The sequence below is a fragment of the Callorhinus ursinus genome, unplaced genomic scaffold, assembly GCF_003265705.2.
Source record: "Callorhinus ursinus isolate GAN/ISIS: 27379988/994484 unplaced genomic scaffold, GSC_fseal_2.0 scaffold42, whole genome shotgun sequence".
Classification (NCBI taxonomy): Eukaryota; Metazoa; Chordata; class Mammalia; order Carnivora; family Otariidae; genus Callorhinus; species Callorhinus ursinus.
In genome coordinates, this window is record NW_027397104.1 from 12,939,428 (window position 1) to 13,083,606 (window position 144,179).

The 144,179-nt window shown below is 41.6% G+C and overlaps 1 protein-coding gene and 2 long non-coding RNA genes across 3 annotated transcripts; 1 reads left to right on the forward strand and 2 right to left on the reverse strand.

Annotated features, from left to right (window-relative positions):
• Positions 1-15,276: 15,276 nt before the first annotated feature.
• Positions 15,277-60,064, reverse strand: MTAP (methylthioadenosine phosphorylase). The gene is made up of 8 exons (XM_025852935.2): positions 59,858-60,064; positions 47,520-47,606; positions 45,779-45,837; positions 42,392-42,559; positions 28,211-28,313; positions 23,729-23,968; positions 19,181-19,303; positions 15,277-16,793 (listed from the first exon to the last, which is right to left on the reverse strand). The coding sequence occupies exons 1-8, from the start codon at positions 59,888-59,890 to the stop codon at positions 16,755-16,757; spliced, it is 852 nt and encodes a 283-aa protein (XP_025708720.1). The 5' UTR covers positions 59,891-60,064; the 3' UTR covers positions 15,277-16,754.
• A 1,101-nt stretch (positions 60,065-61,165) lies between these two features.
• LOC141370696 (uncharacterized) lies at positions 61,166-69,997 on the forward strand. The gene is made up of 3 exons (XR_012374959.1): positions 61,166-61,300; positions 68,884-68,976; positions 69,703-69,997. It is a non-coding gene; the product is annotated as an uncharacterized lncRNA (long non-coding RNA).
• LOC141370695 (uncharacterized) lies at positions 65,367-77,577 on the reverse strand. Its single transcript, XR_012374958.1, has 3 exons — positions 77,499-77,577; positions 66,669-66,757; positions 65,367-65,588 (listed from the first exon to the last, which is right to left on the reverse strand). It is a non-coding gene; the product is annotated as an uncharacterized lncRNA (long non-coding RNA).
• Positions 77,578-144,179: the final 66,602 nt, after the last annotated feature.

The following is a 144,179-nucleotide window of genomic DNA, read 5'->3' on the forward strand; positions in this document are numbered from 1 at the left end:
CGTGGGGTATGTAGGGCTGGGGGGAGTGGGCAGGTGGGAGGGAATAAAGATAAAACATAGAAAAGGCAGTGATGGACTGCAGCGTTTTAAAGCTTGGGTTGGAGCGCAGCCTGGCTCAGGCAAACTGAGAACCGGGAAACGGTCCTGGACGCGGCCACGCCTCTGCGACCTAAAGCGGCCGTGAGCTTCCCTGGGCCCCGCGCACCCCCAGGCGGCCGGGTGGGAAGGGCTGGCTCCCCAGCTCTTGCACCTCCTTTCAGGTCTCACAGAGCTGGTTTAAGCAGTAACACTCAAGTAAATAAGCAAATAAACCTATTTTTAAATGACTACATTATTATAAGCCACCTTTTTTCCGACTCAAACTTTTCTGTGAGTGAATTGTCCTGCAACGGTTTTCTGAATTCTCAGTTGTCTTTTCATCAAATAGCGGACGTAATACTTTGGTGTTGCCAGTCCTATCTGTAGATAGTTTGGTCTTAGAAAACTGTTTCTCTTGAGAGATTGCGGCCAAAGGACAAGTCTAAGAAAATCGCTCTTGGGGCGCCTGGGTGGCTCAGTCGGTGAAGTGTCTGCCTTTGGCTCAGGTCATGGGATCAGCCCCGCATCGGGCTCCCTGCTCTGCGGGAAGCCTGCTTCTCCCTCTCCCACTCCCCCTGCTTGTGTTCCCTCTCTCACTGTGTCTCTCTCTGTCAAATAAATAAAAAATAAAATAAAATAAAATCTTAAAAAAGAAAAGAAAATCGCTCTTACATGTTTTCTGTCTATGGACTACTCTTTGAGATTTCTTTACAGTTTTTCTGAACATATTGAGAATAATCAATCCCTAACTTCTGTCTCCATTTAGATGGATAATGTAGCTGCTCCAGATCGTACTTGCACTCTTGTTTACTAGGAAAAATGTATGTGAGATCTGAAGGAGAGATAGAGTGAGGAGTTCTGTGAGTAAATTTCCCACTCACTGATTTATTCCAGAAATAATCATTGAACACTTCTTGTATGCCAGGCGCGGTGTTAGGAAATAGGAGTAGAAGGCTCATCATCTCAAAAGAAAGATTAAAACCAAAACAGGAGATATGTGTGGTGGTCATAATTCTTCCCATGTTCTGTTCTAGTTCCCTCCTGAAAGAGTCCTTCCTCCCCATCGCAGGGGAGAAAATTATTAACAGACTAAAACCATAACCTGTTCCCCAACCAAGCCGAGCCTTCTTGATTTGGTAAAGATTACCAAAGATAATTTTTAATGAGTAAGAGAACAAATCAGCATGTTCTACCCAGAAGAAGCTAGTGATAGTATTTTTTTTTTCTTTCTTTTTTAAAGATTTTATTTATTTATTTGTCAGGGAGAGAGAGAAAGAAAGAGCACAAGTAGGAGGAGTAGAAGGCAGGGGGAGAAGCAGGCTCCCTGCTGAGCAAGGAGCCCTATGTGGACTTGATCCCAGGCCCCTGGGATCAGGACCTGAGCCCAAAGCAGACACTTAACTGGCTGAGCCACCCAAGCACCCAGTATTTTTTCTTTACTGGAGATGAGAAAAGAGAAAGAGAGAAATCGTGTTCCTGTCATTATAAAGCATTTAATGGACTGATTTGGGGTGTGAAAACTGTTGTTACAGGTGAAATATGAAGTTAGCAACCCAGGAAGTAAATCTCAGGATCCTTCTAACTACCAATTTCTAAGTAATCAAGTCTGATAAATTGTTATATGATTTTAAAACTATTTTAACATGTAAAAAGTTTTTATTAGTTGTCATACTCTCAAGCTTTAGATAGGAGCCGCAAGGCAAAATAAAATTTGGCCTTACACATCAAGGAATCTATATAGATGGGACACTGAGAAAACTACTTTGCATAAAGCTGAACAATAATCAAATAAAATGTTTTCCTAAGGATCCTTGAAATGAGATTGATGAAAGGAGGGAAGAGAGAAATGGGGAGACAGTGCATCTCTTTTTGCCAGGGAAAGTACCTCAGATAAATAGCTCTCAGAAACGGGCAGGTGTCCGCTTGGTCCACCATTGAACCGAAGATGGATACTTCTGCAAAGTGCAATCAGAAAGTGATCCAGGGTTGTGAGGGGCCAGTCAGCCCCAAAGCAGAGTTTTCTGCTATATGGAAGAATAGAATTAATAATTTCCATGCCCATCCTAAATGAAGTATATCAATCATGTATAAAGTTAAAGAAAAGGGACTCGATTTCACAGTTTCAGTTAGAAAGGTTCCAGGAAATGGGTCGTTGATGCAACTGTGTTACCAACCCCTGGGCAAGGTTAAAAGTAACTAAGTGTGTCTATACACAAATAAGATCAATTTTTCTTTTCCTTTTCATTCTTTTCCTCTTGTGCAAAGTGTTTTCATAGTGTCAGATATAGTGTGGATAATATTGCTGAGGGGGATAAATTTATATAACATCCAGAGAGAAAAATTAGCAGTATTGATGAAAAATTTAAAGGGACATCCCTTTGATTCAGTAATTCCACCTCTAGAAATTATTCTGCAGACACATTTACATATGTGCAAAATGGCCCATGTGTAAGAATAGTAACTGCAGTTTTGTAATAACAAAAGATATAAGAACATTTCAATGGCCATAAATGAGGAGAGATTAATGAAATTATGAGGCTTCCCTAAAATTAATAATATGTAGCTATTAAACAGAATGCAGCAGATCTAGCAAAAATGTAGTGATTTTCAAGATACATCATGAGAGTAAAAAAAGAGAGTGGTACCGGATAATGTATGTAGAATACTTCAAATTAAATTTTATTTTATTTGTTTATTTTTTTAAAGATTTTATTTATTTATTTGACAGAGAGAAAGCGAGAGAGGGAACACAAGCAAGGGGAGTGGGAGAGGGAGAAGCAGGCTTCCTGCAGTGCAGGGAGCCCGATGCAGGGCTCCATCCCAGGACCCTGGGATCAGGACCTGAGCCAAAGGCAGACGCTTAGTGACTGAGCCACCCAGGCACCCCTCAAATTAAATTTTAGAAATATTTGTATATGTGCTTGTACATACATAGAATATTTCTGGAAAGACATGCAAAATGTTGACTGTTGCCTCAGGGTAAGGACATGGATAGCTGGGGGCTGTGTGGAGGGTGTTTTATTTTGTACAGAATATAATTTGCTACCAGTTTTAAAAATATGTGTTTGAGGGGAGGGGGTGGGAGAATGGGTTAGTCTGGTGATGGGTATTAAAGAAGGCACGTTCTGCATGGAGCACTGGGTATTATACGCAAACAATGAATCATGGAACACTACATCAAAAACTAATGATGTATGGTGATTAACATAACATAATAATAAAAAAAAAAAACCCCAAGTGTTTGAACTACCTAATACAAAGAACTAATAAAGTAAGCCAAGCACTGGTAGCAGGAAGTTTTTCTAGAACTGACCACATTCTATTTCGTAAGAATTCTGCAACTGTCAATGTTGCATTAACAGGAAGATTAAAAAAAGAAGAGACATCAGGGTATTTCAGTTAGTTAGGCCTTATCTAAGCCTTAGTTTCCTCATTTGTAAAATGGGTACAAATGTGGCTATTTTGCAGAGTGGTTGCCTGGATTAGACATAAAGGGTATAAATTTATTATACATACTAGTACACACACACACACACACACACACACACACACACACACACACACATCCTCCTCTGGCTTTGGCCTTCAGTTTACCCAAAATAGTTCCCAGAGAAAGACCAAGCTGGACTTGAAGCAGGAAGAATTTAGGCATACCACCACATCTCACCGGCCCAGGACTTAGCATTAGCAGTTAAGTCCTACCCCCTTGGACTTCTGTTACTAAACAAACATTACCTTTGCAGTACTGAGCTGGGTGCTTGGATACAATGATGCACAAGACAAAACTCTGTGCTTTAAACTATGTTATGCAGTTTATACATGAGTGAATTTGTGTTCAAATCATATAGAACAAAACTAATGTTTCCTTTTGCTGCTACAGTTGTCCACAGAGGTAACTGCTGATATCCTCCTAAAGGTGGAGGAGATCCGTTATGACTTGTGGTTTTGTTTGGTGCATGCTGTTTTCCCCCCTTATATAATATGCATCATAAAGTATGCACTGTTCTGTAACTGGCTAAAATATCAGTAAGTCTTGGAGATTTTTGCAGGTCATAAAGATTCTCCCCTGTTCTTTTAAACTGCTGCAGGTATCCTCTTATATGGATACATGTACCAGTTACTTAATCATTCCCCTACTGATGGACATTTAAGTTATCAATTTTTACTTGTATTGAATGCCATAAAGAACATAGTTATACATACATCTGTTTCATACATCTTTTTCTTTCTTCCTTTTCCTCTGAGGCTATTAGCCTTGGTTATATACATTACAAATGTCTGCCAGCTTGTTGCTTGTATTATTACTTTGTATATGTTATTATTCAAACTACAGAATTTAAATTTTTAGATGGAAACAAATATACCAACCAATCTTTAAAAAAAGATGTCTTACAACTTTGTTGTCATGTTTAAGGTCTTTTATACACCCAGGATTATACACACACATTCTCCTATATATTCTGTTATTATTTGACATTTACATGTTTTATCAACCTAGAATTTATTTTCAAAGTATGTCTTGTGGTAGGCAGTATAATGCTCCTCCCCACAAGATGTGTATATCCTAATCTTTAGAACCTGTGAATATGTTAGGTTACAAGGCAAAATGAAATTAAGGTTGGAGATGGAATTAAGGTTGGTAATCAGCAGACTTTAAGATGATGTATTGGTTTCCTATTGCTGCTATGACGAATCACCACAAATTTAGTAGCTTATAACTCACAATTTTATCCACTTATAGCTCTGGAGGTCAGAAGGCCGAATGAAATAAGTTTCACTGGCTGGATTGAAAATGTAGGGCTGGCATCAGAAAGGATGAATACCCAACTATCACCTCAACATGGATGGGACTGGAGGAGATGATGCTAAGTGAAATAAGTCAAGCAGAAAAAGTCAATTATATGGTTTCACTTATTTGTGGAACATAAGGAATAGCAGGGAGGACATTAGGAGAAGGAAGGGAAAAATGAAGGGGGGTAAATCGGAGGGAGAGATGAACCATGAGAGGCTATGGACTCTGAGAAACAAACAGGGTTCTAGAGGTGAGGTGGTTGGGGGCATCAGTTAGCCCGGTGATGGGTATTAAGGAGGGCACGTACTGCATGGACCACTGGGTGTTATATGCAAACAATGCATCATGGAACACTACATCAAAAACAAATGAAGTATTGTATGGTGACTAACATAACATAATAAAATTTTTTAAAAAAGAGAAAGAAAGGAAGAAAATGTAGGGCTGGTTCTTTCTGGAGGCTCTGAAGGGAAAGTCCCATCCCTTGCTTTTTTCAACAAGTGGCTACTTGTATTGCTTGACTTCCTCTGCCTTCAAAGCACATCTCTCTAATCTCTGCTTCTGTCATCATATCTCCTTCACCTTCCTGTTGTCAAATCTCCTTGGTCGCTCTCTTATAAGGACACTTGTGATTATATTTAGAGCTCACCCAGATAATCCAGGATAATTTCCTCATTTCAGGATCCGTAACTTAATTACATAGGCAAAGTCCCTTTTTCCATAAAAGTAACAATCATAGGTTCCAGGAATTCAGGTCCAGGTGTTTGGGGGGACATTATTCAGTCTGACACGTAGAGGAACATTATTCTGGATTATCCAGATGGGCCCAACATATCACAATTCTTATAAATAAAAGAGGGAGGCAGAACAAAGAGAACCAGAGAGATGGCAGAACCAGAAAGACGCAGCTTTCAAGATGGAGGATGCACTAAATCAAGGAATGTGGGTGACCTCTAGAGGGTCACCCACAAAGGCAAGAAACAAATTATCCCCTAGAGCCTCAAAAGGGAACACAATCATGTTAACACATTAATTCTAACCCAGTGAGACCCATCTTAGAATTCTTTTTAAAAACTTTAATTTTAGGGGGCACCTGGGTGGCTCAGTCAGTTGAGCATCCAGCTCTTGTTTTTGGCTCAGGTCATGATCTCAGGGTCTCATCTCAATCCACATCAGGCTCCTTTCTCAGCGGGAAGTCTGCTTGGGATTCTCTCTCCCTCTCCCTCTGCTCCCCCCTTTGTGTGTGCTCTCTCTCGCTCTAGAATAAATACATCTTTTTTTAAAAAAAAGCTTTAATTTTAGTAAGAACACTTAACATGAGATTTACCCTCTTAACAATGTTTTTTGAAGATTTTTTTTATTGGGGTGCCTCAGATGGCTCAGTTGGGTAAGCAGTCCGACTTTGGCTTGGTCATGATCTTCCTCCGCTTGTGCTCGCACTCTCTTTCAAATAAATAAAATCCTTTTAAAAATTAATTTACAGACTTTACAGAGAGAGCTCGTGCATTCAATGTGTGTGTGGGGGGAGAGGGGCAGAGAGAGAGGGTGAGCAAGAATATCAAGCAGACTCCCTGCTGAGTGTAGAGCCCCCTTTTTCCCACGACCTTGAGCTCATGACCTGAGCCAAAATCAAGAGTCGGATGCTTAACTGACTGAGCCACCCAGGCGCTCCTCTTAACAATTTTTCAAGTGTACAATACAGTATTACTGACTATAGGTATAATGTTGTAGAGCAAATCTCTAGAACTTATTCATCTTGAGATTACTGAAACTGTATGGCTGTTATTAATAATTCACATTTCCCCTTTCTCCAGTTCCTGGCAACCACAGTTACACATTTTGATTTTATGAATTTGACTATTTTAGATAACTCATGTAAATAAATCATACAGTATTTGTCTTTCTGCGACTGGTTTATTCCACTTAGCGTAATGTCTTCAAGGTTCATCCATGTTGTTGCATATGGCAGAATTGCCTTCTTTTTTTTAAATTTTATTATGTTATGTTAATCACCATACATTACATCATTAGTTTTTGATGTAGTGTTTCATGATTCATTGTTTGCGTATAACACCCAGTGCTCCATGCAGCACATACTCTCTTTAATACCCATCACCAGGCTAACCCATCACCCTGCCCCCCTCCCCTCTAGAACCCTCAGTTTGTTTCGCAGAATCCATAGTCTCTCATGGTTCATCTCCCTCTCCAATTTCCCCCCCTTCATTTTATCCTTCCTACTATCTTCTTCTTCTTTTTAACATATAATGCATTATTTGTTTTAGAGGTACAGGTCTGTGATTCAACAGTCTTACACAATTCACAGCTCACCATAGCACATACCCTCCCCAATGTCTATCACCCAGCCACCCCATCCCTCCCACCCCCCATGACTCCAGCAGCTCTCAGTTTGTTTCCTGAGATTAAGAATTCCTCATATCAGTGAGATCATATGATACTTGTCTTTCTCTGATTGACTTATTTTGCTCAGCATAATTCTTTTTAAAGGCTTATTTTCCATTGTATGTGTATACCACAATTTCTTTATCCATTTATCTGTTGATGAGCATTTATGTTGTTTCCACATTTTGACTATTGTGCATGGTGCTGCAATGAATATGGGAATGCTAATATTTTTTAAGATCCTCCTTCAGTTCTTTTGGAAATATCCAGAAGTGGGATTGCTGGATCGTGTAGTAGTTTTATTTTTAATTTTAATCTCCATTCTATTTACCATAGTGGTTACACCAGTTTGCATTCCTATCAACAGTGCACAAGGGTTCCAAATTCCCTATATCCTCACCACACTTGTGGGTTTTTGTTTTTGTTTTGTTTTGTTTATAATAGCCATCCTGACAAACATGATACTTCATTGTGGTTTTGATTTGCATTCCCTAGTGATTATTGATGTTGGAGCATTTTTTCATAAAGCTGATAGCCATTTACATGTCTTCTTTAGAGAAATGTCTATCCAACTCCTTAGCTCATTTTTAAATCAAGTTTTGGGGGTTTTTTTTGTTTATTTTTTTGCTGTTGAGTTGTAGGAGTTCCTTACCTATTTTGGATATTAACCCCTTACCAGATATATGGTTCACACATATTTTCTCCCATTCCATAAGCTGCCTTTTCACTCTGCTAATTGTTTTCATTGCTGTACAGAAGCTTTTTAGTTTGATGTAGTCCCACTTGATTGTGATGCCTTTAGCTTTGTTCTTCTTTCTCAAGATTGTTTGGCTGCCTCCTTTGTGGTTCTATTTGAATTTTAGGATTTTTTTTCTCCTTCTGAGTAAAAGCCAGTAGGATTTTGATAGAGAATGCTTTGGATTAGTAGATAACTTTGGGTAGCATGGACATTTTAACACTATCAATTATTCCAATCCATGAATACAGGATGTCTTTCCATTGATTTATGTCTTCTTTAATGTCATTTATCAATTTTTTTAAAGTAGGCTCTGTGCCCAATGTGGGGCTTGAACTCAAGAGCCTGAGATCAAGAGTCACATGCTCTACTGGCTGAGCCAGCCAGGCACTCCTCATTTATCAATGTTTTGAAGTATTCAGTATACAAGTCTTTCACCTCATTAGCTAAGTTTGTTTCAAAGCATTTTCTTCTTTTTGAAGCTATTGCAAATGGGACTTTTTCTTTCTACATAGTTCATTGTTAGTGTATAGAAACACCCCTGATTTTTCTATATTGACTTTGTATTCATTCCACATTACTGAATTAATAATTCTAATAGTTGGGTTATTTTTTTTTAGAGTTTTCTACATGTAAGATTATGCCATCTACAGAGATAATTTTACTTCTTCCTTTCCAATTTGGATGCCTTTTATTTTATTTTCTTGTCTAATTGCAGTGGCTAAGACTTCTAGTACTATGTTGAATTGAAGTAGAAAGAAGAGGCATCCTTGCCTTGTTGTTGATTTTTCAGTTTTAGAAACAGCTTTCCATTTTTCACTGCTCAATATGATGTTAATCATGGGTTTCTCATATATGACCTTTGTTAAGGTCATTTTCTTTAAATTCCTAGTTTATTGACAGTTTTATCATGAAAGGATGTTGAATTTTGTCAGATGTTTTTTCTGTATCTATTATTTAATCTCTTGTTATAGGCCTATTCAGATTGTCTTTTTATTCTCAAGTCAATTTGGAAATTTGTGTGTTTCCAGGACTTTGCCTGTTTTATCTGGGGTATCTAATTTGTTGGCATACAATTGCTCATAGTATTCTTTTATGATCCTCTTTATTTCTTTGAGAACAGTAGAAGGGTCTCATCTTTCATTTCTAATTCCAGCAATGTGAGTGCCATCTCTTTTGTCTTGGTTAATCAAGCTAAAGTTTTGCCAATTTTGTTGCTCTTTTCAGAGAATCAACTTTTTACTTTATTTTCTATATTTTTTCTATTCTCTGTTTTATTTATTTCCATTCTACTCTGTTTCCTTTCTTCTTGCTTTAGGTTTATTTTGCTCTGAAACTCTGTTCATTTTTCTTCATTCTTTTATCTCTGCTCTTCAGGTTGTATTATCTCTATTAAACTTTATTCAAATTTGTTAATTATTTCTTCTAAATCAAATCTACTGCTGCTGACCCTCTTTAGTGAATTTTTCACTTTAGTCATTATTTTTCTACTTTAGAATCTTCCATTTATTTTTTTAATAATTCCTATCTCTTGATATCCTCTATTTGCTGCAACATGTTCATCATACCATTTTAACTCTTTAATTGTGTTCTCTTTAGTTCTTTGAACATGTTTATAATGGCTACTTTGAAAACTGTTAAACTTGACATCTGGTTGCTCTACAGGCAGTTTCTGTTGTCTGCTTTTTTCCAGGGTATGGGTCATACTTTCCTGTTTCCTTGCATGACTAATCATTTTTATTGGAATCCAGACACTTTAGATAATATATTGTAGCAAATCTGGGTACTGGTGCCTCCCCTTTGGTGCTCCTTATTGTTATTTGCTTATTTGTTTAGTAACAAATTATTTTATTAGAGTCTATTTGTCTCTTGCACCATTACGCTTCTGATATTGTTCTTCAGAGAGCATATCCTTAGGTTATGCACACAGTCACCCTGGGTTAACAGTGTTTTCTTTTTCAAGGTTCTCTTCGGTTGTCCCTTTCCCTGATCATCCAGCTGTTAAACTATTGCTAGGTGATTTCTTTATTGCTTACAACAATATAAATGCTCATAAACTAACTCAGTGAAATTCAGATTCCTTCAAAGAGATAGTTCTGGAAGTCAGTTATTGATATTTGTTCTGATCCCAGACAGTCTTCTGTCAGCTATGTTTTTCCAGGTTCTCTCATGCACACTAGCTGGCCCAGTTTAGCTTATATATCACATGATTCTACCAATATCATCCCAATTGCCCTTCACTACTACCTACACTGTTTTGGGGAGCACCCTTAGGCTTGAACTTCTCCATACTCTGCTGCAAATGAAGTCAGTTCCTTTAGGAAAAGAAATGGAGTTCTCTGGTTTATTGCCTACTCTCCCTCCAGGCAAAATCTCTGAGTTATGGCTATGGGGCTGGAAGGGAGGACAATGACAAGTTTCTCTCTGAATGACACTTTCAGTTTAGGAGCTGAGTGCTCAGTGGTGGTGGTTGGCTGTGGGGTGCGGGGGGCAGTACCTTCAGCTTTTTTTGCTTGACTCTCCTCATGTTACAGGCTGGGAGAAGGATGATTGGGGTCCCAGTATTCTTAGCAACACCACCTACAGGGTAGAGTTCCTTAGGGGCTGGGTAGAAGAAGAAAGACTCCACCCCTCACTGACACTTGCCTATAACTTAGCCTCAGTAGCAGATAGGTTGGGGGCAGTATGAGAAATACTGACATCCTGCCCCTCCTGGGATGATAGCTCTCCAACTGGGAACTAGGGGAGATGAAACTCTGTGTTCTTGGCTGCACCAGTGTAGAGTAAATTTTCCATCTTTCTGAATTGGGAGGGAGGAAGGGGAAAGCAGATCTTTAAGTTCAAATACCACAGACTGCCATGGTTCCTAACACATTTTAGTAAATTCTCTTGAATGTGTGTTTATTTTGTTACTAAATGTTCTTCAACCATACCCAGAGATTTTATCTGGTTGTTTCAAAATAATTTTCACTGGTTTTGCTGGTGAGCTTGTCCACAGAGTTCCTTATGCTGTTACGCTGAGAGTCAGAGAAATGCCACCCATCTTCTTTATTTCCTCTTTCTGGAACATGTGTTCTCTCCAGTAAGATTTATGTTGGGACTTCTGCTGTATTTTACATTTCAAACTGTCTGCCATGTTTTCCATCTCGATTTCTCTGTACATTCTGAGTTTTAGTTCATAATCCAGCTAACCAATTTTCTCTCCAACTCTGTCTAATGTTCTGAATTACTTTTGAGTTTTTAATTGTATTGACTATATTTTAAATTTTCTTCAGTACTATCTAGTTTTTTTTTTTTTTAAATCTGCCTGGTATTTAAGATATAATCTCATTCTTTTCTCTTCCTATGGCTTTGTTTCTAACCATTTATCCAATATGTATTTCATAGTATATATCTGATCTGTTCCTAAAATCTAAGGAATTTCTATTTCTTGTTTACTAAACTTATTTGCCATGAATGACTTAAATTTTATGAAATACTCTGTATATTAAGACATATTTTTAAAATTTATTTATTTATTTGAGAGGGGGATAGGGGCAGAGGGAGATGGAGAGAGAGAATCTCAAGGAGGCTCCACACTCAGTACAGAGCCTGTCGAGGGCTCGATCTCATGACCCCGAGATCATGACCTGAGCCAAAATCAGGAGTCAGACGCTTAACTGACTGAGCCACCCTGGTGCCCCAAGATATTTGAACTTTTGAATATTCACTGCATAGTTGATGCCATGAAGGAAATTTTAATTTTCAAATGTGTGCGAATGGTATTGTGGCTCCCTTAAAAATACTTATCCTTTAGAAGTACCATAGAAATACTCATGGATGAAATTATATGATGTATGTGAAGTGCTTCAAATAACATGGGAGGAGTGTAGTGGGTGGGAATATAGAAGAAACGCATTGGCTATGAGATGATTATTCTTGAAGCCGGGTAATAAAGGTTCATTACTATTCTTTGTATTTTTGTATACATTTGGAATTGACTTTCCTATTCCTTACTGCTTTAACCTTGTAATCTTGATTCTTACAGGGAGAGAATTTGTAAACTAAAGTGAGGTCAAAAAGAGCAGTTAATGAACACATCATCACATTCCGATGTGTAGACTTTTTAAACCTGAATCATCTATAAAGCTGAGGACATCGTTTGCAAACACTGACAATTTCCTGTTAATTTTCCCTAAATGAAATCATCAAATGCTTTTGTTTTTATTCTGGAAAAAAATGTGCTCTGCAGCAAAATACCTATGAATTCAAGCACACATCTTTTTCAATTATATGCTGAATTCTACAACACTTGGGTATTCTGGTGTTTGTACTTTTTTCAAAAATCGTTTCCTCAAGATCCTATTGATGTGACCAGCTATTCGATTTCTGTGTGTGTTCAGTTTACTGAGTGAGGTAAAACCAACAACTTTTTGTTGATTGCTCATTTTTTTTAAAGATTTTATTTATTCATTTGAGAGAGAGAGGCAGAGAGAACATGAGCAGGGGGAGAGGTAGAAGGAGAAGCAGACTCCCCGCTGAGCAGGGAGCCCGAAGCGGGGCTTGAGCCCAGGACTCTGGGCTCAGGTTAAGCAGTCGCTTAACCGACTGAGCCACCCAGGTGCCCCTCTTTCCTTTTTAAAATAGATTTTATTAAGTCCAGAGCAGAAACAACCTTTTTTTGTTTTTAATTTGACAGAGAGAGCACAAGCAGGGGGAGCAGGAGAGGGAGAAGCAGGCTTCCCCACTGAGCAGGGAGCCTGATGTGGGGCTGGATCCCAGGATGCTGGTATCATGACCTGAGCTGAAGGCAGACATTTAACTGACTGAGCCACCCAGGTACCCCAGTTCCTGAATATATTTTGGATGGTAGAATAAATATCTTCCTGGTGTGTGGGTTTTGAAGAGTCAAGGATAACTCCATGTTTTTGGTTTGAGGAACTGGAAGGATGAAACTTCCAACGCCTGAGATGGGAGAGTACTGGGAGAGATTTAGGGGTGGAGGTGGGGACTGGAACCAGTCACTGAGGAATGAGTGGAGATAGAAAAGTCCAAGAGTTGACCCCTGGAGCAGGTAACATTAAAAGATCTGAGAGAACAGCAGGAACCAGAAGAGACTGAGTAGCAACCATTGAGGTAGAAGGAAAACTGAGTGTGGTGTCCTTGGAAGCCAAGTGAAGAATATTTATTAGGGAAGAGGGAGGGATTAAATGTATCAAATGCTGCTGATAGGAAAAGAAAGATTAAGTCTCAGAACTGACCAGTAGATTTAGTAAGGAGGTGACCTTGAGAATAGTGGTGGTGGTGTTAGAAGTGGGGTACTGGCAAAATCTGGATTGGAGTGAGCTGAAGAAATAAAAGGAATTGGGAGACAGAAGAGATCTTCGGGGGCTATATCCCAATAAAAGGCAAAGCAGTAAGACAAACAGCACACTAATTGTGGCCAAGAATTTTTTTTTAATGGGAGAAGTACCCGCATATTTGTGTGCTGGGAGAAATGATCCAATGAGGGAAAATTTGAGCATGGAGAGATGGGCAACCACTAAAGTGAGGTCTTTGACAGGTGAGAGTCACACAGGAAAGACAGAATTAGATTTTCATTTACACAAATATTCGTCGAACTTGTGCTAATTACAAGGAACTGAGGATCTCAAGTGAAAAAGACAAAGTTCCTGTTTTTATGGAGGTTTATCAAATAGTGAGGGAGATGGGGAAGTCCTTAACTGAATGACAGCCCTTTAAATATTTAAAGTTCTGTTTTTCCTTCAATGGTTAAAGATACTCAATTTCTTTAACCATTACTTATGTGACATGGTCTTCCCAGTGCTCACACCCTTCTAAACTGGTGCTCTTTAGATGGTCAATGTTCTCCTCAAAGTGTTGTGCCCAGAACAGGACACAGTGTTCCAGACATGATTTAACAAATTCAGTATCAAGAAAGATTATTTTCTTATTTTACATGAACTGCTACAAAGCCAGGTCTCTTCTAGTGTCCACTCCTTAAAGAGAGTAGATGATTATGGTAAAAATCTCAAACAGTGCAGAAAGGCATGAAGTAGACAGTAGGTCTCTTGATTCATACCTCAGAGATTATTACTAAACTTTTATTTTTAAAGATTTGAGAGAGAGAGAACGAGGAGGGGAGGGGTGGAGGAAGAGGGAGAAGCAGAGTCCCCGCTGAGCAGGGAGCCCAACACTGGGCTTGATCCCAGCACCCTGGGATCATGACCTGAGCTGAAGGCAGATGCTTAACCAACTTAACCAACTGAGCCACTCAGGTGCCCCTATTACTAAGCTTCTTACCAGAAACTTCCTATGAACAGAAAGCATAAATGTGCTATCCACACACCTGAACTGCGTTATTTTACTTCATGTATTTTTCTGATTTCCACTTTAACCAGACATGATTCCATACTGGCACATAAAGATAATGCATCATTTATTTGTATTATGTACCTTATTTAGATGCCACCATTGAGGATTTTAGCCGTTCCTAAGCTTTTGCCTATTATAAACAACTCCAGGATGCACTGGGGCTAATGTGCAAAACATTTCAGGTCTCAAATATAACCCTGGTATTCCAGCCTTCTCCATTTTTTTTTGGTTCACACTCTACATATGAACAATTCTAATTATGAAAAACAATGCATTACCAATAAAGTTTTCTAAGTAGATGCAAATGCACTTATCAGTAACTTGGCACTCTTCCAAAGGGCTAAGTCACTAAGCTACAACTTTTCCATTATGCCCATAATCCACTGGGTTAACTCTGAAATACTCAAACTGATCACCGTGTTTACTTAATTTTATAGCTTAAAAAAAAAAAGTGAAAGATGATGTAAGTAAAAAGCAATCCAGGAAGAAATGGTCAGCAAAGTCCTCAAGAATGAGGTATCCGGAAGAATATATTGGCTTTGTATAAGGAGTGGCTGACGGGTAACAACAATAGAAGAGAAGTATATTCCACGTGAGAAATCTGAAAATGAGGTTGCTAGAAAAGTCTACTGAATCAAGAGACACCCCTGAATGCCACTGGGGGAGAACTGTACTTTTTGAAGGCAGCAAGAAAAATGCCCACGTTTTTGCCTTGACATCCTCAGACATGTACTAAGAACGAAGGAAAGAAGGTATATATAGTATTATGGAGTAGTGGATCAGGGCTTACAGAGACAGGGAGCTCTGGGTTCGGATTCATTATATCATCTGTGTATCTCTAACGTGCAGCCAGGGTTGGATCCCTGCACTGGGGAATTCAAGAGTCATGATCCCACATAACCCAAACAGCTCAATATTAATGCTGGGGGGGCGGTAACCGGTTTATTTTGTTGTTTACAATTAGCAGCTTATTATCTTGAAGACAGTCTCCTAGACACAAACACAGACTTTACAGATTCTCTAAAGACAAGCTACATGACTAAAGGACCCAGTAACAGACCACAGTGAATAGTAGTATCTCTGAGGGAAAAAAAGGATCTCCCTGCGAGAGAAAACAAAACACATTCCTATAAAATGAACAACAAAAAGCAGAGAAAGAAGCAAGCTTCTGTTTTATGAAAAATTCCAAACCATTAACTCATGTAAAATAATTCATCAACTCATAAAAAGTAGAAACAAAGGTCAAATATTAATTTTAAAAATACCTGACACACTAACAGGTGTGTCTGTAGTCTCTTACAGAGTTTCGGACTCTCTGAGGATTAAACACCCAGTTATTCTCAAGTTGTTGCAGGCCTAAGTATTGTTCTCACTGTACAGTTATTAATGATCCTCTTTTTTAATACAATGAAGACGGAACCCAAACAGAACTCCTCTTAGAATTACCATCTTAAAGTTTGCGCTTCACATCAGTTATGTTTTCAAGACCTGGATCTTTTTATTTTTAAGACAACTTTATTACTTGATTATATTCATTGTAAAAAAATGTGAAGACACAGAAAAATAGAAAATTAAAATGATTCAGTGACCCAACCCCAAATACAGTAACAAAAGATTATATATCCATTTCTGGTCTTTTTGTACATTAATGTAGAACTTTAAAACAAAATTAGCAATGGAAAATGTGTGCACATATTCTTTTTTCCTTTCATATTATAGAGCAGCCATTTCTTTAGGACATTAAATGTTATGTGAAAACATGATCCTCAGTTAGCTGCTCCACAATCCAATTAGAGGTAGGCCGTAATTTACCTCCAACTGTTGGATATTCAGATTGTTCTGAATATTTACTATTATAACTAATGGTATATCAGACATCCTTCTGTATACATAATTCTTTGTATCTCTAATAATTTTTTAAAGATAAATTCCTAGGAGTAACCAGCACAAAGGGTCTAAGTATTTTTAAGCCTTTTGATACATTTTAGCAAACTGCCCTCCAAAAAGACTGTACAAATTTAGTCACACCAATCAATAGCCTAAGAATTCCCATTTCTTCCTCATATTTCCTTGGTAACATTAGGCAACTGGATGTTACCTCCCACCCTTTATTATTACAAATTTACTGGGGGAACGGTAGATGGGGTCTAATCTTTTTTTTCTTAAAGTGTCAGAATTTTTCCACATATTCACTGGTCATTTTCTGAAGCAGTCTAAGCCTTCTAGAAGGCATCTCTGATACGTGCATGTCTTCTTGTCTTATCATGTTCTTCTCCTTAACAGGTGAGGGCATGAGAGCTGCATGTCTTTTCCATATTTTTTCCAAGTTAAGCTGAAATTTCTCAAATGGCTGAAATTAGAAAGTCTTCTTGTCTCCTAGGCAGCCGTGCTCGTTTAATGTCTTGGTAATAAAACAGAAAACTGGGCCATATTCTAAAAGGAAGAAAACAGGCACAGTTAACCAAGCACTTGCTGTAGGTAGTGATTCTGAAGATCAGGATAATCACCAGGAGTACTTGTTATAAAAAACCAGATTTTGATTTCAGAGACTGAGGACTCACGGTATACATTCTTTCAATAAACTCCCCAGGAATTCTCCTGTTCACCAAACCTTAAAACCAACCAACCAGATGTGGGACTTGTGACATAGCCCCTAACTCTTAGTTCCTCTCTCTCCTTTCTTTGTGCTTATCTCAAGAAGGCTGTTCAGATTCTCCCGGACCTCCAGCCCTTGCACATCCACTAGGATACATTTTATACACCAGCCTCCAGCCTGGATTAAGGTAAATCAACCTCTGTCATTCACCTTAACCCACTGAAAAAAAAAAATCCTTGAAATCTTAGTACGTTAGTATCTCTAAACCTAATAGGATCTTATTCATCACTGCAAGTCTTATCTATCTTTGTAAACCACAGCTGGCCACACAGTGCATGCTAAGTGTTTCTGGAATGAATGAGAGAATGGAAGACACACATTTCAGTGTAGAGGGGACTGAACACACTACCCCAGAATAAGGGGTTATTAGTAGGGTGTTCCTTAATGTGACAGAATGGAGGCCATGATTCTCAGTATCATCTAGAGCAGCAATTCCTCATTTTCTTTCTTTAGATCATGTATCTTTTTGAGAATCTGAGGAAAGCTACACATATTAACCCTCTTTAAAAATGCATACATACAGAAACACGCTATTTTTACATACTTGCAGAAACTTCACAGAAGGAAAGGAGAACATGGATTTCTACCATCCTAGCATTTTTTTTACTTAAAAATGAAGCTGAAATATACATTTATTGCTTGAGAAATTATCTTCAAATTCAAGACTATGGTCAAAGTGGGGTCAGTTGGAAAACCTAAAGAAAACCCCAAAAAACAACAAAAAAAACCCCAAAACCAAAGAACAACCCATCACATGTTGCAGGTGACATTAGCCTCTGCAGCAGCAGAAGTAGGAGTCATATTTCCCATAATCAATAGCGTGCTTATTTAGAGAAGCTAATGTCCTGCCATTCCTGTTGCCCTACACTCAAGGAAATATAACAGTTTCCACTTTAAACTGACTTTCCTCAATTCTTAGAAATTAATTTGTTTCCCCTTTCTTCACAATTATAATAAAGGCTTGCCTATATTTCAATTATGATGCAACACTTCATGGGGGAAAGAGGGGCTATCATTTACTCATTAAAGAACATTTAGCTCCTAGGTATAGAGGCTGAAACCAACACATGTGTTTCCTGTCCCTTATGGGCTTAAAGTCTGGTGGGAAAAAAATGGAATACAAGTTCCAATATTCCTGACTTTGCCAGTGCACAGGGCTGAGAGACAACCTGTTACTTGCAAGAACAGGCCCTGTGTGTCTCTCAGGGGTTTTGTAATGATAGCTGGAAACCGGCTGGGTTGGAGCACTTCCACCATGCACATGGTATCCACTAAAATCACAGTTCCTCAATGCCCAGCAGCTATCAATCACTGACCACCACACAGTGTCTTCATCACATTAAAATTGTGGCTTTCATTCCAGAGCTCCTCAGTGGTAGCAGGTCAGGTAAGGGAGGACTTTTATCAACTTTTCAAATCCTCTCTCAACTACTTGTCATAAGACCCAAGAGTATAGGTATGAGCTAGACCTTAGGACATGCTAGCCACCTTCTCTGGATACTAGGGGAATGTAATATCCAATCGATTTGAGGCAACTCCTTATCCAGTGTGGTTAATCAAGAGAGTCACAAAATGTCCAAATAAAAATCATGCGTCTCTGAGCTTATTAGCACTCAGTTTAAATTATATTCTGGGAATTAATACTAGAGTTGAAAAGCTACCAGTCTACAGCCCATCCCATGTTTATCATTAATCACTGTCTTTGTCTGATACAACATCAACACTAAGTAGACATTCCTTGGCACTGTTTTGGTATTGCTATTAGAGTTCTGGCTTTAAAGGCTGCCAACACTCTGCCTGGGTCTGCCAAAGAGCAAACCGCTTTGTCAGCAATGTAAGCCATGCACAGAACAAGCACTATCAACCTTCTGAAGTATGACTTAGGGATACCCTGCAAAGCATGACAATGTTAAGAGCCTGGCAGACGAGATACTAAAACTCTCACCACCTGAACTTTCAACAGTCTTACATTACTTGCCAAAATATATAACTACTCAATTTCACAATGGTTAGTATGGTAGTAAAGAGCATGAAAACTTGTAGAGAACTTCTAGACTAGTATAAAATACACGACGAGCTGGACCAAGGATGAAATGCAAGAAAGAGAAAAAGGCAGCTGATGGTCTGTGGAAGCGTCTGCCTGCAGATGGCTGAGGGTACCTACCTTCAGGTTATGGAGGGTTTCTGACCATTCCATGGACCCTATCTGAGGTATGGTCGTGAGGAGTAAACTTTTGGCTTTATTGGCATTTTCTTTCAGGGTCTTTAAGACCCGGTCCACCGAAACCTAGAAAAACAACAGCACATGATGTTACTAGCAATTTACAATCCCACTGCTCTCCACAGAACATTTTCCTGAGCTCCTACCTGATCTGTAAAGTCGGTTTACTCCAATTTCAATCCCCTGAGCACCAGCTCTGCATTTTTCAAGGCAGGCTTGTTCCCGGGGTGGGGGTAGGGGGGTTGTGCCTTGGAGAAACCCAATGACATCTCTGAAAAGCACTGCTGTTTTCAATATAATGTCTGGGAAACTATCTCAGATGTATAATGTGTTAGCATGGTCTGGAAAGATGTGGCTAATTCTCCTCACGTCCACAGTAAAATGGATTCCAGTCTTAAAATTGTTTCCACACTGGCTAACCAATCACAAGATAAGCACATTGCTCTTCAGAGAAGTCTTCGAGCTAATAAAGAGAAATGCTGGAATCATAGTACCATCATTTCTACAGCTCCCAATGAATTAATGGATGGGCAGCTAACATCACAGAACAACAACAAAAAAATCCCAAACCGAACAAACAATCCACTTTAATGAGCTTCCTGACAGGAAAACTAAACAGTGGTTTTGACATCTGAATTGGATCAACTCTCTGGAACCAGCTGTCAGTTTACAGAAAATACAGAGGACAGAGAAATCTGTCAAACTACCCCCAAGGAGATGATTTCAGTGATCCAGAAAATTTCCTATAGGAAACTCTACAGGACAGATGACCTAGTTTCTTTTCAGAACACTTGGAAGTAAAAAATTGTGATGTTTGAGATAGCTAGAAACATGAACTGTGCTTCAATATATTAAGGAATTACTGTTGGAATGTGACAGTGATAATGGGGTTATGTTAGATGTTTATGGATAAAATCATGGATCAGAGTCCAGATGAAATATAATTGGTCCTAAGCTGATATGTTTATAGTTGAAGCTGGATGTTGATTTACAAAAGCTCATACTGTTGTCGACTTTTGTATATGACTGAAATTGCTCCATAAGGATGTTGAAAAAAAAGTTGTGAATGTAAAATGGATGATCAGAGGTGGAGTACTTGTCACACCTCACCTATACTTAGAGGGTATCTGAGGTTCAGGGGCATAAAGATTACAACTTTCTTTCTATTTCCTGGAGTTTATATAAAGTCCAGATCCGTCCCACAAACACTGAGGTGTGTTTAGAAAAAACTGACGAGCACTGTAGCAGATGGGAGTCCCATTATTGTGGGAACACCCTGCAGGGACCAGCTGGGTGCTCGCAGGTACACGCAGAGGCATGCTTTAAGCAGTCTTCCAATGCAGGCTCATGAAGCATCCAAGAAATTTACCTTATATTTACTTTTTTTCCTTACACTTTTCCTTTGACTGATATTTCTTTTTTTTAAAGATTTTATTTGAGAGCAAGAAAGAGCACGAGTGGGGGGGGAGGGGTAGAAGGAGAGGAAGAAGCAGACTCCCCGCTGAGCAGGAAGCCCGATGTGGGACTCGATCCGGGGACCCTGAGATCATGACCTGAGCTGAAGGCAGACACTTAACCTTCCTTTGACTGATATTTCTATACAGACTCTGATTGCTCTTTTCTCGTCTTTGTTCCTGCTGTTGGGCTCCACCCAAAATGCCTGTTCTACTAACCTCCTCACAGTAAAATCTAACCCTCTGTTGAATGCCCAGTTCAAATGTCCAGTTTTCTTCCAAACATTTCTGCGCCACCCCCCTGCATTATAGCTGGCACGTGATGACCGCCTTCTCAAGAGCCAACTCTATAGGGGCTGCTCTACGTATCTAATTTGGTTTCATTCTCCCAGAAATCCCGCAAGCTCAGAACTGTAAGTAAACAACCACCACCCCTCACCTCTGGCTCCATCCCACAGAAGAGTAAATGGATCAACGAACTTGCCCAGTGTTACAAGTAAGTGGAGTAACAGGAACCTGAAGGTGGGTGTAGGCAACTCGAAAAGCTTTGTACCGTGCCACACTGCACATCTGGTTTAAAGCACGGTGACACACACGGCTGGCTGAGGATGCGATTTTCGCCTGTGCTTTTCTTGTGGCATTTAGCATCATCTGCCTTCATGCCTTACCATTTACACACAGCTTAGCGTCTCTGCTTTCAACTCAAGGGGCTCTAAATGCCTGCTTTCCAAACCTCATGTAGTAAAGGAAAGCACCACATGCTCTGCAGGGGAGACAGATGTTACTAGACTGAGCAGAAAGCCACAGGCAGGAAGCAACCTGCTCTCAGGGAGCGGTAGAGACTGGAGCCTCCCGCTAACTGGAGGCTGCTTCTCACCACCATGAGGCTGAGCTGTTCCTTAGGTGACCAGAGCCTCCTGCTAACTGGAGGCTAACTGGAGGCTAACTGGAGCCTAACTGGAGGCTGCTGTCCCTTAGGTGACCAGAGCTGCCAAGTCAGAGATTATGCTGTGTCAGGATCTGGAAGTTTCTTGCACACAAAATATCCTAGTAGTTAGCAATGGTTTATTACACTGAGGAGTCGGGACAAGGTACTCACACAAAACAAAGAACCTGTGTTCAAGTACAACCCAAACTCCATATACACACATGGACTGACAGCAAGGGTACCTTACTGTTTTACATGAAAATGGACAGCACAACAAGCAGCTCTGAGATGGTGGGAAGGGTCATCCTGGAGAAGAGGTCACCTCCCACAAATGTGCTCACAACTGCCACCCCTGCACTTGTTCACTTTAAAACCCCTTGACTGTAATTTTGTCCCTTTCTCTATTTTAAAGATTTTTATTTATTTGAGAGAGAGAAAGAGAGAGAGTGTGCACACGAGCAGAGGGCAGGGCAGAGGGCGAGGGAGAGAGAGAATCTCTAGCAGACTCCATGCTGAACGGTGAGCCTGACATGGGGTTTGATCCCACGATCCTGAGATCATGACCTGAGCCGAAATTAAGAGTCAGACGCTCAACCAACTGAGTCACCCAGGTGCCCCCCTACCCTTTCTCTATTTTAAAATGAGACGGGATAAGACAAAGGATCCAGTTTCTTCAAGTGAAATGCCAGGAGTGAAAAGACGGGGGAATATTAGATTAAAAGAGATTTAAGAGGCAGATCATTTAAATGCAATATGTGGATTATAAGGGACCCTGATTTGAACGGTTATATGAGACAAGAAGGAAAATGTAAACAGTCTGGATATTTGGTTACGTTAAGGAATTAATATTTTTTGGTACAATACTGGTATTGTAGTTATTTTGTTATTATTTTATTTTATTTATTTATTTTTTAAAGATTTTATTTATTTATTTGACAGAGAGAGACACAGCGAGAGAGGGAACACAAGCAGGGGGAGAGGGAGAGGGAGAAGCAGGCTTCCTGCTGAGCAGGGAGCCCGATGCAGGGCTCAATCCCAGGACCGTGGGATCATGACCTGAGCCGAAGGCATATGCTTAACAACTGAGCCACCCAGGCGCCTATTATTTTATTTTTTTCAAAAAAAGGCCTTCTGGAAAAATATTTACTTCAAGATAATGAGGGCAGGGGAGAGGGAAGTGAGTAGGAGCATACATAGGACACAAGACTGGCTGTGGCTGGTAAAGCTACATGATGGGTAACTGGGGGTTCATTATACTAGCCTCTCTCCTTTTGCCTATGTTTGAAGTTTTCCACAGTGAGCATATTTACGGCGGAAGCCTGACTGAATTGGTCCAGTGTCTTCCCATACCAGCTGGACCTCCCTATCCTTCCTGCCCAGAACCCCTCACTGACCTCCCCTCTGAAATACTTACATAGCCTACACGGTGCTGCCTCCCTCCCTCCCTCCACTTCCCCCCAAGCGTGCCTGTTTTTCCCACCACCCTTCCACTGGAAAGGCCTCCCAGACTTCAAATGTTGGGTTGAGCCAACTGGATATGTGCTTCTCACCACACTATCTCTTTATAACCCTGAGCTTTCTTACACTGGTTGACTTAATTTCTGCACTTCCCCCCTAACCCCCCGCAAAAGCCTCAGAATATTCGCGCTCCTCACAGGCTCGTCTGTTGGCTGTCATATTCCTACACCAACAGCATGCAGTCATGGTAGGTTCAAGGACAGGTATGAATGTAGAGGCCTCTTACCAGGCAGAGGTAACAGATCTTTCCCTTTGAAAACACATAATAACCCGTAGCAAAGGATAAGAAAATGAGAACCAAAACACACTTTCATCCTTAAAATAAGGCCCAAGTCTCAATATGATTCCCACCACACCTACATGTCCACAATGTACTGTTTATCCGTGGATAAAAGTGTCTTTTTCTTCTCTGTGGAGATCTTTGTATCTTCCAACAAGAACTATAAAGAAAATACCTGACCACATACAGAACTGACTTTAAAACCTGGCAGAAAGGCACTTTCTGGAAGGAATACAGTAGAACAAATGGTGAAGACACTCTCTCAAAGGCTCCCCCGGGGCCTTACATGTTGGGAAGAGAATTCCACCTACCGCTTCCTCATGCTCCTTCCAGCAGTCATAATCTGTTGCCATGGCGATACTTGCATAGCAAATCCCAGCCTCCTTAGCGAGAACCACCTCTGGAACTGTGGTCATGTTGATAACATCCGCCCCCCAAGTGCGGAACATAAAGCTTTCTGCCCGGGAGCTAAAACGAGGTCCCTCGATTGTGACCATTGTGCCTTTTGAGTGGCACCGGAGTCCTAACTTTTTAGCAGTCTCTATGAGGACCTAGAAAACAAAGAACCACACACTCAGAAAATACAAACATAAGTTAACAGCTTACTATTTTTTTTTTTCCCTGATGTTTGACAAGTTAATTACTTCAAGATTTTTACTACAAATGGCTAGTACCTGCAGGCCCTCAGACAGAGCCTGGAAGATCTAGATCCGAACCCCCTCACATAACCCTGTTCCCCCGGCCCCTTGCACACAGCTTACAGCTACCAGAGCGAACAGTGAGCTTTTTCTCTACACCAGGCATTTGTTTATATTAATTTCACTTATTTCTTAACAGCTTGAAGAAGACTAAGCTGAGTTGTGAACATGGACTTGAGTCTGAGCCCTTCACCAGGGTGAGCTAAGGTGCCCCGATCCTATTCACATCTCCTCAAAGACATGCTGAGAACGGTTTCCAAGCTCTTTCACACAAAATCTGAAGACTGTTAGAGAAGCTTTTTTTGGTTAGAAAATGATTTCTGGGGTACCTGGGTGGCTCAGCTGGTTAAGCATCTAACTCGTAATTTCGGCTCAGGTCATGATCTCAGGGTTATGAGATCGAGCCCTGTGGCTGGCTCCGAACTGGGTGTGGAGCCTGCTTAAGATTCTCTCTCCCTCTCCCCACCTCCAAAAAAAAGAAAGTGATTTCTTCATAACATAATCTCTTTTGCCTGTTGTCTCTCCCAAAAACAAAACCAGAACGGGGATGTGCTGGTTTTTTCTCTCTAGGGATAAACTTATCATGGCATCTTACTTTAATGGCAAGGCCACGCATGGGTTTTAAAAACATTTAAAAGTTTGATCACTTTTTCCAGTGACTAACTAATAATACACATCTAATCCTCAAGTTATTAATTTCTAGCCTGTGTTTCAACATTCCTTTTTAATAAAAAAAAAATTAACTGTTAACCCACTTAAGCACTGCCAAAACTTCACTTAATCTTTGTATGTTTTCATTTTCTCATCTGTAAAATGGGAATAATGAGATTGTATTGCAGAAGTACTGTGAGGATTAAATGAGCTAAGGAATAATACAGCACAGAATTGTGTCGGACACATTTTAAACATTGGATACAAGCTAAATCAGTCTTCTAACAATTACTAACACTGGCACCTTCTACCCTTGTTTGCCAAATAACTGGCACAGACTCCTGGGGTGCTTTATATATAAAATGGTGTGACTCAGTGTCAATAAAGGCTCCAATTCAGGCCAAAGTCTAGCCTGCACATGCTGGAACCACATAAGCAAATTAACCTGTTTCTTTAAAAATAATTTTCATTATGCTATAGCAATGGGAGAAAGAATTTTAATAAGAGCCTTGGCAACACCAAATTTAGAAGCGTGACAAGTCACAATGAATAGTTGATATTATATCATGTTTGTTTATAATATATATGTTGAAAATAAGATTATGCTTAATAAAAACTTTCCCCTCGAGTACAGGTTAAACATTCGAGGGCCTAAATCACTCTTCCTTCATCTCTACCTCCCCCACCCCCAAATTAAAATATAGCCAGCCCAGTCCCATCTTCATTAAATGTCTTTTAAAGTCCTGAATAACCAAGCTGTATATCTTGGCCAAACTTCAGTATTTCCAGAAATGACTGGAGGAATATCATAACTACCTTGTACACTGGACTGCGGCATGTTAAATTCTCACGTCACCCTGGGAGGGGGGGTGCCATGACGGTGAGGAGGAGGAAGTGAAGGATTATGGATGTGGACCAGCCACAGAGACAGACCCTGGGGTCTCAGTCACTTGAACCAGCACTTTGCACCCCTACAACCACAAGAACGGACAACTCCAACATCATGTACCAGCAATACAAACCACAGGCTGAGAGATCTCTGGGTCTGAGGCAAAGATGCTTTCATTTGCATGTTCTGAGCAATGATAATGGAACTCCCGAATCTACCACCATCCTTCAAATGTATTAGCAATATTAGATCACCAAGCTAAATATATTTTATGTGCCTAGACTTTGAAAGACAGTGCTTCCGATTACCTCCTAAAATGACTAGAGGTGAAAATATTTTGGGGGTAGAAGTGACATGGGACAAAATATTAACCCCACATATGTGACAAATGTTTTCTCTACCCATGTTCTAGCGAACCAGTTCACCTCCCCAAGGGAGATCACCAGTTTCTTTGGGTCAATTTTCTAAAGATTTTATTTATTTTTATTTATTTGACACAGAGAGAGAGATAGTGAGAGAGAGAGCACAAGCAGGGGGAGCAGCAGGCAGGGGGAGAAGGAGAAGAAGGCTCTCCCCTGAGCAGGGAGCCTGATGCGGGGCTCGATCCCAGGATCCTGGGATCATGACCTGAGCCAAAGGCAGATGCTTAACCGACTGAGCCACCCGGGCGCCCCTCTTTGGGTCAGTTTTTTAAAAACACTCTATCTGCAGATAAATATTGTCATATTTACCTCTTTATATGTAACACAAGTGGCAGAAATCTTGTTTGCCACTTGACAATTCACCTTGACAATCCTTCCTCATCCGTACATGAAAGGTCATATGAATGTTTTAAGTTAAACTGATAATTGCCAAGGGGCAGCACCATCTACTCTACATTTCTGGACAATATTTACAAATCTCTTTCAGAGTATGTAGGAATAAAGTTATATTCTGAAGGCTTATTTTTCCCACTTTCCTTTTTTTTTTTAATTATTTATTTATTTGACACAGAGGGAGGGAGAGAGAGAGAGAGCACAAGCAGGGGGAGCAGGAGAGGCAGAGCAAGAAGCAGGCTCCCCGCTGAGCAGGGAGCCGATGAGGGGCTCGATCCCAGGATCCTGAGATCATGACCCGAGCTGAAGGCAGATGCTTAATGACTGAGCCACCCAGGCGCCCCATTTCCCATTTTCTTAAACCGCCTTTCCTAGCATTCTTTTAGTCTTACATGGGGCAGGGAGGGGTTCACTGGCTTGGCTAGGCCAAGAATAGCTGAGTTAATGTTGGCTCAAGGGAGGCTAAACTCTGTTACGGCAAACAGTCTCCAACTGCTGATCGCCAAGCCACCACATTTGCATCTATTCTGCTTACATCATTAGTTCATTAGTATTTATTTCCCCTACCCTACTTCTGCTGCTAATACCTGAATTCAGTGTTTTCTGTGAGACACGACCTCAGGCCTATTCTCTCCCTGGTCTATTTCTTCCCAAGCTCTCCCTATTTTGAAATGGACAAGAATCTTATACATACCTAATTACCCCTGGAAAGCAAATTTATTACGTGGACAGATCTGCATTTCAGAGAGAAGACTAGCAGCAACGTTTTGATATATTCTGCTGATAACTACTTGGAAACATACATATCCCAAATACCCAAATACACACTTAACCTGCCATTTTTTTAAACAAATAAAAAGTGTATTTTCACACAAATCAGAATCAACAAGCAGTGGTATATCTGAAATGGCTCCCCCTGACTCCTGGCTTCACATTCTAGACTTTTAAGACCACCGTGAGGTTAAGGAGCCCTTGCTGTAAACTATAAGGAAACTACTTTTATACAATTACACAGGGCTGAACATAAAAGCTGCAATAAATCTACTTTCCATATGTAGGCATTAATATCTGAATGAGTAAAACGCTTATGTACTTACACTAAAGGGCTACCCACTTAGTTCTAAGATTTTACTGTAATCCTGGAGAGGAGGCTGGACAGTAATAGCCAAACTCACCTCAAAGGCCAATGATACCAATCTGACAATTTATAGATGATCAAAAACTGAATTCATAAAAGCAGTTGTTGGATATCTCATAACTAATAGGCATAACTCAAAGCACTTTATAAATAATGACTCACTCATTTATCCTTCACACAGTGCTGTGAGATACATGTACCATTACCTTCATTTTCCAAATGAGGAAACTGAGGCCCAAGGGCATTAGGTAACTTGTCCAACAAGACACAACTATTAAGCACGAGAGCAGAGATTTGATCCCAAGTAATCTTTTTCCAGACTCTACACTGTGGATTAATATGCTAAATGATTTAAAAGGTATTCTGACAGCAAAATCAAAACCTATAAAAAAGGTAGGTTGCAACTCTGAGAGACTCAGCTTATCGATGACTGAGAGTAGTGGAGGCAGTACTAACAAAGGGAAAGTCTTCTAGAAACCTTGCAGAAGAAGCACACTGGAGAGGGAAAGAGGGCCTACCTGCTTAGCCAATTAATCGAATTCTAAATGCCACCCCAAGCCCTTACGACTTATTCTGGCGCACCTTCCAGAAAGACTACGAACCTCTCTTGTTTTGGGGCAGAACGGCTCAGCCATGGGAATATGGCATACTCCTCTGGTACTGGAATGACTTCCATCATAGAAGGACTGAGGCCTTTTGGTGGTCCTACAAAATAAAGTGAAAAGGTTTGTTTGTTTGTTTGTTTTTTAAAAAAGCCCTCACTCCATCCTCTGGGGGCTGATGAATCCATGGTATCTAGGTCAACACCTTGGTTCTCACTCCAGAATCGATAGCTCTGGATAAGCTGAAGGCAACTGTTGGAAAAGCTGCTTCAGGACAGTATCTGGCTCTGGGCTGGTGTGTGTGGTCTGGTGACTGACAGAACAACCACAGCAGATTGTAGGTACAACTCAACTTTGGGCTCAGGAGGCTGGGTAAAACCCTTAAGAGCTTACTACAGAATTCTCAATCATTGTAGACATAGAGGGGTTGTACAGTGAACCCCATATATGTCCACTATCTAGATTCAACAATTCAAACTTTGTCAAACTTGCTTCATCTGTTAGTTTTTCCATGGTTGCAAATCTCAGACTTTGTCGTTTCACCCCAACTTCAGATGGACCAAAATATGTGGATTTTTCACTGTAATGTCATGATGACATTTGATAAATATCAATTCCTCCATACCAACTAATACACAGACCAGATGCAAATTTCCCTGATGTCCTCAAAAATGTCCTATTTTTTTTTACTTATCTTTTATTTTTTAACTAATGCTTTTTTAGCTTCAAGCTCCAAACAAGGTCCTAACCTTACATTTGATTGGCCTGTCTCTAAATGAGGCTAATTCCCGCCCTCCACCCCCGACCGTATTTTTTCATGCCTTTGGCCCACTGAAGAAAGCAGCCCTTTGTCCTGCCCCACTTGCGGGACTCTCACTGCCCCCTCATCTAGCTTGTTCCTCTACCCACCGTAATTAGTTCTGAAACCTTAGTTCAGCTCCTGGTAGAACATTTTTGAATCCACAAAAGAAAGGCTAAAATTAACCCAGAGCCAAGTCACCCTGCGATTTTTCACCCAAAGTTTTCAGAATAAAGTACTTTCTGTGTCCTTTATATTGTTCTCAACTTGAACTCATGAGTAATACAGGAAAGAGAGTCTTCATCTTTCCTATGGCGGGGAGGGCTGGTGAGGGACAGCCCAAGGGAAAGCAGGGGAAGGTGGGCCACTTCATGTCTGCTTTCGGGAGCGGGAGGGAAGGGAACACCATGGAGAGACACACTGGCTGGATTTATACAGCTGGCGCGCCCACCTACCAAAATTCACCTGTTCCTTCCATCCTGTCACATACTAAACAGTGACACTTATCTGGCACCAAAGCCACCTGGCTTCATAATGAGGTCTCAGTGCCCTGCAGGGATGAAAACCTAGCCTGGACTCCTCCCAGCCCTCTGTCATATGTGTTTTGGGGGAAGGCCAAGTTAACCCCCAAGCAATTCCAGATGGGGTTGAAGAACAGGTCAAATGGCCGTCCTAGCCCACAGAAACAGAGGCTTTCCTCTGTTTGTAAAACTAACCAATAAAATGGGGCCACGTACTCCAGCTCTGGCTTAGTCTCAGCCTTCCATGAGTCATTTACCACCATGATGAAGTATACGAAACCAGGGTCACAAAAACCTCCAGCAGCTATACCTCCATAAATGTCCATGCAACACCCCCACCTTACCTAACTCCATCCCTCTCTCTTCTCTTTCTACCCCTTCTTTGCCTAATCGCTTCTCTTTGTTCTGAACGTCTACCTTAAGACAAAACACGTGTTATGCTTTATGTTACGTCACATACACTCAATACTTACTACTACAGTTCATCCCCTCTGTCAAGTGGAACATTTTACATTTTTCTCTTTAACTACTAACTACAGGGCTTAGAGCAAACTGCCACATCTGTTCGATTCTCTATTTCCAATCATAAAATGTAGTTCATCCACCCATTTGTACAGGCATCGGGAGGATGAAGCCAACCAAGATGTCCAGACGGCTGCCGGCAGCTCAGAAGCAAGGTCGGGAGCTAGCGACAAACAAGGACCCGGCACCAAGGAGAAGCTATGGCTGAGGCGAGGCCTCAGTGCACTCAGCCCTGCAGGGGCAAGTGAAGGGCGGAGCCCTGAGGAAGAAATGAAGACTCTAATACCAACATTTTAATGGTTTCAGGGCTAAAATCACTATAAACAGCAATACTCCTGTCCAGCATAAAATGATAAGGCATGACTAATGCAGAATGAAATTCTGACCAAGAGCCATAGGATTTACAATGGGGGGGGGGGGAGATGGAGCACATTTTTTCCCGTAAATACAGTATAGTATGTAAATGTATTTTTCTCTTCCTTATGATTTTTTCTTAAGATTTTATTTATTTATTTGACAGAGAGAGACAGCAAGAGAGGGAACATAAGCAGGGGGAGTGGGCAAGGGAGAAGCAGGCTTCCCGCTGAGCAGGGAGCCCGACGCGGGGCTCGATCCCAGGACCCTGGGATCATGACCTGAGCCGAAGGCAGACACTTAACGACTGAGCCACCCAGGTGCCCCGCTTATGATTTTCTTAATAACACCTTCTTTTCTGTAGCATACTTTATCATAAGAATATAGGACATAACGCATATAACAAGATAAAATATGTGTTAATCGACTATGTTATCAGTAAGGCTTCTGGTCAACAGTAAGCTATTAGTTAAGTTTTGGGGAGGTCAAAAGTTATACATGGATTTTCAACTGAACAGGGGTTAGCACCCCTAACCCCATGTTGTATAAGGGTCAAATGTAATTTGTTACAGCACCTACAGGACACTAATGCACGTGCTTATGTGGGTTAGGATATAGTCAACCCAGTTATGGCTCCCACAGTAATAAAGAAATGATCCTGAAGGTTGGCCCCAACTCTTGCTTCATTAGCAAACCCTCCCAGCTAGGCAAGGGGACTGCAAATTTCACCTCCCCATTAGCTTGGGACCCCAGTGGAAAACAGACTCTGGGACATACTGACTTGGCTGGCTTTACCACTCACTCCATAACTGTGCCTCAGAGAAAAGTCAATCTGATCTCTCTGCAGCTCAGTTTGTATCCATTTTCTTATATTTAAAATGGGGAATAAATAATACCACCTACTTTCTAAGGTCGACGTGAAGACTGAATGAGACATGGGAAGCAAGTGCTCAGCACGAGCAGCTACTATTTATGGAAAATCTGCTTCTGTACTTCTCATGTGCCCACCTCAGAGCCTGACATGTATGGACCCTCAAGTCGAAGAAGGTACACAAAAAACCGCTTGAGGCTATCAAACAGGGACACATACTAAGAGAAGTGAAGTGTGCATCCGAACAAAAAACTGCCCATGGAAGAGTGAAGGAGGCAAAACTGTGTTGTGTACCGGAAAGAGAGAAGTAAGTTCAAGACTGCTAAGGAGAGAACACTGGGCACTTTCACACACAGAACAAAGAAAAGACCAGAAAAAGACTGATGGATAGGTTGTTGAATCGGCTGGTAGACTGACTGGTAGACTCTTGAATCAGCTCTCAGACAGCCATTTGTTAATAATTTGCCTCTGAGGAAAAGCGGAGTTGCAAGCAACAAGGAGAACACTTGTCCTACAGCAGAAGCAAATGCAACTGTACATCTCTGAGGAAGCCCATGTCCCCAACAAGCCACAGCATGCAGGAACATGAGTCAATTCATCTGCCAGCAGAGCAGGCCCGATGGCTGCTCATAAGTAGCATGGTTTTGGGGAAATGACTCTACCCACGTCACTTAAAAGATATCTAAACAGTAATGCGCATGGACAAACTCAAACTGAGTCTCCAAGAAACCTAAATAAAACAAAAAATCCTCCCAATCTCTCTTTTCTTTCTTCTTTTTTTTAAAGATTTATTTATTTACCCCAAAGAGAAGGGCGGGGAGGGACCGAGAGAGAGAGAGAATGTGAGCAGGGAGAGGGAAAGAGAGAATCCTCAAGCAGGCTCCCCACTGAACTCAGAGTCTGATGTAGGGCTCGATCCCACGACCCTGAGATCATGCCCTGAGCCAAAATCAAGAGTCGGAACCCCATGTGACTGAGCCACCCAGGTGCCCCAATCCCTCTTTTCATTAAAACCTGAGCTCTGAGGGCAAGTGGAAGTGTTCTCTGCAGCAAGTCATCACGGCCACCACAAATTCGTATTCACACAATGTTAACCGAACCACAGTTAATACAAACAGAAAGCTGAAAACAACCAATTTCCCACCTAGCAGGCAGCTTAAATAAACCACACTGCCAGCAATGGCAGAGGGTTATGTCCGTTAGGAAGAACACGGTGGTATCTGACTACACGTGTGGAAAGCTAAGAGAGATGGTTAGCTCATGTTGTGAGCTAGGAGAGAAGAAAAAGACAAACTGCTCTTTTTCTAGAATTCCTATAGAGTCACACAAACATATTTTTTGGGTGTGTTAAAAAATATATAAATGGTATGTAATATGGACTGTCTCACAATATGCTTGATTTAGTTAATGACGATAGATCTTGAAGACTTTTCTGTGTCAGCACATAGAAATTTACTTGTTTCAAGTTCTGAATAGAAGGCCATGGATATATCAGTATATTTAAATTATTATACAAAAAATGGGTAATTAAAAATGGTACAACCACCGGTATCTCTGCATGAGCTACCTTGTACATGTTCCTCAAAAAACCAAGAAAAGGAACTGTTGCAAAGGTTTCACATCTTCAAGTTTAATGGACAGATTTTACCAAATTTCCCTTCAAGTAACCAGAAACTTAGGGTTTCACTTTTTACCATAAACCCTCCTATACTATTTTCATTTCATCTCATTACAAATATGTATTACTCTTTAAAAGCTCTAAAACACAGGTTATGTTGGACAGCATTTTAGTTTTAGCACACACTAGAACACCAAAGACAATTTAAGTTAAAAATTTTAAAAGTATACAAACAGAAGATGGCAAAAAACAAAATAAAGGGGCGCCTGGGTGGATCAGATGGTTAAGCGTCTGCCTTAGGCTCGGGTCGGGATCCCAGGGTCTTGGGATCGAGCCCCACATCAGGCTCCTGGCTCAGCGGGAAGCCTGCTTCTCCCTCTCCCTTTGCCTCTCCCCCTGCTCATGCCCTCTCTCTCTCTCTCTCTGTGTCTCAAATGAATAAATAAAAAATCTTTAAAAAAAAACAAAACAAAATAGGTCAGGTCACCGACTGGTTAGACCAAAAGGATATTTATATTCTAGGAAATAAGCCTAACTTTAAGATCAATAGGATTAAGAATGAGCCCTCTAAATGTCTAGGTGTATATACATGTGTGGGTGCACACAAAATTTATGGACAGCATGATGTGAGCATGCTTATTTATTTATTTACAGATTTATTTATTTTAGAGAGAGAGAGAGAGCGCGCACAAGTGGAAGGGGCAGAGGGAGAAGGAAAGAGAGAATCTCAAGTAGACTCCGTACTGAGCACAGAGCCCGACACCGGGCTCGATCTCACAACCCTGAGATCATGACCCGAGCCAAAACCAAGAGTCAGATGCTCAGCCAACTACACCACCCAAGCACCCCTGTTGCGAGCATGTGAATAAGTGAAGGGTCAAATCCTAGAAGACGTGGGTCATGGAGTTAGGGTACAAAGGGTTCTCATCTGGAGGAGAAAGGTAGGGCGCTGAGGAGGGAGGCAGAGAATTTAAAACTGCAGTGGGGAGGGGCGCCTGGGTGGCTCAGTTGGTTAAGCATCTGACTCTTGGATTTCAGCTCAGGTCATGATCTCAGGGCCCTCAGATTTGAGCCTCACGTCTGGGTTTTGAGGTGAGAGTAGAGTCTGTTTAAGATTCTCTGCATCCCTTTCCATCCACCCCTCGCCCCGCCCTGCCCCACTTATACTTTCAAAATTAAATGACACTTAATTATTACTTTCAAAAATTAAAATGACAGTCAGGAAAAGCAGAGGAAATTTTGACATGAATGACATGAATGGCAACCCATTATGACATGGAATGAATCTGTTCTCTTAACCAGAAGGAACTGAGAGCTTCCAAATTTGGATACATGTCATTGAGATCCCTCCATTGCTCTGATCTCATGAGTGCTTATGGTGCCACAAGAAAGGAGAAAAACGTATGATGTTTATATCCCAGCAAGGAGGCAACACTGTTTAATAAACATGTACAGTTTTCTCTTATTTTCTACTTTTCATGAGGTCTTGCTAAACTGAGCACGCAAAGCAACAGCACGGTAACAAAATCCTGGCTCTGACATAGGGGCTGAGTAACCATCTCAATGGGCCTCAGTTTTCTCAGCTGTACAAGGGGGACGTAAAAGGTATGTACATGATGTTTCCTAATGCTGTGATAATTAGCAGCACCAGGAACAGAGTTAGGCCCACAGAAGCAGCTTTGTTTCACCGTAAAGTAGCAGGGACATGGCTCCAGGTCAATGTATGTAACTTTAACAAATCCCGTTTACAACTTCACCACATTCCACAGCTGTTCAACCACCGCCTTAGGCTGCTCTTAAGAAACAATATACACACATCCTGGTTCCATGTGTCTAGAAAAATACACCATTTGGTGCTTTTATTCTTAGGACTGCAAACCACAAAAGGGAAGGCTTGTTGGACAGGCATGCATATTTTAAAACTTACTGAGTCAGACTGCCTTTTAAAAAGAGTTCGAGGGGCATCTGGGTGGCTTGGTCAGTTAAGCGTCTGACTCTTGATTTTGGCTCAGGTCATGATCTCATGGGTGGTGAGATCGAGCCTGGCATCGGGCTTCGCGCTTAGCACAAACTCTGCTTGAAGATTTGCTCCCTCTGCTCTCTCTCTCTAAAACTAAATACATCTTTAAAAGAAAATAAAAATAAAAAATAAAAAGAGTTGTAATGTGAATCATCCAGGACTTAACAGCATCTGACATGTGGGAAGAGCTTCATATTTTCTTTCACTTCAAAATTATCCAGAAAAAACAACTTCATGTTCAGAAGAATAGATGTAACCAGATAATAAACACTAATATTTCACTGAGAGGGAAGTGGGCAGGGATACTAAGTACAAAGGCAATGGAAGAAACCACCACAGAGGTGACAAGGTATTTTTAGGTACATGTCAAAGATCATTAGCATCGATGATAAAAGGAACTAGGAAAAAATGACATCATATTACCGGAAGAGCTGAAGTCTTCTACACATAGAGCTTGTTAGGAAATTCCTTCCCCCTGGACTGTGCTGTGAACTCTGAGCTGGTACTAATAATCACTGCCCACTAACAACTCCAACCAACAATGAGGTTCTGCGGCAGCCCCGCCCAGAAAGGAGTAGAAGCTCCATTTCCGGCACTTTCTTTTTTTTTTAAAGTAGGCTCCACAATGGGCATGGAGCTCAGTGCAGGGCTTGAACTCACAACCCTGAGATCAAGACCTGAGCTGAGATCAAGAGTCTGGACGCTCAACTGACTGAGCCACCCAGGTGCCCCTCCAGCACTTTTCTGATCATGTCTTTGTTTCTATTATATTTTTATTTATTTATTTTTTAAGATTTTATTTATTTATTTGACAGAGACAGCCAGAGAGGGAACACAAGCAGGGGGAGTGGGAGAGGGAGAAGCAGGCTTCCCGCGGAGCAGGGAGCCCGATGCGGGGCTCGGTCCCAGGACCCCGGGATCGTGACCTGAGCCGAAGGCAGATGCTTAACCCACTGAGCCACACAGAGGATAGTTAAATCTTGAATTATAAAGCGTGAGGTATCTTTGGGACCCTGTCCTGGATCTAGTGGCCAGAGTGAATGTGAAGGGGGAGGGGAGAGCTGGAAGTGTGCGTGTGAGGAAGGGCGGGTAAGGTCACAGACGCTGGACGCTAATGGAATTCAAACTCCACAGGTCCCACTTACTGGCAAATGACCAATATTTTTGAGTTTTAAGTTTCCTCGACTATAACCTGGGAAAACTACCCTTGAACGAGGTGAATAGGATTAAGTGATTTGTGGCACTTAGTAGTACCTCAAAAATTGGGAGCTTATCAGCAATTTTATTAAGAGAAGGGACAGAAGGCGAGGCAGTAATAAGAGAGCTAGGTTGCGGAGCAGAACGTGGGAAATGCTGGGACCATGGCAGTAGCTACCCCGGCTCCCAGGACAGGTGTGGGCAGGAAGATGACCGAGGGCAGGCATAAGTGACTGGTAAGAGGGAGGGGGAAAGAACATGGTCAGTTTATGCCTCAGGAAGCCGTGAGGACAGTAAGGGTTTCAAAGAGTTGCTAAGAAGAATGGGAAAAGAGCCAAGGGAGGGCTTCCTGTGCAACTGTTTACCATAACCCCCCAAGAGTATGGATAAAAATCCATGCCCCGCCCCAGAGGTTCAAAGGCTAGTGATTAATGGGCATCAGAGCACACCTCAACCTCCAGGCAGGTCCTCAGCAGGGGCGGGGACCAACCATCTTACCTCATGATTGAGGCCGAGAGGGGAAGCCCAGGGCTTTGGGAAGGGGAAATAAACTGACATAATCCCTTACCACTTTGTGTACTGTGGGACTTTCCTGATGAATAAGCCAGCAAGTATGGCAGCCAAGCTCGCCAAAACTTTCCCTAATGTAGTGAACGCAGGACTCTCCGAGGAGGGAGGGCATCACAACTCAGACATCAGAACACAGCACCCTCATCTTGCAATGAGGACACTAAGTGACAGAAGAATTTGGGGGCAGAGCCAGGAAACAATTCTGGAGGTGCGCACTTCCAAGCTGGGGCTTCTCCCACGGCATTCTTCAAGCAGAACCTAACCGGGGGCCTCAGGCATACCAGGCCAACGTGGTAACAGCATTTCGCAGAAAACATCTGCCGCTGGGAATCACACCCTGCTGTTTTCCATCTTAATTTTTTGGTTGTATTTTTCTCATTGTCAAAAAAACAAGTTAAAAAAAAAAACAAAACCCAAAGTCCTTATCAATGTAAAACATTCCTGATAAAGACCACTATTAGGAAGTAAGAATCCTATCCTTGTCTTTAAAGGATATGTTTGCTGGGCACAGCTTGAGATAGTTCTGATAGCCCTAGCAGTTGAATGGGTCCTACTAATCTGCATCTTTTTAAAGATTTTATTTATTTATTTGACAGAGAGAGAGAGAGGGAACACAAGCAGGGGGAGTGGGAGAGGGGGGAAGCAGGCTTCCCGCGGAGCAGGGAGCCCGATGCGGGGCTCGATCCCAGGACCCTGGGATCACGACCCAAGCCGAAGGCAGACGCTTAATGACTGAGCCACCCAGGCGCCCCTAATCTGCATCTTTTTACAAAAACAATTTAATAGAATGTGGGCATTTTTCCCAACAGCTTATAGATATATGGTGAATTCAATTCCTTTCCACGGTAATGATCGGGACTGATGGTGAAGAGGAGAGAGGTCATGTGTGGAACTGCTGGAATTCTCTACCCATGTGTACCTTGCACGGCATGGAGAGTAGTTTGGGGTGACAGGTATACGCTACACATACAAAGGTTTGTACCACAGAAGAACCCCCAAATTATGGATCTTGGAGCATCTCCCTTGTGAGATCCTTTTAAAGTATAAATAGCCTCACAATGGTCTCTTGGGACAGACGGAAGGTCAGATTCTTTCCCGAGTTCAGATGGACTGTGGAATGACCATCCAGAAGTGAAACAAGTCCCATTCTTAACCAGGTTTGATCCTGGATTGTCAAATGACTCGTGGCTCTGACAACAAGGACCTCCATCAAGGTAGAAGAAATGGATTCGTCAAACCCCATTCATCAGGAGGTATGAGGCACCAAAGACACTGACTGTGGACGAGCCTCCTCCAAACTCTCGGTTATCAGCTGCTGTTTTTAACTTAACTTTGTGAGGAACATCGCCCATGGAGCCCCGGACCCAGGGCAAGGGCAGAGTCAAGTAACCTATCCCTCTACACTGAAAATAGGAAAATGACAAAACCAACAACACATTTCTGGTATTTAAATTCTAGATCGAGATCCATTTTGCATTTCCACAGCTGCCCTAATCACAAACACAAGAGGATTACTTTCACTTTGAATATTAGCTAAGGCATCTCCTTGCATGTCTGAGGAAGAGAAGCCCAACTGCCCATACCCCAAAAATACCTGGAGCCCTTCCCTTCCCCACCTGTCTGTTGTCCTGCTCTCTCCGGGTCAGCCACACCCAAGATTCCCCTTCTCTCAGGCCCAGGCCTTCAACTTTTCACAGGCAGGAACATAGCAGAGAGAAAAAAAAAATTATTTTCAGAAGACAATGAGCTTATTTTCTTAAAAGTGCTTCCAACCCACCAGACTCCTTTAAAGGCGTATTCCATTTTTAGAGTAGAAATCTAACGTTTTTAAAAACAACCCTAACGTCAAAGCCACCTGTCACTCTTCAACCTAAATGGCCTCTCAGGTATGCAGAGCCAGGCCAGTGGACCAGGTTGGTGGTGTTTTTCCCTACGCTGGGCACCGAGGGCAGAGAAAGTAACGTGCTTTAGTTCTGTCGTCTATTAAGTAAGAACAGCCACACTACTCCATCCCGATTCTTTTTTTTTTTTTTTTGAAGATTTTATTTATTTGAGAGAGAGTGAGAGACAGCACAAGCAAGGGGAGCTGCAGAGGGAGAGGGAGAAGCGGGCTCCCCGCTGAGCAGAGAGCCCGATGCGGGCCTCGATCCCAGGACCCCGGGATCATGACCTGAGCCGAAGGCAGACGCTTAACCGACCGAGCCACCCAGGCGCCCCTCCATCCTGATTCTTTATCACAAATTTATGTTAGGGAGATTAAAAAGATCCCTCTCAACCTCTGAAGACCCCTTAAGGACAAGGATATTTTTTCCTAAGATAATGTGCCAGCAAAGTGGCAGCAATAAGCAAATGTGTGTTTCCGGATCAGTGCCTGGAGAGGTGACTGGGTAGGGAGAAGAAGCCTCAGCGATGGTGGAGCTCAAACTTGGACTTTGAAGAGAGAGGGCCGTGGGCCACAGACGTGCCTGAGGCTAAAGAGAGCCAAAACAAAACCTCCTGATTCAGGGCTCCTGTCCCCGTGGCTATAATCCACTGGGTGGCTTTGCAGAACGCTGCAGTTTCGTTCCCCAAGCTGAGGCTGGGTGTTTGGCTGCGGGAAGCTCAGGCTATGGGCAGCATAGCCTCTAGCTCAGCATTCTGGGCCTGAGGTTGGCACCGAGAGGACCCAGCAGGTGCCTCCCTGAACACACCAAGATTCACTTATGAGAATGTGTTATTAGTACAATGAAGGCCATTACTCATAAGGCGAAAAGTGCTCATTCTCTTCTCTTCTGAGACAAACATATGGTAAATCATGTATGCACCCAAGCTTGGTGAACTGACTGAGCCAACGGCAGTGTCATTCAGAAACACTGTCCAAAAGCAATAGAACACAAGCCACCTAATGTCATTTTAAATTTTCTAACAGTTATATTAAAAAAGGAAAAGAGGTAAAATTAGCTTTAATATCTTATCTAGCCCAATAAATCCAAAATGTTGCCATTGTAATATGTCACATCAATATAAAATTTGAGATTGCTTCTAAATGATATTCCCTTTGGGATCCTCCTTTTCAGAGAACTTTTCTTCTGTTGTTACCACATAGTGTTAACTGCAGACCCCTGCAGCCAACAGGCCACATTCACAATAATGGCACCCATGTACTACGCAGGTAGCAGGTGCTAGATCCCATAAAAGGCATTTGATAGAGACTTTGAACTTCCCAGGCAAGAGTTAAGGAGTCAGGGGCGCCTGGGTGGCTCAGTCAGTTAAGCTTCTGCCTTCGGCTCAGGTCATGATCCCGGGGTCCTGGGATCGAGCCCCACATCGGGCTCCTTGCTCGGCGGGAGGCCTGCTTCTCCCTCTCCCACTCCCCCTGCTTGTGTTCCCTCTCTCGCTGTGTCTCTCTCTGTCAAATAAATAAGTAAAATCTTAAAAAAGAAAAAAAAAGAGTAAGGAGTCAGGTTATCCACACAGCACATAAAAGAACACAGATACCAAAAGATCTTAAGGTTACACGACTAAGGACTGCTAAGACAGAATGAAACTAGATATGATGTAACACCTGTTTTCTTTTCTATTCTCCCTCTTTCTGCCCCAACTGCTTTCTTGAAATAGCCAGTATGTGAAACACCTACATTTACTATATATGAGGAAAAGATTTGGCAAATATGAGCGTACAGTTACATCATTTAAGTAACAAATTAATCCGAGGCTTAATACCCAGTTCAGACTTTTCTATCCAGGATCATCTACGATACTTTATAAATCTGAATCAGTCTGAATAGGGAGTTTTGTACTCTGCTTTATTTTTTTCAGTAGGCCCCATGCCCAATGTGGGGCTTGAACTCACAGCCCTGAGATCAACAGTCCCCTGCTCTACTGACTGAGCCAGCCAGGCGCCCCACATACCCTGCCTTATTGAACAAGCATATTACAACCATTTTCTTAAGTCATTACCTCCAAACTCATGGACTTTGACAACCACAGAAATCTTGGTCAAGAATGCCAGCCTCCCTCTTCCATCGAATGATCATGTTCATTCAACAGCTCTAAAAAGACTGAGCAACTACACGCCATGCACTGTTGTGTGTTGTTAGGGATAAAGGGGCAAATAAGGTCTTTGCCCTCCCACGGCCTATATTCTAGAGAGAAAGATGAACAATACATACGTAGTGTCAGGTGCTGAAAAAATAATAGGAAAAATGATGGGTGAAGGGCATGTAATGATTTTAGTCTACCCCCGTTATTTATTCGGCCGAGCCACATGAAACTGCTGATATTCAAGCCTTTCTGACCTAGAAAACGGTCAGTTTCACACAGTCCCACCTAACAGTTTCACTCCACTGGGAAACAATCAAGAATGCTTCTGATGGACTCTAAATTGGAAGAGACCCCTGACAGACAGAAAACACAGAGAACTGGACTAAACAAACTTTCCTCCCATGGAAGAGGTGAGAAGGTGCTTGGGTGGCGTAAACTCAGTGACAGCAGATGGAGAGGGCGGGATGGACAGAGGGGACAGTCTGGGGACTTCAACAGGAGCCACCAAATGGCTTAAACTCTGTGCCACTTCTCCCCAGCACTGACTCAAGGCACCGAGTGTGGCCACCTGTCTCTATCTGGAAACCTGGGAGGTGGTTCCTTTCACCAGGAATTGTAGGGGAACAGGGGGCAGTGGGAAGGGATGCCCCGCAGACCACCCACTTTCCCTTGTGATTTCTTCAACTATTTCTTTAGTTTTTTTTTTTTTTTAAAGATCTTATTTATTTGTTTATTTTAGAAAGAGAGAGTGGGGGAAAGGGCAGAGGGAGAAGGAGAGACAGAATCTCAAGCAGACTCCCGGCTGAGGGTGGAGTCTGATGCAGGGCTTGCTCTCACCATCCTGAGATCATGAACTGAGCTAAAAATCAAGAGTCGGATGCTTAACCAATGCGACCCACCCAGGTGCCCCTCTTCAACTATTTCTAAATTCAGAAAAAGCCCAGGATCTTGGCCGTCTATTACTGCTGACTTTTTTTTTTTTTTTTTGGCAAAGGAACATTAAATATTACTTGTACAATTAAATAACAAAAAAGTCCCCAGCTCCTGAACCAACTGGTCAATCTTAACACCATGTAAAGACAACCGGACATTACATGCCTGCCAATATGATGCAAGAAGGGAGGGTTCCTGCCAAGAATGTGAACCTGGTTCTCAGCAGGCCTCCAGAGCTACCGACTGGTTTACAGCAAACACAGGGGACAGGGGAGGACACCGACACTTAAGGAGGCAGTCAGTAACATCCGGACCGGGGACACTACAGGACAACAAGAAAAAGGGAAAAAGGAGGTGGACGAAACACTGTTAGCTCATACGTGTCATGCGTGGACCCCCTCTGGAATCTTCTTTGAAAAAACCAACTTCAAAAAAGTCCGCGAGGCACTAGGGAAAAAGGGAGCAGTGTCTAGAATGTTAAGGAAACCGGAAGCGACTCGCTTGTGCCTACGAGAGCGCTTATCTATTCACGTTACAGACCACAGCGAACTGCGAGATGGCAGAGCTGGGAACTGGTCAGTGGACAGTGGATTCTTACTCTGGTTTGCCCCTGTTTAAAAACTTCCCACAACGCAAAGTTTCGAGCAGATCTGTGGGCCTGCCCTCCACTCCTCTCCCAGGCCCCCACACAACCTCCACGTGAGCTGGGAATGATCTCACCCGAGCCTAAAGCATCTTAGAGGACCTGCTCACCTGTCGATGAACTGATCAATAATGACGATGTCGCCGGGCTGAATCTCTTCCCTCAACGAGCCACAAGCTGTGGTCACGATGACGTGTGTACAGCCCTCCTCCTTCAGAGCCCAGACGTTCGCCTGGTAGTTGACTTTTGAAGGCATGATGGTATGCTGTCTCCCATGCCTGTGGGAAGGAGTGGATACAGTGGGGGGGGTGTGAGCAGGGTGCTCGGACGCTGTGAGAAGAGAAAACTTACATATAGCAGTGCCTTCCAGCCCCTTCCATCAGAGCACTTTTACAGGCAGCGGCCAGAGGATGAGTAGCCTACTGTAGATACAAACCACTGGGCCTTAAAGTGCAGGCCACCTTTACATGGTATGTATTTTTCTATCAGGAGCCAGTAAGGAAGATGTACTGTGTCTACCCTGTGGCGCACGGACACATCAGAATCTGAGGCAGATGATTTCACACGAGCCACAACACGGAAAATAAGAAGTGCCCGTGAAGAGAGATACAAAATAGAAGGAGAAACTCAAGTTTCCAGTTGACTCTCTCCTTTCCTTTGTCTGATCCCCCAAGTAAGTTAGTGAAACTTTCAAAATAATTAAGAGCTCCCAGCTGTTATGACACGGGCAGGTTTTGTGCAAGAACCAGTCACCTCACTCACGACCACTGTTAGTGACTGAATTGTGCCCCCCCCCCACTGCCCCAGAGTTCATATTTTGAAGTCTAATCCCCAGTACACCAGAATGCAACCATATTTGCAGAGAGGGTCTTTAATATGGTAATGGAGTGAAAACGAGGTCATTAGGGTGGACCCTAATCCAGTGTCCTTACAAGAGGAGGAAATCTGGACACAGACTTGCACACTGGGAAGAACGTGTGAAGACACAGGGGAAGATGGCCATCCACAAGCCAAAAAGAAAAAAAGAGGCCAGGAATAGGCCCTTCCCCCACAAGCCCTCAGAAGGAACCAATCCCGATGACACCCTGACCTTGGAATTCTAGCCTCCAGAGCTGTGAGCAAACAAATTTCTGTGTCCACCCAGTCTGTGCCAGTTCCAGCAAACGAATACAACCACCACCAACTTCCTACCACGCTTCAAATAAAATCCAAACACCTAACCACGGCCCTCATGTCACTCGGGCACCAGGGTCCTAATGCCACCTCAGCTCTTATCCCAAGTCAGCCTCGCTGGCCTTCTCGCTGCCCATCTCTGCCCATTCCCGCTCAGGTCTCCAGCCAACGGAGCTCTCCACTCCAAAGTCACCTCCGCAGAGAAGTGCCTTCCACGACCACTGAGTCACAGTCACAACGCTGTCCCCTTTTCTTTCTAACCTCTGTCGGTAGCTCAAACTACGGTTCCTTTCCCGTGTCTCTCTTTCCCACTGGAATCAGCCCCGAGGGGGTGAGGCCCTCGTGTGTGCTCCTCGCTGGGATGCAGAACACGACTAGGAGCACCAGCCAGTAAACAGCCAGTCGAGGCAACCCAATTTCTAAAATTACTTCGAAAAATTCACATGTTAGATGATGGACTTAAATAAGCGGTATTTCATAATGAGTTAAAATCATTCTGGGCTGCTTGAAAAACTATCAATATAATGGTATAATGGTCTACCACGGAAAGGCCAAGTGTCAAGTCCAGCGTCCTTTACGTGTGATAATGCAGAAACAGGCTTTCAAGGAAGTAGGGTAAACACACAAAAATCTCACTTTCTACAATGACGATTAAGTTTGGGCTTTGGAGTGAAAGTGCCTGGGTTCAAATCCTAGCTTTGCCATTTCCTAGTGATGTGACCTCCTCATAGCCACTCAGGGCTCTCAGTCCAATTTTTTCCACCTGGAAAATGGTTAATAATATTACCTGCGCCACAGGGTTGTTATTAAATATCCCTTGTATCATCCCGTGTTACTATTAGAAGAAAAACTTTAGTGTCTTTTCTGTTCACCAACAGAACTGTGCTTTGCACATAATTTCAGACAGGCATAGCAAATCAGGGTTTTTACCCTGAGTGCACAGATGACCTCTCAGAAGGTGGGGGTCCATGAATGTACAGACAGTATATGCATTTTCCTAAGGCTGGTCTCCAAAACACTACTAAAACTTTTCAAAAGAAATTCAAAAACCCAAAGTCATTAAGAAACACCTGCATTCGAGGGACAAACCGTAGTCCAACACAATTCAGTTCAATGGGCAGGAGTATAATAAAAGCCTCACCGGAGGACCACACCACCAGCTGCTTTCTCTTAGAGCCTGGAAAAAAATGAATCAATCCTCCAGCAATGACATGGACCAACAAAGAGGGTTGCCTGAAATCGACCCCATGTGTCCATCTACAACTCAAACTTAGTTTTACTGGATTCAGCAAAGTCACTTCTGTTTCAAAAACGTAGTGTGGCAGACAGACTCTAGGCTGATCCCCCATTTTCATGTGCGGTGTGATTCCCTCCTCCCTCCACTGTAGGTGGACCTGAGATTTGCTTCTGGGCAATGGGCTCCACCAGAGATGCCGGGGGTCACTCCCACAATCAGGTGCCACCTCACCAGCCCGCCCCGGAGAGCCCCTCCCGCAGAGCCCCTCCCGCTGGCCTCGAGGAAGCAAGCCACTATCATGGAAACTCTGCCCTCGGAGGGTACCACGTGACAGGGACCGTGGACAAGCCTACAGGAGCTGAAGGCCTCAGGCCTACAACTGTGAGGAACCGAATTCCGCCAACACATGTGAGAACCTGGGGAGCCAGATGAGAACAAGTCCCTGAGTAAACCTTGTGTGATCTTGCGTGACCTTGTGTAACCCTGAACAGACGAGCCAGCTAAGCTGTGCCCACACTCCCAATGCTAAGAAACTGTGGGACACTGTGTTTGAAGCGGCTCAACCTGTGGTAATTTGTTCACAGCATGAGAAAACTAATACATGTGGTCTGACTAATTTCCAACTGTGTGGTAACAATGATTTGCCTCCTCTGTAACAGTGGGATGGTTCTTGTGAAGAGACAGAGTGTGGATACCAAAGGGAACCCACTCCCTGCAAACCTATAACTATCACCACACACGGGGTCGTGAATGAAGCCATTCATCTTATTAATTAGAAGAAAAACAATAAATAAGGGAAAGCACCTCTCCTCTCACAGTTAGAAGTGAAACCAGAAGCTTCAATTTTAGACTCATTCTATTGCCTACTGATTATTCTAACCGCTTTCCCAGCCTAAGGGGGGTGGGGTGAGCTCTCTGACCTCCAAAATCTCCATAATTTATCCTAAAACTGTAAGTGGTAAATAAAGGTGCCTGAGATGCCCTGGCTCTACCAACTAAAAACTCACGCTCACACCATTACTCTCTCCAGGATTTAAGTTTAAACCCTCCTGCAGTGGCAACGTTCAAAAAGCTTAAAATATCTTACCTTGCAAGGAGCACGCAATCGACATTCTTGATCTTCCCCAAAATTAAGGCATCAGAAGGCTGAATGTAATGAAAAATGGTCACAACGCAATGACTTGAAAACACTCAACATACAAACAATTCAAAAATTGCCATTTCAATTGTTCAACCACAAAAGGATTCACGGAAAACTTGGAAGATGCACTTGAAGAGGGTCCAGATTTGACCACTGTAATCCCTCAGTCAACGCTGAGGCCTCTGCAGGACAGGGTTCGTGGCAGCGGGAGGCCTGCCTCAGGAGCGTGGGCAGGTACCGCTTAGTAAGATCTATTTGTAGCAAGCACCCCAGGGGACTCCCATGTCACTCTGGTCAAATACAGATGTGTCAAGAATTTGGCAGGTCCAACAGGTGTGAGAGTGAAATGCAATGAGGAGGCAAATGTCACAGAATTTAAGAACTCAGCCCCAGAACTGCTTGCCATGTTCATCAAGTCTAAGACGGCCACGGGAGGACCTGAGGTAAACGGAGGGGAAGATCCTCAGAGCCAGAGAGCGTTCAGAAAACATGAGGCCATGAGATGAGCCAAGCTGAGAGCAGCACTTAGAGAACATGAGGTCAGTCTAAGGACTTGGCTGGACAGGAGGGTTGGGCGGGAACTGCCGGATGGATCCTCCAAGGAGGACCAGAAGAACCGTTGTGTTCGGAAATAGCACTACGGGATTGGCAGAAGGTAGACATCTCATCCTAGCTGGATGACACAGGAGCTGGAAGAAGTAGCTCCCCCACCTCTTTTTTTTTTTTTAAAGATTTTGTTTATTTTCAACAGAGAGAGACAGCGAGAGAGGGAACACAAGCAGGGGCAGAGGGAGAGGGGGAAGCAGGCTTCCTGCCGAGCAGGGAGCCCGATACGGGGCTCGATCCCAGGACCTCGGGATCATGACCTGAGCCGAAGGAAGACACTTAATGACTGAGCCACCTGGGCGTCCCGGTAGCGCCCTTTTAACAGAAAAAGAGGAGTGTTTTATTTCTAGTTCAGTTATGCTTTGCTTTCTGGATCCTCAGGAAATCCCCCCCAAACCTTGGGTCAGGGCTTACTAAGAAAAGGCCACTTTGCATTATATGTTCCTGTTTGCCACCTATCTGCATAATTAATGTGGAAGACCTATAGGCCCCAAATTAGAAGCTAATTTGAATTCAGTGGTGTGAAGATGTACCACTGCTATCTCTGAAATGAGTATCTGGCTTCTAGAGATAAAAGCTGAGAAGTTATGTGTGCATGTTCTCAATCCTGTGAGGTCCAAGGCATTCTTAGGGACACTGTCTCAGCTGGTAGAACCCAACTGGGCCCTCTCAGCCCGGGGCAGACAGCCCTGTGCTGCCAAGACAAAAGCAATAAAAAATATATATATATATGTATACGTATATACACACACACACATATATATATAAGAATTTATTTTTGAGAGAGAGAGAGAGAGAGAGAGAGAGAGAGAGAGAGAGAGGAGAGCACGCATGCGTGCACGCACAAGCAGGGGGAACGGCAGGCAGAGGGAGAAGTGATGTGGACTCGATCCCAGGACCCTGAGATCATGACCTGAGCCAAAGGCAGATGCTTAACTGACTGAGCCACCCAGGCGTTCCCCCCACCCACCCAAAATATACACATATGTATATACATATATATATATTTTAACATAAAAACCAAACCAGCAAGAAGAAAGGAAAAAGCTGGTATGTCTCCACTAAATGGATGGATATTAACCTTGCCAAATGGAGTATCCACATATTTTTCAGTTCTTCCTTCTAAGATTTCTGGATCATCCAGGCCTGTTCCACCAATTATTCCAATCTAAAGGAGACAATAAAAAGACAACATATTTGGTCATTTTTCATTAGAAACAAAATCATTATTTCAAGCAAATTCATTTATTCATATACATACACTCTTCTCCATTTCTGCTAAGCCCTGGTCGCTTTTTTTTTTAAATTAGTTTCAGAGGTAGAATTTAGAGATTCATCAGTTGCATATAACACCCAGTGCTCAGTACATCACATGCCCTCCTTAATGCCCATCCCCCAGTTACCCCATCCCCCCACCTCCCCTCCAGCAGCCCTCAGATTGTTTCCTAGAATTCAGAGTCTCCTATGGTTTGTCTCCCTCTCTAGTTTCATCTTATATTATTTTTTCCTTCCCTTCCCCTATGTTCATCTGTTTTGTTTCTTAAATTCCACATATGAGTGAAATCATATGGTATTTGTCTTTCTCTGACTGACTTATCTCGCTTAGCATCATACCCTCTAGGTCCATTCACGTTATTGTAAATGGTAAGATTTCATGGGTTTTTTTTTTTTGATGGCGGAGTAATATTCCATTGTATATATATACCACATCTTTATCCATTCATCTGTCAGTGGACATCTGGGCTCTTTCTATAGTTTGGCTATTGTGGACATTGCTGCTATAAACACTGGGGTGCAGGTACCTCTTCGGATCACTATGTTTGTATCCTTTGGATAAATACTTAGTAGTGCAATTGCTGGATCGTAGGGTAGCTCTATTTTTAACTGTTTGAGGAACTCCATACTGTTTTCCAGAGTGGCTGCACCAGCTTGCATTCCCACCAACAGCGTAAGAGGGTTCCCCTTTCTCCGCATCCCCGCCAACATCTGCTGTTTCCTAAGCTATTAATTTTAGCCATTCTGACTGGTGTGGGTGGTATCTCATCAGGTGGCATCTGATGAAATTTTGATTATTTCCCTGATGCCGAGCGATGTTGAGCACTTTTTCATGCGTCTCTTGGCTATTTGGATGTCTTCTTTGCAGAAATGTCTGTTCATGTCTTCTGCCCGTTTCTTGATTAGATTATTTGTTCTCTGGCTGTTGAGTTTGGTAAGATGTTTATAGATTTTGGGTACTAGCCCTTTATCTGATATGTCATTTGCAAATATCTTCTCCTATTCTGTCGGTTGTCTTTGGTTTTGTTGACTGTTTCCTTCACTATGCAAAAGCTTTTTATCTTGATGAAGTCCCAAGAATTCATTTTTGCTTTTGTTTCCTTTGCCTCCGGTGACGTGTCTAGCAAGAAGTTGCCGCAGCCGAGGTGGAAAGGTTGCTGCCTGTGTTCTCCTCTAGGATTTTGATGGATTCCTGTCTCACATTTAGGTCTTTCAACCATTTGGAGTCTATTTTTGTGTGTGGTGTAAGGAAATGGTCCAGTTTCATTCTTCTGCATGTGGCTGTCCAGTTTTCCCAACACCATTTGTTGAAGAGACTGTCTTTTTTCCATTGAACATTCTTTCCTGCTTTGTCGAAGATTAGTTGACCATAGAGTTGAGGGTCCATTTCTGGGCTCTCTATTCTGTTCCATTGATCTATGTGTCTGTTTTTGTGCCAGTACCATGCTGTCTTGATGATTACAGCTTTGTAACAGAGCTTGAAGTCCGGAATTGTGATGCCACCAGCTTTGCTTTGCTTTTTCAACATTCCTCTGGCTATTCGGGGTCTTTTCTGGTTCCAAACAAATTTTAGGGTTATTTGTCCCAGCTCTGTGAAAAATGCTGACGGTATTTGATAGGGATTGCATTGACTGCAATGATTTGGGTAGCCTAGACATTTTAACAATATTTGTTCTTCCATTCCATGAGCATGGAACGTTTTTCCATTTCTTTGTGTCTTCCTCAATTTCTTTCATAAGTGTTCTATGGTTTTCAGAATACAGATCCATGACCTCTTAGGTTTATTCCTAGGTATCTTATGGTTTTGGGTGCGATAGTAAATGGGATCGACTCCTTAATTTCTCTTTCTTCGGCCTCATTGTTAGTATGCAGAAATGGAACTGACTTCTGTGCACTGATTTTATATCCTGCCACTTTGCTGAATTCCTGTATGAGTTCTAGCGATTTGGGGGTGGAGTCTTTTGGGCTTTCTACACAGAGTATCATATTGTCTGCAAAGAGTGAGAGTTTGGCTTCTTCTTTGCCAGTTCGGATGCCCTTTATTTCTTTTTGTTGTCTGACTGCTGAGACGAGGACTTCCAGTGCTGTGTTGAACAACAGTGGTGAGAATGGGCATCCCTGCTGTGTTCCTGACCTTAGGGGAAAGCTCTAAGTTTTTCCCCATTGAGGATGATGTTCGCTGTGGGTTTTTCATATATGGCTTTGGTGTTATTGAGGTATGTTCCCTCTGTCCCTACACTGCAGGGAGGGGGGTCTCACCGGTTCTGCTGCTTGCAGAGTGGTGGCCTGACTGTGCTGCGGTTCCATTTATGGCGACCCTAAGCGGAGAGCCCACTCCTGGCCTCGCTCATCGCAGCCGGCTTCCCTGCTCTGAGGCCTGGGAGCTCTGCTGCACTCAGGAACCCCCGGTCTTCCTGTGAGCCCCGGGGATCCTGAGACCACACTGTCCCACCTAGGATTCCGCCCCGCTTCACCACCTGGGCACCTTTCAGGCAGGGATGTCCCCCCACCAGAATGGACTTCAAAAAGTTCTGATTTTGCACTCCATATGGCAAGTTATATCACTTGCCAGTAGCCGGCTTGTGGAGGCTCCCTCATCCCATGGTTTATCTTCCCATGTATCGCCTTGGATTCACTTCTCCACACCTCCTACCTTCCAGAAAGTGGTCGTTTTTCTATTTGCAGAGTTGCAGCTGTTCTTTTCTTCAATCTCCAGTTGAGTTCACAGGTGTTCAGAATGATCTGATAGCTATCTAGCTGAACTCCTGGGACCAGACGACCTTGGGGTCCCCTACTCCTCCCAGCCCCAGTCGTTTTTAAAAACTGCACATTACTGAAAAGCAATCACCCATTCAATAAATATTTGAGGGCCTTCCATATTGCAGAAATAACCAGAGCAGGGGTTATGTTTTTTACTGTATAGCATTTATTGCTGACTATGAGAATAATAAATTAGCACAGAAAGATACTTTAGCTAGCTTAAGTTAGAAAAACCAAACCTAAAATTAGGGATGTGGTTGTAGACAATACTTTCTAACCAATTTTATTTTCTCTACTACATGGTTTATGGAATAAGGAATGTTCAAAAGACCTCTAGGACAGAAAATACTCTGTATACTCAGCTAGTAATGTTTCCTCCTCATTATACCATTTGGTAAAGAAACGAGAAAGATTTTCTTTTCTATGCCACTAAAATCACAGAGTTGTAAGAGACCATGGATAGAAGAGTCTGGAAAAGCATGGAAAGTTAGTCCGATGTATATTTATAAAATCAAACTATGCTTCCTATATATGTAAATATAAATAGGTAATGCAGAGGCAGCTCTAAATTTTTTTTAAGTTCAAGTACTGTATTGCATTTTCCAGAGATGAACGTATCAGCCCTTGTCTTTGGGGGCTAATCTGAGTTACAGGAACCTGGTCCTGCAACTCCAGAGTGAATCTAATTTGATGACTAAGAAACACAAACAAGAACAGTTACAAAAACAGCTAAATATTAACTGAACTGGTAACTAAAAATTAAACGACGGAAATCATTAAGGCTTCTCTGGGCTGATAATTCCTAAAGGAAAAATAATACTTAAATTATCAGTAATAGGTTAGAGAGAGGACTCTATTAGAAACGAAATGGAAAGTGACCTGAGCATTTTTTTTCTCCACGAAACGCTTTAAGTCTACTGTCACTTGAGTAAAATTTCTACTCAGCTCCTTGAGAAAAAATTCCAGGTTAAGAAAGTCACTGAACACCTGAATAATTTTCAGATCCATTTACACAAGTTGATTTTATATTATTATGAATGGACCATCTCTCCGGCCCTCAGTTTTCTGGAGACAAAAAAAAACAAAGCAGGAGGGGCAATTTAGTGAGGTTTTACGGAAGCACTGCTAGGTGCGTTAAACCAGTTTTTGAAGTTGGTGCCACCTTGTGGTACGTTGTTGAAACCACAGCAGGCTCCCTTCTGGGCCCACCCCAAGTCTTGCTCCTACCTTGCCACCACAGATCATCCTAAGACTAACCAATATTACAGTTTTTAAATCAAGAGAAGTGTTCGTTTAAGTCAGTAGGCCCAAATCATGCCCACCCAGTAGAAAAAAAATTGTAAATCGGTTTTATATAATCTTAACCCTTCCTCCAGCTGGCTTCTCCATTTTATCCTTCATTTCATGTATCTCCGACGCACCCCAGACCGTGGGGCGGGGGCAGGGGGAGGGGCTAATAAACTGCCCAGCCTGCGTCATCATTCTAGGTCACAAAACCGAACTGCTGACTAATCTTGGGGTATTCGGTTGCTCTTTTTTAAAAAAAGGGAGGGCAGAAGTTTTCAAGGCTTATCACCACTTTGACTTGGCTGTTTCTGGATGTCCCCTGGGCCATCGCATCTCATATTCTGGATTCAGCACGAGACTCTCAGACTTGTACATACACGACAAAACTGTCTTTGTTGTGAAACCACCTCTTGGTTTGGGGCAAGCGAGCCCAGCATCGCGGCAGTGATTAAGAAATGCCAACCAGGGGTCCTGCCGAAGTTCATTGCCCTTGAGCCCATGGTCAGCAGCCTCAAGCTTCAGTCCACAGCACCCCGGCTGCATGACTGCATTAGGTAGCTGGTAACTCAGCCCTCCGAAAGGAACATGTACTGGGCATGAGAGCAAGAGCTTCTACTGCTCCCCAGAAAGGCTGGCCTGGGGTCTCTGGCACCAGAATTATCTGTAGGCGAGCATGTCCACTCACCCAATCGGCTCCTACAGATATGACTACAGAAAGTCATATCTTGCAAGGTGTCCAGGACGAGTGTAGCAACTGCATACTACCAAATTGGGAAATGGACCTCTAACCATTTTCCAGCATCAGTGCCAGGATGGAGCAATGTCGCCACCTGCTGGCTCCGCAGCAAAGTACAACTAGGATGGAACTCCCAAGCACCAGGGCCTAATTCTGCGTCACCTGGTGCCTCTAAAGTCAATAGTTGAATTTAAATTCAGTACCTGCCTTGGTAATAAAGTCACTGTGTCTGAGTACTCAGATGTCCCAGGCACTGTGCTAAGTGCTCCAGCCACCTTCCCCCATTTGATCTTCACAACCACCCCATAAGATACACCCTACAGTATTATACCCATTTTCCCACAGACAAAAGAAAAGCATCAAATTAAGAAACTCGTCCAAGAACAAATCATAAGAAGGAAAGCCAGAATAGGAACCCAGGTCTTTCACATTCAACGGCTATGATGAACTGTCTCCCAATATCCCCTGGAGTCCTTTATTACATCACATCCCACCAGGAGAGTCCTCCTCTCTCCATGTACTGAGGAAACTGATGCTCAGAGAAGTTCTGGGCCAAGGTCACAGAGCAAGCATAGAAACAATGACTTTGGGGATCTAAGCAAACACCTCAAGAGGGAGGGGCCTCTCCATCAGTGACCTCCTCCACACTTGGGACATAACGACCAGACCTTACCAGGCCTCCTGGGCCAGAAGCATCAGGTAAGCCTAGACTGCATAGAAATATATTTGAGGACTGGGATGGAATTCCTGGGCCAATCCTGCCCAGCCAGGACTTCTTTACAGGGGATAAAGTTCTGAAACAGAGAACCCCTTGGTCAATCACAGTCATTGCCAACTTTTAACAGCTACTGGTTCATCCCACACGTTCCCAGTGACAGACCACTGAGTCAATTTCCTTAAAAAGAGAAGACGGTTTGACTTCCTGAGAGTGCAGAAGCACTTTATCTAAATGTTAGCTTAACCTGGCCAGACTGGTGTTTTCCAGCAATGCTGAAAGGGCTCCTATGAACCCCTACCCTGTGTCTACTTCCCCTAGCACCTGGACCCAGGAGATTGCCCATATCCCACTTGGTTTCAAGAACCACTCACCATCACTTTGAGGCCTAGATACGCTACCTCAAAGGACCTAGCACTCCACGTTGGCACTCTCAAAACACAGAAGCCCAAGCAGTTGAGGCTAGCTCATGCCAGGGAGGTGGGCCACCTCTGAGTGCTTCAGCCTCCCGATGAGGGGAGAGGACCAGAGCTCAAACTGGCGGCGATCCCTGATCTGAGCACGTCCGGCCTTCAGCTCTGGTTGCCACGGACGTATTTGGCAAGAGCAACACACAAAAGTTCTCCTTTTATTGAGCCAACCTGCCTTCAAGCCCCCCAGGGCCTTGTAAAATCCCAGAAGCCCAGCTGTGTGGGGAGAGAGTGTCCAAATGTATCAGTCCGGGTGGCCCGTTCAAAACCTGCAATATGGTCCACAGAGATCGCTGGTGGCCTGATCTCGGACAAGACGCTCCTCTCTGGAAGCCGCCCTTGCAGGAGACGGTTATGGGCTGCATTGGTCACCATCCCCCCCCCAATCCTATGTTGAAGCCCCAACACCCGATACCTCAGAATGTAATAATTTTTGGAAAGAGGATCTTTGATGAGATAATTAAGGTTAAATGAAGTCACAGGGAGGGCCCTAATCCACCATGACTGGTGGCCCCATAAAGCAAGATTAGGAACACAAACACACCAAAAGGGAAGACCGTGTGAAGCGCAGGAAGAAGCTGGCCATCCACGAGCCAAGGAGAGAGGCCTCAAAAGCAACCAATCCCGCTGACCCCTTGATCTTGGCCTTCCTGCCTCCAGGCTCTGAAGAAATACATTTCTGTTGCTTAAGCCACCCAGTGTGTGGTGCTTTGTTAGGATGGCACTAGCACACTAATACAGGAATGTGACATTTTGGTCAGAGATAACCTTAGGGCTCGGGATAGCCACCGTTTTTACTTAACTGGCCTCCCCGTGCAAAGTCAGGAGTGGGGGTGGGGTGGGGTGGATGGGGTGGCTGGGTGATAGACATTGGGGAGGGTATGTGCTACGGTGAGCGCTGTGAATTGTGCAAGACTGTTGAATCACAGATCTGTACCTCTGAAACAAATAATACATTATATGTTAAGAAAAAAAAAAAGAGGGCGCCTGGGTGGCTCAGTTGGTTAAGCGACTGCCTTCGGCTCAGGTCATGATCCTGGAGTCCCGGGATCGAGTCCCGCATCGGGCTCCCTGCTCAGTGGGGAGTCTGCTTCTACCTCTGACCCTCTTCCCTCTCGTGCTATCTCTCATTCCCTCTCTCTCAAATAAATAAATCAATAAATAATCTAAGAAAAAAAAGAAAAAAAGAAGATAGTAGGAAGGGAAAATGAAGGGGGGAAATCAGAGGGGGAGACGAACCATGAGAGACGATGGACTCTGAGAAACAAACTGAGGGTTCTAGAGGGGAGGGGGGAGGGGGATGGGTTAGCCTGGTGATGGGTATTAAAGAGGGCACGTTCTGCGTGGAGCACTGGGTGTTATACGTAAACAATGAATCACGGAACACTACATCAAAACTAATGATGTAATGTATGGTGATTAACATAATAAAAAATTTAAAAAAAACTAACGATGTAATGTATGGTAACATAACAATAAAAAATTTTTATAAAAAGGATGTTATTCTAATGGGCAGACACCCTTTTTTTTTTTAAGATTTTGTTTATTTATTTGACAGAGAGAGAGAGAGAACACAGGTAGACAGAGCAGCAGGCAGAGGGAGAAGGAGAAGCAGGCTTCCCGCCAAGCAGGGAGCCCGATGCAGGCTCGATCCCAGGACCTGGGATCATGACCCGAGCCGAAGGCAAAATGCTTAACCTACTGAGCCACCCAGGCGCCCCAGGCAGACACCTTTCTTGAAGACCTAGTTCGCCTCCTGAAATTGCCAACTTTTTTGAGAAGGCTTTTCCTCAACACTTACTGTATTCTGTAGAGCTCTCCACGTGCGGGACAGCAGCAGGAATCTTCCTCTACCCCTGGATCGGAGAGTCCCTTGGGGAGCTTTCCATACCAAAGCTCAGGTCCAAGGTTCTAGAGACTCGATTAAGTGGGCAGGGCAAGGTTTGTTTTCTTAAAGCTCCTCAGGTAGTTCAAACGTGCAGCCAGCATCGAGACCTTCACTCTAGGGCCTAGACCATGAACTTCCACAGTCTGGGCTAGTTGAGTGTCACAGGCTAAATAATGCTCCCGAAAGAGGTCCTGTCTGCTTCCTGCTTCCCAGAACCTGTGCATGTTACCTTACCTGAGTAAGTCAAAGACCTTGAGATAGGGAGATCATCCTGGATTATCTGAGTAGGCCCTAAAATGTAACCATAAGGTTCCTTATAAGACGGTCACATGAGGAAGAAGACGACATGATGCCAAAGAATGCTGGTGACTTGTAGAAGCTGGAAAAGCAAGGGAACGGACTCTCCCTTGGATCCTCCAAGAGCAGCTGCCCTAACACCCAGGTTTCAGTCCAGCAGGACTCATTCTGTATTTCTAACCTCTAGAACTGGGCAGGGTTTTAAGACGTGTGGTCTGTGGTGACTGTCAGAGTAGCCACAGGAAACTCTTACACCAAGGATCACCTGAAGGCCTTGTTAAAAATGCAGATGCCAGGGCCTCTTCAAAGCCCTCTGGGTCAGCAGTTGTCACACGTTCGCGGGCATCTGAATATACTGAGGCTCTTCAAAACCCAGACTGCAGGGTTTCCCCCCACCCTCTCCCATGCTTCTGATTCAGCAGGACTGGCATGGGGCCTGATAATGTGCATTTCTAACAAATCCCCAGGTGGGTGCGGATGCATCCCAGTTTGAGAACTATGGCCTTAGATGCTTCCGAGGCACAGACTAGAATACGGTGATCAGTCACAGTGAAGGATGAGGGTCCACTGCACACAAAAATTTATTATCCCGTTTGCTCATCTGTACCTAAAAGGTAAGATTCTTCCTTACTCTGTAGAATTATGAGAATCAGGTGACATAACGCATTAATATCTGTCACTGTTCCTATCTTCCCACCTCCAGCAAAAACAAAATAAAAATAAATCTCCTCTCCAGGCAATGACAGAAGGCCCCTTATCTCCTGGTCTTTCTCTGCCAGCCAGGACACAAGCCAGGCTGCTCTTATATCTCCTCATCAGGCAGTCTCTGTCTCAGGGATCTGGCCCAGGTTCCCCATCCAGGTGTGTACCGGCTCTCCTGGGAGTGTCTGGAAACCCATGGGGACATTTCTGGCTCCATGATGACTCGGGGGAGGGCTACTGGCATTTTGTGGGGAGGGGTCCAGGATGCACTGCAGGTCCTGCAATGCTCAAGATAGTCCTACAAAAGGAGGAACTGTCCGGCTCAAAATGCCACCGGGCCCTAAGCAAAAAAATGAAGGCTCGTGGTCCTCTGGCTTCCAATAGGGACCCGTGGGTCGGTTGTCCCCTGGTTTCTGAGGGTCACTCAAGAACTCTCAGTCTGAAGGCATCTGCCAGCCACACTCAGGCGCCAAAAGGAGGGTTTAGAAGGCTCAGTCATCCCAGCCTAGACTCCATGACTTGTCTGTCTTTCTTAATACCATTTTGCTGATAGCCCACTGCCAGCCACACTCAGGCGCCAAAAGGAGGGTTTAGAAGGCTCAGTCATCCCAGCCTAGACTCCATGACTTGTCTGTCTTTCTTAATACCATTTTGCTGATAGCCCACTACCCACTTATGATGGGACCATATGCCCTCCTTGTCATAACAACCATGATTGATAAGGCTTATTTTTAATCCCCCAGAGCAATGGCTGGGCAGCTGCCTGGGGGAGCCACAGCCCATTGAAAGAGCCCTTTAGAATGTTCTGTCGGGGCGCCAAAGACCTGTTCAGCCCTCCGCATGGTCACGTATACCACCTGCCCACAGCTGATGCTGGAGGACGCTGTCTCCCTAAGGTCCTCCCAGAAAACAGCCATCATTAATAATACCATGGGAGAGCGTCCAATGGGCATGAGGGGCGGGCTGCATGATCTCTCCACTCACACCATAAAACGGGGCCCAAAGACCACATGTCAGATTTCAGAACTGCCTCACAGCATCTGGCTGGTGGAAGGCCAGGCTCTATGCCCAATTCTATCACTATCTAGGTCCAGCTGTGTAGTTCTGGACACCTCAGTCGACCTCTCCGGGCCTCGGCTTTAGGTCCACAAAAGGGGGTTTGTGTGGCTATATGGTCTTCAGAACGTTCCAGCGCTTCAGTCTATGATCTGGGGAAAGGGTATGGTTTTATGAGCCTGGTTTGCTCTGCACACTAGCACCTGCTGTCTCCTGTACAGGATGTTGTGTCAGCAGGCTGGGGGATTTGGTGTTGCCATCGTGGATGCTCAGAGCAAAGCTGTCACCTTTCTAAGTTGCTTTCTAAGCAATCAGCAGGCAGGCCTAGCACTATTTGTCCCTCTTAATTTTACATGCAGCAACTCGCCAAGCCCAAAAATATACGTCATTCAATATTTACATCAGGGCCCTAATCAGCGCCCATTCTGCAGTTAAATGCACTGCGCTGATCTGCCTGGGAAGCTGCATGGCTGGAGTGGGACAAACGAGCCTGTGGGGAGGTGTTCAACATCATCCCTCTCTGTGAGAGACTCGTAACTCTAGGGAACAAACGGAGGGTCACTGGAGGGGAAGCGGATGGGGGACGGGGTAACTGGGTGACGGGCATTAAGGAGGGTACGTGATATGAGCAGCACTGGGTGTTGTAAGCAAATGGTGACTCACGGAATTCTACCTCTGAAACTAATAACACAGTATGTGTTAAACTGAATTTAAATTAAAAAAAAAATCATCCCTCTCTGCTTTTAAGGTCACTTGAAGGGTATTCCTGCAAGGGAGAGGTGATCACCTCCTGCTTACCCACTGAAAGCCGCAGCCTAATAAGACCCATGACAGTAACTGCTGGAGAAAAGACATGCAAAATTAATTTCAGCTCCCCCTCCCCTGTAAGCACTAACATTTAATAAGTTTCACGTGTGCCAGACAGGTAATTGTAACCATCCCAGCAAACCCTGCAGGAAAATCCCGCCTTAGAGATGGACACCTACGGCTCACCTACTCTGCACATAAGCTTCACGAAAGCGTTCTACCTTGTTCTCTGTTACTGATAAGGGAGAGGCGTTCTACAAGTATTTGTTAAATCCAAGATTCTTTTCAAAACGGAAAAACGAATTTCATGTCCCCAAATATGAACGCGACTTTCTCCACCCTACCCCTTCTCCTTCTAAGTGTCTCATTAAGAGCAACAAGAGCCTGATAAACTACTCATTCTGGCTGAATACACACCGCAGAGATCTGCCTTCTCCCAGAACCGAACACAAAGGCGGGAATCAGGAGATACTCGAAGAAAGATCCCAGACCTTCCTATCCCAACGACCAAGAATTTCTAAAGTCAAACAAATTAACCGAGTTCTTAGCCAATCATGAACAACCTAGAAGAGATCTTGAGTTCTAGCATCCATTTTCCCATTGCACTGTAATTCTACCCACTCTTTCTCCCCAGACGCCAACCAGGATATAAGGATTTAAAAGCCCCAGGGGAGCTCGAGGCACCCTTCAGAACTCGTGCCCTCTTCCGGCCAAAGCTCCCACCGAACAATGATCCCTTGTACGGAGAACTGTGAGGTCTGAGGGCACAAGGAAACGGATCTCTAACTTCCAAGGTTGCAAACAAAAGCAGTTTAAACCCAGAGGCCTCCAAACCGGGAGCGGCCCTGCGCTCCCTGTCGGTGAGGTCAAAAAGTCTCAGAATTCCCCCAAGCATTGCGCTGCAGGGAAAACTTCAGGCCAGAAAAGCCCTACGTTGGGAAGAATAAGAAAAAAGCCGGAAGCCTGCAAAAACGCAAGCACCCAGTTCACGTGGGCTCAGCGAGCCGAGTCGGAGCGGAAGCCTGGGTCCGGCAGGCTACGAGGAGTTGGTCTCAGCAGCTGCAGACGCCCACCCTGCCGGCATCCCCGCTGGCCCCCGGAAAGGAATGGTGCCGGGGACGGTTGGGGGGCGGGCGCAGCCTCCGCCCCCTGCTCTTCTCCAAAGGGGCTTGTCCATTCCCGGCGCGGCGCGGGTACGGCTGAGCCCAAGGTGGTGGCGGTGGCGGTGGCGATGAGGCGAGATTGCAAGCGTTCCCTCTCCCCCAACCCCCGCCCCTGGGCGAGCGACCCCGGGGCTGGGCCCCAGCCCCTGCCCACCGAGGCGGGGCGCACAAGCCGGGCGCGTGGCCCTGGGGCGCGGTCCCCCAGGGCGGAAGCGAGCGCACACAGCAGGGCGGACTGCAGCCGCCGGGACGGCTCCTCTCACCTTCACTGCCGTGGGGGTGACACCCGAGGCCATGTCTGCGCGGAGTGGCGGCTGCGGTGGCGGCTTCGAGGGGCCCAGCAGCCGAGGCGGCTGGAACGGCAGCGCGGGACTAAGCGGTGCGGAGTCCCGGGGGCGGCCCTGGCTCCTCCTCTTCCTCCCCGGGACAGCTGGATTGGCTGCTAGCGTGGGATCGCCCCCGCCACCCCCTTCCTCAATTCGAGGTTCCCGCGTCCCGCCCCTTTTGCAGACCTTTCCGGTTCTCCGTGGTTTCTCTCTCCACCCCAGTGCTAAGTAACGGGCTCACGACTGGGCTAATTAACGGAGACCGTTGGTTGAGCCCTTGTATTGGCCCACACTCTGTGCTTTTTACTTTCACCAGCTCCGTTAACTTTTGCAAGATCCCTCCGAGGAAGAGCGCCACGCCGTGCTCTGCCCACTAGTAGCAGCATTCTCGGCCTCCTCGGTAAAATCAGGTCGGTCCGCGTTCCAGAAGTTCTCGCGGGAGGGAGACTTCCTCCGGAGGGAACTGGCTGTTCGCCGACATTCCTTCCAGATGCTAACGCCCCGCGGCCGCGCTTTGCTCTTCCTACCGCCGCGACCAGGGGTTTTTGCTCCAGTCCCTTATTCCTGGGGGACGGAGCAGGGATTGGGTTACCCCAGACTCGGGGATGACAAAAAGGTAATAAACAGAGTAACCTGCTACGGGATAACCTTTCTGATGTGCAAGCTATAGCTTTATTCATCTTAAATTTGTGAGGAGGCTTTCAAGGGGGTGAGACACTGCCAGCCCCCAGTTGGGCTTGAAGCGGCCAAGGCCATCTTCAACCTCTCCCACCCCGGCCAATGTCCAGTACACCTAGATTCAGAATCCAGACCCTTGGGTTCATCGTTCAACACTGGTCATTCTCACCCCCCGCCCCCCAAGCATGGCACCAGCTCTCCACTTGGATAATCCCTTCTTCTCAAAGTCCCCATCCCTCCCCTGCTAGGATAATCCAGTTTAACCTCCCTTGATGGATTAAACTCTCCAAAACTAAATGCTCGGTGGCAGTCATGTTCTGAGACACAAAAATACTGCACATTACCCCGGGGATGGGAGGAAGAATGTACTCTTTCCCTACAGCAGCAAAACACTGAAACAAGACATAAATACAATTTCATTTAAAATACCACCGTGGCGGGGGGGGGGGCGCCCCTATAACCCGTTTACTGAAATAGTAAAGACTCTCAGCCTCTTATTTTTTTTGCTCTAGGTCTTACCTTTTCTTACAATGTAAAGTTTGTTCTGTTTCTTTTAATTTATGAAATGGCTAACGAATAGAAAGTAGAAGACTGGGGTGTTCTTTTGAAAGGGCAGAAGGCTGGGAGTCCCTCAGATGCGGTATTTCAGGAGTCTGTCTGCTGATTGCTCTTCGGAGGAGCAGGAAGTCCACTGATCAGAAGGTGACTACTGGGGGGGCCCTGATACCCTGGGATTTATGGCTGCTTGGGAATTAGGAGACCCTGACCAACTTATGTGCTTTGATGTGACCAGCAAGTCCAGTTTCTACTCAGTATTGGGTCTCTGCCAAAAGTTAGGCCCTATAAACAGGTTAGATCCTGGAAGTGTTAGAAGACCCTCAGAGAAGGAGGTATTTGAAACTTGGAAAGGGTTAAACTGGACTTCTGGACTTTTCTACGGTAACTTGCAGGTCTGGGCTCAATCATTTGCTCTTGAACATGTGATGTCTGTGAAGGGAAAATTGTCCCAAATCTGGTCTGTTTTTTTGAGGGATGTAATTCACAAGCCATTAATAGGAGGAAATTGGCAATTCTAGACAAAATTTAAGCAATTTTCTAACCTCTTGTAAGAAAACAGGCACCCAACCCCCAGCTGGTTGTTAGGCACTGTTTGTGTGTGTGTGTGTGTGTGTGTGTGTGTGACATGTAGTTCAAGGCAAATTCACCCACCTCCCAAGGGGATTCCACTCACCCAAGAAGCAGAGGACCCTAGGGGAGACTTGTTGGATAATGCCTTAATGTGTCTTTGGCTTATTTCCAAGTTTTAGATAATTTTTTCTTAACAAGCCCTAGAATCAATGGAAGACAAAATTTGTAATAGTGGTCTCTCTTTTTGATCGGTATGGGGAATTCTCAACAGGACAAGAGGTATCTCAAGAGTCTATATATTACATATATACATATATAGGTATATACATCAATCATATAGGATTTTCAACTTTGAACAAATTCCTTAGTGTGTCTTCTTAAAATGGTGAAATTTTATTTCATACCTACTTGAAAAACCTGAAAGTTCTCTGATGTTTCTTAATTTTTCTATAAAGTGACATACATACATAGAGAGCACAAGCACAGGGAGGGGCAGAGAGAGAGGGAGAGAGAAAATCTCAAGCAGACCCCTGCGCTGAGTGCAGAGCCTGACACAGGGCTCGATGAGGACCCTGAGATCATGACCTGAGCCAAAGTCAGACGCTTAACCGACTGAGCCACCCAGGCGCCCCGTGACTATACTATTTTTGACAACATTTGTCAGATAACCAAATTTCCCAAGAAACAATCTCAAGTAGGATTAGCCATGATCAACTTTCTTCCTTGGACAAACTTACAAAATGCCATTATGAGCCTTTGTGATTGCTGGTTATAAGAGAGAGCTCAATGGTCCTTGAAAGTATTCATGGTGCAAAAGTAATAATTTCTCTGATGGGATGCACAGACAAAGTTGGGAAATATCTGAATGTAAAAGTAGCTGCTGCTATTGAAATCTTTGCATTCCCTTCTGGTCTGACGACAGTAAGCTGTGGGTAACCCCCCCCAAACAAAAAAATTGATTTGCTGTATTTCTGAGTAATATAGGTAATTCTGTAAGTATATAAATAATTCCATTTAAAAATATTTGAGTTCTTGGAAATGCTTTGCTTATAGGTGTTATAAATGTGTCCTGTCAGGAATGTGAAATGCTTCGACATGAAATAAAATACGTAAAATTTTTGAAAAATTTAAAATATTTAATTGAATATAATTGTAAAAGAGAACTGAGGAAAATTATTCTGTTCATCATGGAAATGTTAACCGATAATCGTTAATACAATCATCAGTGAAAAAGCAAAGATGATATTTCTCATTGTACCCAATATAGAAATAGAATAACAATTCGTAAATAGAACATAAATGTTTAAGAAATACTTAAGACTTGTTTTTGATTGTGTGGCCCTAATAAATTGAATATTAACTTTAAAACCAAATAAACACTTCCTTATACATACAAAGCTCTCAACCATCTGACTGTAGAATATTAAACATAAAGACAAAACCCTCCCATTGATCATTCCACCAAGAGCGGAAACTGACCATATTGAAGAGAGTAAGGAATGGTCTCGAAGTGAGGAAGGAGACAGCAGATACCTCCCTTCATGAAGTTTGTATGAAAAAGGAGAGGTATTGAAACATAAGAGGATAAGAAGTCAATGTTGGTTTTCTTCCCCTTTCCTTTCATGATGAGGGAGTTTGAATATGTTTGTAAGCAGAGGGGAAGAAGTTCACACAGAAGGAGAAGAAGGAAAAATGGAAGATAGGAATGAGAGGGATGCCTAATGAGGCAGGGTCCCGGAGCATCCCAGAGGGATGGGATCAGAAGTACTGATGGGGAGCGTGGTCCTGTATCAGAAGAAGGGGGTACGGGTCTGGGAAAAGGAGGTAGGACGGGGGCTCTAGATAAATTTAAGAGAAGGTGTTGTGAACCTACAGGAGATCCCTCCTGGTGTCCTAATATTCTCAACAAAGTAAAAGATAGGGTTACAAAATGGCTTTGAAGAGAGATGGCGTACTTTTGGCATGGTTGTGGGACCATGTCAGATTAGGGACCATAAATCTAAAATGGTACCAATCTACAGGGGCATATAATTTCCCCTGGTAGGCCCCTATTGTCTGACTCGATGGTCTCAAGGACTGGAGGGTATTGGGGGGTGAGTTTACATTATCAACAATGGGAGTCCAGCCTTACACAGCGCAGAGGCCAAGAAGGAGCTGGGTGACGGTGAAGGCACTGGAGGGCTCAAAGAAGTCTCAGCTCAGTGGTGGTAGAATGAAGGGGTGTGAGAAATGGAAGGAGGGCAGGTCCTGAAGGGAGATATTGAAGCTCAAGTTTTTAGAATTGTAGCCCTAGGTTATGGCAAGATCCAAAAAGTGAACAACTGAATCACGTCATCAGATAGGACAGAAGGCGCTTTTCGTGTGCATTGTCTGAGATCATTCTGCATCTACTGGGACCGTGGCAGAACTTGGGGAAAGGGGAAGGCGGGGAGCCAGGATCCAGTTGCTGGGAAGGGCTGGCAAGGGAGAGCCCCAACGCTGGTCAGAGACCTCACAATAGTCCTAGTTTTATAGACATCAGGAAGCAAGCCAATCTGGAGTTGGCAGTGAGGAACCAGCAGTCCCATGATATATGGGGAACGCTAGAACATTTGGCCTGCCCTGGAGAGAGTCGTGGAGGGAAATGGTTGACTAGGTTTCAATAAAGGCAAAGAGTTGGAAAGGGCCATCCAGAAGGAGGGTGAGGCTGTAGAGGAGCTTATTAATGATTAAACAATCATTTCACAGAGTGCAGTAGAAAATGTACTTATAAAGTGCTGAGGGAAAATGCAAGACAGGAGTTCTTAATCAGACTGGTAGCTCAGGAAGAATCAGGACAAACTATCCAGAGGAGGTGATGCGGGGATCCTGAAAGACAACCCGGAAGTAGCTAGGTAAAGTGGGGTGGGAGGAGGTAAGGGGGAGGGAGGCGCCAAGTTTCAAGCCAAAGGATAATATTTCACAGAGATATGGCACCTCTATGGTATCACCATATGTTCCAAGTGGCCGAATTGAAGAGTAGGTTATGATGTTATCGGCCATCACTGACGTAGCTTCTGATCAAACTGAAAATATCTATTTTTGGCCAAATGGAGCGCAGGTGAGTGAAAGGAAACATGGTGTTACTGAGAATTCCATAGGCCTCCCCACAGATCTTATACCAGATGCAATATTTTATTCTAGACCATCTGACCGTAACAGCCAGAATTAAATTAAAACATTAGACGCAAATCTTGCTCCAAAAGGAACAGGCTCTTGTTAAATTCATCCAGCTTTTTAAAAAAAAATTATTTGTATTTTTTAAAGGATTTTATTTATTTATTTAACAGAGGGAGACACGGCGAGAGAGGGAACACAAGCAGGGGGAGTGGGAGAGGGAGAAGCAGGCTCCCCTATGAGCAGGGAGCCCTATGAGGGGCTCGATCCCAGGACTCTGGGATCATGACCTGAGCCGAAGACAGACGCTGAACTGACTGAGCCACCCAGGCGTCCCTCATCCAGCTTTTTATTGAAAAGTTTTATGGTTTTAATGGACTTAAAGTAAAAAAAGAAGCAACTGGTTGTTCCCTAGGTGTTGCCGTGACTGGGTCACACCATGCTCACCGCACTGTGCCTGCCCTCTCCCGCCCCCTCCCCTTCCCTTTCCCTCTCTTCCTCAGACTATTATTAAGACAGGCATCACAGGTTTGATACCACTGAATTTATGGACTAGATCTAGGGACACTTTAAAACAGATTTTCATGTCATTTGCCTTGAAATTCTTCGTTTTTCTTTCCTTGTTTCATTGGTCAGGTTTGTGTCCCAGTCGTCTTGCACACAGCATGGTGCACAGGTGCAGAGTACGGCTTATAGTCATTCATTGAACGAATAACCGAGTGAACGACTATATGAGTAAATAAATAGAAGAACAAACACATTAATTACGCTTTTAGTTTTAACAAGAATGAAAGCTCAGAAATGCTGGCTCTTGACAGCAGGGGGCAGCAAAACAGTTTTTTTTTTTTAAATCTTTCAAGTCAGTATTGTCTAACGTTTGTCACATTGACTTTCTATGAGAAAGACACACATACACACAGAGGTGCTATAATTTAAAGGTCAATTCTAAAGTGACAAGTGGACTCTACTTGGGTTGCTTCTAACAATGCACGTGCTTTTTCACAGTCTTTTCTTCAAGGACCCCAAACTGTTCATACTGCGTTATATACCGATGGCCAGCAGATGGCAGTACTTTTCACGGTCAGGATTACAGAACAAGATTTTGAGGAAAAAATAAAGCTTTTAGAGGGCATGAAATTTTTTTTAAGATTTTATATATGTATGTATGTATTTGACACAGAGAGAGAGAGCAGGGAGAGGAGCAGAGGGGGAGGGAGAAAGAATCTCAAGCTGACTCTGTGCTGAGAGGGGCAGGAATTCTTTATTTTAAAAACTATAGAAGTAAAATCAGTATGAAGTAGAGGATGAAATCTTCTAGGTCTCAAATGTCTTGATGAAAGAAAGGTAGAATTTTAACCATAGGCACATTGTTCATTTTGAAGCAAGGCGATAACGAAAACGTTTTTAAAATGTCAAGTTTGAGTCTTACAAAAGGTGAGTTGTAATTGATGGTAATCATTTGGATTTCACTGTGTACTTTTAGAATGTTCCTTTATCAGATTTTTCAATGATCAATTCACAGATGTTAGCCAAGGGAAAGACACTTAAACCACTACACAATGCTTCCCGATTACTGATTAATAACACAAAATGACTTCCTGCGTCGTCCCTGGCTACATTATTTAAGTGCCAACAGAGTACTCAGAGGCTTTTACATTTTATCGGGTCTTCACCTTTTTTTAAACATTTAACTACTTTAGTTGGCTTTTAATAATCAGGTTGAAAGTAGGAACAACGTCTGTAGTTGGAGTACTTGAACTGCAAGGGCAATTGCAGACCAGCTGGCTTGGAGAGGGACAGCACTTACCTGGACTCTGCACACAGGACGGGAGACTTCCATACGGTGAAGGAGCAGACGCCGCTCTAGCACTTGGCTGCTTTTTAGATCTTCCATTCCTTAGATATGCAGAGAAACGATAATTGCTTGGATGGGAATAAAAAGCATTCTGTTGCATTTCTGCATGTAATGAAAAGTCCCCCTGTCTTCGGCTCTTTGATTTCCCACATGGAGCCCAATTTGGATTTTACTACAATAACAAAGGGCACTAGGAAAAACAGAAGGGCATATTTGCTTAAATTGCTGTTTGCACGAAAGAAACTCCCTAATGGGGTTATCACTGGGTCAGGCTGCACTCTGTTTTTCACCAAGGCTGAGTTGAGGGAAAATGGATTCAGAAAGTGAGGTGGGTTTAGATAACTTCGAACACCACGATTTTAATAAAGTTTGGCCTTCTTGGCAAAACAGGCTCTGAGCTCTTCTATTTGATTAGTAACTGAAGGACACGTCGAAAGGGATTAGAAATCCTGAAGAATGGTCAACTACCAGGAAATGACCCTTAGATTTCATTTTGTTTCCAAAGAATAACACTGCTCCCTGTGGGAGGAAATATGGTCTGGAAGTGTGGCCTCTGACCCTACACTATTTTGGTATTGAATGTTGTCACATTCTCTGCTTCAATTTCCTCATCTGTAGAATGAGGAGGGTAATAGCGGATTGGGGTGAAAGTTCAAGTTAACACTTGTAAAGCGCTAGGAATGCAGTAAGAACTATGTGCGTTAAAGGTGATAATGATCTACCAGGCACTGCTTGAGGTGCTGAGGAAACAGATGCATAAGACGGAAAACCAACCATCACTCCAGGACGCAGGCTGGTCTGGGCATCAGGGGCTGGAGAGAAAAAGCACACTGTGCTACCGAGCTATGCTTATCTCTGAAACCAAGTTGCAACCTCTGAGTTACATCTAATATTCGCTGAACAAATGTAGGAAGCCTGCTCTGTGGGAAGTTGTCGACAATTCTACTCTGCTTTTAGGGAGTCTCTTGCGATTGTAAGTACTTGGAAGAAGAGTGCGCTTGAATGAATAAGACACCAATTTTGGCCCTCAAGGAGCTTATAACCTGGCGGAAGAAATCAGTCTGCAAATAAATAACTAATTCAGAGCAGAAGCACATGAGTGTACTGGGGTGGGGGGTGCCCAGAGTAAGCAGCTTCCCACCGAGAAGCAGCAGCAATGAATTCTGATTTGGGGGGAGGCTCAAACAAGCAGGTCTTTGGAAAGAAGGAAATGAGACTGTATTTTTCCCAAAAAATTTTCTGTGAGAATGCCCTAGGAATAATTCCTAGAAAAGAGATACTAAAAGGATCTTACAGCCAGACAGGACCAACTAGAGGCAAATACATTCTAACCTTCCACTTTACATAGAAATTAAACCCTAGCAAAACTCCCGTAGCTTGAAGGAAGTAAATTTTCATTCCCATGCCAGGTAGCAGATGCTCATTCATTTCATTTCATGATCACTTTAAGGAAACCCAAACACACTGACTAAAGAAAATGTAGTTTAGGTTGTTAAAACTGAGAGTTACGAAATCCTTCCTATACCTTTGTTCAAATTAAGTTACAAATTTTACACCAAATCATACTTTACTTACAAAACATCTTCCACCTCAATGAATCTTTATGCCCTTTCTAAACAGGCTTTTTAAAAAAATAAATTTAAGACACTATTTTTTTAAGGGAAGTCTCAACCGGCATCAAATAATATATGTCATGTATATTATATATACATTTTCTCCCTCAATATAGCAATGCCTCTTTAAATATACATATACATAAAAGTTTCCCCCTCAGTGTAGCATTAAAGATAGTTAATGTAATTAAGTGTTTCACCCTTTGTAGGAAAAAAAAAACCCATTAGGAGAATCTTAAAATGGTTTATAAATACGTCTAGGAGTAGATTTTAATCACTGTTCTCGTCCTCATCTGGCCACTAAGAGAAAGCAAGACTGACAGTTGAAATGATTTATGCAAAGTTGAGAACATCAGCAAAGCTTCGACTCTGGCTGCCAACATCATCTTGTCCCAGAGGCCACAATGTCTAACTGCTGGTCACTCATTCAGAAGGCATTTCTGGAGTCTCACCTCTAAATGGATTTGCTTGGTAGTTGGTAAAACAGGGAGGATAAATCAATGATTTCCTCCCACTTACTGAACAGCTTGCTGGACATTTTGTACACTATCCAGGTCACCGAGATGAGAATCTCAGGGAAAAAAAATCTGCCAAGTCTGAAGAGTTGCGAGCACTCCCAGAGAATAAAAGCAATTTCTAACCCAAAGGTATGAGGCTTATTTTAGCTGAAAATTAATCTTTATGTTTTCATTTTTTCCTTCTTCTTCTGTCTCAGATCTCTTTTATCATTGCCTAGGACTGGTAGGAAAAATCCCTGAAATATTTAAACCTTAATACATTAAAAGTAAAAAAAAAAATATTGATTCATAGGAATGAGCTAGAGAAAAGGGCTAGTTTGGAGTGATGAATCCATATTTTGGGTCTGCTGAAAATTCACCACATCCTGCAAGAGAAATCAGTGGATTACGCCACTAAGAAGGAATCTAAACTGTACTTATGCAGGATGGCACTCAGATTTATCTTTGGTTATTGAGTGAAAGTAAAAAGAGAATGCTATGGGCGCCTGGGTGGCTCAGTCGGTTAAGCATCTGCCTTCGGCTCAGGTCATGATCCCAGGGTCCTGGGATTGAGCCCCGCGTCGGGCTCCCTGCTCAGTGGGGAGCCTGCTTCTCTCTCTCCCTCTCCCCTTCCCCCCCGGCTCATGCTCTCTCTCACTCTCTCTCAAATAAATAAATAAAATCTTAAGAAGAGAGAGAGAGAGAATGCTATGACATTGGCAAGAATGTTCAAGGCAGAATTTCCTGCAGGATTTTATTCATGATAAATGAAAAAAATACCCAATTGTTATCAGACCTTTTTTCTAGCCTGCTCCTCTGCATTTATCCACACAGGAAACATGATTTTCTATGATTTAATTGCTGTTCTTTCTCCAGCATGGAGCATTCACCTGTAATCGAATGCAGTGTTTGCCAAGTAAATGAGAACACATGAATGTCATCTTTACGCCAGCATGGAGAGTGGAGCTGATTGTTCTAGAGAGCAGAGGGCAGAGAACTAGCTCTATTAACTCTCCCTGAATCAAGTTGTAGTGGAGACTAGTCTATTGTATCACATCTTCACTAGCGTATGGATTATTATTAATCCAGTTTGGCTCATTTGATAGGATTAAGCTAATATTTTGATTGTTATTTTTTGTTAATTTTCTTTATAATTTGTATCTCCTGTGTGAAGTCATTGCTTGTATCCTCTGAATACTTAATTATTAAGATTATTTTTCTTATATACTTGAATATGGGTATTAATCATTCTTCACATTTGATGAAAATATTTTTCCTTTCAATTATTGTTTTGTGATTTACGTATTTGTGATTTTATATATATTTCTGTATATTTGAATATTTTCCTTTGAATCTTTTTTATTGCCTCTGGGTTGCATCAAGATAGAATTATCTTGTATTTTTTAAAAAGATTTTATTTATTCACTTGAGAGAGAGAATGAGAGAGAGAATAAAAGTGGTAGGGAGGGCCAGAGAAAGAGGGAGAAGCAGACACCCCGCTGAGCAGGGAGCCCGACTCAGGGCTCGATCCCAGGACCCTGAGATCATGACCTGAGCCAAAGTCAGAAGGTTAACCAACTGAACCACCCAGGCGCCCCAGAATTATCTTGTTCTTTATTTTTCTTCTTTTTTATCCTCACACATATATTCTTAACTTTGGGGCTTATTTTGATATGCAGCATAAGAAAGATTTTTAGAAAAATAACATTCTAGCAAGCTACCATATTAAACAGGTGTTATTTGTGTTTTTGAGATAAGGTATTATAAATAAGGGAGAACTACAGCAGGATTCTACAAGAGGCTGAGAACAGATAGCTGATTCTTTAGTAGAGAGCCTCTTTGCTTTCATTTTGTGCCGGATTGTCCTGATTCCAAACAACAAACTCCAAACAAAGGGAGAAATCTATGTCCAGAATAGAGCAAAGAGTTTAGTACTGAAGACCATGTTGAGGTCTCACTGTCTCCTTGGCTTGGCTGATCTAATTTATCTTTTCTTTTCATGAAATTAATCTTAAGTGCACACACTGTTCATGCTCCTGAATTCAGGGATGCTTAATGTACTTAGTGCAAGCTAGAAATATTGATTTCTTAATGTAGTACTTAAACACATATATTATGGCGCCAATTCCTGGCATAAACTATTTTAATTTAATTCTTTTAATGAGTAAAAATAAAAGTGCTGTTTGTAGTTAGATATGTAAGTATACTTAGCAATAGGTCCAGCCTGGTAACGTTACGGTCTAGAAATTCTAGCAAAATATTGTGTCTCACTCGGTTACTTCACTGTAGACACAGAAAGACCTTGTCTTTGGCTTTTGGTTTTTTAAGCGTTTCATTTCAGTACATCCAACATTTATTAAGTACCTCCTCTGTACCAGGCACTATGCTAGGGTGCTAGGGGTAAAAAGATAAATAAAAAGATTTTGCTGAGGCAACTGAAAGCCTACTTATAGACAGGCACATAAACAGATAATGGCAATATAGTTAAAGTCCTGAGATTCAAAGCACTTAAGTTTGTGTCCAAGATTTTAAGGGAAGCCCATACTTTACTCTTTGCAGGACTATTCTCCTACCCTCTGACACTGTCCCCAGTCCAACAGGAAAGGGCTTTAGAGATGCACGGGCTCCCCTCCCATTAGCCCACCCACCCGCTTCCTCCACCTGCTTCATCATCACCTACTACCTAAGCACCTTATCCCAGGAAGGAAGCTGTACTTAGAATTAATTTCCCCCTTTCCCTAAGAGGCCATGGGACTAATGATCATATCTCACACCCTCACTGGCCTTAGTCACCACAAGTGCAAACCTCTCAGATCAACACAGGGACTCTCATCCATACATTTCTGGACAGTCCTTTAACTGAGCCACTCTCCCGTTCCTTCCCAAACTTCTGTCCTTTCCAATGTGGCCTTTGGAGCTCAGAGCTTGAATAGCAACATCTGTCTTCCCTTTGAACCCTTCTTTCCACACTCTTCTTTGGATACCTTTGCCTTCTTGCTCTAAGACCTGGATCATCCCCCTGCATCCTGCCCACCTGCAGCCCTTTCAAATCGTGGCTGTGTTTGCTTCCATGCCCCATATTTCCAGGTCCTGGAGGTGGGAATGGGAAATAGGTATTCTTCTTGTTTCTCATCACCGCTTCTCTTTCAGAGACTCCGGCTCTCTGGAGGTGATGTTAGACAGTTTTCATTTCCTCCCCACCCAGTCATTCTGCTTCATGCCTGGCGCATTTTAGCAACCGGCTCACCGCGTTTCCGTCCATTACTGCTTCAGACATCATTTTCGGTGACTTTAGCGTCCGTATAGATGGTTGGTCTTCAAATTTACCTGCGTATTTGAATCACCTGAGGATGTTTTTAAAGATTACCTGTGCTCAGGTCCTCCCCAAGCCCCAGAAATATGGATTTAATTGGTCAAGATAGGATTCAGGCATTAGGGTTTTGTTGTTGTTGTTGTTGTTGTTTTGCTTTTTTGGGTTTTTCTTCTTTTTTAATTCACAGGTTGATCTGAATGCGCAGGCAGGATTCAGAACCCCTTACGTAGGCGATCAGTTCCAGTTCCTTAACCTCACTCCAACACCTCCCCTCCACTCACCTCCCTCCCACACTCACCTGCTCCCACAGTTACATCCTAGATCTTGTTATTATCAGCAGCCTCCAAAATCTGGTTTTCCATCACCCCACTTTGTGATATCCACAGCATCTCTTCCTCACCCAAAAGTAACACCATTCCAGTGATTCAGGGATCCACCCCATGACCTCTCCCCGGTCCAACTCTCCCCTCTTGACTTACTTCCTTACCCAGCTTAGATGCCACGGACTGTCACCACAACGTCCTTGGATGCACCCTCAACTCTTTTGCCTGGAGACCACCTCCACTTACTTCCCTGACAAAATGCAAACCCTAGCCATATGCAACTCTGTCTTCCCCACGTCTGCATCCAAGCAGCCAAATGGATGAGATGGGCGAAAAAGACATTTGCTCTGCATGCATTGCCACAAAGCTCAAGTGGGTTCTCGGAACTGTAGGATGACTCTGCTAGAATTCTCTGTTCCGTTTCCTGCCCACGTGGTCAGACGACTGCTGCATACCTTCTCTCTTTTCAAACCTCTGGCACTCCCTCCCAGCCGTGGCCCTCAGCTTATTGCTAAGGAAATAATAGCAAGTGGAGGAGCACTGCTTCCTTTCCCCTTTACCAAGTCCACCACCTCCTTGCACCGCACCCTCCTGTTCTGTCTTCTGTTTTGCCATCCTCCTGTCCCACCTTTTTTTCTGCTTCCCAGCCTCCAGAGCCATCAACTTCGGACGGGTCCAGCCACCAGCTCCAGCTCTTGCCCTCCTCACAGGCTGTCCTCACTCCCTGGCTGAGCTCATCCAGGCACCTGGCTTGAAGTAGCATCGTTGGGCTCGTGAGAATCCCTTTCCCTCCTTCCCTCTAAGCTTCAGGCTTGAATATCTCACTACCTGCTGGATAGTTCCACTTGTATGCTTAAAAAGCAAAACCTGTTAAAACCAAAATTATTCCATTTTTTCTTCTCCAATCTGCCCTTGACACGGATTCTCTTTTTCAGTAAATGGCATCACCATTGCCTGAGGTGCACAGTCAAATGTCTAGGTGTCACCCTGGGACACCTGGGTGGTTCAGTCAGTGGAGCTTCCGACTCCTGGTTTCTGCTCGGGTCATGATCTCAGGGGGTGAGCTCGAGCCCCATGGCAGGCTCCATGCTCAGTGGGAAGTCTGCTTGAGATTCTCTCTCTCTCCTCTGTCCCTCTCCACACACTCTCTCTCTCTGAAATAAAGAAATAAATCTTTAAAAACAATGTCTAGGTGTCATCCTTTATTTTCTTAAACTTAACTTCTCTTCAGCCAGGTCTTGTCAGCAGTACCTGCAAAACATACCTTGAATCTGACAATTCTCACCACATCCACCTCCTATAATTTTGCTCCAAGTGACCATGACATCTGGCTGTGGCATTAATTAAGTTCCTAACTTGTCTTCCTATTTTTGCTCCTGCTTTTTTCCAATTGGTTCTCCACGAAGCTGCAGATTATGTTTTCAAAATATAAATATAGTTCAGTAAGCCCACTTACACCTCTCCTGTGCTTGCTATTACACTCTGAGCACGGTAAATCCTTACCAGGTCTCACCAGGCCCTCTGCGACCTAGCTCCTGACTCACCTTCCTGACCTCGTTATGGCTCCCCTTGCCTGGTCTGCTGAAGTCAAGCAGGCTGGCTTTGCTCTCTGGAATGCACTAAACTTGCTCTTCCAGGTCTCTGTACGCGTGTTCATTTTGCAGAGAATGCCGCTCCCCTCTACCTTCATACCGCTCATTTCCTCATTTCATAGAAGGAAATGTGAGAAGAAATATCCAGGCCTCCTTGTCTTCCCTTCCCTTACTTTCCTTTATTTCCTCTGTATGACTCATCACTACCTGAACTCAAACATTTATGTTTACTTTTTTATTATTTGTTTCTCTGGCTAGAATATAAGCCTCCCAAGGGGAAAAAATCATACCTGTCTTGTTCAAAGTGGCATCCCCAGTGCTTAGAAACAGAGCCTAGGATCTCAAGAGGTATTTGAGAGAGCATCAAGAGATGCTCAAGAAGTATTTGTTCAATGAAGGAATGAAAGGCATAAATCATCACTAAAACTGACTTAAGTATTCATGCAAAGAGGATTGATGTTGATAGTACTATATTGCTCATTAAAAACAAACAGGGGTGCTTGGCTGGCTCAGTCTGTTGTGCAGCCAACTTGATTTTGGTTCAAGTCATGATCTCAGGGTCCTGGGATCGAGCCCCGCATCGGGCTCCCTGCTCAGTGGGGAGTCTGCCTCTCCCTCTCCCACCGCCCCCCCACTCATGCTGTCCCTCAAATAAATAAATAAATCTTAAAAAAATACTCCAAAACAAAACCAAAACCAATGACTACTCATGTGTGTCAGTACCACCTAAAACCATCTTACCCGCCTTTGAATACCACCACAGTTGCTGCCCAGCTCCACTGTCTACCTTGTGAACACACCATCTCCGCTGACCCTGGCTGGTTCAACCAGGGGTGGGGCCCTGGCCAAAGACCCACCACCCTATTGTCTGATTACGGACCACCTGGTTGGCCTGGGTTCCAAATCTGATCAAAAGGGGCATTACTACTCAGTTAGGTTGAAGCCTGCTGCTGGGTGGGATGAAGTGGCTGGCAGCAGAACATCATTACCGTCTGGTTTATAATCTTAGAAAATGTCCAATATCAGAGGACTTGGTAAATACATGGTATAGAATGTTATACTAAAGTCGCTAAAATGATATCAATAAAAACCTTTGAAAGTTGCTTACTATACACGGTGTATTGTTGAGTGCAAGAAGCGGAGAGCAAAGCTGCTAATGCTGTGTGACTTCAATTTTGCTAATTCTCCCCTGCCCCACCGCTCCTTCTTCCTCTCTCCCTCTCTCTCTCTCCATATATATATATATATGTATATATATCTTCATATCTACTTATATCTTCTCAAGAAAAAAAAAGAAATATACCAAAAATTTAATAGGGCTTCTTTTTTCCTGGGTAGCGCCAATAAGGATTACAGGAATGTCCCCCTTATAGGTGATTTTATTTTTTCTTTACAGTTTTATGAACTTTTTCAAATTAAATTAATTATAATAAAAAGCCACATTACTTAGAGAGTTTTCCATGAAAAGAACACTCCAAGATTTAATGCATTGTTTGAAACTATATGCTTCTGCATTATATATACATTACATATGGAACAATATGATTAAAATATTATATATAGCTACGTGTTACATATGTATTTATATAACCTAACAGATTAGAATATATTGCATATATTATGTTTACACACACACACATATAACTTCATAGATTAGTGAGTTCCTTGGAAGCCTTGAACTGCTACTACTTTAGTTCAAATTCTGAAGTATGATTTTATGATAACTCCTTTAAATGACTGCCAAGCATTTGCTTTTTTCTTCTAAAGAAAGTAGAATAAAGATAAATCAGTCCAAGGGCAATTATATAATTTAATGAGAATTAAAAAGTTAAAGTCCATTTGTTTAAAGATTGAACTATGGAATAATGGGAGCTTCCTTTTAACATTATTTTTCATTTTATAAATTCAAATATATCCCTGGTAGATTATAATGAGCTCCTCTTTAACCCCTAAACGCTGCACGCATGCAAAGTAGAAAATTAGGCTATTCCACGGTAAATCTCAAAGAGTAGGGTATTATAATTCAAATATTAAGGTCTAGGACTGACAGTGATTTGAAATGAAAAAGAGTAATAAAAATGCATTTGGAGTTGAGAATAAAATTAATGGGTTTAGTGTGTGTTTAATTAGGAAGTCCTTCTGTTTAAAATTCAGGTTTAGTCATTAATTCTTTTATTTGCTTATTTGATAAGTATTTATAGAGCATCTGCTGTGCCAAGTGCTAAGAATACAGTGGTGAAAAAGAGATGAACCATATCTTCTCGAAATAGACCATACGTTAGTCAACTGAGTGCACAGTTTATCAGGGAGTTGAAATGACAATGCATATTAGGAAGGTGAAGTGGGGTTGAACATTAAGTTGGAGGTGAAGTATAGGATCTCAAGGGGTCCTTTCTTCTAAAGGAATATTTAAAGCTTCTAAACCCTATTCACCTAAAGCACCCTGCCAGGGGGTGAAATCCGTTTTTCTCTGTGGCCTAGATGAAAACTGATTGTATAATTAGTCACTGACATGCTTGAAATTCTGTACTTACATTCCCCCCTCCCCCAAGATACCCCACAGAAATGACAGCAAAGCCAGATATTTGCCAACCTCCAGATGGTGTGTTCCTGATACCCCCCCCACACACACACAATGTTAGGGTCTCTAATTGTTATTTGTCTAGTGACAAATGGTCAAATGTCCACTGATCCTTCTGAACCAACAAACACATTTCTGTGGTAGATGCTGGATAATAGGACAGAGAGAAGGGGGAGAGGCTAAGGAAAAGATAGGAAAATCAGTTGCCCTTTTTAGATCCCTACTATGGGCCAGAAAGCTTGCAAGTTTATGTCTAATCCTCCCAAGAACTCTGCAGCACAGGTATCGTCATAATTTAAAGATGACAAAACAGAGGTCAAGAAACACAGAAGGCTTCATTCAGGGATACTTCGCAAATCCACAGTAGATCTGTGATTCAAATTCAGATCTTTCAAACTCCAGAGCTAGGACTGCTTTAAAATACTTCAGTGCTAATAGCAGACTATCTATGCAGGGAAGAAACAGGAGAGTAACTGGAGAAGAAGGTGTGGGTGTATCGTAATTATCCTAAAAATGCAAGAATGAAGGATGCTAGCAAATACAGTTTATAACTTTATAACTGCCTAATCTGATTTATTGCCATTCTAATGGCAGTTTGCTTTTTTAACCCTCCTATACCCCAGTCCTGCCAGGAACTGTTTCACCAGGAGGCTCAACCTGTCCTACGCAGATGGGCCATTGGGATAGATTGAATTTGGGGTCTCAATTCTTCATTCTGCCATGACAGATTTATATCATTCCCTCCCTCGTCTTGCTCCCATACGAATGAAGTGTATTTTTCCTATTCTTCAACTTTGGCCTTGGACATGTAACCCACTTCGGTGATGGAATGATGGTGACAAAAGCAGACACTGGAAACATACCTGAATGGTTGTGCTTGCCCTCTGGGGCTCCAGTGTTCCACCATGAGTAGACCTGTGCCTGACCCGGATAGCTGTTTCCCTGCCAGCTCAGCCCCAGAACAAAGACACTTAGAACAGACTCCAACCTTTCCTGCAGCGGGGAGCCAAAGCCAGACCCACCCACAGCCTGAAATTAGCCTAGAGAAGCCAGCCCCTGTCTTGTAAAGATCCCCAAGTGTAAGTTGAATAAATGTTTATTGCTATAAGCCACTGAGTTTAGGGATCATTTGTTATGCAGCAATCTCATGCCTCTGGTTGACCAGTAGAGCCATCACACGCACATAAAATTCTGGAAGTGTGTAAGAAGAACAATATTCTTCCTGATCTTGATTCTTTCTGAGTCAACAAGACAGAAAGTCAGAAATGAAGGGCCATGACTTAGGGACTTGAATATATGGCCCAAACACATGTGAAAACAGTTCCTGCATATTTATTTGCCCGAGCAGAGGAGAGCTAGAAGGTGAGGGGTGAAGGGCAGCCCCTCCAGGGCAAAAGCTGTTCCCCAGCCAGCCTCCTAAGTTTAGCCCCGGAAGTCAAACGCCTGCTGACTGTCAGAGGGAGAAACATGCTAAAGGAACAAAGGATTAAAGCAATTGTCTCGGTTCTCAGCTGGCAGCCTTACAAATGAAATTAACAAATGGCTAAACGTCGTTTTTATGTTACTAGCTGCCTTCACAATAGTAATCATATCTCATTTCCCTAGAGAATGACATCTTAAGCCAACTAGGGCTTAGGCCTCATTAGATATATTGGCGTATACTTCGCTCATGAAGTAAGCTATAGATTAAAGTCACTGGAACAAAGTACTAGAAATGGAGGTGCTTGAGGCAATTTTAGTCTCAGTATAGATCATTGTCCGCTGAAGGATTAACCACAGAAATATAGTATTCAGACTTATGTAGGTGAGGATTTATAGTAGTATTTAGTAAAAACAGGCATGGGGCTTATCATGAAATATGCTCATGTGATATGTCTGACATGCCTAAGGAATTTGGCACAAACACTAAAGCTCTGCTACATGATGCCAAAGACACTAATATGAGGTGGTTTACTTCCAGAGATACAACTATTTGATTTATACAGAGACCAAAAAAAAAGAAAAAAGAAAAAGAAAAAAAAAAGGCACTTTAGCTCCATTAAAAACATCCAGATGCTGTTTCCAGTTTTAAGCCATTTTCTGATAGATTTAAACCATTTTCCAATGGATTTCTTACTTGGCTAATTTCTTTTTATTGCCTTTTTTTTTTTTAAGTTCTTGGACTTCTTACGTGGAAAATAGTACTAGAACTAAGAGGATACTTTTGTCACTTGAGTTATATGAAAAATTTATCCCGTGACTGTGAGATGAAGATTTTCCAGAAAAACGCCTTTAATATGAGCAGGCCAATTTTCTAGTTTTTAAAGCCATGTGCTATATGACTCTCAAGCGCAGTCAACCAATGCTTCATATCCATTTTTAGGGAGGAGTGGCAGAGAGAATAATGTCATTAAAGAAGACAAACAGAAGTTTCCTTTCTTTTTTCTTTTCTTCTTCTTTTTTTTTTTTTTGTCTTCTTCAGAGTCCAAATGATGAGACTATCTTACAACAAAGTATTTCTGTATTCAGGTAATTAGCTCCCCTTGGTTGGGACTCAAAATTTCTCATCTAAAACTCAGGGGAATAATAGGATCTCCTTGTATAGGTTTCCTGTTGCTACTGTAACAAAGTATCACAAACTCAGTGGCTACAAACAACACACATTCATTCTTCAGTTTTGTAGGTCTGAAGTCTGATGTGGGCCTCACTGGATTAAATGAGATATTGGAAGGGCTGCATTTTTTTCTGGAGATCCTAGGGGAGAACCCGTTTTTTGGGGGTTTTGTTTTTGTTGTTGTTTTGCCTTCTCCAGGTTCTAGAAGCTGCCACTCTTTGGCTTGTGGCCTCCTTCCTTTCCCAAAGCCAGCAAGAGCCAATTAAATCTTTCTCACATCGTATCACTCTGGCACTGACTCCTCTCCCTCTCTCTTCCATGTTCAAGAACTCTTGTGACTGGGGTACCTGGCTGGCTCTAGTCAATGGAGCCCACAACTCTTTTTTTTTTTTTTAAGATTTTATTTATTTATTTGTCAGAGAGAGAGGGAGAGCACAAGCAGGGGCGGGGCCAGGCAGAGGGAGAAGCAGGCTCCCCACTGCGCAGGGAGCCTGATGCGGGACTCGATCCCAGGACCTTGGGATCATGACCTGAGCCGAAGGCAGACCCTGAACCACCAGGCATCCTGGAGCCTACAACTCTTGTTCTCATGGTTGTGAGTTCGAGCCCCACGTTGGGTGTAGAGATTACTTAAAAAACAAAACAAAACAAAAAAAACCTCTTGTGATTACTTTAGGTCCATTTAGATAATCCAGGATAATCTCCCTATTTTTAAAGTCAGCTGATTAGCAACCTTAATTTCATCTGTTGTTTTGCTTCTCTTTTGCACTGTAACTTAACGTTCATGGGCTTGACGGATTAGGGTGAGGGCATCTTTCGGAAACCACTCTTCTGCCTTCCCCACTCCTTTTGTAGGGTTGTTGTGAGGATTAAATCTGGCCCATAGAGAGTACTCGATACATGCCACCTGACATTACTATTGTTGCTTTATCAAGGTGAGGTTTCAGATGGGTTAACTCTGACTGAATGCTCACCAATCACAAATATTACCACCCTCAATATTCAGGTCAATATTCATGGGGATTCGATTTTGAAAACTCCAAAACCGTAAGCAGTCTTTGTTGTTAGGCATTTGGGACCTCAATATCCGCCTGGTGTGTAAAGGGTAGAATCAGGTAACCGGGAAATGCCAAGATTTTTAGGACGTGACCTTCATTGATAGGATGGGCATCATAGACATGCATCACAACTGATTTTTCAATGCCCCCAAGGACCAAAAAATAAACAGGTTTTCAAACTAGGTTGGTGTTTGATAGCCATGGGAGACAAGAGTAATTTTCCAAGTCATGAGTGTGGCTTTAAGCAGCCTATTTGGTTTCGATCAGGGCCCCAGCCAACGGATAAAGAGGGTATAGCATTTACTCATATTAAAAGGCATCTTGATGACTGGGGTCCAGCTAAGGGCAGCCTCAGGCCTAACTGGGCAAATGGGATACACAGTAGGAAACTAAAGTTCAAGTTCAGTACCGAACCATAGAGAAAACAAGCCAGTTGCTGAGCAAATAAAGCAGCCTGGTGGGATCATCTTAGTATGCTGATGACTCTGTTTAGGGAAACGAGACTACTTCTAGACTGGATCAGTGGATGAGTCTGAAGCTGCAATACTTAACTGTTTCGGCCAGTTTTGGATCAGGGTGTGGGCAGGGCTTTGCTTGCTGATTGCAGGCCCTAGCTGTACAAAGCTGGGGAATGACAGTGAGTGACATGTCATTAGATTATTCATAGAGTTTCACATTAGTCATTAATTTAGCAAATAGGGACTGAACTCTGTGTACCTATGTGTGTATGTTGAGGGGGCCTAAGGAAAAACTAGCAGAAAGAGTACAGGCTTCATCTATAGAGAAAATTGTATTTAAGTTCTGCTTCTGAAAGTTACATGGTTTAAGACTTAGAGCAAGTTGCAAACCTGAACCTTAGGTTCTTCATCCGTAAAGTCAAATACACGGTTGTGTGGATTAAATGACCTAACATGCTAAAGACTGGCCTAGCACATGGTATAAATACAATAAATAATGATAAATGTACACCAATTTGACAGTTGAGGAGAAGTTTTTCTTTTTTTTTTTTTCTTTTCCAACTACTTTAACCAGGAACCAAGACTTCATCCTCATGGCGAGGAGAACACCCTTTGTCGAGCTTTTTGACAAGCTGGGTAACGTGAGGCTCTGATTCCAAGGGTTCTCTGCCCCTGTCTCTAAAGCAAACACAAAATATAACATTTGTATTTAACCTATTTGGAATTCCCTGAGTTTTCTGGATTTGTGGATTACAGTGTTTAATCAAACTTGGAAAAAATGTTGAGCTTATTATGTCTATATAAATACAGACATAAACATTTAACCTATTGTTTTCTGCTGTAATTCTAATTATACATGTTAGACTCCTTGATACTGTCCTAAAGATTATTGAGGCTTTGCTCAATTTTTTCCACCTTTTTTCTCTCTGTGTGCTGAAATTTGTATGATTTTTTTCAGGCCGTGTTCACCATCATTGATCCTTTTTTGTGTTGTATGTAATCTACTGATAGTTCTAACAAACAAATTTTTTATTTCAGTTATTAAATTCAAATTCTAGAATTCCCATTTTTGCTTTTGTTCTTTTCAGTTTATAAATCTCTCCTGGAATTTCTCTTCTCTACACCCACTGAAACAATATTTGAAATATTTACTGATTACTTTAGTTGTTGTTTTATGAATCAGCATTGGAGGTCTTTCTTTCTTTCTTTCTTTTTTTTTTTGGTAAAGATTTTATTTATTTATTTGACAGAGAGAGAGAGAGCACAAGCAGGGGGAGCAGCAGAGGGAGAGAGAGAAGCAGACTCCCCACTGAGCAGGGATTCCCAATGCGGGGCTCGATCCCAGGACCTGGGACCATGACCTGAGCCGAAGGCAGATGCTTAACAACAGAGCCACCCAGGTGCCCCAAGGAGGTCTTTCTATTAATAGATTTTTCTCTTGACTTTGAGATACACTTACCTGTTTTTTTTTTAATTACTAGTAATTTTTTAAAAAGATTTATTTATGGGGCACCTGGGTGACTTAGCTGGTTAAGCGTCTGCCTTGGCTGGGGTCATGATCTCAGGGTCCTGGGATCGAGCCCTGCATCGGGCTCCCTGCTCTGCGGGGAGTCTGCTTCTCCCTGTCCCTTTGCCTTCCCCTCTAGCTCGTGCTCGTTCTCTCTTGCTCTCTCTCTGTCTCAAATAAATCTTTTTAAAAAAGATTAATTTATTTATTTTAGAGAGAAAGAGTGGGGGGTGGGGGGGCGGGAGGGGCAAAGGGAGAGGGAAAGAGAGAGAATCTGAAGCAGACTCCACGTCCGGCATGGAGCCAGATGCAGGTCTCCATCATACCACCCTGAGATCATGGCCTGAGCTGAAACCAAGAGCTGGGTGCTCAGCTCACTTCATCACCCAGGTGCCCCACATTACTAGTTATTTTTAATGGCATATGGGACATTATGGATGATGCATTGTATAGACTCTGGATTATTATATATTCCTTTAAAGCATGAGTTTGGAAACCTTTGCTGTAAAGGGGTAGAGAGTAAGTGATTTAGAGTTTGTGGGTCACCTGTGGGTTTTGTTGTTTCCCCTTCTTCCTCTCCCTCTCTCCGCCTTCCTTTTCTCCCCCCCTCCTTCCCCCCTTCCTTTTCCTCTTCTTCTTCCCCCTCTTCCTTCTCTCCTCCCACCTCTGCTTCTGCCTCCTCTTCTTCAATGCTTTAAAAATACAAAATTATTCTTACCTTGAGGGTTATACAAAAACCGTGCCGTAGGCCATGGTTTGCTAACCCTCACTCTAAACAGAGTTAGGTTTTCTTCAAACAGACAGTTAAATTACAGGCAGTCATTTTGAACTTGTGGGGTTTTTATTTTGCCATTTGCTAAATCAGGTCTATTTTAGTTTTGTCCTTAGTTCAAGAAAAAAACCCCTTAGTCTTGGAATATGGTCTTCACTTTCAACACCTTTCTGGAATTTCAATGAAAAACCCCAAATATTCACCAAGGCCTGCTAATTTAATTGGACTTGTACTCTAAACCGCTCCTCTGCAGCAGGTAGTACCTGAAATATCTGATTAGCATTTTTGGCCTTTCAGCTGTTCTTTTCCCTCTAGCTTTCTTGGAGTTTCTTCCCCGAGCACAAGCAGTTGAAGAGGGAACCAAGGATTTGAGGGGAGATTTACATGCAACTTTTGAGGTCAAATCCTTAATTTGACTTCCCACACCAATAAGACTGCAGACTTTTTTTGGAGCTCTACCTGCCAAACACCACTGAGACCACAGAGGCCTCATGGGAAACACTGTATAAAGCCAGTGAGTCCCTGATTTCAAAGGTCAAATCACCCAGTTTCTGCCTGCTTTTGGTCACTCTCCAGTATCTTTAAAATGTTGCTGTTTAAATATTTTGTGCAGGGTTTATAATTGTTTTCTGAGGAAGGGTTAGTCTGATACAAGATGCGCAAGGTCATTAAATTTCATTAAAACCTTTCAAAGAAAGAGTAAATGCTATATACTGAACAAAACAAAGGAAAGGTGATGAAGGAGCTTAGACAGAGGACAACCTGGTCTGATCTATGTTTTAAATAGATCCCCCCCGGTAGAAGTGTGGATGATGGGTTTGAAAGAAAAGCAAGACCTCAGTGCAGGGAATCCAGTTAGGAGAGGATTGCAATAAAGCAGGCGAAGAGATGTCAGTGGCTGGAGGTGGTTCTAGAGAATGAAAGATGGATTTGAGCAATATTTAGGAAACACATTTGGCTGAAATCAGAGACTGAGTAGATGTCAGGGGTGAGGTCGAGCATGCTTCCCAGATTTTTATTTTGGTCCTTAGTGGCAGGAGCCAGCCATCACCGAGATCGGAAACATAGGGACATAGACATATTCAGGGACAGGGGAGGTAAGGAGTTTTGTTATTTTTGTCACATGTACACATCCAGGATAGGCTTTCAAATCCTTACTCATTGTACGTTTGCTATAAATATTTCTTAGGAATAAAAGGCTCCTAGAAAGCTCAGTATTTCAAAATGATGTATTGATTACTAGAACTTCAAATTCACTATGTGTCCCTCTAGTAATGTTGGGTTTCTAGAATATATTCCCAGCATATTGATACTGAGCAGGACAGAATTCCAACATTATTTTCAGTATTTTTTATTTCTTTCCATCTTCTACAACATTCATTATACTTCTGTTGGGAACTCTTGGTAGGTGGCTGTTTTCCAGTATCTGTTCTCATCAATAATTTCTGTAGATATAGAACACGTAATAAATATTTTAAAAGAATCACATATATATTGAAAATCCCCCATGCCGTGAGCAGATCAATATTCTGTATTCCTTTAGTAATCCTTTAAAATGGTATCTAATTATGGGATCCACTAAGATTTTGCTTGTTTTAACTATTTTACATAAAGAATATGTTAATTCTTTGTATCTCTTAGGAGACTAGATAATGTCGTATAGAAAATATGCTTTGTTGCTGTGTAATTCAAACTACTTTGCATCAAAATTTTCCCAATCTGTACTTTCTCAAATTATGCTAAGTAGATCAATATTTACACACATATATTTTATAGTGTTAAAAGTGTGAACATTGGATCTCTTCCCACATATAGGGGTAGCTAGCTGGTCTGAATGAAAATCATTGTTTCACAGATTGTAATGCGGATTTAACGTAGAGCTAGGGATGACTTGAAAAAAAATAAAATTGCCTCTTAGCACTGAATGACTAAGAGATACTTACAGAACTGCTGAACAAGGCTGTGAATCAAATTACTTTTAGTCTTTGATGAAAACAGAGCTCTATGCTTAAATTCCTGGAATCATATTTTTGAGCTCAGTAACAGCCTCATTTTTCAAGCTATTATTTCTATTCTTTCTTATTCATTTCCCACCTTCCTTCCTTCTTCTCCTTCACCCTTCCCTTCCAATCAATCAATCTGACTTTCTAAAACTCTCCTAGGGGCGCCTGGGTGGCTCAGTCGTTAAGCATCTGCCTTCCACTCAGGTCATGATCCCAGGGTCCTGAAATCGAGCCCTGCATTGGGCTCTCTGCTCAGTGGGGAGTCTGCTTCTCCCTCTCCCACTCCCCCTGCTTGTGTTCCCTCTCTTGCTGTGTCTCTCTCTGTTAAATAAATAAATAAAATCTTTAAAAAAAAAGAATTCAGTTCTGTACATACTAATAATGTTTCTATTTTTCTGAAAATTCCTTCCTTTTCTGTAATCTAAGGGACTAGATGAAAACTAGTAGAGCCCACAGTCGTTAAGCATCTGCCTTCGGTTCAGGTCATGATCCCAGGGTCCTGGGATCGAGGCCCACATCGGGCTCCCTGCTCCGCGGGAAGCCTGCTTCTCCCTCTGCCCCTCCCCCTGCTTGTGTTCCCTCTCTCGCTGTCTCTCTCTCTGTCAAATAAATAAATAAAATCTTTTAAAAAAAAAGGGTCATAGCAACTTCTTGCGATAGAGACCTGGAGAAGAGCACTTCAGAACAGAAATAGAAATAGCAAGAACAATAGAAAAGTAGATGAAGTTCACATGGCTGGGATGGAAAGCCTGCATTTGCAGCCCTGAATTCAGAACAGTTACAAAAGTGCGCAAAAACTCTGTGCCTTTGGAGGACTGTCCTGTTACCAGGAAGTGACTAGTCTGGCATATAGCAGGATGGGAATGTAGGAAAAAAAAAATCAAGAGGGGTTAAAAATACAAATTTAGGATGAGGGAGGCAAATCGAGCCTAGCACTGATGCAGATCTCTGCTCCCGCCACATCTGCTTAGGAACCTCACCTGTACCCTAGGGAATGCTGCAGTTATGTTTTTGTTATTTATCATTTGTTATGTATTTGTATGCTTGAAAGAACCTTAAAACAACTTAAAGACTCTATCGAAAGATCTCCAGTTATCTGGGAGAAAATTTGAAACTCCGGCCTTTAAGTGATAGTGTTCAGCATCTAGATATTTCCGAAACCTTCTGAGATTGATGGGCTGTTCCAGTTTTCTTTCAAATGTTTGTATTTAAATTGATAGTATTTCAAATATTTCACCTAAATGACATAGGTTTAGCATCTGCATTCTGAACCAATTTCCAATAAAAATAAAAATGAAAACAGATCTTGAAACCTGGACATGGAAATAAAACCTCCAAGCAGTAGCCACATTCCTGCTTTCTCCTCTCTCTGCCACTATTCCCTTATTCCTGCACATCTCTCTAACATGTGGTGCAAAATGTTATCAGAGGCAAAATTGTAGGTTATTTCTGTTTTATTCACAGCCCTCCCACCCTCAAGAAAGTTGAATCTCTAAATAAGTTAAGGCAAATGTGTTATAATTTTTCCAACTGTTGGACAAAATTCAGTCTTTAGGGAGGAATAAAAGGTCTAAAGTATTTTGGGGAAATGCTCCATAAGCTATGTAAATAAATTGTCAGTAAGGCCCCACCTGTAGAAGTTTGTATGTTTCTTTTACCACATGTGCATAATACTGCTCTGTACAAGAAATGCTAGCCTATGTATAATACCGCTGTCGAAAACCCTTTAAGGCAGTGAAAAAGGTAATTATTGGCTTGGGAAAATGGAGCTTTGAGGAAACGATGTTTCTTTCTTTTTTTTTTTTTTTGCTGTTGTTATACAGATTCTTGTTGTAGTGAGCTTTTCATGGTCTTCGTAATGGTGAGGGCTGGTGAACAGCTTGATCAGGAGCAATTAGCCCTGGAAACTTCCTGGAGGTGACGTCCCAGCCTCCCCTCTGTGGAGTGCAAACAGGTTTCCTTCGGAGTTGGGAGACTAGTGCAGAAGGGGGTCCCAAGGCTAGAAATGAATGCACTCTGGCGGCCTGTCATATTTGCGGAATGTTTGTTCCTCTTTCTTGTTTTCAGCAAATTTCCTTTTACTTCAGAGTCTATTTATCTTAACAGGGAATCGCTGAAAGCATGTGAATTAATGGGAGAGAAACTTCTCACCTTGAAGTTCAAGTGAGCTTTTCATTCATTCATTTATTTTTGACAAATAAAAGTTGAATATATTTAAGGTATACAAGATGATGCTTTGATATATATATACATTGTGAAATAATGACCACGATTAAGCTAATTAACATATTCATCACCTCCCATAGTTACTTGTGTGTGTGTGGTGAGAACACTTGAGACCTTCTTTCTTAGCAAATTTCAAGTGTACAATGAATGTGTTGCTATTAACTATAGTCCCCAAGTGATACGTTAGGTCTCCAGAACTCATTCATCTTATAACTGAAAGTTTGTACCCTTTGATCTGTATGTCTCTTCCTCCCCCACCCCCCAGGCTCTTGTAAGCACCATTCTACTCCGTTACTATGAATATGACTTTTTTCCCCCTTTTTTTAGATTCCACATATAAATGAGATATTTGGCTTTTTGTGTCTGGCTTATTTCACTTAACATAATGTTTTCCAGGTTCATCGATGTTTCTGCAAATCACAGGATTTCCTTTTTTTAATCTTATTTATTTATTTTTAAATATTTTATTTATTTGAGAGAGTGAGGGACAGAGCAGGGACAAGCAAGGGCGAGGGACAGAGGGAGAAGCAGACTCCCTGCTGCAGAGGGCACTCGACAGGGGGCTTGATCCCGGGACCCCCAGATCATGACCTGAGCCGAAGGCAGACGCTTAACCGACTGAACCACCCAGGTGCCCCTGATTTCCTTCTTTCTAAAGGCTGAATAATATTACACTGTATTTACATATCACATTTTCTTTATCCATTCATCTGTCAACAGACACTTAGGTTGTTTCCATATCTTGGCTACTATAAATAATGAGGCAATGAACATGGGACTGCAGAGATCTTTGATATACTGACTGTTGCCTTCGTATAGATACTCAGCAGTGTGATTGCTGGATCATACGGTATTTCTATTTTTAATTTTTTAAGGAACCTCCATCTATTTTCCATACTGACTACCAATTTACAGTCCCACCAACAGTGCACAAGGGCTCACTTTTCTCCACATCACTTGTAATCTTTTGACTTTTTTTTTTTAAGATTTTACTTATTTATTTGAGAGAGAGAGAGGGAGCGAGCACGAGCAGGGGAAGGGGCAGAGGGAGAAGCTTACCCCCGGCTGAGCAGGGAGCCTGATGTGGGGCTCGATCCCAGGACTCCGGGATCATGACCTGAGCCAAAAGCCACCGATTAACTGACTAAGCCACCCGGGTGCCCAATCTTTTGACTTTTTGATAAATGCCCTCATAACAGCTGTGAGGTATTATCTCACTGTGGTTTTTATTTGCATTTCCCTAATGATGAGTGATGTTGAGCATCTTTTCATATACCCATTAACCATTTGTATGTCTTTTTTGAAAAAACTATCTATTCAAGTCTTTTGCCCATTTAAAAAAAAGACTTTATTTTTTTATTTGACAGAGAGAGAGAAGAAGCAGGGGGAGCGGCAGAAGGAGAGGCAGGCTCCCCACTGAGCAGGGAGCCTGATATGGGGCTTGAACCCAGGACCCTGGGATCATGACCCAACCCAAAGACAGGCGCTTAACTGACTGAGCCACCCAGGTGTCCCTCATTTCTAATTTTGAGTCTTCTCTGTTTTTTCTTAGTTCAGTTAAAGATTTATCAGTTTTGTTTATCTTTTCAAAAAAAAAACCAGCTCTCAGTTTTATTGATCTTTTCTATTGTTTCTCTAGACTTTTTAAAATTTCTTTCTGTTTTGGGGCACTTGGGTGGTTCAGTCAGTTAAGGGTCTGCCTTTGGCTCAGGTCATGATCCTGGAGTCCTGGGATCGAGTCCCACATCGGGCTCCCTGCTCAGCAGGGAGTCTGCTTCTCCCTCTCCCACTGTGCCCTCACTCTTTCTCTTTCTCAAGTAAATAAATAAAATATTTGAAAAAATTTTATTTCTGTTTTGATGTTTATTACATCATCTTTCCACTATAGCTTAGTTTGTTCTTCCTTTTCTAGTTTCTTGAGGCATAAAATTAGGCTGTTTATTTAAAATCTTTATGTTTAAAGATTAAGTTTAAAATCTTTTTGTTTATTTAAAATCTTTCTTTTTCCTTAAAGTAGGCATTTATTGCTACAAACCTCCCTCTTAGTACTTTTTTGCTGTATTCCACAAGTTTTGCTACATAGCATTTCCATTTCAGTTTCTCTCAAGATATTTTTTGATTTCCCTTTTGATTTCTTCTTTGACCCATTGGTTGTTCAAGAATGTGTAGTTTAATCTCCGCATATTTGTTAACTTTCCAGTTTTCTTCCTGTTATTGATTTCTAGTTTCAGACATCGTGGTTGGAAAAGGTACTTGAAACGATTTCAATCTTCTTCACTTTGCAAAGAGTTATTTTGTTGTCCAATATATAATTTATCCTGGAGAAGTGTTTGCTTCAGAAGAAAGTGTATTCTATTGCTGTTGGATGGAATGTGCTGTAGATTTTTGTTAGGCTCATTTGGTCTAAAGCTTAGGTTAAGTCCAGTGTTTCCTTATTGATTTTCTGTCTAGATGATCTATCCATTGTTGATACTGGGGTTTTGAAGTTCCTTTCTATTGTTGTATTGTTGTCTATGTCTCCCTTCAGATCTGCTTTGTGTAGTTTGTATATTTGCTCTGTATATTTATGTGCTTTAAGGTTGGGTGCATATATATTTACAATGTTATTTCCTCTTGAGGAATTGGCCCTCTTATCATTATATAATGACCTTCTTTGTCTTTTATTATAATTTTTGGCTTAAAACCTATCTGATATAAATACAGCTGCCTTTGCTCTCCATTTATATGGGGTATTTTTTTCCATCCCTTGATTAGAGAATTTTGATTGGAGAATTTTGTCCATTACATTTAAAGTAATTATCGGTAAGTGAAGCCTTACTCCTCTCCCTCTCCAGTCATTTTATGTTTTGATGTCACAAGTTACATCTTTTTATATTGTGTATCTATTCACAAATTATTATAATTGTTTTGCTACTTTTTCCTTTAACCTTTATTCTATAGTTATATGTGATTTAAACACCACCATTACAATATTAGTGTATTTTGAATTTGACTATATTAAATAATTGCCTTTGTCAATGAGTTTTATACTTTCATATGATTTTATGGTACCAGTTAGAACCCTTTCCGTTTGAAGGGCTTTTTTTTTTTTACTAATTATGGATGCCAACTGCCTATGGTGTCCCAGAAACTATTCCCTAACTCAGTCATTTACTCACTCATTCACTCACTAGTTCCCTGAGCAAACATTTATTGAGCACCTACTATGTATGAGGGATGGTCCTGAGGGAAAGGGGCACAATGACTATAAAGATGAATAGTACCATGTAGTACAGAGAAAGAGGCATAAACCAATATTCACAGCATGTTGTGACAAGAGGAATATTTTGAGTGGTGATTGGCTATAGAATTGGAAGTGGAAAACTAAAATTTCTGATGGGTGGGAGTAGGGCAGGGGAACTGGAAGTTTCAGCCCCACAGGAGAGATGCATTGTCCCCTACCCTTAACCCGGTCACTCCTTTCTCAGATAGAATTCCACTGAGCCACCATTACTAATAGGATCATGATAGATCCCTGGGGTTCTGAAGCACAAAGAAGGTTGAGGGACATTGAATTAAAAGGATATACAAACTGCTAGGGGACACTGGGGGGATCCTGGAGGACTTCATTAAGAAGGTAGTATTTTTGCTGCATTTTTGAAGAAGAAATTTGCCAGTTCAAAGGAAGATATGCTGGGCAAAGGATACAATGTGTAAAAGGCCAGAAACAGAAGACAGAATTTTCTTCTATTTAGGAAACATCAATGATTTGTATAACTGCAGCATAGATGTGTGGTGTGTGGTGTGTGTGTGTGTGTGTGTGTGTGTGTGTGTGTGTGTGTGTGTGTTTAAATGGGCTGGGCATAGTTGAAACTATATTTTGATGAGTGGGGTGTACTCCACTGGAAAGTTTTCACCCTGTTTTTTAGAGAATGAGCATTAATTGTCTCCACAATCAACACCTTCTCTACAGTCAAATTCAGATTTCAGGAAGAGCCTGCATTATAGTTACATTTCTCTGGCCTCTCTTCTGCCCCTATCTCTTCTTTCCTAGACAACTGCATTTGCAGATTTGATATGAACCAGTGGCTAAAAAAAATTCCTTCTGTCAACTAGTTTATCTTGTTACTGACATGAATAATCAGATTCAGTTGGATTAAACAAGCTGTAACACACTGTCAAAATCCATTAGCGATATAAGAGCTTCCAGCCATAAAGAACTCTTTCTGTATATCTTAGAGTTTTCCTCATGAAAGGAAAAACTCAAACTAAAGGAAACAATGTGTTTCATTTACAAGCTCAGAGTGTCCTAGGGTCTTCTCTAGGTTTGACTGACTCTCTGGTTTGATTTTTTTTTCTTTTCTTTTTTTCTGGAAATTAGGAGCAGTGTTATCTTCTTGACAGTCTCGTGTGTGTGTGTGTGTGTGTGTGTGCGTGTGTGTGTGCGTGTGTGTGATGTTTTCTTGGCAGGATTGAAAACCTGGATACATCAAACTTTGCATGTTATCCAGATTTTCAAAAGGGAGAAAAATGAGGGGGTATAACCAAAACCAAGGTGGAGGAACCTCATATCCCCTTCTGCCTTTTGAGATATTATTTTACCCAATTCTGGAACTGCTGTTGTATTTTTCCTGACCCAATGGCACCACACATCTCCTAAATTCACCTGCCTACCAATTCCCTGTAGATACACAGGTAGAGAAGTCAGCTATTGTAATTGGCAAGATGACAACAACTCATGGGACTGTCAGAGGTGGAAACTTAACTGCGTTGCAAATGGACCCACCTTAAACAATCTTAGTGCCACTTCCAACTGATCATTATCCCTTAAAGAAAAGACAATTGCAGGCAAAAGCTATATCTGATGGCTTCTATGTAATAATTGTATTAAAATGCCAAGAGAATAGAGATTACTCATGCCTGCCTTTACAGGCATTTGCAATATACATATGGTCCCTGCTGAAAGGATCAAATCAAACCAGACATACAAGATGAAATATAAACGCACACCACTATTTCCCCCTTTCTTCTGGAACCATCTCAGTCATATGATGATCCTGGGTGGAAGTAAACAAAATGAAAGAGAAAAGAAAAAATGGAGGCATTTTAATGCCTCCTGTCGATTCATTCTCACCAAGTCCTAGAGGGCAATATTATAAATAACAGTTTTGTGCACCAGGCACCCTTGCTCCCCAGTGCCTCAGACAGATTTTATCTTTTCTGAAGTTTAGGCGAGAGAGGCGAGCTCCAGTCTTAACTGAATCCTCTTGTATCGGAGATTTAGCTAAATCCTTCAAGCTTAATCTTGACCTTTGTTTAGAAAATAAATGGTTGATCTCCAATGGCAAGCCCTGGGAATGCGGTTTGCAAGCCGTGCTGCCAAGGACCCTTAAACACTACTCACGCATTTCTTGTGAGAACATGCCTTGAGGAAGCACTCAACGTACAGGGGAGTTAGGTTGCTGGTAGGCCTCCTTATTCGAAGCGGTGCGTGGGAGCAGACCCACGCAGGAAATCAGCCTTGCTAAGAGGGCTCAGTTTATCTTCTCTGTCCCACTGGGCACCAGAATTTAATTGCAATGGTCAGCCGGGAGCCCCTCGACCTGGTTTCCCACCTTCAATACCTAGAAGGGTCTTTTATTCTCTAGATTTAGGAAAAAAAAAAAAAACGAATTCAAACTACACTTTGGAAACTAGAGAGAGTTTACAATCCTTTAACTTAAGCATAATAGCTTATTATAAATTATGAGTAGAATATGTAGGTTTCTGCCAAAATTTCAAATCCTTTCTTTCGGAGACTTAGCCAGGTATGGGCTGGCTAATTGTCTTTGATTTGAACTCACTCTGGTTTCTTTTCCTTTGTTATCCAGATCTTGCTTGCTCTCATCTCTATGACCCTGGCTGTCCCCGGCTGACCTTCACTAAGATGGTCATCTCTTTGTATGTCAGTATTTAATAGTAACAGCAGAAACTTCCGGATCATTGAATCGTTTCACTTATGGTCTTTATCGAGTGTATAGGTATTTCCCCCCACTGGTGGCCTCTGGGTATCCCTCTGGAACAATTTCTCGTTCTATTTGCCTGGATCTACTACCTTCTGGCCACTCCAGGGCACTGTCCAATTTCTAGCTTTCATTCCATCTCTTCCTTCCACATTCTCCTTAACAGTACAACTGGAGGGAATTATAATATTTGCACCTTTCAGAAAGAGTAACTTTCAGACTGAGTTTGAGTTAAACTCGAAAATTAACATGCCTTATTTTGTTTAATCCTCACAACAGCCCCTAAGGCTGGTATAATTGTTATTCACATTTTACACACAAAATTATTGAGGTCAAGTGAATTTGTGTGGTTTGAAAAGGTTAAACCTAACAGGTAGAAGAATGGATTTAGAACCGAGGCAATTTGATTTCAGAGCTAATTACTCTGCTGGGATGCTTCCATCAGGTGTAAACAGTTTGTCCTTGACCTGCACTAATCCAACTTATGTTGATCCACGGTAAAAGTATTACCAGGTAAACCAAGTCAAAGTCATCACAGTATCCCGTGTCAGTCTTGCTAAAGGACACACCATATGTCTTAAACTTTAGTCTCTTAGTGTTGACACGGAAGGATCCTATCAATCAACATCATTTGCCTATTAAACCTGTCCTCTGCGTTTATAGAAATTGAAGTTGATTTTGCAGTAAGCCCCAGAAAGTTGTGCCTACTTTTATGTGCTTAGAGACTTTCCAGGTGTTCAAATGAGAAATGACAGACTGGTCTTAACTTTCCACTGAAATGTTTCGCCAGAACAGTCTTTGGGTCTGAGCCTTTCTCTTTGGGATTTGACAGAGGAAAGAGTAGACAGAATGTCTGCCTACTTGCCATTCCTCCAAACACCACTTTCATGTCCCTGGGCCCTTCCTCCAGCTGTTCCCTTCCCCCAAAAATTCCTTTTAACTTCCTTCCCTAGCTGCCCCAATCCTTTTAACCCTTAAGATTTGGGTTCAGACCTCACTTTCTCTGTGAAAACTCCCCATCCCTTTTCTTCTGCACAACCACTGACCATATTCTTTGAGAGAATGAATGACTTCTGTGTTCCCAATCCTAGAGTCTTCCATCATGTATGGTATACGGTACTGCCCAAGTATATGCACATCCTCGACTGTTCGTTCTTTGACGGCAAGGACCATCTATTTTAATTATTCTTGAACTTCTTTTTCCTACCATAGTGTCTGGCACATACAAGTACCCAGTGTTTAGATTGATATTTAAGAATTTGAGAATATTCGATGAACCACGAGAGACGATAGACTCTGAAAAACAAACTGAGGTTTCTGGAGGGGAGGAGGGTGGGGGAATGGGTTAGCCTGGTGATGGGTATTGAGGAGGGCACATTCTGCATGGAGCACTGGGTGTTATGAACAAACAATGAATCATGGAACAGTACACCAAAACAAATTATGTAATATATGGTGATTAACATAACAATAAAAAAGGTGAAAGAAAAAAAAAAACTGAGGGGGGCGCCTGGGTGGCCCAGTGGTTAAGCGTCTGCCTTCGGCTCAGGTCATGATCCCAGGGTCCTGGGATCCAGTCCCGCATCGGGCTCCCTGCTCGGCGGGAAGCCTGCTTCTCCCTCTCCCACTCCCCCTGCTTGTGTTCCCTCTCTTGCTGTCTCTCTGTCTGTCAAATAAATAAACAAAATCTTTAAACAAACAAACAAACAAACTGAGGGTTCTAGAGGGGAGGGGAGGGGAGGGGGGTGGGGTGGGAGGATGGGTTAGCCTGGTGATGGGTATTAAAGAGGGCACGTTCTGCGTGGAGCAAGGGTGTTATCCGCAAACAATGAATCATGGAACACTACATCAAAAACTAATGATGTAATGTATGGTGATTAACATAACATAATAATAAAAAAAAATTAAAAAAAACAACCAAGGATAACAGCAATAAAAAACAACTTATAGTACAAAAAAGAAAAAAAAGAAAGAAAAAAGAATTTGAGAATATTCAAAGCATAAGAGGGGTATTAGTTTTCTAACCAGATTCTACTGGGCTGGAATTTCCAGTAGAGGTGTCAGGAACAACTCACTCATCCACAAATCAGTGAACAACCTTGTCTGCAACAGGGGAAGGCAGGGACCACATTCGTCTTATTTCACGATAGAACGTCTGGCACGAGGCATGATGTCTTGCACATAGTAAGTGCTCCGTCAGAGACACAATGTATACTCCTACTGTATATTATTACTATGAATGAGCCCTGGGTGTTATACACAACTAATGAGTCATTGAACACTACATCAAAAACTAAGGATGTACTCTATGCTGGCTAATTGAACATAATATAAAGAAGAAAGTGCCCTTATTTTAAAAACTGTGGTCCCATGCCAAAAATAGATGGGGGGTGGGGGGGGGAGAAACCCTTAGTCAAAACAGGCAGTCGGTGACCTGTTCCATCAGTATACTCAAAAATGTCTTCTTTTTCCAGATTCCTATGACTTTCCCACAGTTTATTGGCTCATTTTATAACTAATGGCTAAGCAGGTCTCTGGTAAATCAAATCTTTTTTCTTTTTTTTTGTAAATCACATCTTTATGTGAGAGTGAAGAACAGTCCAATGAGCTAATGGGCCAGGTGTACTGCACCTCACTCAAACGCCTCTCCTTTTTTTGGCAGAGCTTCAACCACTGCCTTTAAGTCTAACATGATTTGGCCAGCCCTTCCACACCTGGGGAGACCTTTAACGCTTCTGAACACAAATACAGCCCTTCACACCCACACCCACCCACCCACCCACTTACCCACACATCTTTTCCCAGCCTGAGCTTCATAAAGGACTTGATGTTTCATTTACAGTGACACTTTCATTGTCCCCCGAGGGTCCTCGTATATTCTTCAGTAAACGCAGTGCCATGCAGTTGTTGAACAAAGAGACTATGAGTCAGCCAGTGAGAGCCGATGATGATAGTGTGTTTAAAATAAGAACGATGGGAGGGCCAGAAGGAAAATAAGAAAGGTGGAAATTTGCCAGAAATCTGCTCAAGAAAACAGAAGTTTTTGCAACTATGTCCATTTAGAACAGGTTTTAGCCCTAATAAAACACAAGGTGTTTCCTTTCATAAAGAAATTTTCTACATGAATGTTTATAGTTGCCTTATTCATAATAGCCAAAAGGTGGGAAATGACCCAAATGTCCATCATGTGATAAATGGATAAACAAAATGTTTATATTGGTATGTTCATATAATAATAATTCCACATATATTCATATAATAGAATACCATTTGACCATAAAAAAGGGATGTATTACTGATAACATGCTTCAGTGATGAATCTTTAAAACATGCTAAGTGAAAAAAGCCAGTCACAAAACACCACACCTGTGATTCCATTGACATGAAATGTCCAGAATAGGTAAGTCTGTGGAGTATAGAGTAATACTAGGGGGACCAGGTGATAGGGTGTTGATAGCCAAAAGATACAGGGTGTCTTTTTGAGGTAATGAAAGCGTTTTAAAATTGCTGTGGTGGTGGTTGATGATTTAGTATATTTGGGAATAAACTAAAATCCACTGAATTGGACAATTTAAATGGATGAATTGTATGGTGCATTATTTTGCCAAGGCTACTGTAGCAAAGTACCACAGATAGGGTGGATTCAACATCAGAAATGTGTTTTCCTACAGTTCTGAAGTCTAGAACTCTGAGATCAAGGTGTTAATAGGGTTGTGAAGGAAGGATCTGTTCCGGACGTCTCTCCTGGACTCGTGGATGACTCTGTCTTCCCTGTGTCCCCACATATTCTTCTTTCTGTATGTGTCTGTGTCCACATTTCCTCTTCTTATATGGACACTAGTCATAGGATTAAGGCCCACTCTAATGACCTCATTTTAACTTCATTACCTTGATAAAGACCCTATCTCCAAATATGGTCACATTCTGGGATATGAGAAACTCCGACTTCAATATACATATTTGAGGTAATACAATCTGGCCTATAATATATGATATGTGAATTTTATCTCAGTAAAAGTGTTTACAAAAAAAGATTTCCCCCTAGATGTTGAGCCTGTTTCTTAGGTAGAGTTCACCTGGATAGAGGAAGTTAAATGAAAAACACACCTGTTAGCCACAGAGTGGTCCTTTGCTGTTTCTGTGACTAGTCTGGGCTCACTCTATCCCCAAGTCCACAAGTGTTAAACTACAGCAATGTAGTAGGAAAAAACCAAAGTTCATAAAATAAGGCTCATAATTTGAATCCAACAACTGACATGTTTTACTTAGCCTGCATAGTGTTTTCACAATTTTCGAATTTGTATCTTTGAATTCTTTTTTTTTTAAAGATTTTATTTATTTATTTGGCACAGAAAGAGAGAGAGCACACAAGCAGGGGAAGCAGCAGAGGCAGAGGGAGAAGCAGGCTCCCTGCTGAGCAGACAGCCCGACTCAGGGCTGGATCCCATGCTCCTGGGATCCCCTGGGATCATGACCTGAGCCGAAGGCAGACACTTAACCGACTGAGCCACCCAGGCGCCCCAATTCGAGGCATGCCCATACTTGCTACAGTCCTCACCATCCCCTATGGTCTGACACATGGCATGCTTCATTCATTTGCTAGCCACCTGAACATTTCAGAGCTTGAGGCCTCAGGAAAAACATATCAACAAGTCACAGCATCTCTTGGCACATAGCATTATTGTAAAAAAAAAATAGGTTTTATAATTTTCTGATTAAAAGTCCCGATGCAGAAGAACCCTTACATGACAGTTTGGATTCAAACTTACTGTGTGGACTGTGTTTTGCTGGACTATGCACAGCAGTTATAAAGATAGGCAAAATCTAAGTTTAACAAATTCTGATATCAAGGGAGCGTTGGGTAGGTGGAGGTCTCAGACACAAGCAAATAATTTTCACTTGAAATTTAAAATGTAGTTCCTTAAAATACATACACACTTTCAAGACATTTTCTTCTTAGCTTAGTAAATCATGTATGTAGGCAAGTAGTCTAGGACTGTGTTATGGTATAATTACATATATGTGGATATACCACACGTTCCATTATTTCCTCCTATTTCACATGATAAAGACTTATCTATCAGGGTTACTTTACACAAGTGTTTTTCAAAGCTAAGAGTGCATCCTCCAGAAGGCTTCTTATAACAGACTTCTGGACTCCATCCCCAGGGTTTCTGATTCAGTAGGTTTGGAGTGAGGTCCTAGAATCTGCATTTTTAAGAACTTTCCAGAGGATGCTGCTGGTCCAGGAACCACACTTTGAGAATCACTGGCCTCAAAGAATGTGAGCTTGTTTCTTAATTTCAGCTCAAACATGGCCTCACCCAGATTTTTAAAACCTTTGAGAAATTCTGGGAAGTGAGTCTAACTGACATGTAAGAGCCCAACCCTCCAATCAGTGAGGCAGGTAGAGTCTATTTGTAGAAAGACACAGGGAAGACATGCTGAGCAGGCTAACACAATCAGTGTCCATACTCTGAATAGGGGAGAATGGAGTTTTAAAGGAAACATTCTCTTGAGTATTATAAAATCAGCTTATTTTCTTCATGATGTTGTATTCTGAGATTGTCAAATTCAAAGGCTTGAACAGATAATTTGTGTTCAGTAGACTTTCATGTTTGGAATCACGAAGTAGCAAACAAAATAGAGACAAACTGAAATGTACAGTGCCTCACATGGGTCATAAAGATGAGGGGGAGAAGTGGGAAATATATAATAATAGGCATTCATTTTTTTTCCTAGAAGCTAGGCCTTATTTTATAATAGAATAAAATATCTTCTTATCAACCTGAGCTAATCTCAGAATTAGATTTCTTCAAAAATCTGGCCACGTCCCCTGAGGTTTTATTTCCATACTTACGAAAATGTTGACGGTAGTCATTGTTTCTGTTCAATCCATACTTTTCGAATAGGAGCTTTGTACATGTTAATTAATTTGCACCTTATCACAACCCTATCAGCTATTATTATCCATTAGAGAAATTGAGGCTTAGTGTTTTAATCACTTCCCTGTGGTCATAATTCCACAGTCTGATTTGCTCTAGGGCCTTGTTCTCTGCTTTCAAAACTCCCTCCACATGATTTCAAAGGACCACACCAGACATTCACAGCAAGAAACTGATTGAGGGCATGAGCACAGTAAAGCAAAATGGTGATTCTTGAAGCTCCCAGAGATTTTACTCCCTTGAAAATCTAATTGAATATTGGAATTGTTTTTGGAAAGTTTCATCAAATGGTTGAAAAAAATAGAATATAATTTATATATTTTGTTACATTTGCCCAGTGTTTTTAAGCCAATTTTTTGTTACCTTGCTCAAATTTTGAGAGCAAAAGAGTGCTCAGAACCATGGGGAAGAAAGAAAAATACACTCTGAAAGAAAAGATATTATGACCCAAATTTTACAACAGGATAAACTTACTTTGGTAGTAAGTCTTCAACTTCAGAGTACTCTGTATTATTTCATTTCTGCTCATGCATCCAAGTTTACATTTTTCTCTTCCACAGCTCCTGGTTGTAGATTGGGTAAAAGCCCACATGATTTTCTTAAGGCTCAGAAAACTCAGTAGCAGTCTCCCTGCAAGACTCAACCACAGGCTGGTGGAGGGTGATGTCAACTCCTAATTAACAAGACAGGAATAGTATTTACTGTCATGAAACTTAAATGCGTGCAGACCATACCCTGTCCTTTAAATGGCACACCCCAGTAGTTAATTCATGGCAGATTTATGAAAGACATAAGAAAATAGCACCTATTGGTTTGCTTTTGCATGTGGGCATAAACGTATAGATCTATCTTCTCGTACCTGGCTTGATTTCTTCTCCAGGTGACTCTACTTACCTATTAGGAGTCCAGCCTTCCAGTTGCACAGTAAAAAAACATGAGGATCCAGCTTGACTCCTCTCATTCTCTCCCACTCCACATCCTACCCATCAGCATTTGCTGTCAGCATTAGCTGCCACATATATTCGAAATCTGGCCATTTCTCACCACTTCCCCTGCTTTTAAACCCTGGTCCAACAACCAGCATCTCTCATTTGGATCACTGCAAGGAACTGCTCACTGGATTCTCTGCCTCTACCTTACTCCCCAGCAATCAATTCCAACAAAGCAGCCAGAGTGATCAAACAGGGTGATCATATAACATACATATTTTTTTAAAGATTTTATTTATTTATTTGAGAGAGAGAGAGAATGAGAGATAGAGAGCACGAGAGGGAAGAGGGTCAGTGGGAGAAGCAGACTCCCACTGAGCAGGTAGCCCGACGTGGGACTTGATCCCGGGACTCCAGGATCATGACCTGAGCCGAAGGCAGTCGCTTAACCAACTGAGCCACCCAGGTGCCCACAACATATATTTTTAAAACACTCATTAGTGTGCTCAAAATCTAATGGTTTCTCATCACTGCCCAGGGTAAAAAGCCTTAGTGGTTTGCAATAGCCTGCACACTGGTTTCTCTTCCTCTGAGCTCATCTCTCTACTCCAGCCTCCCTGCCCCTCCCCCCATCTCCACATGGCCTACCCTCACCTTCTTCAGGTCCTCGCTCAAATGTTGACTTTCTTTGTAAAGTCTTTGACTACCTTAGTTAAAATTGACACCTGCCTGCTTCCTCACACCCCTCTTTCTAATTTATTTCTATTACTATCATTATTTTACATACTTTATATATTTAATGTATTTAATTTTTAGTATCTGTCTCCTTCCTTTCGAACGTAGGTTTCAGGAGGGCAGGGATTTTGTGAGTTTGTGTTCATTGTTGTATCTACAGTGCTTGCAATAGTGCTGGATATATAATAGGGTCTCAACAAAGACTTGTGAAATTGAACGCTTTCCAGACAAAAGTTACTTCCAACTGCAATTAAGACACCTCAAGTGAATGTTTATTTGGGGGCAAAGTCAGAGGTGAGAACCTGTCTTCCTCCCTTCTGCTCCCCAGTAGCCAGGAATTTGACAGGAGGCATCATGGTAAGGTATCGTCCGCTATGGTATAGCAGGGAATACTTTCTGAAGGAACTGTACCAGTCCAACTTCTGCCCCACCTCTGTAATTCACTTGTGAGTTGGAGAGTTGGCTTTGTGGCTCTCATTAGGATCATGAAAGATAGAAAGTTGAAAATTTAAAAGGACCGAGTCATATCGTTGCCTTTGGAGAACTCCTTTTTTTTTTTTTTCACTAAACAAGTCAACTGGCCACTTCTACCACTGATTTCTAGGTGGTGTTAAACCCTGGGTATCTAATCCAGATCTAGAGGAGCCAAGAAGGAGCAATGCCCGACAAGGCGATGGCATGTGAGTAAAAGTAGAACTGTGATTTCCCTGGGTAGACGTCTGTGTGTCCGTTTCATGGGAACCCCTGGGCTGTGAAATCTCTACTCCCACCTTCCAAGGTCCTGAGCTACCAGCTGTGGCCAAGGACGGCTAAGTGCCAACCTTCTTGTCCTTTTAACTTGTGACGATCACTAAATAGGCTCTTTTTTTCTTTTAAAAGAGACATGAGCTTTTGTGCTTCATAACCCCTGACAAACATGCCAAGCAGCTTAAGAAATTCTGCTGAATCAGAAGCAATACAGGCTGCCAATTCACACATGCCAAAGGTTTCTTAGCACCACTCAAAGTTTGCTTTGACTACCAAAGCCTATGATGGTAGGTCTGAGTTTCCAACAAGTCTGGAGTGAAGGATCTGGCAGAAGGTTTTATGTTATTTTTTTTCCTTGACAAATTTCCCTCTACATTTTCCTGACTCTCCTGATACCCATTATGTCATGCCCCATCATGTTAGGCCAAGCAACATCCCACAATGTGGTGGAAAACAATTTTGAGAAAACAAGGGGGTTAGGTGTCTCTGTAGAGTGTGCTTTAGAGCCTCAACTAAATAGTTCCTGGGTACACAGTTTATATGGTCAAGGGTGCTAATACCTGAGACTTTTGGAGTGAGCACTCCATAGGGCTATTAATCTAGTAGTGAAGTGAGGTGGCTCAGTCAGTTAAGTGTCTAATTCTTGGTTTCAGCTCAGGTCATGATCTCAGGGTCCTGGGATAGAGCTCCACTTTGGGCTCCACACTTGGTGTGGAGTCTGCTTGAGACTTTCTCTCCCTCTCCCTCTGCCCTTCCCCCTGCTCTCTCTCTCTCTCAAATAAATAAATAAATAAATCTGTACAAAAAATAAAAAAAATAAAAGAGACCAACTCAAGCCTAAAATATTAAGAACCATTGTTGAGTAAGAACCAATCAGAAAATAAGACAAGTAAACGTGAAATTATACAAATGAAGATAGATAAATCATTAAAAAAAATGTTTCTTTCATTTTACCAGATAGGATGCTAAAACATTCATCTGCTCTGTTCAGTTCTGGAGACCTAGCAGATTCTTTAAGTATACCACACACCACAAACAATTCTCTGAAGGTCTAGGGCCACATGAAGAAAGGAAAAGATAGAGATGGGATGAAGTTGGGCAAAAGAAGGGGGACACCTCTTGGCAGGCCTATGATGTGCCGGAAGCCATCTGGATTTCAAGGCTTATTTAATCTTTTAGGTGCTCCAGGCATGGTGCTTGGTGGGGGGGCGGGGGGGGGGGATCTTTCAATGCTAGTTATACCAGACACTATTTGTCCTGCCCAGATGCCCTCCTCCCCAATCCCTCTCATCAGCACTGTGCTCCTGTCCCCCAGCCCCTGTATTTTGTGCTGCTAAAGGCACCATTGTCTGTCAGAGGGCTGTCCTGGTGCACATCACCTGCTTTATCAGTAAGACAAGTGCCTGGGAATATTCCCATCCTCTGGCTGTCAGCCAATGACTGACTGATGTGAGGCTACAGAAGCCTGGCAAAAGTCAGAACAAACTCTGCTGTGTAATTTATGTTCCAGAGCTCACCACGGGATCACACTGAGGCAGGGACTTCATCTGAAATCACACCCCTGCTTGGCTTCTTCCTCTTCCGTGTCCTGCCCCTGCCCACTTCTCCCAACTCCTGGAAGCACTTCCATAATAAATCACCTGCACATGAATCCTCATCTCAGGTTCTGTTTCTTGGGGGTGTGAACCAAGACAACTAATAGAAATATTTGAGAGCTAAAACCAAATTGATACCAAAACAAGAAAACTACCAGATAGAAGTAAATAAATACATATTTATGTATAATATATATACACAAACACATACATAAAACTACCAAATGAGATAAATTCCCATAAAATTTGACAATGTATCAATGAGTCCATTGCAATTGAATTTAGTGGACATAATTACACATAGTGTAGTTAATCTATAATGTGAATATATTTTAATATATTAACTGTGTTCTTCTAATTTGTCATCTTCAAGAAAAGAGAGCCATGGCTATGCTTGATTTCAGAAGCTGGTGAGGAAGGGCACTGCCATTTAGCAACATCACTTATAGCATGAATTCTGCTCAGGAAGCAGGGGGCCATCTGGGTGGGGAAGCCCACAGGTTTTACTTGAAGAAAAGTCCCTCTCCTCTCGAATGAGATAAATCTAATATGACTTGCAGTTGTCTGAAGTCTACTGAGTAGGAAAAAAAGAAAAAAAAGCCTTCCATCTTACAATTCTAGAACAAAGGCAGAGAGTAGAGATGCAAATACCCTCAAGTAGTATATAGACTGACAGTCACACTAAAGTATAAACTAAAGTTGAACCCATCAATTTGGGTAGATAACCCATGTCAGCTTCTTCCCATTTTGATTGGAATTGAGACCAAGTTTGGCAGGTGCATTGAAGGCAATTGATAGGTTGAGGAAGGGGTGGGGGTGAAGAGTGTGACACAAAAGTACTCACAAAGGGAGGCTTTGGGACATAAGGCAAACTCAAGGCAATTATATTCAAGCACAATTTAGCCTTTCTTCAATTGAGTGGTGACAGAGGAACCATATTTTAGAAACCAACTCCAAGGAGATGCAACATGATGTCCAAAGTAGTTCAGTATGGTGAAAAATCATTGCAGCTTTCTTCTGTTTCCTAATTTAGGTCTTATTTTGTTAGAGTAATGGTGTTAGGTTAGTTTTTAGAGATCCTTTCAGCAAGATGCTCAGCCAGAAACTTAATTAAATATTAATAGTAATAATATTCACCCACTTAATGCCAGAACAACTTTAGGCACCCCAGCTTGTGTGAGCTTTCTCTGGGGAACAGTACTCAATTTGTGGTTGTTCAAATGTGGTCTACAAATTCTTTTCATTGTTCTTGGACTGGAAAAGACTGAGTGAGACCCAATATTTGCTTCAGGTATTACAAAGTGTACATGAGTGCTAATGGTTTGCTAGAGATTTTCTTCTCTTGCAAAGAACAGAAACAGATGGGACACATTGTACTGACTGCTGATGCAAGCTTTTTTAATGTTATGAAAAACATTCTTTTCAGTTTTTCTTGAAATAGAGCCATTCTCCAACCAATCCTCTTTACATCAGCCACTTCAGGATAATATTTCCTTTGATATGTCTTCTCCTTATCCAGTAGATCTCCTTATCCTGTAGATGGTTTAGGGCTTCTCACTCCATGAAACAATGGGTTTCAGTGCTTTGGGAGAAAGGTGTCAGAACATAGGCCCTAACAGAACACAGGGAGTCTATGCAGCTTTGTCAAATTAAATTTTAGTTTGCCTCTGCAACTTGAAAATAAGCTCAAAAGGTAGGCTTTGTCAAGAAAAGAAGATGTCATAAATTTCTTTAGCATATCCAAGCACAAGTCTGGTAGACTCACCTCATTTTTCTCCTGTAACACAGAGAGGATGCCCCTTCCATCTGGGATCCCAGGCATGAAGCTTGTTGAATAAAAAGTAGATATGATGAGGAGCAGGGCCTACCTGTGAGGAAGATCCATTTTTTAAAAGCTTCCAGGATATTTTGCACCTATAATTTTGTAAAGTATAATAAAAATGAATGCTGAGAAAAATCAAAGAGAAAAACAAAGACATACAGAATCAAAGCCCTACATTTTTATTAGATTCAACATATATAACATTACTCTGCCAAATTGCTATAAGTGAATCCACAAATTTACCCTCAATTTCTGCGTATTTTGTTGTGAGCCAGTAATAGCCCATGGTTTGGCATCAGTTTGAATAGCACTGGTGTAGAGGGATTGGAGAGCCAGAAATTTACTTTGTGACTGCATCCTCCAGCCCTAGAGATTTTAAGGAAGAGGAGAGAGAAACAGAGTGAGAAGTCTGAATACAAGGCTCTTGTGTTCTTCCTATTCCTCTATCCTCCACATTAGCTTTACAGAATTCTGTCCCACTGACATCTACTTCCATCATGGCCAAGGCCATGGCATGTCTCATTGGCAGAACGTAGCAAGGGAGGCAGATGAGGGACTCAAGAGGTGCCTGCATGACCATTGGCCGATGCTGAAGGAAGCTGAGTTGTGGGCAGGCAATCTACTCCAGGTCCCCGAGGCAAGGCATCAAGTAGCTGTATGTTAGAGGCTTTGGGTTGGGTAGCTTCTGCCAAGATATAAATGGGGAACATGCCAGGGTCTCACAGGGGTCTACAGCGTGACCCACAGCAAGGCCAAATCACTCAGGGATAGTAGGATGTGTAAACTGAGAAAGCCAGCTGCAAACTTTAGCAGCAGATGCCTGCAAGCTCAGGGCTGGGACCAGTCATACCTGGTGGTTCCTAAGAGCCACCAGACAGTAGCTCAAAGCAGCCACTCCCCAGTAAAGAAAGGAGAGGACAACACATGAATGTATGAATCCATACATCCGGGACCTTCTTGGAGAGGGGCTGGGTAGGGGCAGAACCTCTAGGCTTGAGCCTTTGACCTGGAAGAAATCAAGCATTTAACCTAATAGACTATTTATTGTATCAGACTACACTTATGAGGTTGAATTAAAGCCTCCCTGCTTCTAAGTATTAGGGAAAATCTGATAGATTACAGAGAAAATAAAGAAACTGTATTTTCTCTGCACATCTGGGCTATAAGTTTTAAAACTGCAGTTACTACTCCTGAGGAATGTGCATATCTGTGGACAGGAAGAATGAGCCCCTGGTAAATGAACACCCTGTGCCTACTCTGACATCTGTCTTTGAAGAAATGTAGAGACAATAACTTTACCCACAGTTGTATCATTTCTGGGCTAGGCATGGTCAACAGAAAGAGCTCCAATTATCTAACCTCGCTATAATTCATTTTCTTTAGGAATGTCTGAACATGACTGCAAAATGGATCATCTGCCTCCAGTCAAGTCATTTGGTCTTTCTTCATGCCATTCATCCAGAGCTTTCCTACAGGTGGTGACTACACTTAATTGTGGTGAGCATCGCGTAATGTGTAGAATTGTTGAATCGCTGTGTTGTACACCTCACCTGAAACTAACAGAACATTGTATGTTAACTCTACTTTAAAATAAAAAGTTTTTAAAGAGGAAGTATATTGGCAAAAAGAAGAAAATGATGATTCAAATCCCCAAGGCTAGTAGGTTCTTCGATGCACAGTGAAAACTTCTCCTTGAGAGAAATAACAAAATTATTACTAAAGGGACCAATTTCCAGATTTAGTAAATGCAATTCCTAATTAATGGCATATCTCTCCCAACCTCCAGGGGACGAGAAGGGGACTCTTTCATCTGTCAATTTATCTCAAGATAATTTTTCTAACATAATCATGGAACAAAATAGTGTGGAAAAGAAAAACTGTATGAAAGACTTTCTGAAAAATTAGAGAAGTTATAATCCCTGAATAAATTATTAATGAAAAGATCGACAAACCAAAGGGAAAAAACATTTTCTGCTGTCTGGACTGACTTGAATATAGCAAAATAACTACCCAAACATCAAGACAGACAATATTTGAAAACACCTTCTAGCACAGTGTATCTCAAACTTTAATGTACAAAAGCACATGAATCAATAGTCCAAAATGGAGCCCAAGATTCTGCCTTACCACAAGCTCCCAGTTGATGCTTATGCTGCTGGTCCAGGAGCTAGACTTTAAGTAGAGAAGTCTGAGCTTTCTATAATGCAGAGCTTTCTATAATACAGAACTTTCTATAATGCAGAGCTACTTCTCCTGTTTCTGAAATAAAAAATTGACCAATGGGGTCAGGGTCCTCAACACAAAGAAGTTCTTGAATGGAGGAGGGGAGACACTTTATTTCCTTATCTGTCAATGTTGGCATGTTGTGTGGAGACCTTTCTGAAGGAGGAAGGGTTGAACTTTCACTCCCCTGCTATATTTCCTCTGCGCCTGCATTCCTCATTGGCCTAAGACTGATTCTACTGATTTTCTCCATTGGCAGGAAAAACTCTTTCTCCATTTCTGATCTAGGTGATCACAGGAAAGCAGTTAATTAGTAGGTCCAATTCTATGGTCTCACTGCCTCTTCGTGCAGGAAGTTGGCTATCCTAAGGATCTATGCCTCACTGACAGATCTTGGATAGAACAGTGACTCCTTTTGATTTTTCCAAATGCGTATTCTGGGACTCATGATGCCCACTAGTCTATTTTATTTATTTTTAAAGATTTTGTTTATTTATTTGACAGAGAGAGAGAGATCACAAGCAAGGGAAGTGGCAGAGGGAGAAGCAGGCTCCCTGTTGAGCATGATCCCAGCCAAAGTCAGCCGCTTAACCAACTGAGCCACCCAGGTGCCCCGCCCACTAGTCTATTTTAAATCGGGGTGATATTGCTTTCCATAGTGTTTGGTATTGTTTTTTGCACTTTCTAGGCATTTCAAATACATGTTGCCATGAATAGTAAAATGATTGTTTAGTATGATTTCATAGTTCATTCATTCATTTATTTATTCATTCATGCCTATTTTACTGAGAACACAGTATGTGTTAGGTGGCTGAAGGTAGAAATTGATTAGAAGTGGTTCATGTTCTTGGGGATTGAATTTCAGTCAAATGTTACCAAAAACCTTAAATTTTTTTGTTTAAAAAGCATGTTTATTTTTCTCACAGACATCTGAAGGTGTGCAATTGCTAACACTGGTTTCACACCTTGAGAGATCAGAACAGAGGTCTTCACAACTCCCTTGGCCTTCTCTTCAGGTTACCTGATATCTGTTGCAGCTATAGCTCTAATCACTGTGTTCATATTCCAGGGAGGTAGACAGAAAAAGAGTGTAATGTGTGTTCCAGAAAAACAAAATTGTGAGAAATTGGCACTTAACTTCGGCTTCCATTTCATTGACCAGACCTACATCACATGACCTATCCTTAGCTTCAAGAAAGACTATCTTTTTTGTTTGTTTAGTTTGTTTCATTTTAAGCTGAGCACATTGAAATCTCCCACAGAATCATGAATGTTAGGAAGAAGTGGAGAATGGATGTTAGTCATTTATTTATTTACTTATAAAGATTTTATTTATTCATTTGAGAGAGACAGAGAGAGCACAAGCAGGGGGAATAGCAGAGAGAGAGGGAGAAGCAGGTTCAGTAAGGAGCCCATGGTGGGGCTCGATCCCAGGACCCTGGGATCAGGACCTGAGCTGAAGGCAGATGCTTAAGCAACTGAGCCATCCAGGCGCCCCAAGATCGAATGTTCTTAAAGAACTTAAATCCTAATAGAAAAGATGATATAAACACATATTCCTGTTGTAAAAGAAAGAGATTATTGCAGTTTGGGTTGGAGTGTCAGGGATGGTTGGTTGTGTGACCAGAGAAGTCTTAAAAGGGATAGAGGCACTGATGTTCAAACCTGAAAGACCTGAACACAGAGAGATTGGGAAGTGAGGTGGAGAGGATGTTTGCATTTTAGTCTGAGAATAGCTTAAGCAAACATCCTAAGCAAAGAAACAGGATATGTATAAGAAACTGGTCTATTGAATTTGTGAGGAGTAAAGAATTTATTAAGTGGAGTAATCAGAGATAATTTATACCTGTTACAATCTCAGGAGAGCTTTTCTGTGTCCCCAAGGTGTCAGGATGCCTTTGCCTTGTTGTCTCGAAATGTCCTGTGCTTATCTCCGTCATAGCCAAACAACTAGAATAATGGCTCAAAAGTCTGATGGGGCAGGGTTTTTCAAACTGCAGGGTTTTTCACACTTTGAAATCATTTTATTTACTTTATCTATTTTTTATAGTTAATAATCATTTAGGTTTGCTCATCTATTTATTCTTACTTGTGCTCTTCATTTCTTCTTGAATGATTAACCTTCCATCTGGGATCACCTTTCTTTTGCCTGAAGAATTCATTGAGTATTGCCATAGTAGTAACAAAATTCTCTGTTTTTGCTTGTCTAAAAACTTTCACTTTGTCTTCATTTTAGAAGGCTATTTTCCCTTGACATAAAATGATAACTTGGAGGTTCTTTTGTTTAGCACTTTAAAGATATCATTTCCAAAAAAATAAATAAAGATGTCATATCATTTTCTTCCAGTTTCCAACATCTCTGTTGAAATTTTTGAAAAGTCAGCTGTTGATCTTTTGTTACCTCTTTGAAGGTAATGCGTCTTTTTCCTCTGAGTGCTTCTCAGATTTTCTCTTTCAGTAGTTTAATTATGATGTATATAAGCATAGTTTTCTATAGTTTCATAATTTGTATGCCTGCTTAGGGTACAAAGTGTTTCTTAACTTTCTGGTGTCTTTCATTAGTTTGGTAAAGTTTTTGGTCAGTTATTTCTTCTCCTCTACTCTAGGAAGTTCAATTACACATACGTGAGATCTTTTCTTTGAGTCCCTGGTGTCTCTTATGTTCTTTTTTGTATTTTTAAAATCTTTTTGTTTTGGTGGGTACCAGTTTGGATGTTTTCTCTTGAACACAATTCCAGGTCATGAATCTTGTATTCTGCTGTCTATGATATCAAACCCATTTATTGAATTTGACTTTTAAAATTATGGTTATGTATTTTTAAGTTCCATAATTTCAGTTGGATGCTTTTTGTAGTAGATTTCTAGTTCTCTGGTGAAATTCTCTTTTTTAAACCTCTTTTCTTGAAAATATTAATCATGGTTGTTTTAAAGTCTGTGTTTGAGGGGCACCTGGGTGGCTCAGTCATTAAGCGTCTGCCTTTGGCTCAGGTGCTGGGATCAAGCCCCACATCAGGCTCTCTGCTCAGCAGGAAGCCTGCTTCTCCCTCTCCTGCTCCCCCTGCTTGTGTGCCCTCTCTTGCTGTGTCTCTCTCTGTCAAATAAATAAATACAATCTTTAAAAAAAATAAAGTCTGTGTTTGATAACTACAGTATCTCAATCATTTATTGATTTATTTTCATCATTTATTTTTGCTCTTGGCTTTAAGTCATTTGATTCTTTGTATATGTATGCCTGTTAATTTTGGAATGAATGTTGGATATTGTCTATGAAAAATTTAACATTAGTAAATTTTAATTTACTCCAAAGAAATTTTAAGTTCCGGGCGCCTGGGTGGCTCAGATGGCTAAGAGTCTGCCTTCAGCTCAGGTCATGATCCTGGGGTCCTGGGATCGAGTCCCATATTGGGCTCCCTGCTCAGTGGGGAGCCTGCTTCTCCCTCTGCCTCTGCCGCTCTCTCTCTCTGTCTCTCATGAATAAATAAATAAAATATTTTTAAAAAAGAAATTTTAAGTTTCTTTTGGTAGAAAGATATAGTACTAGCAAGATACTCTGACTCAGTTAGGGACTGAAATGATTTGAAGTTATAATTCAGGGTTTCTGAAAACTAGTAGGTCCTAAGATTTTAAGGATATTAAATGAAATCTTGGAGTATTTACCAGGGTCTACCTCTTTAACAGGCTATGAACTCCAATTTCTGTCTATCACCAATGCACAGCTTGGGATTGGCAAATGTTTTAGGACTAAAATGCATGCAGAATGTTTTTCTTCAGAATATTGCCTTTCAAGCAATAACTGCTTTTGCTGTCCTGAACTCTAAAAAAATATATATTTTTTTTAATCTCTCAGCCCAGTGAGACAGCCAGCCACGCACTTTGGAATACAACTTTCTCTGTCATTGGTGCCCTGAGCTGTGATTAGCAAATATCCAAGAGGAAAAAGTAGCAGCAAGTACAGGATCATCACAACACATTTCTTCTCTCTGCATCTTATATTCCTGGCTGCTTTGGCTCTTCTTTAATATTTTCAAACCCATAATGAAGGTTTGACTACCAGCTAATTGTAAACGTGAGTGAATGAGCTATGCATACTTCCTAGGGCTAGAGACACAGGAAATCTACTCTGTCTGCTGATTTAAGACCCCATGGCATTTGGCATCTTGTGCTTGTACACTCTGAGATGTTCTGATTAGGAAAATACTTCCTCCACCATATGACAACGTTTCTAATATATCTGGAGGTATTTCCCGTATAACCAAAAGGAAGTGAATAAGAATTCCTTTCTTTGATGGTTTTCTACCACTTTTTCATTTTTGAAAAGTAATAAATATTTTGAAATTCTATTAAAATAAAAATGAGGATAAAAAAGCATAATACAATTATGATAAATAAAGAAACAATTCTTCAATTTGGGAGTATACTTTTTCTTTTTCCCTTTTAAACGGATTCCTATTGCTTTTGGTGTCCTTGCTTGATGATAAGGGGTGAGAGTCCTTACTGATTTTCAAAGCTAGGATTTTACCAGAGTTACTTTATAAAAATTCTGGAGACTTCTGTCAACTTAGCTAGCACATTAAGTTTGTAATTTATTTTCAGAGTATGTTTTGCTATGGGCTGTTTAAACTTTTGCCCAATTTGGGAGGATCACTTTTCTATTTTAGTAGCATGTTGTTTTGATCCCAAGATTAGTACAATAGCTCCAAACATATAGGAACACAAATTTAGTTGGGCCCCATTTAAAAGTCAGTGCTTTCTTGAAAGGGTTCTACGGTTTTTATAAACCATCCCCAAATGGAGATAACAACTGTTTCATCCAGCCTTGTCATTGCTATAAACGTGAGCTGCTATAATTGTAGGTATTCCCACATGGGGGGCTTTCACTAACTGTTAGAAAAATACTTTGAAAGGAGCACACAACAATCTGGAAGCACAAAACAAACACATACAATGCCTATAAAGTATAGAAATTCTAGACCATCTATAGCTCACAATTTATATTTGTTTCTGTCTGATAACCTTAGACTTTCAGTTTCTCTTTTATTATATTGAAGATATATTTAAAACCAGAAGAGCCAGGATAGTACACAGTAGCAGTTGAAGATTAGAAATAAAACATTTTCAGAAAAGGAGTAAAGAACGTTTTCAAATTTTACTAATTTATGTCAAAGGAATTCTCTACTATTATGTCCCCTACTGATATGTCACAATAATATGACAGTATAACATAGAGATAAACACAATTTCAATATACATTTCACATCTGGTTTATACAGAGTGCTAACTTAAGACATATACTGGTCTCTTCTCAGCATATCTGTTAAATATTCTTATTTCCCTTCCTTTAAATCTTTTCCGGCTGAGTTCCTTATTCCATGGGTGATCCTACCCAGCTCGTCCTTGACTTGCTTTGTTTCACCTCTCCCAACACACCAGCCACCACGTCCTGCTCACTTCCGGAATGCTCTCTGCTTTCCCTGCCCACGCTGCTCCTCCCTTAGCATGGCTGCCATTACTCTTGCTGGGGTAACTCCCTCTTAGCAGTTCTCCATCTGCCTCCCAGCCAGGCCTCTAAATGCAAATGCGAAACACTTCTTTAAACACTTCAGTGGCTCTTCCATCTGTGTAATAACCAAGATGGGATTAATGTCCTTACAGGAGTTACTAGAGTTTACTTCCTGTCTCTCTCTCTTTCCATGCGCGGATACAACAAGAAGTGACCAACCCAGAAGAGGGCTCTCACCAGAACCCTACCATGCTGATGTCATGATCTTGGACTTGCAGCCCCCAGTACTGTGAGAAATTAATTTCTGTTGTTGATAAGCTACCCAGTTTGTGGTATTTTGTTATAGCAGCCTGAACTAAGACAGAAATTGGTACCAAAAAGTGGGGTGCTGCTGTAAGAAATGCCTAGGAATGTGGAAGTGGTTTTTGAGCTGGGTAGATGAGTAGAGGCTAGGAGGGCTTTAATGCCGGAAAAAAACGTGCATTGCTGCAAGTGGACCATTCAGGCTGTTTCTGGTGAGAACTCATAAAAAAAAAAAGAGAGAGAGAGAAGGGTTGTCGGCAAAGCCTCAATCTTAGAGAATGCATATGTAATCATGGACAGAATGTTGGTAGAAATAGGGATGGTAATGATCATTCTGATGAGGTCTCAGATGGAAATGAGGAACTTTTTATTGGAAAATGAAGAAAAGGGATCGTCGTCATAAACTGGCAAAAAAACTTGGCTAAATTGTGTTTGTGTTCTAGTGTTTTGTGGAAGTTAGAACTTGTGAGGGATGAAATTGGATATTTAGCTGAAGAGATTTCCAAGCAAAGTATTGAAGATGAGGCTTGGCTCTTTCTGACTTTGCTTATAATAAAACTTGAGAAGAGAGAAATTACTTGAATATGAAACGATTAAGCAAAAAGGAACTAGAACTTTAAGATTTGGAAAATTCTCACCCTATCCATATTGCAAAAAATGATGAAGTATGGTTTGGAAGGGGGCACGGAGGGAATGACCAAGCATCACTTTGATAAGGGATGAGGTGGTGGAGCCCAGACCGAATTAGCCACCCCAGCAGGAAAACTACCAGTTAAAAACTAAAGAGGAAAGAGGTGGGAAGTCATGAAGGCTGGGCATCAGATTTCTTGGATGTTATAGGACAGAACTATAGAGCTCTTTGGCTGCAAACGTGTGGGCCATTCTTCAAGACAAGGGAAGAATGAATTCAGAGATCATGAGGGCTGCCTCCTTGGCTTCAAAACAGGGCATTGTTGTCCTGCTTTCAACAAGTCAGACAACCTCTGCCCAAAGAGGGACCTCCCAGAGCTCTGGGGCCAACCTCTGCCCAGCAGAGCTTTGGGGGCAAGACCACCACGTCAGAGAGTCTAGACGGTGGGACCCCTTTCTCAGTGGGTCCAGAAGGTGCGGTGCCTGTCCCCGTGGGGCCTGGAGAACAGAGCTCATGAAGTTTGCCTGGTTGGGTTTTCAACCTTCGCGGACCTGTCCCCCTTCTCTTTCCCCTCTTTCTCCCTTTTGGAACGGGAATGTCCATCTTACGCCTGTTCCACCACGGTATTTTGGAAGCACTTACCTTGTCTTGTCTTACAGGTTCACAGTTGGAGAGGAATTTTGCCTCGAAACAAAACTTTTTTTTTTTAAACAGTATTTGATCTTGTTTTTAAAACATTTTATTTATTTACTTGAAAGAGGGTGAGAGAGAGAAAGAGAGAGCACAGAGGGAGAGGGAGGAGCAGATTCCCCACTGAGCAAAGAGCCCAGTGTGGGGCCCTATCCCAGGACCCCGAGATCATGATGCCTCAGAACAAATCTTACCTTGAGTCTCACCCATGTCTGATTTACTAGTTATATATGGCCTATTGACTATTAGAACCAAGAAAAGCGTGTAGGTAGACCCACACAAAGATATTGAAAACTTGAATGTGAGAGAAAGAACTCAAGTGATCTAGTCAACCATATATACCCTATCTATCTGTATCCTACGATTTATATCTGAGGGATTCTGGGCAAGCCACTGCTGCTTTCTAGAGCCGGTTTACCCCTTCCATAATATGAGGGTGGTATTAATTACCAAAGCATATTCCATGGAATACAGATCCCAAAGAGTGTTTAGGAAAAAAATTTCCACGAGCACATACATTTGGAAAACGCTGGACTCCTTAACCCTCTATGAAATAACAACTCTGTTAGCACGTTAAGGGCTCTCAGGATTCCCTACAGTAAAGCAATCCTTTTTTTGTCAAATGCCTAAAAATAACCTGTATAACATGCTTTTGAAAACACCAGACTGGGGAATCTTTAACATGAATTTAAATTTTCTATAGACGTAAGAGTCTGGGTACAGGGCTGTGGAACATGATGAGAAAATGCAAACATTTTCCCTCATGCCCCATTAGCATAAAAATGGGGGTTGGGGGAAATGTTAAGAGAGGCATTGCTACACATTTCACAAAGGGATCACTAGTGGTGAACGTGCATGAGAGATCATTAAAAACAGAGGAAAGTGCTGGTATTGGCAGGTGTGTGGCAAGATGGAGGAAGACGGGTGAGCAGTTTCCCAGAGTTAGTCATCAGTAAAGCTGTGAGCTAGAGTAAATGTCATAGGCTGGAACTCTGGGAGGTCCCCTGTGGTGTCTGAAACCTGAGCATAGGTGTCACTCCATGAGATATCTGGGTGAAGGAGAAGTGAAAAAAATGATTTTTATTGGAAGGTACCCCAATAGAGGGCATGAGATGGAGAGAATGTCGATTCTTTCAGCCAGTGTAAGCTATGTAAACATGCAGACTTTTGCACAATGTGGTCATCATTAAATTTCAACTTCAAAATGGGCTGATAACTCTCTGTCCAAAGACCAAAGTTAGGGTGGACAAACCCTGCTAAAAACAATTTTAACATATCCTCTCTATGAAATAATATTTTGTTCTATTTCTTTCAATCTCTTTTATAAAGAAAACTTTTAGACATTACCAAAAAAAAAAAGAAAAGAGTATAATAACCCCCTGAGGTCCATTAATCTTCCTGAAGATAAATAAAAGCATGTAATGAAAGTATAATGTGTGGTTGGGGGGTGGAAAATGTATAATGTGAATCTGGCCAGTATCTGCAACTGATCAAACAATCTCTGAGGTCCCCTTCAGATCACACAGTCTAAGTTTACAAGTTTATTTTTTAATCTATAAGCTTCCTTTGTGGGTCCATATTGTTGAATTTAAAATATGACTTCTTTAACTGGAAGAGAATATCAGACAGAAAAACTGACATGGCCTCATAAACTCAGCATATAAAAGAAATTTGAAAAAAGAAAAAAGAAAAAAATTGACTTAATCTGAAAGGGGATTGTATCAGTCAGGGTTCTCCAGAGAAACAGTAATATATAATGTAATATAATTATGTATAATATGATTACATAATATAATATTATGTATAATATTACATGGACCTGATATGCATTATGAGGAATTTGCTCGTGTTATTATGGAGACTGAGAAGTCCCATGATCTGCCATCAGCAAGCTGGGGGCCCGGGGATTGGTATAATTCAGTGCAAGCCTGAAGGGCTGAGCCAGAGGAACTGATGGTATAAATCCCATTTCAAAGGGATAAAAAAGATGTCCCAGCTCAAGCAAGCAGGCAGGAAGGGAACAAATCCTTCTTTCCTCTGCTTTTTGTTCTATTCAGGCCATCAACGGATAGAATGATGCCTACTCACATTGGGGTGGGGAGGGGCTACTTTACTGGGTCTACTGATTCCAATGTACACCCTCGCAGACCCCCAGAAATAACCAGCTTTCGGGGCATCCCTTGGCCCAATCAAATTGACACATAAATTTAACCGATGCAGAGGTTAACCTGAGAGAAAAATAGCATGTCTTTGGAGCCCCCAAAATAAATTACTTAAGAACAGCCCTACCCTTTTTCAGAATATTGTTGCTCTTGGCCTTTCAAAGAGGGACAAAACAAAATGATTGAATATTTGCTACATAAAATAACTTTTGGGGAGGACTACACACTGTTCCATACAACTGTTACTAATGATATTCCCATCTATCTGCAACATTTCTGACCTTCGCCTAACTGGCTCCTTCTAAACAGTCACTCCTACATATAACTAGTCTGACATGAATGTTGGGTGATACTCTCATTCACGTTAATGAACAAGATAAAAGTGAAGCAATGAAGACGTACATCAGAAACTTACTTGTTAATCATTAATGATGTTGGTGACTTCTTTGCTGAAGCAGTTGATAGATTGTGAATACTGAAAGAATATTTTCATAATTTTTTGTTATTGACAATGTATCCACTACAGACTCGACACGCTTTTGAGTATAATCTGTTATTAATACTTTCTCCATTGCATCCTTAAGTACAATCTACAAAATAATAAATCAAGCCCTCATTCATAGCATTTGTCCATTTCCATGGCATAAATACTCTTTTCATGGCTCATTTCAAGCTACCAACATGAGGTCACTGAACAGAATTGGAAATGTGTAGTACCACACCATTAAAATAGTATTGCTACCATACAGATAACAATAGATGTAATAACCTCAGGAGCATAGATACTAAAAAATACAGGAAATACTTAGAAAGGAATTACTTTTGAATACTTAGGGTCACTTAAATATTACAGATTTAATTGTAAGTTTATATAATTTATTTTTTAGCAATGGCTCTGTTTAGAGTAGAGAAGTGGTTGCCAGGGGCTGGGGGATGGAGAAATAGGAAGAAGTTGGTAAACGGGTATAGACTTTCAGTTATATAACATGGTTAACTACAACTGACAACACTGTATTTTAAAATTGAAATTTGCTAATAGAACTTAAATGTTCTCACAAAAAAATAATAAAAGATAAGTATGAGAGGTAATGAATATATTAATAACTTGATGGGGAGAATCCTGCAATGGGTCCATACATCTAATCATCATGTTGTATACTTTAAATACCGTGCAATTTTGTTTGTCAATCACACCCCAGTAAGCTGAAAATAATTTTTTTATTTGCTGTTCTTTTTTTAGAAGAACTGTTTAAAAACTGGCTCTTAAAATTCCTGAAAATGTATCCCTTGACTCTCCAGTATGAGCTAGCTCCAGCACACTGCTGGGCCCTTCCCTTTACCAGTTCCTTCTGACCAGTTTCCAATCACTTTCCCAGTTCAAGCCCCACCCCCCCACACACTTTTTTTTTTTTTTACAATTGAGGCACACTTCATGTGCCTTTCAAGATCACCCCCCCCACCCCAATCATTGTTTATGAAACTTTGTTTCCTTTGACACTAAATCTTCAAGAGGTTGGTAAAATAATTGGGGGAAATAATGTGTTTCCCTTGGGGAACACATTATTAGTACACTAAATGCTCTGAGAAGTCCAGCAGTAACTGGACTATGGAATATAATTTGGCAAATACAGCAGAGGGTAACCAAACACAGATACATTCACAGGACTTTGAATTATTTCCTCTCTACCAGCCAGGGAAGTTCATTTTTGCTATATCATGTTTCTCACCATATGCCAGTGATAAGTGCTTTGTGGCATGGATAATAACAATCCTGACATCGTTTCACACTGTGCCAGGCACTGTTGTAAGAGACTTACAAAGATTAACTCATTTAATCTTCACAGAACTCTTTAGGGTAGGAACTGTTGTTATTGTTATATTACATATGAGAAAATTGAAACAGAGGTAGATTAAGTAACTTACCCAAGGTCATTAAGCTAGCAAGGGTCAGAGTCTGGAATCAAACCTAATAAAATGGCTCCAGAGTTCACGTTCTGAAACATCACCCTATATTGCTGTTCTAGGCAATTTCAACACAATTAGAATTTTAAAGCTCATTTGAAATTCTTCCTTTTGATGGAATTTCAAGGACTGCTTCTCTGTACGTCAAGGTTTTAGCCCCTTTACACAGGAACTGACTTCGAAAAGGCGGCACGTGGAAGCTGTTAACAATGAGCAAAGTACTTAGTTCAAAGTCTAAAGTATTTATTGCTGTGCATTTAAAATGTTTAATAGGAGGGCCGCGTGGGTGGCGCACTCAGTTGAGTTGCTGACTCTTGGTTTCTGCTCAGGTCATGATCTTGGAGTCTTGAGATGGAGCCCCCTGTAGGACTCCATGCTCAGTGTGGAGTCTGCTTAAAAGACTCTCCTTCTCCCTTTGCCCCTCCTCTGCCCCCAAATAAAAATAAATAAATCTTTAAAAAAATGTTTAATCGCATTTGTGGTTTATTATTTAATTTTGGATTAAATTAATATGTGTTTAATAATACAAACATCATCATCGATAGTTGAGTGATTACTAGGGGACAGGAATTAACGACAGGCCACCAGCGTGTCATCTCAGTGAAGGTGGTACGTGGCTTGTTTGGCTAGTTTCCTGCTAATATTGAGCACTTACGTCATGCCTGGCATATAGAGGACATGTAATCCATAATATACATGCATAATTTCCTTTAATTCTCAATATTCTCCTAAGGAAGGTATTATTAACATAACTGCAGACGAGAAAACTTAGAATATTTATCCGATGCTATCTAACTGGTAAGTCAGCCAGGATTCAAAACCAAGTCTGTCTGATTTCAGTATTTCTGCTCTTAATGAATATATCATGCAGCCATATATCTATAGAGCAAGACTCAAATATAGCAGGAAAGAGTATAACAAAGTCTTTTAGAAGCAGAGTACCTGGACAGCGGCTTAAGTGCAGCATTCAGGGAATGTTTAACAAGAATTCTTCAAAGTGTAAGTGGTCACTTAGGTAAGTCTCTTTGCAGTTCTACAAGCATCTTGTCCTTCCACTCAACTTTGGAAAATGTTAGAGACTATGAAAACGAGGTGGTTTTTTTAGTCCTAATGGACTCAGCAAACGTAGACGAGATCAGTTCATTTTTTGATGGGCAGGAATATAAAGGAATTATCTGTCCGGGTTGCATGTTCTGGTGGTGCATTGAAACGTACATATTTGGTATTCACTAATGGTATTTGTGGAGTCCTCCCCACTAGAGGTGAAATCTTCGAGGCTCCTCCTTATTGTTTTGTTCCTGTGCATTTTGGATGAGCTCAGAGTGTAGTTAAATTAAATGGCTACTATTAAATTTCTCAAGTATGGCTCTTTATCCACACCCATTCATTTCACCTGTACCCACTTAAATAGATAATGAATGTGCATGATGTTCTCACTGTGACACGCTAATTATCTTAAAGACAAGCATGTTTTAAACTTATGGTGAAAGTAAATTTCTCTGATAAGAATGTTCTAAATCCATTTTGACTAGAAATAGTTATAAGGGAGAGGTGTACATGGGTAATTTCAAGGAGATGATGGATTAGAGGGGAAAAGAGATGAAAAAGTCAAGGGTGTAGAAACACAAGATGGTGATTACTCTGATATATGTTGACTTGACAGAATAATGGAATCAAGGATTTCAGAGTTGGAAGGGATCGCAAAGGACAACTGGAGCAGTGCCCAGCCCTCGGGCGGGTAGGTTATCCTCATTTCATAGATGAGGCAAGGAGGCTCAGAAAGGTTACATAATCTGCCTAAGGCCAATAGCTAAATAGGTGGCAGAGAAAGCACTAGAAGTAGGTATTGTAGCCTCTCTTGCATTGCCCTCGCTCCTACATGAGGCTGAAAGCCTTTGGTGCTACATTATGAATTTAAAATATATTTTGGAAGTAAAAAATGTCTTTCCCATGAAAGACCCCCAGGAATCAGCCAGAGAGAGGCTCCCAGATGGTTCTTTGGGGAAGGACTTTTCACACTCAAGATGTAGAAACCCCCCAATAATTGAATAGAGATAATGGGAAGACAGGAAAAGCCAGTAAGATTAGCCCAGAGTTTTCCAGGTGTAAGGAGCCCATCCTTGGATGTCTCAGGAAGGCTAGGGTACTAATAGGTACCAGGGAAACCCACTAAGTACAACAAACCCAATAATCACGTGGCTATAGGTTTAGAGTTAAATATAAACAAAGCAGCAGATGGGTCAGAATATTGATACACAAAAGTGCAAAGCACTTTGGACATCCAGGTTTAATTTGCATCACTATTACATAGAATATTATGAAGAGTTTGTATTCAAAGGCCCCACTAGATCTCAGGTAAGATCCCGGAAGTGTGTATTTGACAAACTGCCTAGGTGATTCTAATACAGGTAGTCACTGATTTCACTTGAAAGACTTCTATGAACCAGAACAGTGCTTCTTAGACTCCAATATGATTACAAATCACCTGGGCATCAAGTTAAAAGCAGATTCTGATTCAATACATCCAAGAGTGAGTGAAGTCCAAGATTCTGCCTCTCTAACAAGCTCCCAGGAGATAGAATCTTGCTGGTCCATGCAGCACATTTTGAATAGCAAAGAACAAGAATACTGATATGTAATCAAGTAATGTAACTGTTTAATATAAGAAAGACAGGGGAGCCTGGGTGGCTCAGTCGTTAAGCGTCTGCCTTCCGCTCAGATCATGATTCCAGGGTCCTGGGATCGAGCCCCACATCGGGCTCCCTGCTCTGCGGGAAACCTGCTTCTCCCTCCCCCATTCCCCCTGCTTGTGTTCCCTCTCCACACTCTTAATGTCAAATAAATAAATAAAATCTTTAAAAAAAAAAGAAGACAGATGGCTGTGTACTTGGCTGGCTTAGTTGGTAGAGCATGAAGCTTTTGATCTTGGGGTTGTGAGTTTAAGCCCTAAGTTGGGTGTGGAGCTTTTTTTTTTTTTAAATAAAGATTTTATTTATCTATTAGAGAGAGAGGAGAGAGCACAAAGGGGGGAGGGGCAGAGGGAGAGGGAGAAGCAGACTCCCCAGCTGAGCAGGGAGCCCAATACGGGGCTCAATCCCAGGACCCCGAGTTCATGACCTGAGCCAAAGGCAGATGCCTAACCGACTGAGCCACCCAGGCGCCCCTGGGTGTAGAAATAATTTTAAAAAAATTGATGGCTATTTAACAGATCAATAAAAAATATTTGTCTACTACGAAAATTATTTTCCTTTAACATATCCATGTACCTGGTGAAAAAAAAAAGATCATGAAAGAAATGTTGCTGGTACTAAGTTTTTGTTGATTTTTTTTTAATAGGCAGCCGTAGTATGGTGCATTCTACTAAAATTAAAAAAAAAAACTGAGTTCTAATCTGACTCTGATACCAGCTGTGTAAAACCTCCATCGGTAATATAAAACATGCAGGTAACATTTTAGAAAGATTGCAATGTATAAGCTCCAGTATACTTAAACTTGCACAGTAGCAAGACATCAGTACCAGCTGCCTATCATGGGTTGTATCATTTCTGGCAAGAGAGCTTTAACTTTATCTCAACCATATGAGTGCAACTGAATAAAAGTCATGTTACTTCAGCTTATTGAAAATATACACATTATTATTGTTAGTAATGTAACCTAAATAAAGCCAAGCCTCCCTGCGGCTTTCTCTGCGTGGAATCACGTTCAGAGAAACATCAGTCTGGCATTCAAAATAATTGAGGAGCAATTTAATTCTTCACTTCTCTTGAAAATGCCAAAAAAGCTACATTTATGAAGCACAGGAAATATCCTTAAAATAAATCCCTTTTCCTCATCTCTATTACTATCCGTTTTTCCAAAACATCCACAGATGCTCCTGTCTCCCCTCTCCTGTTGTCCTCAAAAGCTCTCATAAACCCAGTCTGATTAACTTCTTATTTCTCTCCTCCCTGCTGCCTGGCTCAGTTCTTTATCATGTAGATTAACTTTGTTTCTCTTGCTTCTATTAATTTTTAAATTCCCTCTTTAGCTTCCTTGTATACAACCATGGGGCAGGGGTTCCAAAAGCTTGATAGCTTCCCAGTCTATCAATTTGCTCCTTACTCCCTCTCCCCCTGACAAAATCTAATGACAACTTTCAAAACATGCCTTATTTTAATTCATTTTGAACAGAGACATGCCATATAAAGCTTTTATTTTGTGAAAAATGCTCAATATTTCCAGTATGTTTTTAGTCACTCAAGATAAAGAGTGATCTTTTTAGTTTAGAGCAGGCACTACATGTCAGTCTGGCAATAGGAGATGTTGGGACTTAGATCAGGATAGTATGATGAATTTTGTAGTCATTAATTATCTTTTGAACAAGTGGGATTATTACTAATGTGTTGTTAATGATTTAGCTCAATTATAAAGATGATGCACAGTTTAGCATAAGAATACATAATTGTTCAAAGATTCCCGTAAAATTTCAAAGGACTAATCAATCTATAAACCAACCAACCAATCTAATCAATGATACAGACCCTCTTTGTGAAAGGTATAAAAACTGCCAACAGTCATGAGGGATTAACAAGAAACTGTTGACTGTTTTCAAATTCTGGTTCATTTTAAAGACTGTATTCCAGTTTGAGGTTTTGGTATGAAAGTTATCTTGGCTACAAAACTTGTTTGTCAGAATTTTGATACAAAGACTATTTTTCAATGCTTGGGAATGTCAAGTGAATTGAGTACATTTCCAATATTTCTGGAGATCTGGATCCTCTGACATTCTGACTACTCAATCTAGATCAACTAAAAGTCGGTGCTTAGCAATTGTTCTTTCTGAAATAATTTCAGTATTGGCATCGTAAGTAAAATTTTAAAGGAAATTTTATCCTGAAATATATTTTTATCTATCCAAGCTAGTAAAACATGCTTTATACCTTTACTTAAGCGCTCTGATCAGGTCCAAATTTTGGAATAATAATTTTTGGAAAGTGTGATTGTGTGCTGACACAGTTATTGTCTCTCCATTCCGAGGAGAATCTGTTGGTTACACTGGCAGTTTTGATCTGGGCTGAATCTAGATTTCCCGGATATAATTCCCATAAGAACAGATGAATGTGTACATTCATTTGCCAAACAGAGTAGCCCAGTTTTCCAAGAGACATTCACAGGGAGACAAATGGGAAACAAGAGAGTTCTGGCAGACAAAGGCAGGTGATGCAGAATCATCCCTGGGCTATTGAGAGAACTGTGCTTCTGAGTCAGATGTTAACCCTCCCACTTCAGGTTTGCTTCTCCTGCTTCTTCCAGAACAGCAGTCATAATCCCCACCATAAGGAAAGAGATTATTATAAACTCCCTGTTGAGGCATGTATGAAGCCACTGGACAACACTTAAATAGCAGAGGAAAGGGCAAAAATTGAGGTCCTAGATTCCTGTGATGGTTAATTTTGTGTCAACTTGGTGAGGCTATGGTACTCAGCTATTTAGTCAGACATCCTAGATGTTTCTGTGAAGGTATTTTTTATTTTATTTGTTTATTGTGAAGGTATTTTTGACATGAGATTAACATTTAAATCAGTAGACTTTGAGTAAACTGATTAACCTCCATAATGTGGGTGGGCCTCATCCAATCAGTTGAAGGCCTGAATAGAGGAAGACTGACCCCCTGGGAAGAAGAGGGGATTCTGTCAGCAAACCATCTTTGAACTCAGACTACAGCTCTTCCCTGGGTCTCCAGCCTAATGCCTGCCCTGCAGATTTTGGATTTGCCAGCCTCTATAATCACATGTGCTAATTCCTTAAATTGCCCACCCCCATGTACACACACACACACACACACACACACACACGTGCGTGTGCACGCACATACACACATACACACACACACATCCTGTTGGTCTATTCTCTCGAGAACCCTAATACTGTGCCTAATAGAAAAATCTAAGTTACAAAAATGAAAGACATATATAGTTAATACATCATTGCAATACAACCGGATAGGCTGGAATAGAAGTTCTCAATCCTGGCTGCTACCCTGGGAAGTATTAAAAATATGTTAATGCTTGGGCCCCTGGCCCAAGATTGTAATTCAATAGATCTGGGTGGGATCCAGGCACATCAGTATATTTAAAGTGCTCCGAGCTCCCCCAAGGAATTCTAGTCTACAGCCACATGCTAGAACCATGGAATAAAAGAATGGTCATACCTTAGACTATTTGTAAAAAAGATATATACAAAAAATACACACCATTTGTATTTTTGTAAGGCAAACTAAATGTTCTACATAATACCATTCATTCATTTACCCATTTAAAAATAGTTATTAAGCAGAGATTAGGTGCTAGACTCTGGACAAGGGTCTGAATGATGAAAAGTTCAATAAAACTAGGTGCTTAAAGTCTAGTGGTGTAGACAGATATAATTAAATACAATGATGAGCTAAGTTTACTTTTTAAGCAAATAGTTATTGAGCACTTACAAGGTGCTGGAGCTATATATATGTGATTTAAAAAAGATCCTTACATAACTGCCTAAGGTAAATATCATCCCACAGTTAGTAAATGATGGAATGGAGATCTGAACCTAGGCAATCTGACTTTGGCATCTGTGCTTTTAATCAGTACACTAGAGTCCCAGAAACCAAGAAATCTCTAAGAAAGTTCAGCAGAGAAAACCATTAGTATGTTCCACAAACAGCACAGGAGTAACTTTTAGAATGGTATCTTTATGCACTCCCACAATATTAGAACACTTAACAGGGTATCTGAGAATCCCCCAAAGTCCTGTACTATTCGGGGCATCTCTATGCTAAGTCACAAAAAATTCAAGGAAACCTTTATTTCACCCTGCAAGAGCTGAGATTCATGAAGGCGTAGTATGAAGCTTTGTGGGTTGTACAATATTAAAGTTTCAGTTTGATATTAATTATCTCAGTCTGATATTAATTGATATCAAATGTCTCAGTTTGATAGGCAGAAACCGATGCCCAAAGTGGTTAAGTGAGTTGATTAAGACTACCCAATGAGTTAGCAGCAGAGTTGGAAGAAGGACTCAGATCTCAGTCTTGGTTTTATTCTTGTAACAAGCTCCCGTGCACGTGGCTGATCCCCCAGTGGCCATTTTGTACATGGTAACCCACCTCCCTTGTCAGAGTTGATTGCATCCAGGGTAGGAATTGAAATTAAGAGAAACAGAAAGAAGTTTTGTTCCCTTTGTGGGGGGAGGGGAGGTTGGCGGCAAACTCTCTTTCTCATAGCTTAATGGAATAGGATAGAACTTTCTCAGTCACATCAAGTCCATGGTGGTTGGGGGAAGGGGTGGGTAGGAGAGAGAAGCATGCAGGTGCCCAGCTCTTTTTATCCCGTGGGCTCCCGCCTTCCTCCAGGGTTTCCATCTTCATTCTGCCAGTAGATGGAGAGAGAGAGAGAATAAATAGAGAATTGTATAGGTGCTTCTCATGGGCCAGCCTTTGAACGGGAAGCCAGAACTGAGCTACACGGTCATACCTCATGGGAGATAGAGTCTTGACGTGTCTCCAGAAGAAAAGGAAGTGGATTTGCTGAACAACCAGTCAGTGTCTTTCACGCAGAGGAAACCAGTCAAGAGAGAACAAGAAGAATGAACAGATGGACTGAGGAAGAGAGATGAGGTAGAGAGAAATTTTTATGGCTCCAGATTTTGGTATCCGTCCCTTTCTGAGGCCCCACTGCATCTCTGCAGCTGGGTTGGTGAGATGTCCTGCATCCTCATAACTCCCAGATTCTGCTGAAGCTAGCTGTTGTTGGCTTCTGTGGTTTACAACCGAGACAACCTTAACAAATATCCGCACTCAGGAGGATTTTAACAGCTTGGAGAAAACATATGTCTTCAAAATCTCCCACCCCATCTCCAGCAATGTACTGTGAGCTTCGTTTCCTTATATCCATTTCCATAATGGCTTTAGCAGCCTGGAAATGAGTATTTACAATTGTACTAAGCCCCTTCATACAGATGCTGCAGCTGAAGTCAGCGTAAAAAAAAAAAAAAAAAAAAAAAAAGCAAACCAAGACAGTATGCGCAAGCTGCACCGGAAAGAGTTGATTATTATATCACATGCATTGATTTATAGGTTCAGTTTGCCTTTACCTAAATGTCTAGTTATTTAACAGCTGTTATGAATCAGTCGGATAGAGGATTAAGAAGAGGTGGGGGCGGGGGAAAGTAGGTGAAAAAATGCTTTAATCTTATGCTACAATAGAGAAACAAGTTGAGTCAGGTCCCATCTAGTAATTTTGGTTCTCTGATGCTTCTCAAAGGGGAGCATTGTTTGGCTGGAAGGTGAACAGCGTAGCATAATGTGAACACTAACCCCCATTGGTGAGTGAGATAGCATTGCAGCGTATGGGTGAGAAAACAAGGGATCAATAAACGTGGGGAGTAAGCTGGCTCAAGTCAAAACAGTACCGACTGGGCTTTGGCTTTAAATAGATAACTTACTCCAGACATTTGGATGAGACATTTGGATGAGGATCTAGTAAGATGTAAGATAAGGGGACATAGGTTACCAAACAGAAATCAAGGCAGAATTCGGTCAGGGTGGTTCCTTAGCGGACTGTGTTCAATCTCGCCATCAGGCTTGGACGAGTCAGGACGGATTTGCCAAGTGGAGGTACCTCTTTGCAAGAATTTCTCTTACTCGGGAGTTTAGGAAGGCAGAAAGGGACATGCTGGGGATGTCTGAAACCCTCCTCTGAGATGAGACAGAGGTACAGTTTACTCTTTGTCTATGTTCTGCACGCCAGGGGGTACATAAGCTGCGGGGTGGCTCTCTCCTCCAGGGCACTAAAGATGATCCCTCCAGGTCCGCCCAGGGAAAAGAGATGCTATTTGAGGATCCTCTTCTGTGTCCTGACTTGCTCTCGCCTTACTCAATTTGGTCTGCGCTCAGATGTTTGTCTTGCTCGAGCCTTGGCCAAAGAATTAGATGTGCTCCAAGTACAGCGAACGTCTTGTTTCTTGTTTTCCAATAGGTTTTGCTTCTCTTTGAAATACTCTGCAAATTCCTAGGTCTAGTTCTTTTACCTGAACTTAGAGACAGCTCTCCCCTCCTCCTCCCTCCTAACACATGCGGTGGCAATAATTTTTTTCCATATGGAAGCCAAAAAAAAAAAAAAGGGTGCTTTCTGCACAGACTCATGTATCGCATAGCAGAAGCTCTGTGCCTGCCATTTTACACTTTATGGTAAACAGTGAGCAGGATAGGGTTCTAGAAAAGAACACTAGCACCACCGCTACTGAAATTATCACCACTGCCTACATCCACGACAGTTTATAAGTCTCTTTACAACCACCTGACAGAGATATTTGCTAAAATGTTCCTATATGAATTATCCCAGTGAAAACACCAAACACCAAGAGCTGAGAAGGGTGTGATTGCTTGATTTGCCCAGAAGCACACAGTGGGTAGTAGGCATCTCTTCTCGCACTGCCTCCACATATAGACGCAGAAGGAGAGGAAAACTTTCGGTCCTAGGGGCACCCCGGGGCCCTGAGTCTTTGACAAAGTTTATGTTGTTGCAAGAGCAATATGAACTACACCTGCACCTCCAATTAGTTTGTTCTCTGGCCCCAGGGCCTTTGTACAGGCTATTTGAGCAAGATACAAACATTGGAGCAAAGACCAAATTGATGCAAGTCGGGACACAGAAAAGGACACAGGCCTTCGTACAGGAATGCTTCTCTCCTCCTCCTCACTTCACCTGGTTAACTCTCGTTCTTTAAATCTCAGCACATTCAATCCCTTTTCTGACCTCCTAACTTGGCCAGTATTGGAATTACGTCCTTTCGTAGCTCAATGTACCTGTCCCGCATAGCGCTAGGACTCTTGTATTGTGCTCTTCTCTTGGATTACGGTTTATCTCTTTCACTAGACTGTCAGCCCTATCAGGGCAGGGACAGTGAGTTCACTATTTGATGCCCCATAATAGCGCTGTGTTAAGCATACAGGAGGAGCTCAGGAAGGACTTGTCAAATGCATGAATGGTTGCTTTTGGATCCATGATACAAGGCTATGACTAAGTCACAGAATCCAGAAAGCAAATTACCATGGAGAGATGCAGTCAAGCAAACCACATCTGCTAAGATTTTTCACAATGCGAACAGGAAGAGGGCACCACCAAAAGATATTTCTCACCTGGTCAAAATTAGTCACCCCAGGTAAAGGAAGGGTGGAGGCTGGAGTGAGTTGAGAACGATTTTCCAAGGCAAGCTCCAGCGGCAGGCAGTTCTGCTGAAACCAGAGGTATATACAGGCTGTCCTCCAGCCGCTGGCACCTAGGAAACCTGTTAAAAGGACTTTATTAGGCACCAAGGTGTCTCTTCTCTTCCAAAAGTATCTATGTTTTTATAGAGCTAGCTGGTCAGGTTGTTGTGTGTTGTTCATGCCCCTAAAAAGTGATTTGGAAGTTGAATTTCTGACAGACTACCTTCTAAACCCCCCAGGAGAGTGCTGCTTAACTTGGGATTCATGAAAAAAAGTCATAGTCTATTTCATAAGATTATATCCAAAATGTGGTTTATGTGTAAATATGTGGTTTTGGGGTATGTTTGTTTGTTTGTTTTTGGAAAGAGAAATTTGGAGCTTTTAATCAGATCTCAAGGGGGTTTATAAGTTCCAAGACTTTAAAAATCATACCCAAGGGAACATATGGAAAATCCTAGCAAGTTCCTTTGTAAAGCAAAGAATAATTTATCTATTATATCTATATCTATCCTGGTTATTGTTAGCATATTATTTTTGTATAAATTTATTTTTATCATATTTATCTATCAGTACATTATTTATTAGTATTTTATTTTGTACAAAGTCATTAGGATCATTTCTATATAGCATAATGTATCAGCATATTCATGACTCTGTGGAACTTATATGTACAGGGAAATAAAGTTAAGTCAGCATTTTTCACAGGGAAATTCTTAAAAATTTACATTTATTTTTATTAGCAACTATTCATTATTGTTATTATTATTACTATCATAACAGACCAAAGCTGATTCGGAATTGAAAACTAGACTAACCACTAAGTTTTTTTTTCGATGATTAATACATAAGAGCTTTTTCGATTGATTAAAAAATGGAGTGGAACAGTCATCCTGTGTGATAATCTCATAATACGTAAATTTGAACTTAAGATAATGAGAAAAAGTGACAATTTTAGTAAACTTCTTTGTTGTTTTTTGGTCTGACCTGAAACACATTGACATATACCAAATCAAAGATTTTTAGCAGTGTGCCAGGAATAAGCGAGGAACATGGCATATCTTCCTAGACCAGCAATGTTTACTTCATATTAAGTAAAAGTATCCTCATATTAAAACATATAGCAATGTATTGATGAGTAAATTTTGCATTAATTTTTAATATAAACCATAACTTCAAAGCAATTTCAATCTTCCAGTGAGTCATTTCTGTTTTATCCTCCTCACTTCAGAACACTGAAGATCCTTTGGACAAAATATTGGATTTTAATAACACTCTATACAGAATATGTATTTATTTATTTATTATTTTTATTATTTTTTAAAGATTTTTATTTATTTATTTGAGAGAGAGAATGAGAAAGAGAGAGAGCATGAGAGGGGGGAGGGTCAGAGGGAGAAGCAGACTCCCTGCTCAGCAGGGAGCCCGATGCGGGACTCAATCCTGGGACTCCAGGATCATGACCTGAGCTTAAGGCAGTCACTTAACCAACTGAATATACAGAATATTTTTAAAAAGAAATACTTTGTCTTACGGCTTGCAACGCACAATTTTCTTTAAACAAATCATTTTATTTGTTTGTACATGGGATTTTAGATGGATGCCATTTTAATGCAATTTTATAGCAATAGATATTTAGATGGATGCTATTTTAATGCAATTTTATAGAAACAGATATTTCTAGATTCTTCAGAGTTCTTATATATACTGATGTCTTATTATACACAATAAAATATTGATAAGGAAATGGGGTAGGGATTTTAATTTTAATCCACATTCATATGCATTGATATCCATTCTTTCCTATTTCTCTCCTACCTAATTAGAAGAGGTAGAAGAGGTATTCCTCTTTCTCTCCAACACCTAACCATCAGATACCTTTCTCCTTTTCCACATTAAAAAACATAATCCATGTTCTTTAATTAATTCATAACCCAATAATAATAAAAATGACAATGGCTACCGTCTATTGAGAATTTACTATGTTTTATGTACTGAGCTCCACTATATACATGTTTATGAATACTATGTTTATGTACTGAGCTCCACTATATACGTATTTCATTAAATCCTCACAACCATCTTTTATGGTGCATATAACTTTACTTGATGAATGAGGAAAATGAGACAATGAACTTAAGGGACTTTCCCCAAAAGACACAGTTATGGCCAAGAAATTGGATCTCAAATTCAGCTCTGACTCCAAACTCTTTTAACCACTACCTTCTCGTTTGATCAACTGTGTATCTTCAATGCGTTAAAAGGAAATTTGTTATAGAAACCAGCCTGCATAGTGTTTTTACACATTATCTTCTTGTTGGTGACACCTGGAAGGCAAGAAGTGGGGAATTCTTTGACAAGGGGACAATATTTGTGTTGCATCTGGAATGAGGTAAGCTTGCCAGGGAGCATTGTAGAGGAAGTGGATGCTGGAAGGCAGTACCAGCATGTGTGAAAATACAGAAAAGAAAGTAGGCATGTGGTATGCCTGGAGTGGGGGGTATCTGGTACCAAGTGCGGGAGATGAGGCTCCAGAGATCTGGAGGACTGTTTCATAACAGGGCTTGGATGCCATGCCAAGGAGTTTGGGGTCTTATCCTAGGGATGGGAGGGGTTCTGAGGAACAATTACTAGAGGGCCACTTGACCAGGTTTTATTTGAGGAAGATCACTTTGGTAGTGATTCAGAGGATGATTATAAGAGGATCAGCCTACTGTGAAGTCAGACTACTTTTGTAAAAGCTGAGGTGAGGAATGATTGGGGATAATGAAAGAAGTGACTGAGGGACTAGAAGAACATTAGGAATGAAATTAGAGGGACATCCTGAAAGGAGCATGGGCATAGTTTGATGGCAGATAGACTGAGGGGTTTGAGAGAAAAGGAAGTACTGAGGATGAGATGAATATTTTACTGAGAGTTATAGTATCTCCAAAATCATTCTCTCATAAGCATGGATATAACTCTTAGCTTCCATTAAATTTAATTTGACTCTATTATTTGAAACTGATGACCTCGTTGAATTCAACATCCTATCATCCTAACATGTTAAAATATAAGGAAGCTAATTAAAAATGTATTACTCTGAAATTTCCAATCATCATAAAATCAGAAAAAGATTGTGAAAATTGTCAAATGGAGTATTTTAAATAAGTTTATCTTATTTAATATACTATATTAAATATATTTCTCTGCAATAATATACCTAGAAGACAACTGACAATGGAATCAAATTTGTATTTGTTGTACCATCTACTGTGTAGTGGTTAAATGTGAGACCAGCTGAGGGAAAAGGCTGACTCTGGATTTTGCAGAATTTTGTATCATAAACATTCATTAGTGATCAGGATGCCTAGGTGGCTCAGTCAGTTAAGTATCCAACTCTTGATTTCAGCCCAAGTCATGATCTCAGGGTTGTGAGATTGAGCCCCACGTTGGGCTCCAAGCGGGTTTGTAGAGCCTGCTTAAGATTCTCTCCCTCTCCTTCTGCCCCTCCCCTTCTAAAAAAAGTAAATAAAATTTAAAAATAAGAAGTGATCACATTTGGGTTAATTTAGCATTAACTGGACTACAATCTTGTATACACCATCTAGAATATGCCATATTTTATTCAAGTTTAAAGTCTAGCTGGTACCAAAAAGCTGAGGCAAAATAGTCAATTAAAAATAATGCCCCCAATTCAACATGATGGTGACATTATTGAATGAACAAACAAGTAGGAAACAAATTTGTCAAAAAATGATAACTTTGTAGAGACACCGTAGAAAGGGAGAGGAACATCAACTGCAAATATGGCAGAAGACAGTAGTCCTCAATCCTGGCTGCATCTGGAAAGTTTTTCTACAAGCATTAAGAAAATGAAAAGTAAAGGCAAGCCTGGAAAAAATGTTTGCAACACAAAGGCCTTTTATCCAAAATATTAAAAAGCCCTGCAATAAATAAATAACAAAGAGATAAAAAATCCAGTCTTAAAAGAACGAGCAAAAAAGGAGATATTGCACGAGTAGATGCCTGAATAGTTAATAAGCACATGAAAAGATAAATTCAAATGAAAATCACAATGAAACCATTTTATCCCAACTAAATGGCAGAAACTAAAGAGCAATGAATGACAGTCAATAGAGGAATTTAGAGCAACTGGATCCCTCATGCACTGCTGGTGAGACTATAACATGACACAACTGTTTGGAAAAGTGTTTGGCAGTTCCTTATGATGCTAAACTTTCATATAGTCTATGATCTAGCAATCCCGCTCCTGGATATACACCCAAGAGAACAAATGCTCACAAAAAAGACATGTAGAAGAAAGTTTATAGCAATTTATGCATTCTAGCCTGAAACTGGAAACAAAAGTTCCCATGATTGGAGAAAGGACATACAAATAGTGATGTGTTCATACAATGGAATCCTACTTAATGAAAAAGAATGAGTGAGAATGCAACAATACAGGTGAATCTAAACTACCAAAATGAGAGACACAGACACAAGAGAGTCTATATAGACTGCGTGATGCCACTTACATGAAGTTCAAGGACAGGCAAAACTAATCTATGTTGAAAAAACAGACCAGAACCATGGTTACTTATGGCGGAAGAAGTTTCACTGGAAGGGAAGTCCTAAAAATTTCTGTATTGATAAAAATATTTTATATCTTGGTTGGCATGGTACTTACGAGGATATATATATATGTATACCCCAAACTCATTGATTTCTATTGATCTGTATATTTCATTCTGTGTAAATTTACTTCAATTAAAAAAATCTAGTAGGTGGCTTGATACATTTTAGATATAGATTATTGAAGACAGAGCATAAAGTCACTTTTTTTGCAATGGGTAGCTCCTCATCGTCAACAACAAAAGCAGCAACAACAAAAATACTGACGCTCAGTCTTTATCTCAAATCAATTAAATCAGAATTCCTGGAAGTGGGACCCAGGCACTGAAAGCTCTCCTGATGATTCTAACGTGCAGCAGGATTGAGAACCACTGGTATAAATGTAATGCATTTGAGAACAACTCAAATAGGCCAATAGCTAGATAAAATAGTAGAAAATATATGTAATTTAATAAGTTAATACAATAGCTGTTATGGACTGAAAGTTTGTGTCCCCCCTAAAATTCATATGTTGAAGCCTTAACCTCCAGCATGACTGTATTTCGAGATACGGCCTATGAGAAGGGACTAAGACTAAATGAGGTCATAAGAGTGGAGCCCTAATCTGACAGGGTTGGTGTCCTAACAGGAAGAGACACCAGAGTGTTCTCTCGCTACCATGTGAGGACACAGGGAGAAAGTGGCCTTCTACAAGCCAGGAATGAACTCTCATCAGAAACTGAATTACCAGACACTGGCATCTTGATGTTGGACTTCTCAGCCTCCAGAATTGTGAAGCCATAAATTTCTGTTGTTTAAACCACCCAGTCTGTGGTATTTTATTATGGCAGCCTGAGCAGACTAATGCAATTGCCATGCTTGGAAATGAAGATTTAAATTGCCAAATCAGCAAACAAATTCATTGCTAACTACATTTAATTTCATATATCACATTAGAACACTCACATTTCTACTCACTAAATAAGTGAATTTGATTTTGCCTTGTAACCTAGGTTCTGATTCAACAACTTAACTCTAATTTCTAAGTAGTTGATGACTCAGAGGAGTTAAACTAAGTAATAAAGCACATTTTAAATGTGCTCATATGCAGCCAGCATTTAAAATTCAGCTGCATTCACAAGTGTTCTACTGAACTCAAATGGCCTTTCCTGAATTCAATAGAAACATATTCAGGATTACAAGACAACAGTGATTCAATAGTTAAATATAATTTCGATGGTAACTACACAAACCAAAGAGGTTTCCTCCTTGAAAGAAAATTAGTTTTTATGGAAGTGGAAAGCTTGGTTTCACTTTTCTTTTTAATGTAGAATAAACTGCAATCTATTAAAACCTCATCCTTATTTTCCCTCAATAAATAAGATATTAATTAAAATTGGGCTTTGTAGTATTCTTAGTTTCTTTGCTTTAATATTTTTTCAAGGTCAATAGAATCTTCCAATTCTTAGGACTGTGAGTCAATATAAATTAATGAGACAGCCATAATTACTGGTAGGTACATTTCAACGGAAAAATTATGGTTTTGTATTATTGGCTCAGATGAAAAAAGTTTGCAATACTATCAACTTGCAGCTAGGGGAATCTCCCTAACATGCCATCGGTGTCAACACTGAGTTGAGAAGGGCGCCTAGGTGGCTCAGTCGGTTAAGCATCTGCCTTCGGCTCAGGTCATGATCCCGGGGTCCTGGGATTGAGTCCCGCATCGGGCTCCCTGCTCAGCGGGGAGTCTGCTTCTCCCTCTCCCTCGGCCCCTCCCCTCCACTTGTGCTCTCTCTCTCTCTCAAATAAATAAATAAAATCTTAAAAAAATCGAGTTGAGGAAAAAACAATACTATTTAAAAATTAGTATAATTTCATATTCTTTTCAGAACGACCTCAACTTTTCAAGGAACATAAAGAGCATTTAAAATACTGCATTTTGACAGAATAGAAACCTTAAAGTTGCTTTTCATCTGAAAGTTAAAAACTGTTCAGAGCTTTATATTTACTACATTAATTTGTTAATGTAGTCTCTATCTTTCATTTATTTTATTTATTTATTTATAAAAGTTTTTTTTTAAAGGTTTTATTTATTTATTTGACAGAGAGAGAGAGACAGCTAGAGAGGGAACACAAGCAGGGGGAGTGAGAGAGGGAGAAGCAGGCTTCCCGCCGAGCAGGGAGCCCGACGCGGGGCTCGATCCCAGGACCCTGGGATCATGACCTGAGCCGAAGTCAGACGCTCAAAGACTGAGCCACCCAGGTGCCCCGGCCTCCTCTATTTAAAAGTGGTGTTATTGATAGTTCCCATATCACATGATATGGATATGGGAGAATCTTCAAGTGGATAAAATATAAGAAGGTCATGCCACAGTACCTGGGTTAAATAACATTTAACCACGTGTTAACATTTTTATTACTATTTATCCCAGTGGCAGTGTGAAGGATTACCACATATATTTTTTCAGCCCATTCCTCTTTTCTTGGCTAGACCATCTTTTCCACTGCTGATTCAACGTGTTCACCTTGCATTCCAACAATGGCTAGTATTCATTCAGTCAATCAACAGTAGGTATTGAGTATGGCTATGTACCATAAATCAAGGAGTAGACAGCCTAAGGGAGGTGCAGACATAGAAACAGGCAATATAATATCATAAGATACATGCTATAACAGGGTGAAGTCATGGGAGGGGGATAATTAACCCGTCTTGCGAATGGGGATCAGGGTCTTTAACTGCATTCCAGCCCCTAGCACCACACCTGGCACATATGAGGTGCTTAATACACATTGGTTGCCCTAAGAGGCATCAAAGCTGGAATTTAAGGATGAACATATATTACCAAGTGAAGGGATTCAGAGATACAGGAATTTTGTTCTAAGAAATATACAAAGTGTTTGAAGTCCTGAAGGACAATGGAGTACATGTGTGAGCAGATGGGATGCATGTCGTTCCTTGCCACCCCTGAGCATAAAACTCTAGTCTGGTATGTGTGGAAGTTCAAAGCAAGTACAAGGTAAGTTTGTTATATTTATGACTGAATAAGCTTTCTTTTCCAAACCAGAATTTTCTTCAAGTGAAAAAAAAAAAAAAGGCAGTGGTGTTCAAAGAAACACAAAAAGCCAAGGCACTCTATCACATACTTCCACACTCATGTTAGCTCCCTGGACTAGCCAACCTGTAGCATGCTAACATAGAAGGAAAGGGAAAGAGAGGGAAACCCATGGTTGCTTTTCTTTAAAGTCATTTGTTATTCATCAGTAAGTTGAAGAGAGAGAGTGTTCGTAGAATCTGAGTGTTTCAAGAAGTAAAATAAAACAGCCGAGTTAGTTTTGGGCAACATTTACACTGTTCTGGTAAGAACGAAATACATAGGTGTGTGGACAAGTTAAACATTGTGTTCGCGCTTTAAGGAGGTATCGCTCAATAGGAAGATGAATAGTAAAATTCACGCTAATACTTTAAATTAAATTTTTCTTTGCTTAGAACAACAGTAAATACAAAATAAAAGCAGAGAGTTGAGAGAGAGACTGCCAAGGGGAAAAAAAAAAAAGCTTTATATTTTAGTACCTCCAATGGCACTTTTCCCTTCCTTTTGAACGAGGGACTCTGCACTTCCTTTTTGCATCTGGCCCTGCAAATTATGTAGCTAACCCTGCCCTCAGCTAATAAATGGCCAAGCCACTATCTGATCCGAGGTTTTCTGCCTCTAAATGACGCACTGTACCACACACTTCCTTCTGTGATACTCACTGCATAGTGTTAAGTCAAGGAATTCTGTGTGTCATTCACCATTTCTAATGCCATGGCTTCTCCCGGCTTTGAGGGAAGAAACCACCAACATTCCCTGTTCATGACCGTGGCATTCATTGCCAGCTTACTGCTTCTTTGTTACAGAGCTCCCCACAGGACCTTTATTGCTACTAAATCACAGGTCAACTTCTTCTGCCCAAATCCTCCTTGCTTCACTATCTCACCGATGTCACTCCCAAGGAAACCTCCGATAAATGGCCAGCACAAAGAGTTCTGTCTCTGAGTCTCTTCCTTATGAAGGCCAACCTAGACATCAACATACTTGACACTGAATTTGAACAAATGTATCCTGCATTTTTCAAGTCAATATTTTATGGTGTGTGAATTCACTATATATTTAGTTCTCCGCCTTACTTTTACTGCAATCATAGCTGCATTACGTTTATTTCTCTCCGTGCCAAAGAGATTCTGTTATCTGAATGTTTTACTCTGTTGAGACCATTTCTGTATGCTTGCTGTTAGAGGCCCCGCTAAGCCAGAGAGACTGCAATTCCTAAGCAAGCCCCAAACTCCCGTCAGACCTCCTCTAGAGTGAAGTTCATTTTCCTCACTCAAGGGGAGAAGTTTCAAAGCCAGTGCTTTAGGGTTGGATCAGTTAACTTCCTGCATGATTTTCAAGAATTTACCAAATGGGGCGCCTGGGTGGCTCAGGTGGTTAAGCGTCTGCCTTCGGCTCAGGTCATGATCCCAGGGTCCTGGGATCGAGTCCCACATCGGGCTCCCTGCTCCTTGGGAGCCTGCTTCTCCCTCTGCTTCTCTCTCTCTCTCTCTCCTCCTCTGTCTCTCATGAATAAATAAATAAAATCTTTAAAAAAAAAAAAAGAATTTACCAAATGGTCATGTCTCTTTTTCACCTGTTTTGGGGTTAGATTTACTTTGAAGTGCTTCACTTGAACGTTCTAAACTGTCACTTAAAAGACGTATTAGACTAATTAAGCACAGGCTAGCTATAAAAATCGTTCTTACTCATGTTCTTTTAATTAAAAAAAAAAACAAAAATGCTAAATACCTAAAGGTCCCAGGCATAAGCTGGTACTGCCCCAGAACGTGTTTGCTGTATACAACAGCATTTCTCGTGAGTAAGTATACATTCTGTAACTCTTTTTGGGAGCATTTGGCTGACTCAACCCTAACTTTTGGCTGGCAAAATTGGGAAGATAAAAATATAATAGCTTCTGAGTCCAGCCCATTGGTAGAAATATTTTCTAATGAAGAGATAACTGTCCACATAGAGGCGTTTTGATCATTTTTAAGCCTTACAGATTTCCCAGAGTCCAGATCAATTCCTTGGTACTGGTCATTAACAGAGGACAAGTACAAGACACATACAAAGAGCCAGCATCCTGATAGCTATACTGGAATTAAAAAAAAAAAAAAGGGACAAGACTTGAAATTTAAAAAAAATTATTAATTAAAAAATAAAGAAAATAAAGAGTTGGCATCCTTTGTTTTGATTTGATAATAGATGTCACTCTTTCTCGTCTCCTCTCCGGGCTCACCATCACACACCCGGATGCACAGCTAAACTCTATTCCTCAATGTTGTCTGTCAAAACAAATTAAAAGCAAACAAACAGAACCAAACAAGCTCACCTCCTATCAAAAGGCAGCTCTGAATGCCCAAAGTGAAACCAGAATGACTGTTGAGAGCATGCTGAGCCACACCCCCTGTCTTCCTGGGCGCAAGTTGGCAGACACGTGGACATTAGTTATTGTGCTGAGATGGTCATTCTGGTCACACATGAACACAGGTGGCTTATGACCAATGATAGAGCAACATGGGCGCTCAGCCAGGACAGGAGTCCCAAGGCCTGGAGTCATTCTATCCAGACTTGGCTAGGAAGAGACCAAGGCAGCTCCAAGGGGATTCCATCTGCTTTAGTAAGTCAACTACCAAGTTCACTTTTCAGTTACAGGGGTAAAACAAAAACCCCTTCAGGCCCAATGGAGCAGGCCAAGTGTGAGAAAAGGCGGGGGTTGGGGGGGACGGTGATATGGGCACCGCAGAGGTCTGGGACTGCATTGGGGGATAGCTACTGCTCAGTGCTCATGTCAGAATGTGGTCATTAATGAACATCTAGTGTTGTCACATCTTATATTTTTTCTAAAGTTATTAGAAATCAAAATGTTTATATAAAATATCCTACCTTTTCAATATTAGCAGCTACTATTTTTTTTTTACCCAATGGGCAGACTAAAAGAACACATCTGCCAAGTCTTCACCATAACCACTAGCTCTCTGACCTCCTTCCCATAGCTTCCACTCTCCCACTCCCTCCCTCCCACCAGCTCTCGCTCACTCCCTTTGGCTGTTCCTTGAATGTGCAATGCACTCTCCAGTCTCAAGGACTTTGCATTACCACTTCCCCCACATGGAAGGCCCTCTCCCTAAACAGCCCCAGAGCTCACACAATCACCTCTTTCAGATCTTATTTTTTTAAATTATTTTTTAAAGATTTATTTATCTTAGAGAGAGAGAGAGCACGCACTCATGAATGGGAGGGACCAGAGGGAGAAGGAGAGAGAATCTCAAGCAGACTCCATGCTCAGTGCAGAGCCCCACGTGGGGCTTGATCTCATGCCCTGAGATCGAAACCTGAGCTAAAACCAAGAGTGGGACGCTCAACTGACTGTGCCACCCAGGTGCCCCCAGATTTTGTTTTAAATGCTGGTACCTTCTCGGTGAGAGCTTCCCATTTGGGCCCACACTCTCTTCCCTGACACTCTCTATTTCTCTTTACTGTTTGATTTTACTAAAAAAGCACTATCATCATCTAACAGATATGTATTTTACTTGACTTTTTTTCTGTTTCTTCTTACAGTGGGATGTAAACTTTTTGAAGACAGAGATTTTGGGTTATTTTGCTCATGGCTATATCCCCAGGGCTTAGAACAGAGTCGGGCACATAGTAGAAACTTAATAAATGTCTTTTGAATGAATTAATGAGTAGATGGTTGAATCTGCAGACCAACTTTGGTCTGTGGTCCGGGCTTCCAATTTGTGACTTCTGATTTATACTGAAAATCTCATGACACAATGCAAAGGAAGGAGACATGATGAAGTTTGGGCAGTGAACATCTAAACTCTTACTTTCTAAGGAAGTCCAGTAATCAAATGGCATCATCCACAATCTCACAGAGCATTTCTGCCAGTTACAGTACCCTTCACACGCAAAAGTAAAGCGTATCTGACAATGCCAAACGTATTAATCCCATGATATTTTATTCACTTCACTTTGATTAGATTTTTATCCAACAATGGCAAAGTTTAGTGTTTAACCTATTCAAAATAGGTCCCCTTACCCACAGTGCTAGCCTTAAGTGAGTTGTCTCTAAAATTAAGCGTAGTTCCCTTGCTGTTTGGAAAATGAAAATGAAAATAACAACATAAATATAAAAGAGACAGGAGGGAACAAAGATGAAGCCTGGTCTTTGTGAAGGAAGGAAGTTAGCTCACAGAAATGATACTGTTTCATCTTGCTTCTTTCCTCCAGCCTATATGATTCAAAATTTGGATGCTATTCCTTATGTTTCACATATGATATGTACTATATGCTGGCTAATTGAACATAATAATAATTTAAAAATTTGGATGCTATTGTTAAGAACTCACCTCATTCCTATCTTTCTCTCTTTTTACCTTCTGCTCAGAAAAAGTTTAGACAAAGCCAAGTAAATTTAAAAGTAAAAATTCACATCGTGTGTTTTGTTTATATTCTCTGATCTAAGAATAGAACGCTTCAGTTGAAGCATGATCAATATCCCTAATAGGATGAAAGGCATAGGGAGATGAATACACATTTAATTAATATACCAGAGATGCCCTGGACCTTGACATATTTTTTTAAGTAGGCTACACGGTGGGCGTGGAACCCCAAACATGGGGCTTGAACTCACAACCCTCAGCTGAGATCAAGAGTTGAATGCTTAACAAATTGAGCCACCCAGGTGCCCCAGGACCTTGAAATATTTTTAATAAGAGCAAATAAATAAAATATACTTCATGACTGGGTAATAAATTTTGTAGTTCATTGCTATAAGAAGTAGTACACAATGAAAACACAAAGAACTCGAAATGGTTGAGCTCTTAAATGGAAGTGCAAGGTTATCTGTGGTTATCTCAGTGGCCTGCAGGCCCACACGGGTGAATTGCAGGAGGGCCCTTAGAAGTCACTGGCAAAACCTCGGCTCCACTATCTGCCAAAGACTCTGGGCCTCTTGCTAACACCAGAGTAGTAACGGTGCCTTCTATTCCACCTTCCAAATCTCATGCAATTATCTTCCAGTGGAGGACCTTAAACCAAAGCATGGGTCTAGGAAATTTAGTCTTCAGGCTTCTAGGCCCTGCTTCCAAGGAGACACAGATCCATTAAGACTGGGCCAGATGGATCCAACATGACCCAGGATTTGAATCTTCTGTTCTTATGCAAGAACCAGGCATTCCTGGAATCGTCAATGGGTTTAATCTTTACTTTATGGTATTTTCATCCGCTAAGTAAGACAATCACATAAATGCGTAAGAGTCCTCTTTTTCCTAAGATTAAATGATTCCTTTAAAAAGTTAATTCTTGGGATGCCTGGGTGGCTCAGGGGGTTAAGTGTCTGCCTTCGGCTCAGGTCATGATCCCAGGGTCCTGGGATCGAGCCCCACATCAAACTCCTTGCTGGGCAGGGAGCCTGCTTCTCCCTCTCCCACTCCCTCTGTTTGTACTCTCTCTCTCTCTCTCTCTCAAATAAATAAATAAAATCTTTAAAAGAAAAGTTAATTCTTGCCAAGGGCTTTGCCATGTGTGAACACTTCTCAACTGGTGTTCTCCCACTAAGAATGGGGGCAGTGGGGAAAGGTTTTGGAAATAAGGAAAAAACTAGTTTATTTACATAAGGCAAACTGAAATTTTACCAGACTCAAGACCAACTTCATCTTAGTAAAATTTATATTACAATATAGACCAACAATTTCCTCTTCCACAACTCTGAAGCCTTCCTGTCCTGTGACTCAGTTTCCTACTCTAAGGGGCTGTTGCCACAATAGTCAGGGGAAGGAAATGCTTGCTCACCTTTGCTGTTTGGAACAACCACTTCACATCAAAGAGGTGACTCATTCTGTCCACTTGCCAACCCTGAACTTGCTTCCTACCTCCCACCACCCTTGCTAGCTGTGCTGTTCTTGGCTGGAGAGACCTTCCACCAGCAAGTTCAGGTTTGTGGAGTCTGGCACACTCAGCTCCCTCAATGACGAGGCTTCCTGAGGTGGGTTGTTCAGCAGGTTGGGACATGAAGGTGACCACCAATTTGCCTGACCTATGGTTCAAGGTGTATGATTCAAAGCCAAGAAGCTGGGCTTTCACCTCTGCCTTCTCAAACAGCACAAAGGGAAATGGAATCATTTTATTTCCCTACTCCTGTTAACAGTAAGCCGCTAACCTGAAAACATATAGGTACCTATTTTCATTGGTTTTAGAGAAACATGTTGCTGCTGGAAATTCCAGAAGCCACTGGGTTCATTTTGGTGAGTTCAACAGTGTTTATTATAGTGTGGGGCAGATGGGGAGTGCTCAGAAAATATTTATTCCTGGTGCATGTGCCTCTATCTGGATAGAAGCCATATTGGGGTAAATAACCTTGCCTTGGAGATGGTTAGAGAGGAAGAAACTACATTTCCCTTAATAAAATGCACACCAGATTCAATATTGAGGACAGCGTGGTTATGGAAAAATAAAGGGTTTTATAATTAATAGAGATGGATTTGAGATTAGGAATTCTGGACAAATCCCTGAAGTTTTCTTTTTCCTTTAGAGAGAGAAAGAGAGTGTGCGTGTGTGTGCATAGGGAGGAAGCGGCAGAGGGAGAGGGGGAGAGAGAATTCTTAAGCAGGCTCCATGCCCAGTGTGGAGCCCAACACAGGGCTCGATCTCATGGCGCTTAACCGACTGAGCCACCCAGGTGCCCCAATTCCTTTAAGTTTTTATCAAATACATGTCACATGGTGCTAAAGGAGTTTAGAGTCAGATTGGCCTATGGTAAAATCTCAGCAGACCACTTACTGCTGGTGATAGACTTCTCTAATCTTCAGTTTCTTCATGTAATAAATAGAGTAACAATAACATTTTCCTCTTAAACTTTTTGCAAGGATTAAATAAGACAATGCAAGCAATATTCTAAACACAGAGCCTGGGACACATTAGCATTCAATATATTCTTCTTATTCTCTGAAACTGCCTCCTCACTTGGAAAAGGGGAAGAACGAAACAAGCCATACTCTGTTGCAAAGGGATGTCACAGATCAGATGAAGTAATATGGAGAAAGTGCTTCCCAAGTATGATTTATCGTGTTATCTAACTCCCTCTTGACAATGAGCCCATTCCTTTTTTCCCAGCGTCTGAATATAGGCTTGCTGTTGTTATCTTTGGGCATAGTCCTTGGCAACTTGCACACAGATTTGACAGACCAGCACTCAGAATGCTTACAACACACAGTCACTTCCATTAATGAGTATGGCATTCTGCGTGTGTTCAAGGACCCTTATCCTCACATATTTTGCTATCGAATGTTCACATTACCAGCTTTCTCTCATGCTAGGATATTTAGGGGAACTGAGATTTACGTGGTGGGGCTCAATCATTGTTGGGATGGTCCCGGGACTGACACTTGCTAAAACCAGACCCTTCCAGGACTGGATTGTCAGTAGAATGACCTGCCTGCACGAGAGCAGAGCTCCTCCTGCCCCACCCCTTTTTTCAGGCAGCCAGTTAGCCTTTTCTGGCCTGCCCTGCTAAAGAAAATGCTCTGGGGGATTTGGAGGAGAGCTGGTGTGAATGGGTTTATATATTACCCAGATTGCCTCCTCGTTACTCATAGTCATTTGGAAAATTTTCAACCTTTTCTACTTGATCCTCGCTACGAAAGGGATTTGAGCTGACATCTACTATCAAAGCCCATCTGGAAAGAGAATATATGAGTATTAGATTTCACTCAACAAACACGAAGGGGAACCATTAGTAACAAGGGTGTGGTGTGAAGTAGAAGAAAGTCCTAGCTTCAGAAAAAGACTGATTTAAATTCAAATCTGAGCT

Bases quoted from the DNA above. Each gene is read 5' to 3' on its own strand.
- MTAP (XM_025852935.2), bottom strand. From the start codon at position 59,890: ATGGCCTCGGGTGTCACCCCCACGGCAGTGAAG. The intron at 45,838-47,519 runs GTTAATATCCAT...CATTACATTCAG, and splicing joins TGGATACTCCATTTGGCAAG to CCTTCTGATGCCTTAATTTT. The intron at 28,314-42,391 runs GTGAGCAGGTCC...TTTATTTTGTAG, and splicing joins ATTGATCAGTTCATCGACAG to GACCACCAAAAGGCCTCAGT.